Genomic DNA, 144,179 nt, shown 5'->3' with positions numbered 1-144,179 from the left:
ATGAAAAATATCCAAAAACGTTATGGTCATTGCCATACTAATTAAGAAAAATAAATAAATTTAACTTACTTGGAAAACACGTATGTCATTTGTTTGTGCTGTTGTCTTTTCTACTCCAATTGTTGATTGATGAACCTTTTTAAAATAAAGTAAATATGATACTTAATAATGCTTCATGTGAATGCTTTCTACTCTACTTAAAGATCCATAAACCCTCGGGGGGTCCACCTTGTGTAAATCATGTATACAACGTGCATTCAAAATATATTTTTAAAACCCCTCTGTAACCCCTTTCTCCCTATTTTATATACCCCTACTGTGATTTTTTTGGTCAATACTTATATCCTTTCTATAAATGTGAAATTGTAAGAGCATTAAATTTTTTTCCCCCTCTTGTATATTTTAGTGTAATTTGAAGTGAGAGAGGACTTAATTCCAATCTACCAAGGGAATTACAGACCGTGTCAAAAGGCCAGAGTGCTCGTGAGGCTAGATTGCTAAGAGACTATGCATTAGAAGAATTGATTTCTTAGAGACTATGCATTAAACGACTTCACTCTTATGAATTCTGCTAGAGGAATCACAAACCATGTCCAAAGACCGAAGTTCTCCCCTATTAAATTACATGGTGTAGCGAAACAGAAATTGAACAAAGAATAGAGAGTACACAGCTAACTGGAGAGGAACAAAATTTTTCTTCAATACTGATGTAGTAAAAATGATGGCTCCGTCCACCCGTGCACTCCCACAGTGAAGCTTAGATGGTGATCTAGACAAATACTAGGTGAAGAGCTACTAGCTCGAAGATCTGATCTAATCTAAATTGATCTGATACAATGGACTAGGGAGGTCGCCTCTTTATAGCTATGAGGGCGGTAGTCAGATCAACGTAGTCGGTGGAACCGACCACTCAACCTAGTCGGTGAAGCCGACTAGTCAACCTAGTCAGTGGAACAGACTAGTCATCCATTGAATATTCAAGGAATATTCCCTATACCGTCGCCTCGAGAACTCTCGACCTCGAACCCCCACCAAGGGGCCACTGGCCTCCCTGGGACCCCCCAGCTGGCCTCCAGGCCCCAACAAGAATAAGGGCCTACCATCAAAGATCTCATTGATAGACCTCATCTAACATGCAAGTCAAGATCCATCCAATGTCCCGGGCTCACACATGGATTCTCCTCATATGGGGGCCTTACAACTTGGCACCTTGGACCACTGGTGGTTACTAGGAGGGTGGGGCATTGAGCATATCTAACATCCCCAGGCTCGATTGCTTAGGGACTACTCAATGGAAGACTTAATTCTTGTGAATAATCTGCCAGGGAAATTGCAAATCGTGTCATGTTCCTGAGGCTAGATTGCTTAGAGAATATGCATTACTTAGCTTCATTCTAGTGAGTATTCTACCAAGGGAATCGTAGACTGTATCAAAAGACCAAAGTACTCTTGAGGCTAGATTGGTTATATACCATGCATTAGATGACTTAATTCTCATGAGCATTCTGCCAAGGGAGTTGTAGACCATATCAACAAATCCACAAGGAACTTTTGTCCTTTCTCTATATAGAAAAAAAAATGGTTTACTAGATTATTTACTAGATGAAAATACACATATCTAATAAAAGTCCGGACTAGAGAAAATGAGATTCTCTCTAGATAGTATATCTAGAGAAAATTTCACTGTATTACAAAAAATAGTTACTGTATAGAGAGTCCTTAAGAGGACATTACTATGTAGATAATATTTCGCTTTATTGGAAACTAAAATCGCTATATAGAGTTTCCTTAGGACAATTTTACTACACAAAGATAAACTTTCTCTAAATAGAAAATTGGCCCACAGAATTTTATCAGAATAGGAAGAACATTCATTGTATAATAAAAGAAAGAATGAAGATTTCCTATAGCTTGTATTTTTATAGATCCCCAATCTCATTTTGCTATATGCTAGGTTATATTTGAATTGATTCTCCAAGAAAATAGGTACATATTTCAACTCTTCTTCAAATTTTCTTATTGCTTTGTTTCCCTAGTATTGCAATAGTACTTAGATGCCAACAAATGCACTCTCTCAAAATCTATTGTTTTGTTATTGAGTCTTCTCCTAAGCAATTTTTTGGTGATAGAATTGCAATAAATCTTTCCAGTGAGTTATTTCTACACTATAGACCAATTGTGTTAAGTGAGTGACGCCTTCCCCACTTAAACTTAACGTGTCTTTAACTTGAAGAACTTGCATGTGCAGTAGAATTTACAATAAAATTCTAGAAGCTTCCCCATTAAAATAAGAAGCATATTCTTAGGTCTGGTTACCCATATAGAGAGGACACCTTTGAAATCCATTATCGACTTAGCATTTAGTGTGCGTGGTTCATGCATGCCTTGTTACACCACACTCTATCAGTCTCTCTTTATTTAAGCTGATTAGTCTTTGCTTTTTGCATTTTTCCACACTTTATCCCTCAAGTTTTCAAGATGCATCCATAGTAAAGAAAACGCTTTCAGCAACTACAAAAAACCATGAGATGATCCCAAATACATGGTCAACATGTGTAGGGTAAAGCAAGCTTTTTGATGAAAATCTAAACTTTGGTAATCCAAGTCAGTCCTATCCAACAATAAATTTGAATAGACAGTTCAATCTATGAGCCAGCCCAACTGAGCTCACCGTAGAATTGTGGGAAGGAATGGAAGACACCTAACCACAAGTTAAAAGCCTATGGCTCACTTTGATGAGAAAATAGTATCCCCCTAACATTCACACCTAGTAACATGACGAGGCAAAACCAATATTAAAAAAGAGTCGAAAAGCATTTAGGCCTAAGCATCAACACAATGCAAATGAAGTCATAGTTTTAGTAGAATGTGAAGACTATGCTATAAATGTTTTCACATATTTTAAGCATGGATTCAAGCTTTTGATGCTGGTTTCCTCTTGATAGACTTCAGTTTACATAGTTTATTACCTAATGTCACATGCAAATAAGTATATTGAACCCTTATTTTCTTAAAAAAGGAAATGTGCATGCCAAAAAATGATGGTATAGAAAATATAATCATTGAAGATGGAGGATAATAAGCCTAACCTAAAATCCTTCAAAAGATTCACAAGAAACTAAAAATAGAGATGCATACAACACTTGCCTCCTTGTAATTTGTCCATCCTTTTGTTTCAACCTTCTCACAAATTGCAATGAAATAGATTTGCTTTGAACAATGATTTCAAATGTAAAGTTGACCCCTTGCCAAATTTCTAACACAAACAAAATACCACACCAACCTTTCATGCTAAAGTGCCAAAGTCCTCTTCCACCCTTTTCTCCACCACCAGTCCATGGCTCTTATTTCCTTTTTCTTCCACTAAGTAATTAATCTTTCTAGTGAGTTATTTCTACACTATTTGGAAAAACAAATGCTAAATTCCAATCCACTTATAATGATTTAGAACCCTACTAATCCTAGATAGCGTAGAGACTCAAGATCATCCCCAATACTTTCCTTCTTTTGTATCTTGGCATCAACACTATTTGCTCTTGGATTGATCATTACTGAATCACTGCCAAGGGATGGAGAATCTTTCCACTATCCATAGAAACTAAGAGACTTGGAGCCATTTGAGAGGATTTTCTAGGTAGAGTTGAGCCATATCTGTTCATAGAAAGTCCACATGTTTTACACATACCTCCAATTTTTTGGCCTCCATTGAGAATCCTATTAAGTGAAAGAAACTTACACTTTAAAAAATAAGTCAACATCAAACTATAATAAGTAAAATAAAACTATCCTTTGCATGTAGGACAATATTACTCACAAAACAAAAGTAGAAAATGCATTCCCCTAAAATGGATTAGCATAAGCATTAGATAAGCATGTGCCACAACATGATATGACAAAAAAACAAGAAAGAAATGTATCTTTTACTCTTTCAGAGTATCAAAATTTATTATTTTTAAAGTGTGACCCACATCATTGAAGAGATTGCAACAACAGTAGTAAGGAATTAAGCAGAGCATGGCATGTCATAGATGTGGGTGGTACTTACTCAAGCAAAACTTGACCGTGACTGTAAGCATCAAAATAATGTTAGTCAAAGCCCCCTCCAACCTTTGAGAAAGTATCCTGCTCACGTGACCTAAGTTCAAAATCCAAGCCATAGTATGGTGAATAGCACAAGCTACTAGCTGGCCACACTATGTTGTATAAGTCTAGATAAGATCTCCTCATGGTTCAAAGTCCCCCACATGGTGAAGGGGCAGGGGCAGGGGTAGTAAGGGGGGAGGGAATCGTTTACAGACTAAATGAGAAGTATTTTCATTATGTTTAACAACAGAGACAGAGGTTCCTAGATTAGCCAACACTCTTGGCAATTGAATAACTTAGATATGTACTAAAATGAAATCTCACTCCTTTCTTTTTTGCACACAAATGTAGATAGAGATAGATACAAACACAAAGATCTTGAACAATGAGTAGATCTCAAGCATGCAACATAGTCAACCAAAAAAACACCAAGTAAGGTAGCTTCTTATATGTGGCCATCAGCATGGTGGAATTGACTGATTGGAAAAACAATCGCATTTGATAAGAAAGAATAAGCTGAAAGGAAGGATTATCTGTGGCCAACAACATGGTGGGATTGACTGATTGGAAGCCACTTGTGTCTGATTGAAAGGGGGAATAGGTGTTGATTTGGAGGACTCCTAGGGGTACTACATGATTGGAGGACTTGGTGCAGCAAGCGTTGCCAAGAAGCATACAAAGGAGAGCACCAAATTATCATGTGGAGAAAAACTCGGGCCCCTAACCCAAAAGGAGGAGGAAGCTTATCAATTCAAGGAGGAGGATGTGGAGTAGCCTACCTATCCACGGGCCTACCATGCAAACACTCTGCCCCGAAGCAACTAGGCATCACCACATTCAATTGTGTTTGGTGATAGCAGTTCACCTTACAAATGGGAAACAAGTCTAAAGGCCACCCACACATGGCAAGTTAGCTTCACATGAGCCACCTAAGAAAGTTTCCAATTCACAACCAAGGCAGCAAGCATCTAAGCAACTCCAAGTGGCTCACACCATCTCCTCTTGCATTTTGCTCAGCCCATAGCCAACTCCTTCCTCTACCTCTTCATTTCACCCCTCCTTTGGTAGCCCCTTCCTCTCCCTTACTGCCCACACCTGTTCTATGTGGATCACTCTCTCTTGCATTCCATTCACTCTTTCTTGCATTTTGCTCAGCCCACTCCCCTCCCTATAGCATTACTCTTAGCCCTTGTCATCCCATCCTTGCCATCCCAATGCTGCCCATAGCCTGTTGTTTTGGTTCTCTTCCCCTCCATTTTGCCCCTTTATAACTAGCCTCTTCCACTCCCTTGCTACCAACAGCTAGCTCCTTGCTCACCCTCTTCAAGTCATCCCTCCTTGAGTAGCCCCTTTCACCCCCTTACTCCTCATAGCCCATTTTTTTTCTCTTCCACTCCATTTTTCCCCTCCTTGGGCAGCCTCTTCCACTTCCTTGCTGCCCACAACTAACTCCGTTGGGTTTTTCTTCAGTGGTGTGGTCACATGTTGCCATTTTTTTAACAACATTATCCCATTGGTTCACACCATCATCAATTTCTTATAAAACAACATGTTAACAATGAACTTACCGATAAATCCATGTTAATATTTCATGGGGATTTTAAAATTTCAAAAAACAAATACTCTTAAGGGTTAGTTATGGGTTTCTAACCATGGAATCTTGTGGCCTCCATAGGTCAACAACGATAAGTCCGTGTTTATTTTTCATGTAGACATTTAAAAATGTGAAAAGCAACAAAGATTCTGAAACATTAATTATGGAGACTTGACATGGAAATGTACTGCTTGCATGAGTCAAGACTTGGTGAAACCCACTTGAGAGAGAAAATATGATAACAGCCTTTAATGCCAATTCATTTTTGTAAATTTTAAAACAAAGAAAAATAAGGAAATTGTGAATTTCTTACGGGGCCCCAAAATGAGATCTCTTTTTTCCTAATGCTATAAGGGTCCTAAGGGATGGTCTTGTTTATTGAATGCTAATTAGGTCCCAGATTGAAATGTTAGTTCATTTTGTCAACTTAATCAAATGAAATGAGTGGATTAAATTTTTGGCCTTATATGAGGCATAGTAAATTATATTTCTTTTAGCTTGTATGACACCACCTTTATTAAAATCATGTGATATTATTTAAATGAGGGTCTCTTGCAAAAATGGCCACGTGCCCCATCATATCCAATGGTCCATCCCCTCATTCACCTCTTTTCTCTCCTCTCTATCAAGCCAAGGGGACCCTGGATTGGTCTCCGCAGGGCCTCGTATAACATAGGGGCCATGAGGCTTGAAGGGGATGCAGAAACCATGTAGAAGTGAACAAGCTTGTCTTGAAATAAGAGCTTTTGGAAATCTAGCCCTTAGAGGCCTATGAAGAGGATGCCTTAGGCAGCCAAGTGAGCAGATGTAGAAGAACAATAGAGGGAGGTGGAAGCACCCAAACCCAAGCTTTGGACCAGCATGGGAGATGGAAGACAACAAACTATCGAGATGAACAAATTTGGCAAAATGCTAGGTAGATATATATTGATGTATATGGGAAGATGCCACACCATAATGAAGTGGTTATGTGTTTGTTTGATAACTCAACTAGCTAATATGCTCTGTCTTGTAACCATAAATTTCATATTCATTTTCTACTAGATTACTTGCTGACTAGATCTATTTGTCCACCTTGTAAAGCCCAACTATCAATGGAACTGTACATGGCATTGGGCTTAGGACAATTGTATCAAGACCATGACGTTGACCTCTTTACAAATGTATACATTCTCTATGATGGAGATCTATGTTTTAAGTTATATGTTCTTTCAAGTTTATATGGTTGAAAATATGAATGAATAAATTAATTAATTAAAATTTATAGAATAAAGTAGGTTGCAATTATAAATCAGAATGCACAACTAAATGGAAAAGTATTTAACATTTACAATTAATGTTTATTGAACAAGTAAATCCTTACAATGTCATTTGCATTATATCCAAATTAGCAAACTAGCAATCCTAAAACAATATGTCCACATCCCATTTACCATAAGCAGGTGTCATCATAGTCCTAGACATGTAAGCAAGCATCTGGGCCAATGAATGTTCCTGCTATGAGAAGGTCAACAACACTGACATTTTATAAGAGAAGGCATGTAGGTGCCAGTTGAGCACATTTAATCCACCACTCTTCCAAGGAGAACATACATATTCCATTTTTAGTAATCGGAGAGCCTTCCTGGAGGACTTGGTTTTCCAAAGCAACTCCATTGCTTGTGACATGTATGCTGATCTCTCCTGAGAATTCCAATGCAACAAAGGCAAAAAGAATTGAACATAGGCCATGACAATAGATTGCACTATTCTGAGACGAACATGAAGTAGCCAAGTGGCTATTTTCCAATAGTGCAACTTATCATAAAGTTTGTCAAACACCCATTTAAGTTGTTGCTTCCTGGTAACCATCCATCCGATAGGATATCCCAAATGTCTGACCACTACATGAGAATCCAAAATCTCACCTAGCCAAAGAATTGCATCCCAATTAGTTTGTTTAAAGGCTATCAATTTTGATTTCTCAAAATTGACATGTAGACCTGTTGCCATTCCACACAGAGATAAAGAATCTATGAGAAGTTGTAGCTCTTGTTGATTATTGTGCAACATGAAAAAAGAGTCATTTGCATATGCCTGTGCTGCAAAAGTTTTTTGTCTTGGTAGTTGCAGTCCTTGCAATCTCCCCTGAGTAGTAAGATGATCCAAATAGAGGAGCAGAGGATGGGTGGCAATGGCATAAAGACACACACACACACACAATTAAAACTAATCTCAAAAGTGAGCCAAAAAGAATGTTACCAAAGGCAAGAAATACCACTTTGCATATTCTTCTTCCTCACGTCATCGCATAGGCTTCTATCGCATATGATGGTGAGTGGTATGTCAATTGGCATGCTCTTAAGCAAATTAGCCTAGTCAAGAGCACCACAATTAGCATTACCAGCCACAGGCCTATGTGATGGTGATAGGGAAGAATCACATCTTCAAAGCCCAAACACTTAACACAAGACAATTACAATCGGCGATGACACAATACGATGTAGAAGTGAACATGCTTTTCTCAAAATAAGAGCATTTGGCAAACTGGCCCTTAGAGGCCGATGAAGAGGAAGCCTAAAGAAGCCAAGCAAGGACACATAGAAGAACAATAGAGGGAGCTAGAAACACCCCAAATCAAGCTTTAGACCATCGCGAGAGATGGAAGATAAAAAATTGTTGAGACAATTGGATTCAGCAAAATGCCAGGTAGATATATATCAAGGTATATGGGAAGGCATGGAGGCGTGATTAGTTGTCTGTCAACATCCATCTTCTCAATGATCTGCCATGAAACCGCTTCCCTCCAATAGCCCAAAAAAGTTTTTGTGCCCAATATGATAACGCAATTGGCTATTATGCTCTGCCTTGTGGCCATAAATTTCATATTTATTGTCTAGTAGATTACTTGCTGACTAGATATATTTGTCCACTTTGTAAAGCACAACTATCAATGGCATTGTACATGGCATTCGACTTAGGACAGTTGTATCTAGGACCTTGCTTTGACCTCTTTACAATGTATACATTTTCTAATATGGAAATATATGACTTTATTTCAAGTTATATGTTCTTACAAGTTTATATGGTTGCAATATGAATGAATAAGGTAATAAAGTAATTAAATATATAGAATAAAGTATGTTGCAATTCTAACTAAAATTGCACAACTAAATGGAAAAGCATTTAGCATTTGCAATTAATATTTATTGAACAAAGGAAGTCCTTACATGTCATTCCATCCAAATTGGCAAACTCAAAACAATATGTACATTTCTATCTTGCTTTAAAATGCTTAAACCTAAATGAAAAAGAATTTTTCTTTTGCCATTGAAATATAAATTTAAGCTTAAAGAATAAAGAATTTTGAAATTGCCATAAAAATTAAAGAATTGACCCAATCATGGATAATTATATGCACTTTCATAACAATCTCTCTCTCTCTCTCTCTCTCTCTCTCTCTCTCTCTCTCTCTCTCTCTCTCTCTCTCTCTCTCATAATTAAAACTAATCTCGAAAGTGAACCAAAAGAATGTTACCAAAGGCAAGAAATATCACTTTGCATATGCTTCTTCCTCATGTCATCGCATTGGCTTCTATTGCATATGATGTTGAGTGGTATGCCAGGTAGAGTGCTCTTGAGCAGATGAACTTAGTCAAGAGCACCACAATTGGCATTACCAACCACAATCCTATGTGATGGTGGTGACAAGGAAGAATCAAATCTTTAAAGCCAAAACACTAAACACAAGACATTCACAATCCATGATGAGACAATACCATGTAGAAGTGAACAGGCTTCTCTCAAAATAAGAGCATCTGGCAATCCGACCTTTAGAGGCTGATGAAGAGGAAGCCTTAGGAAGCCAAACAAGGAGATTTGAAAGAACAATAGAGGGTGATAGAAGCACCCCAATCCAAGCTTTAGACCAGCATCAGAGATGGAAGATAACAAATTGATGAGACAAATGGATTTAGCGAAATGCCAGGCAGATATATATCGAGGTATATGGGAAGGTGTGGAGGCACAGTTAGGTGTTTGTCGACATCCATCTTCTCAACGATCTGCCATGCAACCGCTTCCCTCCAATAGCCCAGACAAATGTTTGTGCCCAATTTGATAACTCAACTGGATAATATGCTCTGCCTTGTGTGTTGAGAGTTCACGCTCAACATCATGTGATCATGTGTGCATAGCACCATCACCTGATCATATGTGCATAGCACTAACCTTATAAAGTGCTATAAAGGAAAGGGTTAGATCCCCTAACCCTAACCCTAAAAGGGTTTGTATATATTCTATTTTTTCAACTAAATCTACTGTACAGTTATTCATTTGTGGTGTGCTCTCTAGCTGTGCCCTCTCTCCTCATCTCCACTCTTCTCCTCTCCCTTCTTCATATTTTGTCATGGTATCAGAGCACCCTTGTCTTCCGCTGAGACATTGTAATTCTTGAGAGTGTGAGAGAGTGATTGAGAGTTCTTGAGTGTTCTCTTCCGCTGAGAGAACTTCTGTTTTCTTTGAGAGAAATTTATGTTCATGTGAGAATTCTGTCCATGAGAGATTGAGAGATTTCTGTTAATCTCCTTTGCTCATTCTAGGACAATTCCGTCCATTGGAGTTCTTCTTGTGAGAAAGAAAGAGTGAGAGAGAGAGACTATGAGAGAGTCTTCTTTAAGCTTCTTCTCAGCTTTGGGCTTGGCACAGCGTTAGGCTCGACGGTCTTCTCAGCCTCCTTGGGCTTGATGGCTATCTACACCCTCATCTTCTAGCAATTAACGGCTCCTCCAACGATGGCTCAGCCGTCTCGTATGCAAGACTAATAGGGCTCGCTCTACCACCCTCCAAGGCTGCATCGATAACAGCAAAAGAACTACTCTAAGGCCAAAGCTCAAGCCTCACGTCTGCTGCCCGCAGCAACTCCAATCAGCATCTCCTATGACCAGAGCTATAGTGCATCAACAAGCAGCAATGCTCCTTCATGGTCTCTGCCTAAGCAAGACCATCAATGATCCTTAGGAGCTTCAGCCTCCTCAACGAGCTTCTACATCCAGCGCGACTCAACAGCCGAAGGCTCCAAAGCCTTTGCCGACCTCCTGCTACCTTTGCCTAACGCGCCGCTCCTAGCTCATCGACTCACCTCTACAAAGTCTCCATAGCCACCCAAACGAACGGGCAACCAGTCCTCTTTCTTAGTGCAGCGACCCACTGACAGCTCCTTCTCCATCAGTGACCTCAACTACGCCAACGCCAACCTTGATCAACAAGAGCCATCGCCTCTCCAGCGCCATTCCAAGCCATAGCATGGGACATCCACAGGCTCCTTTGCCTACCTTGCAACTCCCAAGAACAACTTGGCATGGCTCCCGCAAGGACCAGTGGCATAGCACCCGCTAATCCACTGCGCTACACGATCCGGTTACTACGATGACCCCAGTAAACAACACTCAAACAGCTCTCGATGCATCGCTCAAGCCTTTCCTATGCCATCCGAACGACTAGTAGCCTCCTACGTGCATCTTGGGCTCCCTCGACGGACTGCGCCTTCTCTGTGAGCTCCCTCGCTACGCATGCTGCTCCTCAACGAGTCTCTTGAAGCTCGCCTCCAAACGACCGACGACGGAGAAGATGACAGAATCTTAAAGATTCTGTCAGCACCTTAAAATATTTTGGTAGGCCTTCTATCGACACGTGGCAACCTTATCTTATCCATTGCCACATCATCAGCCTATCCACACTGCCATGTCAGCATTGACACATCAGCAATCCATGTCATCAGGCCACGTCATCATCGATTGCCACTTCATCACCAACTGCCACATCATCACTGATTACTACATCACTTGTCACGTCATCAGTGACACATCATCAGCCACATCACTTGTGCCATGTCATCAATGCCACATCAGCATTGCCACATCATTTTTGCCACCTCAGCTATCCAGTCAACATTGACCCCTGCCAGGCATACACAGTGCTTCACAATCATTGCATGTGACCACTTCTGCCACCTCAGCACAGGGCTTCATAGGCATGCCTCTTGCTAAGCACAGTGCCACATCATCATTGCATGTGACTCACAGTGACACATCATAATTGAGCACCATTTGCACTCCTTTTGCCCCTCCACATAGATCAAGTCGTATCTCTTGATCCAGGAAGAATTTGAGGGTGCTCCAAAAAGGAAAGTCGCTCATTTTTTCATGCTCTACATGCTCATCACATTACACGCACACTTCGGTGCAAGTTACACTCACATTTGAGCCTTACCGACAAAACCACTTCCTTCACGCACATTTGCCTCTACATCGACGCATCTGACCCAGCACTTAAAAAGAACAAAAGAAAAGGAATTATTTGCTGCTCTTTCATCGATCGACAGTTGGTTTAGATCTAGATCAGAGTAGACTAGATTGCCATAGAGGGGACGCTTTGAATTTCCCCAAGTTGCCAATCTAAGCCATGCCTGAAATTCTTGACTAGTACCTACTTGAAGTCAGTCCATATGCTCACATCCGATTTCACATCATTACATTACCTGAAACCTTACGTTCATTAGTTCAGTGAGCAGACTTCAGAGTTCAGAGGCATTGCAGATTGATTCAGTGGGCAAATATCATTTGATTTCACACACACATGCCACCATTGTAAAGCCTATTCGGCTATCTCACGGCATTGTGCACATCATTTTAGCCTTGTAAAGCCTCTTGGCTATTCCCGGCATCATTGCCACAAGCCTTGTAACACAGATCAGATTTTATATACTACAGTTCTATCTTCACCGACGATACAGAGATTTCACTTGGCATCTTCAGTGTATTTGCAGTTGATTCATACAGAGTTTTTCAGGACACTTTTTTGAGTACATTGTTTGCACCATGTCGACTAGCAACCTCAATCTAGAGGCATCTGCTAAGTTAGACAACTCCAATTATGGTACATGGAAATACCAAATGGAGACCATTCTTGTGCTTCAGGACAAATGGGAGTATGTCGATGGATCTATACCTAGACCATTGGCTGATCTAGCCACCAGTAGCTCTACTCCATCTGTTGTCACAGTACCAGCAATGGGATCTACATCGGGATCTACATCTACACAAATAGTTTTCGCACCAGTAGCAGATCCTGCCATTGCCCGAGCTCAAGTAGAATGGGATAAGAAAGACAAGTATGCCTATCACCTGATCAAGCAGAATGTGCAAGATGTCATGCTAGGACAGCTCAACACAGTTAAGACATCAAAAGAAGCATGGGATATGTTCGCATCTCTCTACGAGTCCAAGAACACATCTAGGATTCTCACCCTGAGAAACCAGATCAACCAGAGTTTCCACAACAGCAGTGAAACTGGTCATGCTTATGTACTCCGCATCAAAGACTACAACAATCAACTTGCAGCAGTAGGAGAGACTATGAATCTCGCAAAAATGGTTCAAGTAATCCTGAATGGACTAGGAGAAGGATATGAGAATCTAGTCCAGAGTATTGCCATCCAACGGCAAATTCCAACACTGGAAGAACTTCAGTCAGTTCTACTTGGTGAAGAACTCAGGACTCAGGCTATTCAAGCACGTAAAGGTCATTCTAATGATCAGGCATTCACAGCTTCAGACAGAAGCAGAGGCAAAGGTAGAAACAGAGGTAGATCATACCAGAAAAGTGGTCATCATCAACAAAATCAAAGTCAGAATCAGCATCAGCATCAGCAACATCCTCAACAACATCAAAATCACCAAAGAGGAAATCATTCCAACCGAGGAAGATTCCAAGGATGAGGGAATGCATCCACCAATGTGTCAAACATCCAGTGCAACTACTGTCACAAGTTTGGACACTATGAAAGAGATTGCCGCAAGAAGCAGTACGATCAAGGCGGTCAATCTAATCGAGGGAATTCCCGAGGAAGAGGAAATCATCATGGTGGACATTCTAGTGACAGTCATTTTGCAAATGAACATGGCAATATGTTTCTTGCAAGTGGGGAATTGCATCAGACTGATACAATGCACCTAGACACTGATTTCAATCCCAAAGAGGATTTCAGCTATCAAGTCAACCAAGTGGAATAGGATCCTTGGTACATCGACAACAGTGCATCATCTCATATGACAAATCATCAGGAATGGTTCACAAAAATGAAGCCATTAGAAGGTCAAAAGAATGTCATCTACACAGTAGACCATACACCGAATCCAGTTCAAGGGACAGGTGTTATCCCTATGAACAATTTCACTGGTACAAAAGGATTAGTCAAAGATGTGCTCTATGTTTCGAACCTCAACAAGAACCTTTTGTCAGTAGGTCAAATGACGAAAGACAACTACAAAGTCATATTCGACGGTGATGAATGCACTATCAGAGACAAATCCAAAAGAGGTCAGCTAGTAGCAAAAGGTGTCAAGGAAGGACGCTTATACAGGATGCTAGCTACATTACCAGACAAGCATGCCATGTCAGCTCAAATGCAACAGATGCCACTATCTACAAAATGGCACAAGAGATATGGTCATGTCAACTTCAAGTACTTGTTAGATCTAAGGAATCAGAATATGGCAATTGGGATTCCGAAGCTACAGTTTCTTGGAAAAGTTTGTGAAGCATGCTGCTTCGGCAAACAAAAGCGAACCAACTTTGTCAGAAGTACCTCTCGTGCATGAGGTATTCTTGATTTGATTCATACAAATGTATGGGGTTATGCCCAGACCCGCAGCATCAATGGTTCACTTTATTACTTGACCTTCATCCGACGACTACAGCAGATATTGTTGGGTCTATTTTCTGAAAGAGAAATCAAAAGTGTTTGCTAGATTTCAAGAATTCAAAGCCATGGTAGAAAACCAAACAGGCAGAAAGATCAAGGTCATGAGATCAGATAGAGGAGGTGAATACATGTCTTCAGCATTCATGAACTTTTACAAAAATCACGACATACGAAGACAGTTCACATGTGCAGATACTCCTCAGCAGAATGCAAGAGCTGAAAGGAAGAATGCGACTTTAGCAGACAGTGCTAGAGCAATGCTTAGTGAAAAGCATCTTCCGAATTAGTATTGGGCAGAAGCAACAGCTACAGCTAACTATTTGCTTAATCGGCTTCCTACCAACCGATACAAGGTATGACTCCTTATGAAGCATTCACTAGACACAAGCCACGCATTGGGCATCTCTACATATTTGGTTGCATAGCATATTCCCACATACATGATGATCATCGCAGCAAATTGGATGCGAAGTCATGCAAATGCATCATGGTTGGCTACAGTGAAGAAAGCAAAGCATACAAATTGTATGATCCCATCAACTGCAAAGTCATTATCTCCAGAGATGTAATCTTTGATGAGGAATCAGAATGGAAAACCTCACCTACACAGGAGATAGAAGCATCGACTTCACAGTCATCTACAGAACAGGTTGATGAAGAAGAGCAAGAATTGCCAGCAACACCCCAAGCAGTGCCACAGTAGCTCAAACGGTCTACTAGGGAAAGCAGACCACCAGCCAGATTGACATATGCTCAGAAAGGCAAAGCAATTCAGGTGGAAACCACCAACTATGCTCTTATGACTACCATCATGGCTACAGAAGAGCCAGTGTACTTCGAAGACGCAGTAGACAAGCCAGAATGGCAAACTGCTATGAATGAAGAAATGGATGCTTTGTATAAAAATAACACTTGGGAATTATGCAACCTTCCACCAAGAAAGAAGGCCATAGCCAACAAATGGGTATACAAAGTGAAGTACAATCCAGATGGCAGTATTCAGAGATACAAAGCCAGATTAGTTGCAAAAGGATTTGCACAACAATATGGTCAAGATTATGATGAGACTTATGCTCCAGTAGCAAAGATGGATTCCATACGGTTCTTGATATCACTAGCAACACTTAGTAAATGGAATGTGTATCAGCTCGATGTCAAGAATGCATTTCTTAATGGTTATCTAGACGAGGAAGTCTACATGCAACAATTAGCAGGTTATGTTGAACCAGGCAAAGAGAACAAGGTTTGCCATCTCAAGAAAAGTCTCTACAGGTTAAAGCAAGCACCCAGAGGTTGGTATAGCAAAATTGACCAGTATTTTGCTGATCTGGGATACATGAAATCCAATGTAGATCATACTCTCTACTACAAAGTTCAAGGGGAAGACATTACTATTGCACTTTTGTATGTAGATGATCTGATTGTGACAGGAAGCAAGGATAGCTTCATCAGAAAACTAAAACAAGACTTATCTACAGAGTTCGACATGAAAGATCTTGGACTTATGCACTATTGTCTTGGAATTGAGTTCTGGAGAAATTCAGATAGCACATTCATGAGTCAGCTCAAGTATGTTGATAGTCTCTTGAAGAAGTTTCATATGGCAGATTGCAAGATTGCAGCCACTCCCATGGAACAGAGTTTGAAACTTACTAAAGATTCAGAAAAGCCTACAGTCAATGATAGATACTACAGGCAACTCATTGGATCTCTTATATATCTGACAATCACACGGCCAGATATTTGTTATGCAGTAAGCTCACTAGCACAATTTATGGCAAATCCAAAACACTCTCACTGGAATGCAGCCAAAAGAGTCTTGAGATACATCAGAGGTACAAAAGACAGTTTGGGATAGAATACAGAGGAAGTCATCCATGGTTGCATGGATACTGTGACAGTGACTATGCTGGAGATCATGACACCAGGAGATCGACACAGGGATATGCATTTTTCATTGGTCAAGGTGCTATATCATGGTTGTCAAACAAACAGCCAACTATTTCTTTGTCTTCGACTGAAGCAGAATATAGAGCACTCACTACACGTGCATGTGAGGCTATATGGCTCAGAAGACTATTGTCAGAAACAAATTACTTTGATGAATCAAAGCCAACAACAATATACTGTGATAATCAATCGGCTCAAGCATTGGCCAAAAATCCAGTATATCACTCCAGGACAAAGCACATTGATGCCAGAGAGCACTTCATCAGAGAAAGAGTGTTACTTGGTGACATCACACTGCAGCATTGTGATAGCAAAGAAAATGTTACAGACATCTTTACCAAACCACTCGGTAAAGAGCTATTCGAGAAACACCAACTAGCTCTTGGTTTGATGCAGAGGAAGGACATTCCCATTAAAGGGGTGTGATGGAATGTAATGCTCAGTCCTTCTTCGATTCCCCAGAGTCATCATCTTGAGGGAAGGCCTACTTCATGATGTTGATCTTGAGGGAAGGTGTTGAGAATTCACGCTCAACATCATGTGATCATGTGTGCATAGCACCATCACGTGATCATATGTGCATACCACTAACCTTATAGAGTGCTATAAAGGAAAGGATTAGATCCCCTAACCCTGACCCTAAAAGGGTTTGTATATATTCTATTTTTTCAACTAAATCTAGTGTACAGTTAGTCATTTGTGGTGTGCTCTCTAGCTATGCCCTCTCTCCTCATCTCCACTCTTCTCCTCTCCCCTCTTCATATTTTGTCATTGTGGCCATAAATTTCATATTTATTGTCTAGTAGACTACTTGCCAACGACTAGATCTATTTGTCCACTTTATAAAGCACAACTATCAATGGCATTGTACATGGCATTGGCCTTAGGACAACTATATCTTAGGACCATGACTTTGACCTCTTTGCAATGTATACATTCTCTATGATGGAAATATACGATGTTGTTTCAAGTTATATGTTCTTTCAAGTTTATATGGTTGCAATATGAATGAATAAAGTAATTAAGTAATTATATTTTTTACAATAAAGTATGATGCAATTATAAATCAAAATGCACAACTAAATGGAAAAAAATTTAGAATTTTCAATTAACATTTATTGAACAAAGGAAATCCTTACATGTGCATACCATCTGAATTGGCCTTAAAAATGTGCATTCCATCTGAATTGCATTTTTATCTCGCTTTAAAATTAAAGAAATGACCTAGTCATGTGGATGATTATATGCATTTTCGTAACAATCTCTCTCTCTCTCTCTCTCTCTCTCTCTCTCTCTCTCTCTCTCTCTCTCTCTCTCTCTCTCTCTCTCTCTCTCTCTCTCTCTCTCATCATTAAAACTAATCTCAAAAGTAAGCCAAAAAGAATGTTACCAAAGGCAAGGAATATCACTTTGCATATGCTTCTTCCTCACACCATCGCATAGGCTTCTATTGCATATGATGGTGAGTTGTATGCCAGTTGGCATGCTCTTGAGAAAATGAACTTGGTCAAGAGCACTGCAATTGGCATTACCACCTAGAGGCCTATGTGATGGCGAGAAGGAAGAATCGAATATTCAAAGCCCAAACCCTAAACACAAGATATTTACAATGCACGACAAGAAAATACCATGCAGAAGTGAATGAGCTTATCTTGAAATAAGATTTTGGCAATCTAGCCCTTAGAGGATGATGAAGAGGAAGCCTCAAGAAGCTAATGAGGAGACATAGCGAACAACAAAGGGAGGTGGAAGCACCCGAACCCAAGCTTTGGACTAGCATGGGAGATAGAAGATAACAAATTATCGAGACGAAAGGATTCAAAAAAATGCCAAGCAGATATAGATCGAGGTATATAGGAAGGCCTGGAGGCATGATTAGTTGTTTGTTGGCATGCATATTCTAAACCATATGCCATGCAATCACTTCCCGCCGATAACCCAAACAATTGTTTTTGTCCAATATGCTAGTGTTTGCTTGATAACTCAACTGGCGATTATGCTCTGCCTTGTGGCCATAAATTTCATATTTATTGTCTAGTAGATTACTTGCCGATTAGATCTATTTGTCCACTTTGTAAAGCACAACTATGAATGGAATTGCAAATGGCATTGGGCTGAGAAGAGTTGTATCCAAGACCATGACTTTGACCTCTTTACAATGTGTACATTCTCTATGATGGAAATATATGACTTTGTTTCAAGTTATATGTTCTTTCAAGTTTCTATGGTTGCAATTATGAATGAATAAAGTAATTAAGTAATTGAAAGTTACAGAATAAAGTATGTTGCAATTATAAATCAAAATGTGCAACTAAATGGAAAAGAATTTAGCATTTGCAATTAAAGTATATCGGAAAAAAGAAATCCTTACATGTGCATTCCATCCAAATTGGCAAACCAGTAATCCTAAAAAATAAATATGTGTTTCTATCTTGCTTTAAATTGTTGAAACCTACATTAAAAAGGTTTTATTATTTTCCATTGAAATATAAATTTAAGATTAAAGAATAAACATTTTTGATAAAAAATGCCATAAAAAGTAAAGAACTGGCCCAAGCATGGATTATATGCACTTTTATACAAGCTCAATCTCTCTCTCTCTCTCTCTCTCTCTCTCTCTCTCTCTCTCTCTCTCTCTCACACACACACACACACACACACATAATTAAATCTAATCTTGAAAGTGAGCCAAAAAGAATGATACCAAAGGCAAGAAATATCCGTTTGCCTATGCTTCTTCTTCACGTCATCACATAGGCTTCTATTGCATATGATGGTGAGTGATATGCCAATTGGCATGCTCTTGAGCAAATGAACCTAGTCAAGAGCACCACAACTAGCATAACCACCCAAAGACCTATGCGATGGCGATAAGGTAGAATGAAATCTTCAAAGCCCAAACCCTAACCACAAGACATTTACAATGCACGATGAGACAATACCATGCAGAAGTGAACCAACTTGTCTTAAAATAAGATCTTTTGGAGATCTAGCCCTTAGAGGTGAATGAAGAGGAAGCCTCAATAAGCCAAGCAAGGAGACTTAGAAGAACAACAGAGGGAGGTGGAAGCACCCCAACCCAAGCTTTGGACTAGCACAGGGGATGGAAGATAACAAATTGTTGAGACAAATCCAGGGGATGGAAGATAACAAATTGTTGAGACAAATGGATTCGGCAAAATTTTAGGTAAATATATATCGAGATGTATGGGAAGGCATGGAGGCATGGTTAGTTATTTGTTGACATCCTTCTTCTCAACCATATGCCATGCAATCGCTTCCCTCCAATAGCCCAGACAATTGTTTATTTGATTCTTTCATGTTGCCATCACATGGGCCTGTGGGTAGTAATGCCAATTGTAGTGCTCTTGACCAGGTTCATTTTCTCAAAAGCATGCCAAAACTAGCATACCACTCACCATCATATGCAATAGAATCCTATGTGATGATGTGCGGAAGAAGCATATGCAAAGTGAGATTATATTTCTTGCCTTTGGAAACATTCTTTTTGGCTCACTTTCGAGATAAGTTTTAGTTGAGAGAGAGAGCGAGAGAGAGAGAGAGAGAGAGAGAGAGAGAGAGAGAGAGAGAGAGAGAGAGAGAGAGAGAGAGAGAGAGAGAGAGCTTATTATGAAAGTGCATATTGATATAATTATCCATGACTGGGTCAATTCTTTACTTTTTATGGCAATTTTTATGGAGAATACTTTATTATTTAATCTTAAATTTATATTTCAATGGCAAATAGAAAACTCTTTTTCATTTGGGTTTTAGAATTTTAATGCGAGATAGAAACCTACATATTGTTTTAGGATTGCTAGTTTGCCAATTCAGATGGAATGCATATGTAAGGATTTCCTTTGTTCAATAAATTTGATTGCAAATGCTAAGTGATTTTCCATTTAGTTGTGCATTTTTATTTAGAATTGCAACCTACTTTATTCTAAAATTTTAATTACTTTATTACTTTACTCATTCATAATTGCAACCATATAAACTTGAAAGAACATATAACTTGAAACAAAGTCATATATCTCCATCATAGAGAATGCTATCCTATGCCTAATGCCATGTACAAAGCCATTGATAGTTGTACTTTACAAAGTGGACAAATATATGTAGTCGGTAAGTAATCTACTAGACAATAAATATGAAATTTATGGCCACAAGGTAGAGCATAATAGCTAGTTGAGTTATGGCCACAAGGTAGAGCATAATAGCTAGTTGAGATGCAGAATGTATTGAGAGATATGAAGCGGCCAAAGAAGAAAGAATAAATGCAAGGACGAGATTTAGAGTAATGTATCAAATCTTCAAAGCCCAAACCCTTAAAAAAATACTTTTACAATGCATGATGAGACAATATGATACTGCCACCCATCAACAGCATGTGATGAGACAATACCATATAGTGAAATGATTGTATCCCACTGTAAACCTGACCTACAATAAAAAAACAAGAACACATTTAGAATACAATGAGACATTCAAAACCCACTATCATTATCATTTCCATCATTTCCACAATTCACGAGTCACTATCCTCATCATGTTTGTCATCAATGTCCTCATCGTCATTCCCATGTGGAAGGTGATTATTATTTCCTTCTTCATCTAATTCATCCTCCTCATCACTATCCTCCTCAAATGTTGCACCATCAGTGCCTTACTCATCCTCTTCTTGGGGTTTTGGATGTGCAATGATGGGACTACTTCAGGTTGGATAGCATCAGGTGGAATATCGTACGTCCATTTTGGACATTTCTCCTTACATCCCACATCTCCTAATGTTTCTAGGATTTTATGATTGGCATAGATGTACATTAGCTTCTCACCCCGGTCCTCTAGAAGTATATTTTGTAAAGTACTCTGAATGTACATATAATAACTCCAGTTTCTTTCTAAGTTGTATTTTGAGCACTTTTGAGAAAGAACCCTCATTGCAATCAAGCAGAGAAACTTGCACTTGCCACCATTCATAATCCACCATTTCCAAGCAAATGTAGTTTTTGCTAATGCTTGAACATCGCTCGATGCAAACAACCCTCCTTGCATCTATACTTGGCTAACTCGTTACAACACTTTACAAACTCATGGCTTTAGCGATAATATTGTCGCAAGACCTTATGAAAGTCACGCATAACAATTGGGATCTCTTTGGGCTTCATCTTCCACCACTCAAGGTCTAAAAGGTACCCAACACTATGCAAGCTATTGTGAGCTTGCTCCCATTGGGCCTAAATAATTGCCACAATCACTTGCATTTTGTAGCATTAAATGGTCTTCTCTCATTCTCTTGGCCTTGGCAAGTAGGGGGATTCCTCGCAATAAGAGATTTGTCAATACTCCAAAAGGACATCCATTCTTTTCTGATTGTTGGAGCCTTTGAGTCCAAATCCCTAAGTGCATATAATACATGTTTCATAACATCCATAATGTAGGGATCCCAATTGTCATGCATTTTCTCCTTTGTTGACCCATCAGGTAAACTCTGACATCCATTGTTCAAATGCATCACAATGAAAGGTCTTTATAAGAAAACTCCTATTCTTCACCAAGGATTGCAAAGTGTTGTCTTCAAGATGATGCTTCGATGATATTAACTTCATGATGTCTCGAGCCTCACAAACAATCTCTTTGAACCATGGCACTTGTTTATACCAATCTTTCAATGCAAGATTTAAAGTATGCATACAACACACAGATGTATATATATTGGTATACTCCCTTTGCAATATTCTACCTGCTTTTTAACAACTCTTGGCATTGTCCAACACCTGCACAACCTTTTCAGGGCCTAGCTCTCTTATAATCTTTGATAATACACCAGCTTTATATGTCCTTGACTTCTTTACATGTGAGGCATCAATTAACATGTGGAAGGCCTCCCCACTCAGTGATATGACCATCACATTCAATAAAGCATGGCATTTTTATGCTTGTGCATCCAGTGTTATGCAGCTGCTCAAAAATGCTACAATTTATGTGATCTTTCCCTTCTACATATGCCTTGTCTAACAATGTTGTACACAATGTGTGGTATGAAGGGGGCTTGAAGCCCACCGGTCCATTTTCCAAAAATGAGGGTTATATTATAATATCAAGGGTTTATATACATCTGTGCAGTATCTGCAGTAGAAAAACTTTCTCTGATAGGCATCATGGACACTATCATAGTAGGGAAAAGGACCGGTCCATAGTTAGCAATGCAATCCCATATAGCTCTTATATCATCGTCATTATCAACCATACTCGATGGATATCCTAACCACAAGATTGATCTACCAAGTGCATACTGTGCATTCTCCAAATCTTGAATCTGGATGCTCTCAACTATCATGGGTTGCCTAAAATTAGGAGTCATAGATTCAGATTAAGCTTCATGAGCCATAGGTGGAGATCTATCTTGCGTGTTAGTATCCACACAAGGAGTTCTAGCATAGGGGCATGCAACACTTGTACTTCCATCACTATGTGTCCTTACAGAATCTACTCCACTTACACCTTGACTTTCTCGAATTGATCTTCTTTGGATTTTTCTAGAAGATTGTAACTTCTTTGTCAAGGTGCAAGCTGCTGCAGCAGCTCCTAGGGCTACACAACACTGAATGCTCTTTCTTAAGTCACCAAGCAAGTGACCCCTTATGTAAGGTGCTCACCTTGATTTTGCTATTCCACAATACTTGCATTTCCACTTAATTTAGCCACGAACATTAATGACAAAGTCCCATTCTAGACCATGTGACTTACGTTTTTTCCCTTGTGCATGTGAAATACCTCTTTGAGAGGATTGTCACACCCACATAAATCCTCTCCCTGTAGCTTGGTTAACGACCTCACATGGTAGATCAAGCTTTGGTGTAGTGCCCATTTTGGCATTGAGATCCTCTTCTGTAACTCTTTGTTCAACCTCGGGAACATTATCAAGCATATGAATACTGGCATGAGGATGACTCAATGCATCCAAGTTTGCCTAGTCACAACTCGTCTTGAAGGTTGTGGATGAGCATTTCTAGTTTCAAGCATTTCTAATTGTGCATTTGTATTCATAACACGTGCCCTATTTATGATCAAATCATTGCCATCTTGTCTCCCCCTTCTCTCCATGCCTTAATTGAAGACTCCTCACAAACAATTGCATTCAATAGCACTCATGATCGTGGTTTATAAGTTTCCCAAAACAAAAGGATTTGGAGTATAGACCACCCTCAAGAACACACAACAAACACTCGCATCCACTAGCCCTTGCATTCGTGGTCTGTGATTTCTCCAAAAGCAAGGAATTGGACTAGCGAACCACACCCACAATTATAATGAATGTCGACTCACCCTCCCCCACTCATTATTCAAATCCAAATAGTGGTTCACTTTCTTTCCCAACTTACCAAAGGGTTTATTGGGATATGAACCATAATCAAATCAAATGAGGAGCCTCTATCAAGCCCTTTCCACCAATGTATAGCATTGGGCTGCACGGGAAACTATGAATTTGCAACCAAAAATACCGCAAGTACTTAAGCTACTAATGCGATAATATGAGAAACACCGTCGGTAATATAGCATTACCGATAGTTATAATACCAGCGATAATACTAACCGCCGGTATTAGTAATATTACCATCAGTAATGTACATATTACCACTGGTTATGTGAATACTACCGATGAGTTTTACCCAATTTGTCAGTGATTTTTTTCGATTAACAACGTGATTAGAGTCAGCCATCTCTGAGTTTGTTGGAATGGAGCTTGTTGTAGAGTCACGGGTAGGTAGGCCCTTGCTAGCACTGTTGGTCGAGCTTTGGAACTAAGGCTTTGAGGCACTACAAGCATAGAAGCTCGGGTTGGCTGGCCCATGTCATCATAGGAGTGGATGGCAGGGGCTCAGAGGTTGTTGTGTAGAGGCTGCCTTGCTTTGAGGGTCATACAAGGCCATTGAAGGTTCGGGGCTGCTGCATGCACTTGGATCTAGGAGAGAGAGAGAGCTTGTAGAGTTGACAGGAGGCATTGTAGGTCTCTGTGTAGCTCATTGTAAGATAGAGTTCAATGGGATGTAGCAAAGCCTCACAAGCAAGCCCTCATCGACCTTTACAGCATAGTTCTCACACAGTTGCTTCCTATTGATGGAAAACCTTAGAGAACCGACAATCTCAAACTCTCAGTGAGTACTCAACTAAAGAACTATGGATGGAAATCTCTCAACCTAAAATCTACATCTAATCTAGGAGAGATAGAACTAAGCTCTGATACCATGACAAAACATGTGTGCCTCAGGATCTATGGAGCACTCAAAGGTGGATGGAACCTATGTGAAAACATGATGAAGAGAGTGCTCATGACATGTATCTCAAGTCAATTAGGTTCCAAGATAGATTAGCTTGGACTCATAAAGAGAATCTTGAGATAGTGCAAAGTGCTTGATTGATATTACTTCAAATGAACCTCCCTTTTATAGGTGAGGGTACTTACATCCATATGCTTGCTCACATGTGGGATATCTCCTCCATGCCATGTGGCAGCTTGCCCTTTACTCATACCTTTGCTCTACAAGTGCTCATGGCACCACAACTCAACAATTTTATGGGTCTAGATCCTATTTGGGTCTCTTCTATTTTCAAAACCAAATCTTTATATGATCATGAGATGCTAAAGGCCTGGCACCTCTTGAAAAAAGGACTGTAGACCTGGGACCAACTATGGGATAGAGAACACTTTAGGTGGAAGGAGTGGCATGCAATCAAAACGGATTTTAGACTTTCTAATCAAGATTAGGCATTGGTCATGGGCAGATTGGAGTTATGGGAAGGAGAAAATGCTTGGAAAGGGGGCATATTTTTTATTTATGACAAGGAGTTCAGTTGGGATGGGACCTCTCATTTCTTACCCATACCTACCCCATCTAACAGTATTGAGGAACTTTATCCACACTAAACCACGTGGAAACTGTCTGGATAATGGCTTTAAATTGACTAAAAGGTTTGGTTTGTTATGTGATGAGAAAATCCTTGAAAAATGTCCACTCTCCTATGGCTTTTCATGCATAAGGGGTATGAACAAACTACATAAGTCTAAGGATAGGCAAGGGAGATGGGTCATGCAAGAAATGCCCTAACAAAAAGAAAGATGTTTTCCACTATCTAAGTATAGGCAAGGGAGATGGATCATGCAAGATATGCCCTAACAAATAGGAAGATGTTTTCCACTTTTTGTTTCCTTCCCCAATGCTAGAAGAGATTGAAAATTTGTTTAGATCCCATTAGGAGAACAACTTAATTTGGAAGGCTATAATTCTTGGCAATGCTCATCAGAAGAGCTCATATGCCACATGGAATTGTGGGTTGGGCATGGCAACAAGAGCTGGCTTGACCTTTGAAGACCTTGAGGTAGCTATAGCCAAGATCTCCACCCCTCCCCTTCCAAGATCTTTCTGTAGAACTTGCTCCACCACAACTCGTCTGCATATGTAGACACTGACCCCAGTACAAGAGACAAGCTCACATTTAGTACTAACACTAATGAGGGAGGGGAGAGTAGAGAGGTAGAGAATATGGGTGTCAACCTTATGGCAACAAGAGCCAGAAGCACAGTCTATAGAAATAAAGATGAGATCATTGTCTGTTTAGAGTAGTGGCAAAGCTCCGCTTATACAAGAAGGTATGATGAATATAAAAGAATGAGCATATTCCAAATCCTCTCTACAAATAGTAGGGAGACTCATACCAAGAAGGTCTCCTACAAAAGTGGTCCCACCGAGAAGTCTCCTATGAATTGTGTAGAGACCAACATGCATAAATCTCTCTCAATGGAATGAAGATCCCACTCTTTAGGATTGAGTGTTCAAGTTATGTGTTCATGTGATTGATCTCCACTGCATCCATGCTCCCATACATTATCATGTTCTAGCATGCCCTTACCCTTGCACTCCTTACCCTTGTACTCCTTGCTCCCATCTTCTCCTTCTCCTCCTTCCCCTTTCCCCTCCCTCCTCCTCCTGCACCCTCTTCCTTGTCCTCCTTCCTCTTCCCCCTCCCTCCTCCTCTTCCTCTTCCTCGTCCTCCTCCTCCACCCTCTTCATCCTCCTCCTCCTCCTCTTTCTCCTCCTCTTCCTCCTCCTCCTCCCTCTTCCTCCTCCCTCCTCGTCCTCCTCCACCCTCTTCCTCCTCCTCCTCCATTCTCCTCCTGCCTCCTCCTCTTCCCTTCTCCTCCTCCTCCTCCACCTCCTTCCTCCGTTACACGTTCTTCTCATCCCTTTACCCCTTGAAGTCATGAAGAAGACAAGATCTCCAGTCCTCACAACCATGAACTCCTCCCAAACTTCACAACCCTTTCTAAACCCTAGAACTCCTAGTTAGTCTTCTCAACCTTACAAAGGCAAGAGCCTCCATCCATTGTACCTAACCCTCCTAACTAAGGCAAGAGCCTCCATCCATTGTACCTAACCCTCCTAACCCTTGAACTCCCAAAAAGGAAAGAGCCTCTATCCATTGTACCTAACCCTCCTAACTAACTAATTCAATGGACACTACCTTAAACATTACAACATTTCCAACAAGATTCCATATTAGCAAAGGTTTGTCAAAACTAGAAAGCTAGTTGCATATCTATAATCATGTTGCATGCAATGTTATTATAAAAGATGTAGTGAAGATACTACCTATCAATTTGTATGATTGCATGCATTTTGTAATTTTATTGCTTATTTTGTGAAGCTTGATGGAAAAAGGGGAGGGGGGGGGGTAACATTGTAGGAGGAAATCTAGCAGTCAACACTAGTAGCAAGCAATCATGGGAACCACGTTGTAGTAGTTGATTTTAGGTCAAACACCACATATAGGAGGCTCATAAAAAGAATGCCTCCCTTCCTCCTAAACTTTCACTTGACACAATTACCCCTAAATTGAGATAGTTTTGCAATAGCCTTGGAGGAGGGTGGAATAGCCATTCAAGGATTGATAGGCTACTATTTGGGAGGATAAAGAAGTCCATACCTACATGAACTATGTGAATTTTCTTGGATTGCAATTCATGTGATCATAGAGCAAATATATCTTGCACCGTTTAATCAATCTCAACATGTCTTCTACCACATAGAAGTCCATGTTTGTTAAAGATGAAAGCCTTAGGTTATATGCTTGAAGCCAATTCTCTTTTTAGTGTTGATGTTGGTAGGGGACAAATTTATGCTTGATTGATGTTATTCCCTCCTGATCTTACAATTTCTAGCTTCCTTAACCTACTTGGTCCCATCTTCATCTCCAAAGTGTGAAGATAGTGGGAGAGAAGGAAGGAGTCTCACTTGCGGCTTTCTCACATACACAATGGGGGAATACACACAAAGGTGGAGGCTGAAAACAATTTTCCTCTTCTTAGTTGTAAAAGCCAAAAGAACTCTAGTACAAACAAATAGAAGAACCCTATATGTGGGTCTCAAACCAAACTCAGCTAACTAAGGTGGCAGACTAACTGAGCCACGAACTAGAGTACATAAGGATAGCTGTCATCTGGCTATTATTCATGGGCGGTGTACCAACCGCATCTGTAGCTAACAAGTCAGTGACATAAATGCACAACGGTCACCCTGGCATATCATGAGTGGAGCTCGATATCTCAACACTCCCCCTCGAGCTCAATCCCAATTCCTGCACACCACGCAGGTCTCTGAACTTGCACAGCTTCTCTACACCCAATGCCTTCGTGAATATGTCAGCTACCTGATCCTCTGTGTTGACATAAACTAGATCAATAAGACCTAGTAAAACCTTCTCCCACACATAGTGATAATGCACCTCAATGTGCTTTGTTCTAGCATGATAGACTGGGTTATTTGCCAAGTGTATACTGCTCATGTTGTCACAATAAATGACAATTGGCCCACTGATGCATATCATAAAGTAGCTTATGCAACCAAGCTACCTCACATGCAGCCATTGTTGCACCCCTGTACTCAGCCTCTGTGCTCAAGAAGGCAACTGTAGGCTGTTTCTTGCTGCTCCAAGTGACTGCAGTACTCCCAAAAGAGAACACATATCCACTCGTAGATCATCTATCAGAAATACTACCAGCCCAATCAGCATCAATGTATATATGCAACTGTATATGAACCCTAGCCTCATAAAATAGTCCATATTGCAATGTGGACTTCACATACTTGAGTATGCGTCTAGCCGCATACAAATGCGGTTTCCTTGGAGCCTGCATAAACCGACTTACCAATCCAACAACATAGCTCAAATCTCGCCTAGTAATAGTCATATAAATCAAACTTCCTACTATGCTTCTGTACATAGTAGGGTCTTCCAGAAGCTCACCTGCATCTGCGCTCAGCTTCACATTCTGCTCCAAAGGAACTGAAATAGGCTTACAGCCTGTCATCCCATATTTGGATAGCATGTCCAATCCATACTGCCTCTGCAAGAGCCGTATCCCACTTGGTGATCTAATCACCTCAATGCCCAAGAAATAACATAGCTCTCCCAAATCCTTCATCTCAAACTTCTGCTTCAATAGCATTTTCACATGAAGGATATCTTCATCACTATCACCTGTGATGATCAAATCATCAACATAAATGACAAGCAGCAGAATACCTTTCTCTGTTTTTCTCACATAAAGTGAGAAATCTGCCTTGGAAATCTAAAAGCCAATAGTGACAAGATACTGTCCTATTTTGTCAGACCATGCTCTAGGTGCTTGCTTCAAGCCATACAAGGCTTTCTTCAACCTGCAAATAAACTTAGGATGAACAGCATGAACATAACCTGGTGATTGCTCCATAAAGAGCTCTTCGTATAAATCACCATGCAAGAAGGCATTATTTACATTCATCTGATGTAAAGACCATCCCTTTGATGTAGCCATAGCAATGACTGCTCTTACGGTTGCCATCCTTGCAACCGGACTGAATGTTTCTTCATAATCAATGCCATATGTCTGTGCATACCCCTTGACAACTAATCTTGCCTTATTTCTATTCACAAAACCATCTGCATTGTGCTTCACCTTATAAACCCACTTACAGCCAATTGCATTCTTGTCTTTAGGCAAAGGCACCAATTCCCATGTAGCATTTTTTCCAAGGCATCCATTTCTTCATCCATGGCTTTCTCCCATTTTTCTTTTCCCATGGCTTGCTCAAAAGAAGTGGGTTCTGGTTCCTATATCACTTTGACCATATAGGCATAGTGAATGGCTGTAAATCCATCATATTTCAGCCTATCCATAGGGTACTTGACTCTGGTAGACCTGCGCAAAATAGGCTCACTACCAGGTGCTCTCAAAACATCCCTGGTCTTCCTTACTCCAGGTGTAACAATAGAAGGAATACCCAACTCATCATCAAAGCTCTGTTTTAATTACGTGTTTTCGCAAGATTGAGAAATTTATCTTCTGGCAAGAAAATTACGTGTTTTTGTGGGTTATGATATTTGTCCTTTGACTATTCTATTTCATGGAAAAAAAATGTTTGCATTTCTTCCAAAATCACAAGTGCATTGTCAAGGAATTTAATGAGCAACTTGGTTCTACAAAAAATTGTAGAAGGGGTTAGGATGTAGGTGTGCTTTTTTTCTTAGAATAAAGTATGTATGTTTCTTTCAGTAAGGGTTTGCTCAAATGGCATACAGAGAGTGCGAGATGGGTTAGTTAAGTGTTTGGATGCAGGTTCAAGGTGTGTGCGCATTAATTTTTTTAAAGCGAAAAATATATTAGTCTTGTGCTTTGGAGTATCCTCGGAAAGGTTTGCTCGAATGGCATAAGAAGCTTGTGGGTCATTTAAGAAGAGTTAGGGTGTGGATGTGTTACTTTTTTTGAAATAAATATGTATGTTTCTTGTGCTTTGGAGTATCTCGAAAAGGGTTTTCTCAAATGGCATAGGAAATTTATGAGGAATTTGTCTTTGTGGGTGCGCGTCTCAAGTATGTGTGCAGTGTGCTTTGGGGTACTCCCATGAGGGTTTGCTTAGCTGGCATACGAAGAGAGTGAGGAATTTGGCTGGCTAGGGTTCAAGATGTGCGCGCATGGATTTGTTCGAAATGAATTACATACTCTACATATTAATTTATGCTTTTCTTCCCAATCCTCTTGCTAAGCGTAGCCATTGCACGGCTTAGGTTCTAGCATTGTAACTGTTGGAAGATATTCCTTACCTAGGCTACTTGCCTTTGAGGGAGGTGCTTGGCTTTCAAGGACATCATGTCAAGTGGGGCTTAGGGTTTAAGGTCCATGAGCTGGGATGGTCCATATTTAATGCATTGTCAAAACCTTTTTGTTCGTCACTTGCCAAAAGAGAAGCTTAGGTTTTTCAATGGCATTAGCCATGTGCCAACCTTGGGCTTTCATATTTAGGCTTCTTTGAAGGCTTGTGGAAAATTCTCTGTGAGGGCTCTGACTTGGGATGATTAGTGATTGCTTTGGTCTTGCACAAATCTCAGAGCCTTTGGAAGCAACAAGACTTAAAATTCAGTTTTGCTTGAACTTGCACATTTAATTCAAGTTGGAAGATGTCATAGGACTTAACAACTCCTTGACGATTTGTTGAAAAAAATTCTCTGTGAGGGCTCTAACTTGGGATGATTAGTGATTCCTTTGGTCTTGGATAGATCTCAAGGCCTTGGGAAGAAACGAACCTTAAAATTCAGTTTTGCTTGAACCTGCACTTTTACTTCAAGTTGGAAGATGTCATAGGATTTAACTTCTTAATGATCTGTTGAAAAAAAGGATCGCCTTTTAAACATCACAGCACAAGCTAAGGAGATCTTACCCTCCCCCCCCCCCCCCCCAACACACACACACTCACACACACATAGAGCAGCTGTTAGCACAAAGCAACATCAATAAGGACAAACCCTCATTTTGCCATACATTACATACTATCTCTAGTTGCAATACGTTGCACGTGACTTCAATGGGTGCTTGGTTCTCCTGCAATGTGTAAGTTATTTAGTCTCTCTTTTTTGGAAGATAGTTGTCAAGATTTGTCATCTAACTTGCAAAAACAAGGTTCGTTCATTCACACACATAAAAAAAGGAAAAGGCAGTCTTGCTGCTGATCAGAAAAGTGCTCATCCACTTCAATGCAATCCATGAACTCCCAATTAATTAAAGAACCAAGCACTATGCTTAAAAGGATGGCATGCTTTGAAGTATCTTCTTTTATCAGGCTAGCCATGCATTCCATCTGTACACTCATATAGAGCTGGCCGTCGTCTTTGATGCCATCCTGCTACAGAGCTTAATACCCATCACATGGGCAACCAACTTTTGACCAACCATCTCCTATTGGAGCATGATTCCTAAATCACTTTTGATGATAAACATTAGCCACATAAAATGTTTTATGAAGTATACAAATCCAGGCAAGTAGCAGAACAATCTAAAAGGTCACATGTGTCTAATGAGATGTTTAACACAGACCAGGAAGGTGTAGCTGAAGCCAGGCAGCACAACGAAGTCACTCCATAGGTGCCTTTCTTAAAACGCAGCAATTCACTCATCCCTCCTGTTATAAGTAAATTGATCTGAATCCCACCACATCATACGCTGACATTGTGCAACAGAAAGCTAGACAACCGCTATGACAAGGTCTGGATTGTAATCTGAGGAGCATGTGCATCTCCAATGTTAACCAAACAATGATAGTGGCTGAAATAAAGCTGATACAGGGAAAATAGCAGTGGAATATGCTATTCCTCAACAAAATTGGCTGCAAGATCCCAATAATGTCCTACTCCAGTATCCACCAAATATTTCCGAGCAGCTGCTTCAGTCCGACATTGCTGAATTAGAAACCTCTCAAAGCTTGGCTTGGCAACACTACCTTGCCAAACCAGAACACATCTATTGACTTGCTGAGCACCTTTGTTTTCGGCTTCCAGATCTTCCATCACAGCTGCAGTCCACTTAATACGATGTAGCATCAATTTGTCATATCTTTTGATTGCCTTTGACCCTCCTTCCACAATTACGAGACTCATAGTATCACAAATCACAATACATCCTGTAAGCCTATTTTCTTGTGCATTAATATCCACCTTGAATCTTGTTTGAGGATGTGATAGGTTGTTAACCCTGTAGACAGACACAATAGTCTCTAGAGTTTTTGCATCGTCAAAAAGCTTCCGCTCTTTCTTGTCACGTCGCTCAGCTGGTGTCAACTTGCGTGCAAGATTTCTATCTGCATGAGCCTGCTCACGCTCAGCTGCAGCAGTGCGTATTTCCATCTCCAACTTTGTTGGATCCTGTGAAGCTTCTGCCCCAAGAACTTTCATGAGATTGCTCATTTTTACTTTTGGTTTAGGGGGCTCTAAGAGACCCTGCCTGATCATTTCCTGTCTGTCCTTTTCCTTTGCCAAACGCCGCTGTGTACGCAACTTCTTCCGTTCTTTTTTTGTGAGCTTCAGAGGCTGAGGGGGAGGCGGAGCTGGTTCAGCAGGGGGTTCAATAGGTACAGGATGCTCTACATACATGGTCAGCTTGTCCATTTTCACTTTGAGCTCTCCATCAGTTATATCCGTATAACTGCTTGATGGCAAAAGAACAGCATCCCTATCAAGCGTGCATGCAAAAATAAGTGTTAATTTCATACAAACGACACAATCTGACTAGTTTCTCCTTGCAGGAGAAATATAGTATTCAAGCATATACGTACTCCCTGACTCTCATAAATTAGAAAAGCAGAGAAGCTTACCACCACTCTACTTCAGGTATTGGATCCTTGGGCTTCTCTTTGACAGGAATCTGTTCAGAAACCTCAATAAGATTAGGGTTGATATCAGCTTCAGCCTTTGCCTTAGCAAGTGCAGCCTGCTTTATTTTCATCTCCTTGGCTTGTGCCTCCCCAAATTGGTTCTGCAGATGAAGCGAAGGACTTAATTCACCCCAATGTTCACATCTAATCCCTGCACACAAGTAGATTGGGAATATGCAGCCTCTACAATTCAATTATGCTAGTGTGCTTTAAAGGTCAACAACCCAGAGACAGGATGGGATTGTTTTCCAGAGTATTCACCTTTAATCTCATAATCTCAGCCTGTTTTGACCATCTGCCTTCTTCCACAAACTGAAATGAGGGTCTTCTGGGCCTCAGCAGCTTTTTTTTGTCAACTCCCATGCTTGGATCAAAAAAGGGATTGGTTTGTGGATCATCCTCCAGTTCTGGATGCAGTATTTGAAACGAATCTTTCTTTTGTTTATTGATATTTACCTGGTAAAGATAAACAAAATGCATAAGCTCTATTGATTCACCATAAGGTTACTATTCTTGAAACCTGTCTTAGCACCTACAATGGTGACACCCACCAAAAGTACAAGTCCCATGGTATAAGAAAATAAACAATAAGCCTACAACCCAAATATAGTGCAGAAAGATGCACCTTTAAAGTACTAAGATTACTAATTTTGGCCTGCTCTAGCACATTCCCATGCTCGTCGATTTCCCGGCCCTGGGCATCAAGACGGAGGACCGGCCCTTTCACACCTTTCTGCTGTCCAGCTGTTCCAAACTCATCCATTCCTTCTCCTGGAAGTATATTCAGAAATGGCAGGGACCCTGGGACTTGATGGATGCCAAGGCGAGCAGCAACCTCCTGAACTCTTTTCAGTGCTTCATAGTTAGGCACTGGAGCCATACCAGGTATTAATCCAGGAAAATGGGGCATCACATTGGGAAGAAGGTTTAATCCCGTGCTCAATACACTTGCATTTGTTGGCATGCTTGCAGTTAAAGAAACCCTAGAATCAACACTGCTGAACATATTGCCTGCTGTAGGTCCAGCTGCTGATGATGAAATCATTGGTGCTTGTACAGAGGAAGTTGCTGTAGGGCTCTGAGTTACAGTCCTGCTTACCTGCATGAAAGGTAACAAAAACTACCACCAAACTAAGATTTTGTGTGAAATTACTAAAAAATAGTAACTAGGCATACAGAATGAACAGGTCCCACCCAGGAAGACAGCCTTAGCAAACCTAAAAAGCCTTACACAGGCAAAAGTGCTGACAGAAACTGTTTTTTAATCATTGAAACAGAATTTTTTTTTTCCAATGGGAGAAACAAGTTGCAGGTTTTATAAACTTCAAAAAGGATCATAATCTACCCAGCCAGTCGAGGGTAACTTTCAGCACCACCATCAAATCTGATATGCAAATGTCCATGATTGTAGCTTAAGACTATTGTTTAATTAAACCTCACGCCTGATATAGGGAAGATGTAAAAAAAGAGTCTTTCTCATTCTTATGTTGCCCACTTTCCTCAGCCCATGCTATGACAAGGTTGTAAAAGGCATTAGAGGCACTTAATCAAAATTGTCAGGAAGCCTTAAATTTTATATATTGAGGGGAAATGGGATGAGGGGGGCATGTTTACCTTTGAAACATTAGGAAACGCATAGGAACTTCTGCATACAAGCAAGAAAGAGAACTGGGAGTCCCATGGGTTGGTTGCAAAGTTAGCCAAGACTCGATACACAACAGAAAAAAAAGAGGCTGTATCCAAAATTGTCATCCAAATGAGAGGGCAGAAGTGAATGTCTTTGTCGAGCACCACCAAAATTACATGAAGTACATAGTTGTGTGCTGAAACGGCAGAACAAGAAACAGCAATATGGTCCCCATTTCGGAGTTTCCGTTTTGGAGTGCCAAAACGCCGTTTTGTGCAACTATGATGAAGTACATGCATTATGTATGAAAGCTTGAGGATTATAGAACATTAGAATTTAGGCTTTTGTTGTATGATACTACATAGATTTTATTTTATTTTTTTATGAGCGGGGGAAGGTGTAGTGCCACATCATGTGACGACTCAAACCAAGAGTTTAGAGCCTAGTAAACTGTAAAGTCAACTACGCATTGCCAAAGCAAATTCTTGCAGATGCTTTGACTTGTCATCTATTGCATCTCATCGCAAAATGTTAACCCTTCATTGTATTTGACTTCGTAAAATAACGCAGTTCCACTTCGCAAATAACACAATTCCATAAAAATACACACTCAAGCACACACGCACACAGGCCACCTCCCTCAACACACACACTCCCCCCCCCAAAAAAAAAAGAAATAAAAACAAAAGAAAAAAGTATAAAACAAGAAACCTTGGCATGCCTTTTCCATCTTTCAAATGTTCCTGGAAGACTTAGACACTCAATGCCTCCACCCCACTTGACACCTAGTTTGAGTTAGACTAGTGATTCAAGCATTGAATCTTTGTTTCGAAGTGACCTCAAGTGGAAATATTTGAAGGTGCAAAGCCACAAGAATATATTCCACACTGAACCACCAACTGCTGAAAATAAACAGGAATATGAATTATATAGAAAATACTAAACCCTAGTCCTAGCCCCAGACAATAAAAAACAAGTTCACTGACGCTGACCAACCACACCCTTGTAAAGTCTTATTCAATTCCTGTCTCAATGGTATGGCTGCAGCACCCATGGGAACAAAGGATGAGTACCTAGTGTACCTCAACTAGAATGGACACACAAATTCATCCCATTCAACTTGAGGAAATAACCCATACTATAGGACTACAAATCAAGGATTTATTCTACTACCCCCTCGACATTTTTTGTCTCATCCCTAAGCTTGCTTAAAGATAGGTCAATGGAACCATAATCATTACAACCTCAAAGAGCAACCCCTAGCAACAGTAGTAACACATGTGGCCACACCTTCCTATGAATGATGAAAATCATAGGTAAACTTAACCAAAGAGCATCACATAGTCATTGCATTGTTGCCGATATATTCAGCATCCTTGGATTTGTCTTTCTCAGCCACGAAATACATTATGCGCGCATATGAAAAACAAAATCCAGACGTGCAGCATTTGTCATAAATATCTCCAAACTGATCCGCGTCACAAACTCATGAAGTTTAGAACACAGCCAAAAGAGCTCTCCGATATTTGCACAGCACGGTACACTTGGTTTTGGTTTGCATCATGCTAGAGACATCACATTCAAACACATGCCCCCAGGCTGTGCATGAACTCATTTAGCAACCTTGAAGCATAGGCAATGCCTAACCTTGTAACTAACATACATCGACAAGGCTGTGTACAAACTATGCAGAGAGTGCCATTGAGCTTTTCAGCAACTTTCTTACTTACCTTGATACCCTTGTCTCGCAAGAAAGCAAAGCAAGCACGGGATCAGCTTGCCTCCTTATATAAGGTGTGGAATGAGGTGAGGGTTGCCTATCTCCGCAAGCAGTTGAAGGACTTGAAGCTTGAAGAAGGTGGTAATATGGATGCCTATCTTACCAATGTGAAGGATTTGAAAGAGCAATTGGCTAATATTAATGAGGTGGTGCCTGATTCTCAGCTTGTTTCTAATACCCTTCATGGGTTGCCTGACTCTTAAAAGGGCTTTGCTCCTGCATTGAGGTTTGTTACAGGTGGCAATGCCAACCATTATTCTTTTGACCAGCTGGTTGCTCTTCTACTTCAAGAGGAACAAAGCCGTGCAAATCTATGGCTAGTGATCAAGCCTTTGCTGCCCAGCATAAAAACAAAGGCAAAGGTAAGGTTTCAGCTAGTAAACCCCCTCATTCACATGCTGGTCACTCCCATGGTGCCTCTTCTTCGAGGGATAACAAGAAGAAGAAGAGATGCAACTATTGTAGGAAAATTGGGCATGATATTTCTGAATGTAGAAAGATAATTGCATCTGAAAATAAGAAGAAAGAGTCAGCTCGTTCATTTTCTGGCTCTCCTACTCCACAAGATGGACATGAGTCAGCTAATTTTGCAAAATACCAGCATTGGGATTTCTTGGTTACATGTCAGTATAATCCAGATGTTCATGACGTTCATGATGCCTGCATGACAATTTCTTATGTATCTGATGCTTGGTTCTTTGATAGTGGTACTAGCAAGCACATTACTTCTTGTAGGAAGTTATTCAGCTCACTTGAGCACATATCTAAAGGGGGGAGTGTCACATGTGCCAATAATGCATCATATACAATGAAACATGTTCAGCAAGTTGCTCTTACTTTTGTTTCTGGTGGTCTTGTTACTCTAGAGAATGTGCTTTATGTTCTAGGCATTCGCAAGAACCTTATCTCTTTTTCAACCATAGCTACATGTGGCTATCAAGTTCTTTTTTATGGTGTTCGGTGTGCAGTGTATGATGCTACACATGGCTTTACCATGGTCTTGACTAGGACATTGACTAGAGGACTCTATAGACTTGATGCCTATGACCGATGCTTGGATGATGCTGGATTTGCAGATGCATGTCTTTGCTCTTGATTCTTCTACCATGGCAGATACCCGTTTGTGGCATGAGAGGTTTGGGCACCTCAACTTTGGGGCTTTGGTGAAGCTACATAAGGCTGGTATGGTTGTTGATCTTCCCAAAATGCATATGCCTTCAAAGCATGTTTGCTTGGTAAGATGCACCGTTCTGCATTTTCCAAGGATGGAAGAGTTTGTGCCTCACGCAAGCTTTATTTGGTTCATAGTGATATTTGTGGGCCCATGCGGGTTGCAACTCTTGGGGGATTCTATTATTTTGTTACATTCATTGATAACTTCACTAGGTACACTTACATTTTCGCATTGAAATCCAAATCTGAAGTTTCTACATACTTCAGACATTTTATTGCCTTGGCTGAGAATGAGAGTGGGCTGCACGTTGGTCACCTTAATACAGACAGGGGGGTTGAATATATGTCAAAAGGAATTTGATGTGTTTTTGGCCTCTCGTGGCATTCATCATCAGTGCACGGTGCCTTATGTTGGGATTATCGCCATAATTCATGGCAGTGACCAATGTATGACCAATAATTGGGTTCGGGGCACTTTTTCCTCATTAGAGGTTTTTTCCCCTAACCATAGTTAGGACCCCTAACTACAGTTAGTGGTTAGGATAACGCTTTGTCACTTAGACAAAACCTTAGTCTTGTATGTTGTTTCTGATCTTTTTCAATACAGAGTGTGATTTGCTCTCGCTCTCCTTTTCTCACATTTGGTATCAAAGCCACGAATCATCCGTACCTCTAGCCATACTACTGGCACCTCCAATCGTTCGTACAAGTTGTCTACCCCGTATTGTTGTCAGGCCGTACGTCCGTACGTACCTGGAGCTCCATCACCTACAGCTCCAGCATTGTACACGTATCTGACCATACGTACATACAGCTCCAGTGCCAAACTATTCCGTCAACTGCTATCGTATGCTGTACTATCCTCTTCCGTACAAGCATCGTACATGCATTAGTTCTTTTGTACACCTGCTGGCGTCCTCACACAAGAGGATAACTTGGATGGTACCAATTACTCTTTATGGAGTTTTATGATACACAATCTTTTAGTTGGCAAACATTTGTGAGATTATGTCACTAGGGATGAGACACAGCCAAAGAATGTGGTTGCACCTGCCACTCCTCCTCAACAAAGTGGAGGAAGGGGTAGAGGACAAGCTCAGGGTGCATGACAAATACTAGGTGTAGTGGTTGTTGTAGTTGTGCCTCCCACACAGGAACAAAAATGGTGGGATTCACGTGATGCACAAGCACTTTCAATAATCTCTCTTTCTGTCAAAAGATTTATTATTCTGCACATTCCGTCATGCAAGATCTCAAAGGCAGTTTGGGATATTTTGGAGAGCATGTTTACAGCCCGCAATGATGTTAGGGTCTCTTTCCTGAAGCGAGAGTTATCACATACTCATGTCATTATTGCAAGAAGCCAGGTCACTACATAGGAGAACGCAAGAAAAGAATTGCCAAGGAAAAGAAAAAGCATTCAAGCATGGCTGTCAAAGATTCAGCTCCTCATGCACATGATGGTGGTGATGCTTCAGCCAACTTAGTGGTAGAAGACTATGCCTTTTTGACTTGCATTTCTGATTTTCAAGTGGCTGCTCCGGATACTACATCCACATCTGAGAATGACTCTTATGCTTTTTTGACTTGCAGTTATGACCCTTTTAAGGATGCATGTACCTTCAATGTCAATAAGACATTGTATAATTAGTATTTTGATAGTTTTACCACCAAACATATCACTTCCAAGAAGTGTTTGTTTGATTCTCTACATCCATCACCCGTTGCAAAAAGGGTGTCTTGTGCAAATAATTCTTCTTATTCAGTTCGTGGCATTGGTGAGATTGTGCTTACAGCCACAGATCGCACAAATTTCAGAATTCACGATGTGCTTTATGTGCCTGGAATCAAGAAAAATTTGCTTTCAGTGTCCTCTCTCAATAAAAGAGGATTTCAAGTTGTCTTTGAAGATGACAAGTGTGCAGTTCGAGACCGAGAAGATTATCTGGCACGCTGTTTCGTGGTCTTTTTCAGCTTGATGTTTTTTAGAAAAGACCAGATCATGCACTTGTAGTTTCTTCTCCCACTGTTGCTATGCAGAATGCAAAGTTATGGCATGCCAAATATGGACATATCAGTTATGGCAGCTTGATGACACTTCAAAAACATGCTATGGTTGATGCTTTACCTCTCTTGGGGTCACCTCCCCCTCACACCTGTGAAGGGTGCATACTTGGGAAGATGCACATGTTTCCCTTAAAAAAGGAGGGTGTAGTAAGAGCTGTTCAAGAATTACAGCTCACTCATAGTGATGTCTACGGTCCCATGAGGACTCCTGCATTGGGTGGTTATCTGTATTATGTCACATTTATTGATGATCACTCAAACTACACTTGGGTCTAAGAAAAAATCAGATGTGTTTAAGCATTTTCGACACTTTGTGACAAAGGTTGAGAATGAATCAGGACTCAAGGTGCCGATACTACGCACAGATAGAGGGGGGGAGTATATGTCTCATGAATTTGAGGCTTATTTAAAAGAGAAAGGCATCACACATCAGCTTATAGTGAGGCTCACCCCTCAGCAAAATGGCAAAGCTGAGCAGAAGAATAGAACTCTTATGGAGATGGATAGATGCATGCTCACAGGGCAAAAGTTGCCTCACAGGTTTTACATGACATGCAGTGGGAATTATGAGCGAAAAGGTAACACATCCCAAAAGAATGCATTGTACAGCTGCTAAAAGATTATATATACCTTCTTAAGACTAGAATACAATCTTACAAGTTAAGTTTTTTATAGTACAAGCAAAAGAACAAAGGAAAAATAAAAAGTGAGAAAACGAGAAAAATAAGAAGAACAAAAGGAATTTAGTAAGCAAAACTACCCTTATGTTCTCATAAGTACCCAAGCATAAGCTGCCATCTGGGTTTCAAAAGATTCTGGAATCTCTTGGGTAAAACCAATGCTTACTAAGCTTTGAAATCGCAACCAAACAACAAAAACTTTGAAAAAAAAGAAGGAAACAAGCAGAAGAGGAAGAAATGTGGAGAGAGAGAGAGAGAGAGAGAGAGAGAGAGATTGTAAAAGAAGCAGAATGAAACAACTAATGTGCTAACACAAGGAAACAAAGATAAACCCACATACATATAAGACAACAAATTAAACACCAACGCAAGCACAAGGAAACAATTATTATCATAATTTTGCAATTAGTTGGTTTTTTATTTGTTTATTTCAAATTTAGAATAATAATACTTAACAAAATAAGCGAGAGAGAAATTTTATAAAAAACAAAATTATATTTATATTTACACATACACACACATATAGCAAAACTAAACTAAACAGGTATCTAAGAGTACATGAACTCCAAAAATAGAACAAATCCAAGAACTAAAAAGAACATGGGCTATGAAGCTTCCCAATTTGGATTTCAATTCTACATTCAAAAATCCTAAACGTACTCAAAGCGTACAATACATATGGGCCTACGTTACACCAAAGCGCATGAGGTCGTATTGACAGAGTTTTGGGTTTTTTAGTGGGTAAGAGAGGAAGCTAACATGAAGCTTTATTCTCCGGATGCCAAGTATATGGCAGCCATAGCTGCACTTGTGAGGGCACATGGCTTTGACCATACTTCTCCCAATTTATTGAGGAGCCATAGTCAAATTCTTATAGAGGATCATACCAGAGTATATTTAGGGGAAACAGAAACGTTTCCTGGGTTTCTAGGAGAGCTGAAACGAGGAAACGCTACGTCATCGGGGGGGGGGGGGGGGGGTCTCTAGAAAAAAGAATTTTGAGCTGAGCACACACTTTTTTTTTTTTTTGGTGAAACCAAGAAAATTATATTATGTAACATTCATTTACATCACGGCAGTGCTCGAGAAAAGAGCCAATGCCCTATCCATCAGAAGCTGTAAAAGAAAAGCTGAATACAAGAAACATCCAAATCGTCCTCATGTAAGGCATCATATAAAGACTGCCGCAATGAGGCTCGGAAGAACTCATAAGGGTGCTGAAGGGGAGAATTCAGATATGCATGATTTCACTGTAGCCAGAGGGTCCATAAGGCCCAGTATCTGATCCATTGAAAGAAAAGAGAATACTGTGACAAAGAAACTGATCCAAGGTGGAGATCTTCCAATATTCTAATTTGTCCTGAATTTTGTTTAACACCCATGATATTTGTTGCTTATTTCTGATTTTCCAGCCAATGGGATAGCCCAAATGTCTTACTATGTTTTCCGGATAAATAATCTGGCCGGGCCACAGGATAGCATGCCAGTCACAATGCTTGAGAGGCAAGAGTTTTGATTTCTGAAAATTAATTTTGAGACCAGCTACCAACCCAAAATCTGAAAGGGTATCCATCAATAGGCGAAGCTCCAAAGGACTGTTCTTTGGCATGAAGAATGAATCATCTGCATAAGCCTGAGCAATGAAAGGTCGTGAACCAGAAATCTGAAGCCCCACTAACTGTCCAGTATCAACCGGATGATCCATATAAAGAAGCAAAGGATGTGAAGCAATGGCATAGAGGAAAGCACTGAGAGGGCATCCCTGTCGAACTGATCATTCGAGAGTCCAAGACTCAGACAAATGATTCCCTATAAAGCATTGTGCAGTGGAATCTGAGTAAAGCCAATATATGACATTAACTAACTTTGGCACAAAACCAAGTTTAAACATGATTTGAGAGACATAATCCCACTGTACCGTATCAAATGCCTTTGCCACATCCACCTGCATGACCAAAACATCTTGAGCTGAATATTTTGCATATTCCATTGCAATGAGAGTATTAGAGATATTATCATGGATTTGCCTTCTTGGAACAAAACCATATTGCCTGGGATGAAGTCCATCATGAAGGATATCCTTTATCCGATGTACTAACATTTTAGCAATAAGTTTGCATATAACCGGCATCAAAGTGATGGGCCTCCAGTCATCCATTGTCTCACATAAAGGTTTTTTGGGCACAAGCTTAACCAGACCATGCTTCCAAGTTGAGGGAAGATGTTGATGCTGCCAGGCTACATTAATGAACTTCAAAATTGGACCCTTCAATTCAGCCCAGAAGGCTACAAAAAATTCAACCGTCAAACCATCCCAGCTAGGGGATTTATGTTTACCCAAATGCTTGAGGGCTTCATCCAATTCAATATCTAAAAAAGATATTTCCAGCATTGAAGCTCGTTGCAAAGGAACAATAGGAGAAACAAGCTCAATAAATCTGTTCCGAGCCAATACAACCTGAGGTGTAGAAGAAGATGGCTGAGAAAAAAGTAGCTGAAAATGATCCAGACATTTTTTTTCTAGCTCAAATAAAGTCTTGGTCCAAAGACCATCAGGTTTCTTGACCCTCATGATAGATTGACTTTGTCTATGTGCATGTAAATTCCGAAAGAAAGATTTCGAGGAACAACCCTTATCCAGCATAGGTTTAACTCTAGCCCTGGTCTGCCATTTGGAAAGCTTGCGTTTATCATTGGCATCAATTATGGAGAAGCACAAGACAATAAATGCTGCTCAGAAGCAGATAGAGACCTTTGATGTGGCTAATATGTACCAAATACTGCTTGAAAGATTTTGCCCATTGGATATGCTGGTTTCTGCCATGTACCATCTTCCATATTCCTTAATGACATTTTGTATACGATGGACAAAAGAGTTCCAAGCAAAGTCCAGATCCTCCTAAGCATGGGATAATAATGGCCTGCAAGCCAGTCTGATCATTTGCTGGAATTTTTCATGAGAAAGATATAATTGATTGACCTGTAAATGTCTGACTGAAGAGAGCTGCATGTCATCCAGAGGCATTCCAAATGAAAGGGAGAGCCAAAAAGGAGTATGATCAGATAGTTGCTGAGAATAATCAGTCCACATTTGGCATGTATATTCATCATATTGCTGAGCATGAATAAGATAACATCTATCAAGCCTAGCCCAATATTCTGTAAAAGCATTATGATGATATGTAAATCCCATAACTGATGGGTGAGTTGCTGTCCGTAAATCTGCAAATTGAAGTGATGAAGTCATATGTTCCCATTGCTGGATTTCAGAGGGCAGCATATGGGATTTATGCGTGGTATTGTCCTTCCAGTTAGGAGAATTATTGAAGTCACCACAAAGTAGAGCATTTGAAGACCAAGGATATTGCTTTATGGAGTCCCACATTTGAGCTCTAGAAGCAGAATTTTGAGTTGCATACAAGGAGCCTATTTCAAAAATCTCTCCATTGATTATACATTGGATAATCATCCATCGGCCACCAAGATCATTATATGCTATCAAGGGCTGCAGATCATGTCTGGCTAAAATGCACAGCCCAGAGAATTGTTCAGATCCGGCATAAAATATATCATATCCTAAAAAGAACCCATGCTGGCCAGCAAAAGAATGCTGATTATGCTCTTGCAGACACACTACATCTGGATGAGTTTTATTTATATAATGACATGGGAGCCTCCATTTATTCTGGTTGCAGAGGCCTTGTATATTATAAGAAATACATTTAAGAGAAGCACGCATGAAAATATGTACAAGAGATGAACAGTCCTCAAAAAGAAAGGGAGGCATCAAGCCTCTGCCATTGCCACAGGGTCTTGCTGACCCTCAGAATCCAATTCCCTTACTAGATCATCTTCTTCACAAAGTGGAAGACCCTTCTTGACTGCATTAACCCATGCCTTTGAAATGGGATTGCTCGAAGAGGTAGAAGGTTGACCCGGAGAAGGAGCAGAAGCATCCCAATTACGAGATTGGAGAGGTCTTTGTTTGAGAGGCACCGTCTTCTTTGCAGTCTGCCATCCCTCATGAGAAGATGAATTATTTTCCACTAACTTGCTTTTTCCTTTATCCTTGTTTTGAGCTGAATTGGCCTGGCTCCCTGTATGAACTGAAAGCTTACTTCTTTAGCTTCAGTTTTTTCCACATATGTCTTTTGACCGCCTTTATTAGATGGCAGAGGAATAGCTGCTGGAGGAGGCGGATGAAGGATAGAGGGGCATTCTGAAGCCAGGTGCCCAAACTTGTGACAAGAGAAACAAGCTCCAGCAAAAATGCCCCATTTTAAAGTGAAATATTTCTTTCCCAAATTAACACCCTCAATCTCAACTGCAATAGCAGAGGGGGTTGGTCTATCAGTATCCCATAAGATGCAAAAACGATTTTTATTACCTGTGGGACAGATCACTTGTCCCAATGTCATGGCTAAGCCTAGAAGCTCTGTTCTCATGTAATCTCAACCACTTCAACCCATACAGGGCAATGATGCTTGATGAGATTCTGATAGTCCTTATTAGGGGACCAGGGCATGATGTGCACCATTTGACGACCAAAAAATAAAGGGGACATTTCCAGCATCTTTTGTTTTGTCAAGGCATCTTTTGCAGCATCTTTTGTTTTGTCAAGGCATCCAAAAGATGAACTTCATAAAATCCTCGGGAGGCAAAATAGACTCCTTCTACATAGCATCCACCTAGGAGAGAATTCACCCATTGTCCCACATCATTAGCCGAGGGTATTTTGCCTGGAAAAAAGATGATAACCGCAGTTTGAGAGAACTTCTTCAAAGGATGCACAAGAGAAGCCAACTTCATCTTGTAAGTGAGATCCGGAGCAGGTAGAATCCATTCTCTTCTACTTTGTTGAAAATCCTCATTCAACATGTCAAACACATAGGAAGCATCTTCAGATGAAGAAGCTATGGGGGGCGAAGTTTCCCTGGATTGTCTTTTAGGTTCAGGAGAGAGTGCTCTCTTGACATAATACTTGCTTGTTTCTGCCATTGAGGCTAAAGGATTGAACAGGTATCAAATGGAGAGAAGCAGACGGGGCACGAGAAGGACTGACAGGCTGTACGGTAAACCAGAGCAGGGACTGTACGGAGAAACCTGACTACGTCCGTACAGTTGTACGGAAAACTGTACGACAGAGAAGACAAGAAAAAAGAAAATTGTACGGCAAAACCTACGGAGCTGTACGGAAAGCAAACGGGATCAAACGTATGGAATCTTTACGACGACCGTACAGATGTACGGAATCTGTACGGATGAAAACAGTGATTCGCACCACCACACACACACAGAAAACGAGGAGCTGCAGGAGGCTGAAGACTAGGCAAAAAGAAACCCACGACACATGCAAGAAAGCAAGGTAGAGGTGGGGAGAAGCTCTGGATGTACGGCAGAAGGCAGCAGCAAGCCTACGGGGACCTGTACGGCAGGATGGCAGGATGCGGAATCAGTTGTAGAGGCCATGACGCAGATGGAAGGCTGAAATCGCCATAGCTAGAGCTCTCTCATGACACACACACCACACTCACACCTACACCACACACATACACCACACACACACACACTCTCTGAGCTGAGCACACACAGAATTAGAATGCTACAACCTACAGCCTACCAGATTTGGAGGGCTGAAGGGGAGTGGATGATGGAGGGGGGCTGAAGCAGCCTGCAGGAGAGAAAGTTCAAAGGACTCCCACGCAGTGGGTGGGGCTGAAGGAGGGCTATAAAACCCTCAAAACTCCAAGAGTGTGAGCCTTAAGGGGTGGAGAGAGTGAAAGATTGCAGTGGAGGCCAAAAACAAAAATGCAGAGAGAGAGAGAGAGAGAGAGAGAGAAAGAGTACCTGTCGGAAGCCTGTGTTACTTGAAACGGACCATTTCCTGGTCCTGAAACGTGTTTCTGACTGGCTGAAATGTTTCAGCCGGCCGTTTCAGGGGGCTGAAACGTTTCAGCCCTGAAACAGCGTTTCTGACTAGGGCTTTTCCTGAAACGCACGCGTTTCAGCGTAGCTATGGACCGGAAAAGCCTCTACTTACCCAAGATCAACTAGCATGACTTTATCAATTCTCTCATTGGTATTAAGGATGAGCATTTGTGGGGAGACACGTTGGCATTCTAGATGCAAGGTTGGGATTGACATCTCAGCAAAGTAACAAACCTCCGGTCCAAAGATTGTCTACCGCAACCTCCTTTACCCCGCCAAACTCTCTTTTGTGGGAAGAGCTTTAGTGTTTCCATAGAGAATGTATGGGGCAGGTTAAGCGCTTTCTGAAAATCCTCTTGTGGCTAGGGTCGGATGGTATGCAAAACACCAGGGCCAGGGTTTGCACTTTCACGGCTAACGTTTTGCTCCTTCAAGCATGTTGCATGTTGCATGTTGCAATCGATACCTTGCTCTTGCCTCCAACACTCGTGCTCATCAGTTCAAACACAATTGAATACAAAATTATCAGGCACAACTGAACGCAAAGGTAACTGTTTTGCTGAAATTCAATTCGTACAATCAGGTACAAAAGTGGAGCACAAGGTAAGCTTACCTTAATGAAGGGGTAGGTAGGATCACTGGAATCAAAAAGCCCTCTTTCTGAGGTCACAGTTAAGTACTTGCTCATTTTTAAGCCCCTAATTTGAGCCACAAGGTTGGAGAAGTAAATCCCAATGGTGGAGAGCTTTGCTCATATCAATTAAACTCAACAAGCATAGAACATGCCTGGGTCAGCCAGCTGGCCAATTGAATGGGGATCGTGGGGGAGAATAGACGCATCTTGTTAAAACAAGAATATGGTTGGAGTGTTAGCAACGCCGGAGCACTTTGTGGTCATCGACCGTGACGTTAATCAGTGGCCATATTCAAAGGCATGCGTGAACCTCTATATACATGTAACTAGCCCTGTGAAACCACTGTTTCGAATGATGATTGGTATTCCAAATTGTGTCTTCATCCATAAAAGACAATCTGCAACAAGTACTCGTTTGCAAGTTGTCCATGAACTTTCCCTAATTCTGAGAAATGTATTTTCTTTGCAAGAAGAGTAGCGGGCACTATTCAATTATGAATTTCCATACATGAAAATCAAAGATGCACACATGTTCACACAAACCACACACATTCTCTTCATTCAAGCCAAGATTGCTTCTGAAGACTCTGCAATGGCTCTTCTTACAAAGAGTTTACAACTTAAGAATAAACTTCTACATCATAAAATGTTAAGGAAAACGCTTTCATAGTGAGCAAACATAGTGAAAGGGAATTGCCTACCAAGCAGAGTGTGTCAATTCCTGTTAATTAGCGCTGAAAGAGCAAGAAAATCAACCAATTCACCATCACAAGAAAATGGTTAAACCTGATTCCAGGGTAAGATTAGCGAAACTAAAATAATCCCTGTTAATTCCAAAAGGGGGGGCGGGAGTTAATTAAGTTGAAAACAAGGTAAAGTACTGTTGTCCCTTTTGAGGCATGCTCATCCCTTCGAGCTTGATTAGTCAGAAGCTGTAAATCAAACACTATCTGGCTATTTGACACACCGCAGAAACAGACTTTTCAAATTGAGTCAGCCAATCAAATGTACACAAATAAAGATCCACCTAATTAAAAAGATTTCTTGCAAATGCTTTAAAAACCATATAGGATGTTGATAGCACCTATTGGAAAGGAGCATATGCGCCTAAATCCAAAGGCACATTGAGGACATTGTGCTTGATGGTGACTTTTGTCATCCACCTGAGCAATATCGTGCAGCCCCTTTTTAGTACCCTTTGACTACAACTATTGTGATGTGCAAGCAAGCTCAGAGTCAGAATCAGGCAAAAAAGATAATTTTGGACATATTAACTATGAGAGCAAAACCCAAATCTTGCTATTACCTTACAAAGCAGCTTGGACAAAATAATTAACTGTATTAGAAATCACAAGACAATCTCATAAACCTGTCAGCAAATCAACAAGATATTCCACAAGCCATACAAGGAAGTTGATGGACATACATAACTACTGACCTGAGGCAGCTTCTTAAGCTTTTCACTCAGCAACTTTTGCATCTCCAATGCCCTTTTAGCTTTTGCAACTGCAGTTGGCATACTCAGGCTTGACCCTTTTTGATTTGCATTTCCATATTTTTTTAGACTAGCATCTTCCATGCTATTGATTTTACCATTACCTCGGATGGACAAGTCCACTGGATCAGATCCCTGAAATATTGAAAAGCCAGCAAAATCAAATGAACAGCTGAGGAGGGGGATGAAAATTCAGATGAAAAGAAAACAGGAAATCTCAATATATAGAAAATTTCGTCACTCAGCAAAGCGCAATTGCACACCATGACAATGCAATATTCTGGAATGATAGCATGAAAGACCATCAAATCTAATTCAATAACTCAACCTAACTGCCAGAACAGTTGCACTATTAAAAAATTTACGACCATCATGAATTAAAAAACATGCCAATTTACAATATCCAATGGTTATCCTATGCTTGCACCAAACAACAACCGAGTATTTTCACAAAGCAGAATTTATACCCTTTACGCTCCTATTGCTACTGGAATCTATTTTGAATTGTATTCCTAGTCTTAGATCAAGGCTCATTACAACCTCTGAACTAAATGCTGTGAGAGGGATGCCCTGCTCAGCATAGGTTGGATTGTTTGATAAGGTCACTTTATTGCATAGGTGTATTTTTTCAAGGCAGGTAAGATAATTATCCCATGAAGAACCTTGGGTTTCTTGTGTTTTTTTTTTTTAAATCAATTGGCTAGAAGTCAGCAAACACACTTGGCCTTAGAGGTCATTTTCACCACTTGTGAGACAGCAAGGATGCTGGCAACTGTCATTTCATCAAATTGCACAAACAATGGAGTTGAGTGTGTGAGGAGTGACCCTATAACAGAAGAGTATCCATAATCAGTGCCCCATAAATATTTCAACAAAGATGTGCAACATATAGAACAAATATCCAAGACCTCAGTAGCACTATGACTTGAAGATTGTTAATAGAACAAATACATCCAATAACTTAATAGCACAATTTCCAATATTACTAATATTTAGAAGCCTGGTATATGAGTCCGATTATTACTAATTTAGAATAAGCTGTATAGGTTCATATAAATCAGGCACAACGATGCATCCTTTCTTGAAAATAATTGTACCAAATCATCCTTGCACATAGCCTCGTTGCTTATATTCTAAAGTCTGCCATCAAATACAGGGAAAGACCCAGCCCCAAGAGTTCCTAGAGCAAGCAGTCGTATTGCAAACATCATTATTCCCATTGTCTTCTACCTCTCGCTACAAGACTAAAAAGAGGTTGGCAGGCATCTGTACAACCTCCATTTAGGCATAGCATCAGTAGGGTATATCCTTCCCCGTACACACAACTTTAGCACTGATTCACTTCAACAAGCACGCTGAACCTTAAGACTTTGGGAATTGCAGTCATTACTCCAAGGGCACTTTGAGACCTGAAAAGGCATGTTCTTATACATGGTGGAGAGTTTTAGCCATAAAAAGCATCTTGAGAAACCAAGAGTGTATGTCTTTGGTGTGCCATTGTAGCAGCCAGAAATCCACTTTCACCTTATTGATTTCAGGTTCCTTCTCATTGCATCGGCCATTGATTTTTTGTTTCTAGGAAGCTAACAAGTTTTTCGCAAAATCTGTCCCTCCTAGTATTACTACTCATATGCATGTCATTAAATTTGGTATAAGAACAGCTGTGTTTATTTGATTTATGGCACATCCATGTGTTACACACTTCCATGAATCTTCAATGCTGATATGCTAAATACCCGCAAGCATACAGAACTGATATGAAGCATTAAGAATTCATGTGTACCCAAAGTTGCAGCCCTAAAACTCCGTAAACATGCTTATTGGCCCTGCAATCATAGCAGATGAATGTCTGCATGTGTCTTGTTGGTTATTATCGTCCATAACCATTGTTCAATGAGCTGACAATATTTCAACAGTAATGATGATATTTAATGACCTTGTCATCCCCTGGATTTTTGTTCAGCCTTCTTTGTTACAATTGGATATGCTTCTGCAATTGTCAATGGATAAATTCTTCTTTGATAGCATACCCGATCCAAAACGAAGGCATCGTCCAAAGTTCCTGTCATCACATGATTCCTATCACAACTATGAGATGCCATTCTCTTTGTGGTGGCCGCCAAGTGCACTGAGGGAAAAACTCCCTGAAAACATTTTTAAAACTAAACTGTTCATTGACTTTGGAGCCAATACGTTACAGGTCAATCTTACGTGTTATATTCAAAAAAAATCGAACATTTCTTTTTTCTATAATCAAACCCTTCATTTCCTTGATTGCATTTTGTATTTGCACATCTAGCAGTAACACTTTTGAAACAACCCCTGTACAATCTTTGCACTTTGCATTCCATTTAGATCTGTTGTTACAAATTTAAGCAAGTAGTACTTGTTCTCACGTTGCTATAGTGTTTGAGCCTTCTTCAAAAAACCGTGTTCTAAAGTTTAACTTGAGTATTGCAATGATAGACTTCATAGATGAGCCATCTTGTTCAAGTTGCACTCCCAAGCTTGCTAATTGATACGTAATATACTTGAGCATATTCAGTTTAGTCTCAAATTGGATCTGAAAGAGTTGTTTGATTAAAACCATCATACTTTGCATTTTGGCTCCAAACATTTCCTTCATCATCTTGTTCCAAGCTTTGACTTGAAACAAATCAAGGACATGCAATGTTTGAAGATTATGACGATAAGCTTGATAGAAGAACCATCTTCATCAACTCACATTTCCAAGCTTGCTAATTAGCACATAATATACTTGAGATTCAGTTTAGTCTGATGACAGCACATATCGGGCCAAAAGAGTTGTTGCTTGATAAAAAACATTTGGCTCCCAAAAATTTGCTCCGACATTTCCTTTCAGGTCTTTCACAAGAGGGTGAACATAGCCCTAGCCTACAGATTACCAGATCTCCTTCCGATTGTTCCTGCTTAGATGCTCCTAAGCACGATTGTTCCAGCTTAGATATGCTTATCATCCTCTTCCTCAATACTATTTCCACTCCCACAAGATTCCTGAAATGCATCCTCATTAGGTGTAGGTAATATCTACACGGTGCTCTACGAGGAGGTCACAGCTCCATCGCGCGCTACTCAATCTCAGGCATGAGCTTCATCTAGTGCTAGTACTTTGCATGCCATGTGGAATATCAAGTATCTCCTTGCACTTTGTGATGTCTATCTGGTTGGGATTCACCTGGCAAGACTCTATGGAGATTTACGTACGATTTTTTTTCTAGGAGACCTACTTTTTAGCTTTTGCAAAAAGAGGTAGGGCTGATTGTATTACTCAAAAAGACACAATGCCCCCAAAAAAGTTTCAAAAACATAATTATATATATATATATATATATATGTTTCTTTAAAAACTTTTTTTCGATACTTTTTTTTAAAAATCATTAGAAACTCGTTTCATACGTTTGAAACATCTACATATTTTAAAGTCCAAGCCTTGTGGAGATATAGGCAACGTACCATTCTTGACAAGCACATGTAAGACCAAGGTATTACTGTTGTTTTGGACACTATTGTTTTTCTGTCCAAACTCTACAAGAACCTTCTTTGCGTTCAAATAGGAAAAGGGATACAATTGCCTTCTTATAGTTGGGAGCCCACATCAGCCGACCAGTAGACAAACCTACAACAATCCTAGGTCGGCCCCTTGCACATTCCCAATCTGTCACAAAACACCTTGTTTTAGGATCAATGTTCTAACCTTTGGCATCCACCAAAACGTATAAGCTCACATATAAGGCCCGAAGGCTGGGTGCATTGGCATCCAAAATCAAGCATCTATTAGTCGGATGGATGAGCCAATGATGAGGCATCATGCTTTACACTAGCAGTTGATGTGGCAGCCAAATCTGATGACATGACGTCTGTACTGAAGTGGCTACATCTGGTGATGTGGCAGGTCTGCAGGCTGATGTGCCATTTAGACCACGCATGCAAGTTAGCCGATGATGTATGCAGGTCGGCAATTGAGTGGAGTATCAAGTGTTGATGAGGCAATTGATGATCTGGCAGCACTCGTTGGTTCAGCCCTACTCATCAGTTTAGCCATGGGGCCTGGTAAGTCAATCCCTAGGCCTTCCATGGGCTATATTAGGAAAGAGTACTCCCCTCTCCATCACATTCTACCACTCTTCTCACTCAGGCTTGTGTGAGAGCAAGTGCACTCAAGTTGTGTGCTATCATAATAGGTGGTAAATTGTCAATCACAAGAGTCTCTTGACTTTACGGAGAGTATACGAGGTGACAAATGGTACCTTGCCAGGTGTCAGCCGACAGGGACACACACCAAAGTAGTGCCTCCACATCTAGCAGCGTTAGCTGTTGGGGTAAAGGCACATTGCCAACCCTTCATTAAAAGATAGGACACCTATGACTGTCTTAAGACAGTCATAGGGTAAACCTAATCCTAATAAAACACAAGTGAGTTTGTGGTGTGGCTCATCATTCTTCACCCCCGCACTAGAGTGTCACTCTCTCTCACTCTCACTCTCTTGCTCTCTTCCCTGACACTCCCCCCTACAACTGGTATCAGAGCCTACCTAGCTTCCCCCCTTGCCTACCCAGCCTCCTCTCCCTCGCCTACCCTTTCCGTACAGACGTACGGACAGATCCGTACGGCCGTACGTCGTCCGTACAACCGTACGGACGGGCTCGACATCGCAGGGCAGCGGCGTTTTTTCGCGGGCTGCAGGGCAGCGGCGCATTCCGCCTGTAGGGCGACAGCACGGGCACTGGCTAGAGCATATCGCGGGCGCGGGCTGCAGGGTGAAGGTGCGGGCTGCAGGGCGACAGCGCGGGCGCGGGCGTCGTCGGGTTGCGGCTGTACAGCTGCTGTACGCAGCAGTGCGACGCTGCATCAGGCAGCTGCATAGCTGCTCGGCGCAGCTACTCCACGGCAGCCGTACGGACTGCCGTACTACTGTGTACGGGCGACTCCTTCACCCATCAGCGCACTCGTTTTCTTTGCTGCAAAGACTCGACTTTTTTTTTTTTGGGGAAGCGTGCCTACTGCAGGTACAGAGAGTACAACAGGTACTCTGCAGGTACAAAAAAGTACAGCAGGCACACAAAATTTTTTGGAAGAGGAATAGTGCTGAAGCACTCTGTTTTGTGCATGTACGCGCAGTACATGAAGCATTCCTGATGCATTCCTGAAGCATTTCAGCTGTATACTGTGCATTTGTTGAGGTACAGCAGGTACTCTCGTGTCCCTCACGCTTGAGGTGACTTGTGCCACAGTGGTGGCGTTTGCGCAGTTACTTGTCATTCAGGAAGTTCAGATGCTTGTTTTGCAGAAGCTTCTATGCATTTACTGAGTGCAATTCTCAGTTTTGGGTGACCATTTCAAAGGGCTTTTTCCTGGATGTGTTTGCAGTATATGCCTTGAGGCAGTGTGTAGCCGGGGAGCACACATTTGCTTTGTTTCCGCAGTGCATTTGGTGACATTTGTTGCAGGTCACATTCTTTGTACGCACTTTGAAAATCTCAGTTGAGCCACGCTTGGTCAGGGCGCATCGAGTTTACTCGGTCCCTAACTGCCCATCGTTGACAGTGCTCAAAAGATTTTCTTCTTGGTGTTTGTACTTTGTGATTTGTGTTGTTACTGAGTACACAGGGGCAGTCTATGCATTGCACATTGTCAGGTACAAGTGTCAGAGAGATTTTCATATTGCATGCTACCTCAGTGTTGAGGTGTTCTCCACTTGATTCAGGTGTCAGATCAAGGGGCTTTTGCCCAGACTTTGTTTGATAGCAAATGGGTTACCGACAGAGATCTTCAGATGCATTTTCTCCCCTTGGTATAAGGGTGATTGCTTGGGATTTATCCCATTTACTGTTGCAGGTTTTGTGACAGGCTGAAGGGTCATTTACTATTTTTTGGGTGTTTGTCAAGTGGTTTCTGCAATTTAACTCAGTGCATACCTCATCTAAGGTGGGAGAACTGATCAGTACAGTCAGTACAGCAGTGTTTACAGCAGTGTTGGTGGTTTTGTCAGATGATTGTGCACTGTTAAGCACCTGTTGAGCAGCTGCAGCAGTCTGAAATTACTGTTTTTATGCCTCTTTGAGCACAGTACAGTGTGTCAGAAGGTACAGTACTTGCAGGCTCATTTACTGTTTTGCTGCAGATTTTACTGACAGTAAAAACAGCACCATTGAGAGTGCTTCTGGCTCTTGAATAGAGCAGGTTTTTTCTGAGAAATCAGAATTTTTATTCAGTCTTTTTACTTCCAGGGAGTTAGGTACTTTCCTCATTTGATATGGCATCAGGGGGAGGTGATTCTTCAATTCTGAACATAAAGAAACTGGAAGGAGCACACAACTATGCATTATGGGCAGAACAGTGCTTGAATGTACTTCTATTAAAGAAGATTGCTAAGCCCATAAGGGTGAAGGGTGTCAAGCCATCTGACATGGCAGCTGATGACTGGGAAGAGCTTGATTTGTCCGCGAGGGCAGCTATCATCCTCACTATTTCAGACACTCTTGTGTTCAATGTACAGGCTGAAAAGACCTCTTATGGTCTATGGCAAAGACTAGAAGAATTGTATGCCCAAAAGAGCTCAGCCAGTAAGGTTTATTGGCTGAAGAAGCTGGTCGATCTTCGAATGAAGGAAGGTACAGCTATGACCTCACACTTGAGTGAGTTCAATGCTATCTTTACACAGCTGATTGCACAGGGGCTGAACCTTGATGAGGAGTTCAAGGCTACTTTCTTGCTGTGTACCCTCCCTGAGAGTTGGGACACTTTCAAGACCACCCTGTCAAACTCGAATGCCACTCTTATTTATGCTGATGTAGAAAGCTCTCTCCTTATGGAGGAGATGAGCAGGAAGAATAATGCGGGCAGCAAGTCTTCAAATGCTTTGCAGGTACAGGACAGAGGCAGGACTCAGCAGAAGGGGAGATCTGCTAGTAAGTCCAAATCCCGCAGTCAGTCCCGTGGCAAAAAGGACATTGAATGCTTTTATTGTGGCAAGAAGGGACATGTGAAGTCGAAGTGCTTCAAGTTCATACGGGATCAGAAAGCCAAGAAGGCTGAAACAAAGGATGCAGGAAATGCAAGCAAAGGCAAAGGCAAGGCCAAGGCAGATGACTTGGATGCAGTGAATGTTGCAGCAGAGGACAGTGACAGTGACATACATGATGTTTTATGCTCTTCTGCTGTAATAGCACATGCTTTGGTTATTGATGGCCATGACATGCACACCTGGCTCTTGGATTCAGGTGCCTCTTTTCATGTTACTCCTCATAGGGAGTGGTTTACTTCCTACACAGGTATTCATGGAGTTGTTCATCTTGGGAACAATTATGCATGTCAGATTGCAGGGATTGGCAGTATACAGATAGTATTTCCTGATGGACAGTCATTTATGCTTGATGGTGTTCGCCATGTGCCGCAAATCAAGAAAAATCTGATTAGCACTGGCTTATTGGATGACAGTGGTTACCACACCACATTTGGGGATTCCAAATGGGTGATTACTGATGGCCAGACTGTAGTGGCTGAGGGTTTTAAGAGTGATACCTTGTACCCTCTTTATGTTTCCAGTGTGGGTAATCATGTTGTTGCCATAACCGAGCTGCCAAAGGTTTCATTGTGGCATAGCCGGTTGGGACACATGTCTGTTAAAGGAATGCAAGAACTGTCACGTTTGGGTTATCTGCCGCCTCTCTCTTTTTCAGATTTGCCTACTTGTGATCATTGTATTTTTGGCAAGCACTCTGTCACTCCTCATAAGAGAAGAACTCCCCAGAATAGAGCACCACTTGATCTAGTGCACACTGATTTGTATGAAATGCCACAGTTATCACTAGGGGGTGCAAAATATTTTATTACTTTCATTGATGATGCCACACGTAAGGTGTGGGTCTATTTCTTGAAGCATAAGGGGGATGCCATAGATGCTTTCAAGAGGTTTGTCGCTCAGGTTGAGAATCGGACAGGCCGTAGGCTGAAATGCCTCAGATCCGATAATGGGGGTGAGTATGTGTCACATGCTTTTGTGCAGTTTTGCCAAGCTAAGGGCATCAAACAGGAACTCACAGCCCCTCATAATGCATCTCAAAATGGTGCAAGTGAGCGGATGAATCGAACTATTCAGGAGAAGGTTCGATGTATGTTGTCTTATGCTGCATTACCCCATGGCTTTTGGGCAGAAGCCGTGCAAACAGCAGTTCACATTATTAACAGGTCACCAAATAAGGCTTTGGAATTGAAAGTGCCAGAGGTGTGGTCTGGCAAGCCACCCTCATATAAGCACTTACGTGTTTTTGGCTGCGAGTGCTTTGCTCATGTACGCAAAGATCTATGCACCAAACTGGATCCAAAGTCTATCAGATGCATCTTTATGGGTTATGGTGACGAAGGTGAAATGGGGTACAGGTTATGGGATCCCGTTAAACGGAAGATTATACGCAGCAATGATGTCATCTTTAAAGAAGATAGTGTACACAAGGAACCCGTGCAACCTGTGGAATACAGGAGGGTTATTTATGATGATGTTGGACAGCAAAGAATGCCCATTTATATGCAGCGGCAGGCTGCTGCAGATCACCCTGTTCAAGAGGGTATACAGGCTGAAAATCAGCCAGATAATTTTGCCAATGATGCACCACTGGATGTGCCAACAGATGGGGCTGTAGAACAGCCAGATATGGTGGTACAGCCACCCGTCATGCATGAAGAACAGGCTGGACAGCAGCCTAATCCGGAACATTTTGTTAGGAGGAGCACCCGTGCACAACGGCCTCCTGCCAGGTTTGTCCCAGGAGCCAATAATGTGGCTGATTTTATCATGCTGACAGATTGTGGTGAGCCTTCCAGCTTCAAGGAAGCTATGGGAAGAACAGAGAAAAAGAAGTGGGAGAGGGAGAAAGCCATGCAGTCAGAAATGGACTCCCTACTTCAGAATGATACATGGGACTTGGTGCAGTTACCTGCAGGCAGAAAGGTTTTGCCATGCAAGTGGGTTTACAAAGTCAAAGTGGATTCAAATGCTTTACCTCCGTATAAGGCCAGATTGGTTGCCAAGGGATTTAAGCAGGAAAAGGGCATTGACTTTGATGGAATCTTTTCCCCTGTAGTCAAGATGACTACTTTGAGAGCAGTGTTAGCTCTTGTTGCTCATGATGACATGGATTTATGTCAGATGGATGTGAAGACAGCCTTTCTTCACGGAGATCTTCATGATGAGATCTATATGAGTCAACCAGAGGGATATGCTGTTAAAGGGAAAGAGCAGCTTGTGTGTAAGCTCAAGAGGAGCTTGTATGGACTCAAGCAGGCGCCAAGGGAATGGTACAAGAAGTTTGATGCCTTCATGCAGTCCCAAGGGTATCATCGGTGTGAGACCGATCATTGCTTGTACACCAAACGGGCAAAGGATGGCAGTTTGATGCTACTCATTCTATATGTGGATGACATGCTTATTGCCAGTAAATCTCAGCATGAGATTAGTGCTTTGAAGAAACAACTGCATAAGTCTTTTGACATGAAAGACTTGGGTGATGCAAATCATATTCTTGGCATGCGTATTACTCGTGACAGGTCCAAGGGACTTTTGTTTCTGTCACAGAAAGAGTACATTGACAAAGTACTGCAGAGGTTTAAAATGGACCCGTTGCCTCCACATTTAAAACTCAGCAGTAAGGACAGCCCCAGATCAGATGATGATAAGGCTGAAATGGCCAAGGTTCCGTATGCATCTGCAGTTGGATCTTTGATGTATGCCATGGTTGCCACTCGTCCGGATATTGCTTTTGCGGTGGGAGTCATCAGCAGGTATATGGCAAATCCAGGCAAGCGGCATTGGGAAGCAGTGAAAGGTGTCTTGAGGTATCTCAAAGGTACCAAAGACTTGTGCATATGCTATGGTAGGCAGGATGCATTGGTGCATGGTTTTACAGATTCAGACTATGCAGGGAATGCAGATAACCGGAAGTCTACTACCGGTTATATTTTCACATTTGCAGTAGGTGCTATATCTTGGGTGTCTCGGTTGCAGAAATGTGTTGCACTGTCAACCACAGAAGCTGAATATGTTGCAGCCACTGAGGCCTGCAAGGAAGCAATATGGCTTACTCGGCTGGTGGGAGATTTGGGCATTACAGGAGATATGCCAGTTTTGCATTGTGATAGTCAGAGTGCTATCATGTTGGCAAAGAATCCGGTCTTTCATCAGAAGACCAAGCACATAGAAGTGAAATATCATTTCATCAGGGAGGTACTGGAAGACAAGCGACTTGAGCTTGTGAAAGTGCATACTGATGATAATCCTGCAGATTTGCTCACTAAGAGCTTGCCTACAGAGCGGTTTGCACATTGCCGCCACATCATGGGATTAGGATGAGACCATTCTTACTTTATGGTCTTGTATACAGTAACTGTATATTGCTGTAATTTTTTATTCTTTTCTCCCCTTTAGGCACATTGGCCTTTAGGTGGGAGGTTGTTGGGGTAAAGGCACATTGCCAACCCTTCATTAAAAGATAGGACACCTATGACTGTCTTAAGACAGTCATAGGGTAAACCTAATCCTAATAAAACACAAGTGAGTTTGTGGTGTGGCTCATCATTCTTCACACCCGCACTAGAGTGTCACTCTCTCTCACTCTCACTCTCTTGCTCTCTTCCCTGACACTCCCCCCTACAACGAGTTTGTGGTGTGGCTCATCATTCTTCACACCCGCACTAGAGTGTCACTCTCTCTCACTCTCACTCTCTTGCTCTCTTCCCTGACACTCCCCCCTACATTAGCAACTATGCAAACACATATGCAGTCCTCATCTACACAACAAAGGACACGTGATCCCTTTCATCAAGATAGCTCGCACTGCTCATAATGCTTTGATAGCTTTGAAGGATCAGTATCACAATGACAACTTAATGAGGAGATTCAATGTCCAACCAGTTATACACACTCAATATGAGAGGGGGTGCAGACATGGAGAAGCTCCTCACAAAAATATATGTTTAGTGGCTACCATTAGCTTAAATTGGGGAGCTATTAGATAGCAAAGCGTGTGACCAACAAAGGGGAATGGTTCAGCTTTCTTCAACCAGTGGATGATGTCATCAACTCCAGTAATGCCAGGCATTTCTGAAACGGCAGGTTTAAAACAGGTTTCATATGTTTCGAATGGGTTTTGTAAAATGTATGAAACCGGTTTCTTTTGGACATTGAAACGGGTTTTGTAAAATGTATGAAACAGGTTTCATTCGGACAGTCAAAACCTTGCACATTTATAGATACCTTTGTAAGACTAGAATATATCCAATTGTACAATTCAGATTTTTGTTGTTCTGAAGTCCAAACTTTGACAATTTTCAGCTATTGGGGGTTCTGCACCTGCGTGATATAGTTGAACAGCTGATCACCACTTGGACAAAAATTCAAAGAATTTGCACGTCCGCTAAGGTGATAGAAAAATATATCTTTGTAAACTAGAAAATATCCAATCAAGAAATTTTGGTTGTTCTAAAGTTCAATTTTCTACAATTTTTAGCTGCTGGGGCTTCTTCACCCCAACCTAAGATATTTCAATATAGTTGAACAACTGATCACAACTTGAACGAAATTTCAAAGAATTTGTATGTCAGCTAACATGACAGAAAAACATACCTTTGTAACAGTAGAATATATCCAATTGTACAAATTTATACCTTGGGTATACCGTATTCATCATGTCATAATACATATACATTATACAACAATGTACAAATACAGATTGCAAGTGATTAATGATACTCAATCAAAAGACATACAAAAGCTTACTGATCACATCTGAGCATAATTTTGCACAACAATGATTACAACAGGCAGCAAAAGTGAAAAGCACAACATGTAGATGAAAAACAACTGAAAGGAGAGTACATATATGATATGAAGCATAAATATGACATAAAGTCATCAACAATTCTCCCAGGACCTCCATGAAGAAAAATAATAAGTCTAAAAAGGTGAAACTATAAATGAAATCCAAAAGCCCTAGTCCTAGCTCCTACAGTCTATAAGTGACAAGTCAAGAGTCAAGCCTCATCATCGTCCTGATCCTTAGCCACATCCATGTCCCCATCAGCCTCTATCATCATCCTCTCCCTCAGTACTACTGCCACTCCCAGAAGATTGCTGAAAAGCATCCTCATCAGGTGCAAGTGCATTCGGTACTAGCACTAGTGCAGCTCATGCTTGAGCTCGAGTAGCACAAGATGGAACCGTAATCTCCTCGTAGAGCATGGTGTAGATATCACTCTCCTCGTGTGGAATATCACGCATCTCCTTGCACTTTGGATGTCTATCTTGTTGGGATCCACCTGGCATGACTCCATGGTGATTTACGTATGATTTCCTTAATAGAAGACCTAATTTTTTTATTTTGTGAAAAGAGGTAGGCATGATCATATTACTCAAAATGACACAAAGCCCCCAAAAAATTTTGTAAAATTAAATGGTTTTTAGTAAAATAACTATTAAAAAATCATAAGAAATGTATTTCATATGTTTGAAACATCTACATATTTCATCCAGGTTTCATAAATGTATGAAACATGTTTCATATGCAACACTTGTGAATTCCCTGTGCCTTGGAGGGTTAGGCAATGGACAAGCACACATAAGACCAAGGTATTTTCTACTGTTTTTCTGTCCTGAAACTCTGCAAGAATCTTCTTTCCATTCATGCAGTCACAACGAATAAAATTAAAGTTTGATCATCAAGAAGGATCAAGCACATCAGTTAGCGACAGTTCCTGCTCCCATCACAATGTGAAGTAGACCAAAGAAAGAATAGATATGGCAAGTTTCTACTCCATTAGAAAAGGAGGTAAATCAGAGAAAGAATTGGGATGGAGAGCAGCATAGAGACAGAATATGAAGATGGTGAGTTCCCACTCCATCAGAAAATGAGGTATCGTAGAGAAAGAATAGATCCATAGTGGGGCGAGATGATGAAATCAATGCTGGATGCCAAAGGATTCCCAAAAAGATTATGGGTTAATGTAGTCCACAGTGCTATGCACTTATTCAAGCGGAAAGACCCCACATGAATCCTATTCAATTAAAGAGCCCTCTGTTAGAATTATTGATAAATTCTAGGTAGTGACCAATGTAATGACAGTAAGTGGGTTAGGGGCACTTTTCCCTCATTTAGAGGTTTTTTCCCCCTAACCACAGTTAGTTCACTAACTACGGTTAGTGAAGGATAAGGTTTGTCACTTAGACAAAACCTTATCCCCCCTTTGTATTGCTGCTCTCTCTTCTATTGCATATTCGACGTTCAGCTCTCACTCCCTTTGGCTTCCTGCTCTCTCCATTTACATCATTTGGTATCAGAGCAGGTTGTGCATTCTGCCCACACAGCTCCCATTCAGCCCATTCAGCTCTTAGCTTCAAGCTGTTCCGTACAGCTCTGACCATTCGTACAGGTTCTTGCTGCTAGGTGTGCCGTTCCAGTTCAGCTATGTTCAGCCATACCTGTAGCCGTACACTTTTGCAGCCTGTACAAGTACCTGCAACGTACGTCGTATGTACAAGCAACCGTACCAATAAGCTCCACCTCCATCAGCGTACCAGCGTATGTCAAGCTCCACCTGCATCAGCGTACAAGCGTACGTTTATTGCCAGACCTGTGCTGTCCGTACGTTCCTGCATATACCTGCTTCAGCGCCGTACAATCAGACGTACACCTGCGCTCCAAGGTACAACTTGTCATCCGTACATTAACGCTTGGTCCATACAACACCTTCAGTCGACTGTACAATTGTTTGCTACGTAACCGTACAGCCTCTCCTGCACCACACGTGTGACAGCACCATACAATTCAGCTGCTGTACAGACCTGTTGTCGTACACACCGTACAAGAGTCGTCGTTTAATTGGTACCTGCGCAGGACATTCCAAATAGAAGTACAATCTGCTTCATTTGCAGATCTTCCGTACAGGTTCTGCTTGCAGGATCATTTTGCAGGCACTTTCCTTTGCAGGTGGTTCTTTTTTGCAGAGAATTTGGGGTTTCTGAATTCTTTTGCAGACATTGCAATCAGTTTGCAAATTCTGCTCCCGAATTTGGGGCTTTTTGGTTTTGCATGCAATTTTTGCAGAGAATTTGGAGCTTTTGCAGGCAAAGAGCAATTTTGCAACATTTGGGATTTCAGTGAATTTGCCCCCTTTTGTATGCAATTTCCCACAAGAAATTGGGGCTTTTGCAGTTGGGTTGCAATTTTGCAGTGGAAGAGCAATTTGGGAGCTTTGCAGGCATTTTTGGACTCAGTTTGAGTCACATTGGAGCATTTGGGAATTTTTGCAAATATTTTACTTTGGTGCATTTTGAGCCATTGTTTGGCTGAGGATTCAAGCAGGTGCATTTTGAGATTGTGGGTGTGCACATTTGCACACATTGGCAATAGAATTTAGTTCTTTTGCAGATAAATTGGGGTTTTCAGTCAAATTGCCCCTTTTTGAGTTGCAATTTCTTGCATTTTTGGGGCTTTCAGGCAATTTGCCCTCTTTTGGATGCAATTTCCCTGAAGAAATTGGGGCTTTTGGCATTCTTATGCAATTTGGCAGTGTACAAGCATTTTGGGACTATTGCAAGCAATTTTGGACTCATTTTGAGTGACATTGGAAAGCATTTGCAGGATAATTGAAGTGCATTTTGAGCCTTTGATAGGCTATGCCAGTATTTGTCACTGTGGGCAGATTTTTCTTTGTAGATTTTACTTGTGCATTTTACATCCCAAGAAGGGATTTTACTTAGTCAGTTTGCTGTATTTTTTGAGATTATCTGGTGAAAATGGCTTAGAACAACCCCAATAAGGTGTTCGGAGTTCTCACACAGAAGGATAAGTTGGATGGCACCAACTACTCCTTGTGGAGTTTCATGGTTCGCAATATCTTGGTTGGCAGACATCTTTGGAATTATGTCAATGGAGATGAAGCAAGACCAGATACAGCGGCTACACATGTCACTCCTACAGCTGGAGGCAGGGGTAGAGGTGCAAATGCAGCACAAGTAGTTGGAGCAGCTGCTTCAGGAGCTCCCACAGCAGAGCAAAAAAGATGGCACTCTAGAGATGCACAAGCTCTTTCAGTAATTTCTCTTTCTGTCAAGAGGTTCATTATACCTCATATTCGGTCATGCAAGATATCTATGGCAGCTTGGGAGATACTAGAGAGTATATTTGCAGCAAGAAATGATGCCAGAGTTTCCTTTCTGAAGCGAGAGCTTTCCCATGAGGGAGATTCGAGGAATTCTTACCTCACAAAGCTTCAAGACTTAAGGGAACAATTACTGAATATTGATGAAGTCATTCCGGATTCATAGATGATTACCACCACTATGAACTCTCTTCTTGGCAACAATCCTCTCTCTTTTCACGAGTTGGTAGGACTTCTGTTGCAGGAGGAACAGACTCGTAGAAATATGGAAACTAGGGCTGGCGAGCATGCCATGCTCTCTAAGTTCAAGCCCAAGGGTAAAGGGCAGCAAAAGCCACATGCCAATCAGCCCACAAATCAACATAAAGCTGATTCAGGACAGCCCTCTAATAAGGCAAAGGGTGATACAAATAAGCAAAAAAAGAAGGGCATCTATCATTATTGCAAGAAGCGAGGTCATTATATTGGAGAATGCAAGAAGCACATAGCCAAAGAGAAGAAAAGGGGTTCCGGTATGGCTGTGTCAGATGCATCAGCTCCATATTCTCATGATGGGGGAGATGTTGCAGCCAACTTTGTGAAAGAGCACTATGCCTTTTTGTTTTGCAGTTCAGATTTTTCAATGGGTAGTTCTGATGCTACCGCCACTAATGATGATGACCCATATGCTTTCTTGACTTGCAGTTATGATCCTTCAAAGGATACATGCTCTCTCAGTGTCAATGAGACACTTCATACTTGGTATTTTGACAGTGGTGCTTCAAAGCACATCACTTCCAAGAAGAGTCTGTTTGTATCTATGCATCCTCCATCCACCGAAAAGAAGAAGGTAGCTTGTGCGCATAATTCTTCTTATTCAGTGTGTGGAGTGGGAGACATTATTCTCACATCCACTGATGGCACATATTTCAGAATTTTAGATGTTCTCTATGTGCCAGGGATAAAGAAGGATTTGCTATCAGTATCCTCACTCAATAGAGGAGGATTTCATGTTGTTTTTTATGATGACAAGTGTGCAGTCAGAGACAAAGAAAATAACTAAGCTTTGATGTTGTCTGGGCACTTTGTATCGGGGTCTTTTTCAACTGATGTTTTTTGTGTTTACCCTTTTGGTGTGTGTGCTTTGTCTCATAGTCCCGCGAGTGCTTCTGAAGACGTTAATCTCTCTCTCTCTCTCTCTCTCTCTCTCTCAGGCCCGATCTTCACGATGCGCCCGGCCATGCAGGCCAGGATCAGCCAGGGATACGCTGCCCTTGCCAGGCTGGAGCGACAGTGCTACCACTCCCACTTCCAGGACCCGCGGACCAAGTCTCAAAAATCTACACAGAAAATAAAAGGGAAAATGAAAGAGAAGAAAAAAGAGGTAAACAAAAACTTTTATGAAAAACAAAAAGAAGACATACTTAGCAAGCAAAGCAACACTTATGTCGTCATCAGTGCCCAAGCATAAGCAACTATACTGGGTTTCTAAAGACCCGCGGAGTCTCTTGGGCAAACCCCGTGCTTACTAAAATACGTCAAATAAACAAAAGAGAAAGAAAACAAGAAAGGAAGAAGAAAGGAAGAAGGTGACTAAGCAAAAATAAACAAGCAAGTTAAGAAACAAAAAATAAAATCTTCCAAAAAACTGGAATTAACGCTCTCTCTCTCTCTCTCTCTCTCTCTCTCTCTCAAAACATAACAAGCTAAATGGATCCTTTACACTTATGTATCGCTTCCAACAAAAAGGCAAAATTACATTCCTAACTTAGAAAGCACAAGCATACTCAATCAAACTCTCTTTTGAAACTAAAAGAAAAACGGGCTATTCAGCTCCCCGCTTTTTGTTTTCAGCTTATGTTCAATCATTCTAAACATACCTAAGGCCGATACACCATAGATAAAAGACTTCATATCTAAGATTGTGCATACTTTTTTCATTATTTTCCTTGGATTATACCTCTTGTGTAATAGTAAAGTGATCAAATTATTACATTGAGTGATAAAAGACTCCTTAGTTGTACAAAGGCGGGAAAATCTATGGAATTGGGAAGAAATGACTCCATATTTTGCCAAATCACAAATGTTCAAGTCAATGTGAGGCATTTTTATAATGTGTAAACCACCATATTCAGGTTATTCACGTTTATCATAAATATCAACCTCTAATCCTATGGCAAATTGAGAAAGTCTAAGATCTAAGAAAACACAAGAATCCCCTCTTAAAGTGCAATTCACTTCACAAGAGTCACGAGGATAGATTCCTTCTTCAAAAGCACAAGCTTCTTTGTACATAAAGCCTTGAAAGTTAGGAACATCTGGTACAAATAAATCATCTATAAATCACCTAACTTGGCTAAGCTTATGTAAAATGATAGGGCAGGTATTGATAGAAATAAGACGTTGCATAAACTCAAATTCATAAGTGAAAAGAGAAAAGTTTGCTAAAAAGACGGCACAATTAGTGCCCATGGGAATTCCTATAATTTGTTGAAACAAAGAATCACCTATTGTGATGTAAAGATTATCTAAAAGAAAATCTATCCAAGAGCAAACATCTTCAACACTTACTACCTTTGTGTATCTTTTCTTTTTAGAACCAATGTCATGATCTTTATTTTTTAGCCACAAAAAGTCAAAGCATAAGGCTGTTTTCCCAACTTTTAGCACTTTGCATCTATCTTTGTCAAATCTCAGCTTGAAAACTTCAGCCACTAGCTTTTTTATTTTAAACTTCAGGTCTTCTAGCTCGATCTTTGTGTAAAGCGTGGTAAAATCATAGGTTGAAGGAGAATAGGAGACTCTTTTTCCTGAATGCTTCGAGAGGAATTACAAAATTTTACAACAAGAATCACCCATAGAATGGCCTACGAACCCCCCTCCATGGTATGGGCTGAAGTATCCTAGACATGGCCTAGGATACCTGAATATCTAATGCCATGGTTGCACATGTTCATCCTGTAGGGATATAGCAACCTATGACTGTATAGAGTACAACAGATCAAGTCACAAAGGATACTAAGTTTAAAGCTTGCCGAAAAGCTTCAAACTTAGATCGAGGTAGAGCCTTCAGAAAAAGATATGCCAAGTTGTCTTCAGTGAGAACATAAGACAATTGATGTCTCTTTGACATAGTGATAAAACGAACCTCAATATGCTTTGTACGAGCATGGAAAACAGGATTCCGTGCAATAGCCAAAGCACTCTGACTATCAATGAAGATGACGGTAGGAGCAGTCTAATATGCATAAAGATCTGCAAGTAACTTCCGGAGCCAAACACACTCCATTGTAGCTATAAAAGCTGTTATGTACTCAGCTAGAAGTAGCAACTGTACTCTGCTTCTTGCTAAACCAAGAAATGCATGAAGTACCAAGCATGAAACAGTTGCCACTATGTGACACACGGGTGTCCGAACAGCCAGCCCAATCACTATCAGTGAATCCATGCATAACAAGTGAAGAATTAGCAGGCCTGAATGCTAATTGCCTTTGAGATACCTGAAGACATGCTTCACAACATGCCAATGGTGCGTAGAGGGGCTGGGCATATATCTGCTCAGACAGCATACTGAAGATTGGGTCTCGTATGGCATAAATAAATCAAACAACCAACTGCCTGCTGATAGAGAGTGGCATCACATGCATTGCTGCCATCCTCACAAGAGAAGTGAAGACCAGGCTCTAATGGTGTGGATACTAGCTTGCAATCCTCAAACTGACTGCAAAAGCTGTCCAATATACTTGAATTGTGACATCAAAATGCTCCCCTCATTGCTAGCAAATTGAATGCCCATATAGTAATGCAAAAGACCAAGAGATAGAGGAGTAACCTCAGATGTGACATCATCCTGAGCATCTGACGTAAACAAAGGCATCAAGCTGTCAAAGATATCTGGGACATCAACAATAGGCTGTTTTTGACAGTCCAGCAAAGGCAATGTGGAGGATTTATAAAATATAACATCCCTACTCACAAAACACTTGCCCGTGTGGGACTAGCAGAACTTATAGCCCTTGCTCTCTGAGCTATACCCAATAAAAATGCATGACAGCTTTATCATCCAACCTGGTGCGTGTCTGAGAAGGCACATGGGCATATGCCAATCATCCAAAAGTCCTCATGTGAGTAAATCCTGGGCATATGACCTATCCAAGCCTCATAAGGTGTGATGGTCTTCAATGCCTTTGTGGGACATCTGTTCAAAATGTAATTAGCACACATAATGGCATCTAACCACAACTTGTTAGGCAAGTGCTTGCGTTTCAACATACACCTAGCCAACTACTGATCTATTCTTGCGCTCAGCCACGGGATTCTGTTGCAGAGTGTAAGGCACCGTGCACTAATGATGAATGCCATGTGAGGCCAAAAAAACAGCAAACTCCTTTGACATATATTCACCCCCCCCATTTGTATTAAGGTGAGCAATGTGCAGCCCACTCTCATTCTCAGCCGAGGCAATAAAATACTTGAAGCATGTAGAAACTTCAGATTTGGAATTCAATGCGAAAATCCAAGTGTGCCTAGTGAAGTCATCAATGAATGTGACAAAATAATAGAATCCCCCAAGAGTTGCAACAAGCATGGGTCCACAAACATCACTATGAACCAAATAAAGCTTGCGTGAGACACAAACTCTCCCATCCTTGGAAAATGCAGAACGGTGCATCTTACCAAGCAAACAAGGTTCACAAACATGCTTGGAAGGCATATGCATTTTGGGAAGATCAACAACCATACCATCATTATGTAACTTCACCAAAGCCCCAAAGTTGAGGTGCCCAAATCTCGAGGAATCAAGAGCAAAGACATCTGCATCTACAAATCCAGCATCATCCAAGCATCGGTCATAGGCATCAAGTCTATAGAGTCCTCTAGTCAATGTCCCAGTCAAGACCATGGTAAAGGCATGTGTAGCATCATACACTACACATCGAACACCATAAAAAAGAACATGATAGCCACATGTAGCTATGGCTGAAATAGAGGTAAGGTTCTTGCGAATGCCTCGAACATAAAGCACATTCTCTAGAGTGACGAGACCACCAAAAACAGAAGTAAGAAAGAAAGAAAGAAAGAAAGATATATTAACGTCCACGGGAGACCTCGCGGGCCTATGGGACAAAGTGCACAGAAAAGCGAACTCATACAAGCCTCAATGGGCTGAAGCAGGACCCTTGCTGAGTACTAATCTATGCTAACAAAATCATAATCATAATCATAATCATAATCATATCATATCAATCTATCTATCTAGGCGTTGGGACGAAACTGAAGCCTGGTACAGTGATGGCTCTCTGATGGGCTGCGAAAATATCTCGTATCTGCGTCTGTCGAGCTATCTCGCGCTGCGGTGGGAGGCGCGGTCTCCTTGCTCTCTGGACTCTCTGAGCTATGTCTAGAGTGACCCCTCGTCTCTGTCGGTCTCCCCTAAGGAAAGTTGTGATAGGTCGGACCTCAATAGAGTGTACTCTGGGGGCTCTTTGTCGCACATGTGGCCTTTGCGCCCCTCTCTTGACGGTACTGTGCCGGCTGCTCATCCAGACTGCTCTCATATCGGCTAGCTTCTCTACCTCCACTCCACTGTGTCCGAGGGTTGACTCAAATGTATAGAAGTCTGTGACGTGCCGATGTGCCCGATCACCCTCTACGTCCTGTAGTGGTCTGACCATCCCTTGCTGCTCTCTGATCTGTCGTAGAAGCGTTTCCCTGTGTCGCAAATCTCCATCAGATAAAGCTCGATACAGACCTGGTCATAGAAATGGATCAGTCATGACAAAGGACCAAAGCCATTCCCCTCTAGGTAGAGACAATGGTAGCGTCCCCAATCTTGTAGTAGGCTAGGCAAACACAAAGAAAATGCTCCTCTGTCTCAACCGCTCCCAGAATACAAAGCGTGCACATCCGCTGCTCTCTAGGTATACCCGTTGCTCTCCTTGCCTCAATCCTCCGCTGATGGGATCAAACCCACATCTAACCAATGGCAATCCTCAGTGCATGACATACTCCTCTATCTTCGAGATACTGGAGTCTGATAATGAATTCCTCCTCTGGTACTCTTAGGAAGTGGTCGCGATAAAACTGGGTCTTGGTGGGGAGTTCGTGGTCCTCCCCCAAGTCCGGGATGTGTGAAGCTGGAGGAGGTCTAACCGTATAATACGGTTGATCTCATCTCGCGGGATCAACTCAAGAGGTGCATCCATGCTGTACTGAAAGGAGGGAAGCCTATCCATCTGGATACCGTGCCTGGCAAGCCATGTAGATATGCGTGCATACCATGTGTCTTCCCCGCTCTCTGCGAGTCGTCTAGATGACTCTAGGGCCAACCTCGGAAGTCTCCAATGGTGTAAGTCCCACACCCTGTGGATGAAAGCCACCGTCTGAAAGATGGCATCAACCTGGAGAGGTGTCATGGCGAACTCTACCTGTACTATCTCATGTTGAACTAAGGGCTTAAATCGAATCATCCTGGATCTCATCGTCACATGTAGCCACTTGAAGCTCCTCCAATCTGTCCTCGGAAGATCGCACCCCCAGAAAGGTGATGCATACATGACAGTCGGCCGCACTAGTGTGTCGAAAAGCCAGCCCTTCGTTGGTGGATCCTGGAAGTGCCCCTGGAAACACTGCCGCTCTAGTCTAGCCAAAGCACTACGCCCTTGTGTGAGTCGTGCCTGGGCTGCATATTTCATCGTGAAGATGGGTTCTGTGAAGACTGCTCCCAAATATGTGTATGACTGCACTATCTCCACTAGTTCACCATGATAGGTGAAAGTGAGTCGGTTAGTCACTGCTCATGAGGTGTTGAAGATCATAACCTTAGTTTCCCAAGGTTGACCATCAAATCTCTCTCTGCAAAACACCTCTACAGCCTCCAAATCTCTCTGTAGCCCCTCCGCTGAAGAGGATATAAGGACTATATCATCATCATATAACAATATCTGTATGAGCAGATCCCTTAGTAATGAGCCCTCGCCACCTAGGCGATCTATGAAAGATGTGATCTCATCAATGTAGAGTCCAAAAAGAGTCGGTGAGAGAGGGCAGCCCTGCTCCACCCCAATGGTGCTCTCAACCCAATCCGATAGGCCGCCTGGGGCACGAACCTTGCCTCTGACTGACTCATATAAGCTCATCACACCCCAAATCAGCATCTCCGGGATCTGCATCTCCTGTAGTCTCCTGATCATGCGGGATCGTGGAACAGTGTCGAAGGCCTTTCGAAAGTCTACGAAGCATGTGTAGACTCTCTGATGTCTGGACCTCACCTCCTCAATGATAGCCCTCAAAGTAAAAATGTGGTCTAGAGTAGAGTGCTGCCTCCTGAATCCTGCTTGCTCTAGTGCTCGTTGCTCCCGTGCCTCTGTATGATGCATTATTGGCACATGTGACACTCCCCCCTTTAGATGTATGCTCAAGTGAGCTGAATAACTTCCTGCAGGAAGTAATGTACTTGCTAACACCACTATCAAAGAACCAAGCATTAGATACATCAGAAACTGTCATGCAGGCATCATAAACATCATGAACATCTGGATTATACTGACATGTAACCAAGAAAGCCCAATGCTGGTCTTGTACAAAATAGCTGACTCATGTCGATCTTCTGGAGTAGGAGATCCAAAAAATGCAAGAGCAGACTCTTTCTTCTTCTTTTCAGATGCAATTCTCTTCCTGCATTCAGAAATATCATGCCCAATTTTCCTACAATAGTTGCATCTCTTCATCTCTTCTTCTTGTTATCCCTTGAAGAAGAGCCACAATGGGAGTGACCAGCATGTGAATGAGGGGGTTTACGTGCTGAAACCTTACCTTTGCCTTTGTTTTTATGCTGATCAACAAAGGCTTGATCACTAGCCATAGAAGCATTGCGATTTGCACGGCTTTGTTCCTCCTGAAGTAGAAGAGCAACCAGCTGGTCAAAAGAATAATGGTTGGTATTGCCACCTGCAACCAACCTCACTGCAGTAGCAAAGCCCTGATAAGAGTCAGGCAACCCATCAAGGGTATTAGAAACAAGCTGAGAATCAAGCACCACCTCATTAATATTAGCCAATTGCTCTTTCAAATCCTTCACATTGGTAAGATAGGCATCCATATTACCACCCTCTTCAAGCTTCAAGTCCTTCAACTACTTGCAGTGGAGATAGGCAACCCTCACCTCATTCAGCACCTTATGTAAGGAGGCGATCTGATCCCGTGCTTGCTTTGTTGTCCTGCAAGACCAGATATGAGGGATAATGACCCTTTTCACTGAAAGAGCAATCAAGGCATGTGGTTTGGCATCACGACCATCCCACTGAATCTGCTCTTGTCTAGGTTGCAAAGTAACTGTAGTAGTAGATGCACCTGCTCCAGAAGTAGCATTAGACCCATCACTTGATGAGCCTGAAGCAGTAGCTGAAGCACCAGAGGCAGTAGTTGTAGCACCAAAAGCTGCATTGTGTGTAAGCATGGCCTCAGAGACTGAAAAAATGTGCCACAAATTCTTGGCAACCAATACATGCCCCATCATGGATGACCACATAGGGTAATTTGTGCCATCAAGCTTGTCATCAGCCCCAAGCATCCCAAATAAATCATCCTTATTGCCAGCCATTGTGCCAAAAATGCGAGGCAAAAGCACCAATCTGACAATGCAGTTTAGAGGAGGACACTCTCCAAAAACAAAAGGCAAATGTCTGCGTAAGCTTCAAAGCTTTTCACTGCAAATGTGTGGCTGTCACAAAGTGTACCTGTTGCAAAAGAGATTCCCAAAGGCAACACGAGGCCTTCCAAGGCAACATAGGGCCTTTCCAAAATGCCAAGTAAACAAAAGAAAGGACTGTTTTGCTGGAAATGAAGGAAGCCTTGCAGATGATGTAGACCCAAAAATGCAGGAAGGGAAAGGCTACAAATGCGAGCACAGGTGGTCAGCCTTGTAGGAGAGGTAAAAGGGACAGCAAATGGTAAATGAAGAGTGCCAAAAGAAGCTGGAAAATGAAATTACAAAGGATATATTCACAACCACCTGAGGTGGTAAGCTCTCAGCCCAAGGTTAAGAACCAGAAAATGAGAGCACGTAGGCTGCAAAAGAGGGCTCCCAAATGCAGCAGCAAGCTCCAATTGAGAGTATCAGCTGGTGTAGGGCTTCAAAATGCAAGAGCAGCCCACACGTGTGAAAATCGACTGGTGTAGAGACTCCTGCAGGCGCTGCAGCAGCAAGTCGGTGACTTCAGGTGCTCCAGAATGCAAAAACAGGTCACAAAATAGGTCCGTACAGCTGCAGCAGCCCATACGTGTGTAGGGCAGCTATGAAAACAGCTCGCAGAAGCCCTAATGCTCTGAAATGTGCACAGCGGCTGCCTTGAATGCTCCATACAACTGTTGCAGTTGTAGTGTACGGCTCTCTGTACTGCAGCACCAGGGCGTTAAATTCTCTGAAATTCTGAACGAGGCCTCAATGGAACACTAGAAGCAGTCGGCTGTGGTACAGCAGCACCGAAAAGACGTTTTCCCACGATAGAAAAGCTTCTGCAGCTCATAAATGCTCACACGTGTGGTCCCACCCTTCGGTACAGGCTGAACAGGCTCCCAAAACAGCTCCAAATGCGAGTACTAAAGCTCGGGGAGGCTGCCAATGGCTGTGGGGAAGATCCCTGACCAACTCTGATATCCACTGTTGGCTAGGGCAAGCAAAATGGAAGCTAAAAAATCAGTGGAGAAGGAGAAAAACGAGCTGATGTAATGAAAATGCTGCTACAATGAATGGAGGCTCAAGAGAGAGCCAATATGACAAAACCCTAGGACTAAGTGTCCTAACTGTCCTAAGTGGTACATATACTAATTATACCAACTAACCTCACTGACTGTAACTAGGCCTACAAGGCACATACCAAGGAATGAGTGGCACCTATGGATAGCCCATAGATTGGCCTACATTGATTATGGAAGTGGATCAGTCGAGAGAGTGGGCCAAAGCCATGTCCCTCTTGAAAGAGGTAGTAGGTTGGACACACATAGGAAATGCTCCTCTATCTCAGCTGTCTCCAGTGTGCATAGTCTGCAGATCCGCTGCTCTCTAGCTATGCATGCAGCTCTCCCTGTCGCGATTCCCAGCTAATGTGATGAGACCCGCATTTGACCAATAGCATGTGATCCCGAAGAGGGTCGGTGAAAGATGGCATTCCTGCTTCACTTCGATGGTACTCTCAACCCAGTCCGAGATTCCTCCGAGGGCACGAACTCTCCCTCTAACGGACTTGTTTAGACTCAAGATCCCCAAATCAAGACCTCTGGGATCTCCCAGTGTCCATGGGGTCTCCTGCTTTGTGGATGGGCACAATTGTGGTAGTGTTCCAAGTAGATAGGAAACCATGGCATACAATGTGGTAGAACATCTTTGCTGAAATTGGAGCTATGAGCTCCTGCCGATGTGCGAAATACTTTGTCCTCAGTCCTTTGGAATCGGCGGAGCGTGTCTCAAACATTCCGCGTAGTGAACAAGCCACATAAGGCGGGCCTGGGCATGGATGACATATCAGGCGGTGCCTGCATCGGGGCATCATAGAGTGAGCTCGCATAGGTGTGCCGAATCCCTGGATCCGTGATGGGGATAGGAAACTTCCCCTTGGATAAGAGCCCCCATGCAATGCTAGGGTCTCCCCCTTGGAAGGATCGTATCACCTCCTCCATCCTTGAGTGAGGAAAGCCCGCCTCTTACGACATGTTAGTTTTCGTGCAATCCGTTGGGCCTCATGTGTCGTAAGATGGCACAAAGCTTGCTCACGTGTAAGGTAAGATCTCATCTGTTTGCACTCATCATCATACCAGGGATTCTGAGGCATCGTCTTGACTATGGCATGTGCTAAAGGATCTAACCGAGACATCCTGTACCACTGCGACAATAATCTCTAAGGCATGGGTGATGTCTGCAAAGTCTACATCATCACCAAGTAGATCCAGAAGCTCACGCACTAGATGACTCACATAGATTGGGTCAAGGGCATGGTCAAAGTGGACCTGCACACAGTTGGGTGTGGGTGGGGCTCCCCCTGTGGCTAGCATGGTAGTTGAAACACTCAAAGCCAAGTAGGATTGATCAGCACCAGGGGGGGGGCACAGTGAAATCATGTATCCATGGTACAAAGGTCAAGGTGCCCATCAGGTAATCCACTGTTTCTCCAAATGGTTTTGCCCTCAGGGCATTTAAATGGATCGCCTCCCCCCTTTCAGTATAGTTTGGACTCCCATCCCTTTACAACCCACGCAATGAGATCAACCATATCATACGGTTGGACCTACTCCAGTTATACACATCACGGACTTGGGGGAGTTCCCTACCAAGGTCCAATTTTACCGAGACCACTTCCTGAGAGTATCAGAGGATGGAGTGATCATCAAGTCCCAATATCTGGAGGACATACGGGTTACCCATGCACTGAGGATTGCCATAGGACAGATGCGGGTCTCGTCTCACAAAGATCGAGGTAGGGAGAGCGAGCTACAGGTACACCTAGAGAGCAGTGGACTTGCAAACTATGTACATTGGCAATAGTGGAGACAGAGAAGCACTTCATATGTGTTTGCCTTGTTTATTATGAGATCCGAGGATGCTATCACTACTTCATTCAAGAGGGACGTGGATTCGGTCCACTCTCCCATTTGATCCACTTCTATGACCAGGTGTGTGTTGGCCTCTTTATGATGGAGATGCGGCAACACAGGGAGACTCTGTCACACCAGACCAGATAGCAGGATGGGACAGCACCACAGGGCACTAATCAAGAACAAAGACTGGTCACCAAGTTTTATGCCTTTGAGTCAGCCCCGGGGCACATCGGAGTAGAGGATGAGGAGAAAGCCCACATAAGGGCAGCATGGATCAGCGGGCAGATGCATAAGGATTGTTCACTACGATGGGTGTCAACCTTCCGTGCGAGACAACCTAAAGGATAGGGGAGTCACCAACAAAACCTTTAGTGCTGAAACTACGGACGATCACGAACAGGTCCACCCTCATGAGCATGAGGGCAACTCTGAAAGGAACCAAGATATACTTGGACGATGACCTCACTCTCTTGCAACAGGAGCACATGATACGAGTAATGGCAGCAAGAGAGGCAAGGAAGTGGGCTGCATATAGAGATGGCAAAGTGATTATCCAGGAAAGAGTAGACAGGGGAAAGGATGAGGACAGGGAATCATGACGGTGTCAGTGAATGGAATGAGTTGGAATTGTGGAATTGTAATGGTACGCTTTGGTCGAAACCGTGAGGTTTCTCAGAGACATACACCCACAGAGATATGATCTTTTATACCGAGACGCATGAGAGCCCTGAGAGAGAGCTGCCCACAATGACGGGATATGCTTGGGAATCAGCACATAGGAGGGAGATGAGGAAAGATAGTGGGGCACGGGGCACAGGAGGTCTAGCGGTCCTATTCAGGTCACAATTGAGACGTTTCATATATGTGGTACAAAGAGAGCATGCACAACACGTGTGGGTACAGGTCCGACTATCGCATGTATGACCAATCTTCATTGCAGATGTGTGGATAACAGGCTTTGTTGTTCCCGCGCTCAGCTAGCCGTCGAGACTACGTCTCCATCTAGAGAAAGAAAGAAAGTTTATTAAAGTCTACTAAAGACCGATGAGTCTATGAGACTGATAGAAAACCTGATACAATGAGCAAAAGGTTGAGCTACTTTTTTTTTGGGCAAAGAAAGGAAACTTCTATTAATGCTTGAAAAAAACCCGATACAAATCCGCTGCCAAAATAGGGCTGATGATGGTAAAAGGGTGGAGCTACTAAATGAGCATCCTAACCCATATACCTAGATGAATCCAGGAACATTCCCAAACTCATCCTCTAAAAACACAACATAGTGCAATTTCAATCTCACGAGAGTCACTCATAAGATTGAAAACCATAAACTCCATCACGCATAGCAGGGACTAGCTACTATGACATCCCCACTAACGTCATCAGCGCCCAACAGTGGGTGTAGACCATAGTATAAAAGTATGCTCTCACACATACAAATCCACACACCCACACATACTTGAGCATCCATTTATACAAAGTCTTCGTACTGAGTTTCTCTCGGCACTCCACCACTAGGACACTCTGTCCTAGGGTTCCCTTCTATTGTACTTTGTACTCTCATTCGTTAGTTGTTGATGTGACGGCTTTCAGCTCTTTGCTCCACCCTTGTACCTCCTTCTGCTTCCTTGAGCCTACAATGGTATCAAAGCAAGTGTTGCTCCCTTCCTCCAACTCTGCTCAGCCTCCCCAAGCCTTCCCTTGCTCATTGGGACCTGTTCCTTAGCTGGTCAACACCTCTCCAGCAGGTGTATAACGCTTGTGAAGCTGTCCAAGCTGCTTGGAGGCTTTTTCATCGCCGGAACTTACCTCATTGCTGCTTCCCAACTGAGGCAACTGCTCTAGGACCTTGCTCCAGCTTTTTCGTGGACCATTTCAGCTCTTCATGGTCAGTTCAAGGCTTTTCATCACTGAAAATCACTTCGAACTGCTTCTACACTAGGCGCCTACCAGTCGCGACTTGCCTAGAGGCTGTTCCAGGGGTGTCTTGCAGCTCTACACTCAGTTCGAGGCTTATTTGAGGCATTTCCAGCCCTGCTGCTGCTGCCTTTTCATCTCGAGCTGCTGCTACAGCCCCTTACCCAGCTCTATTACACTCACAGGTGACCCTCTCACCTAGGCAACTAACTTGGGATCTATTTCCAGCCAGATTTGAGCTTCAACCTTCAGTTCGTGGCACTAGAAGTGGCGACTTACCTTCTCCAGCAGGCGTCTCCTCTCCAGCTACTCCTCTGAAGCTTCTATTGGCTGCTCCCATCTCGTGGAAGATTGTACTTACATTTGAGAACCTGTTCCAGCAAGATTCAACCATCTTTTGCTGTCCACAAGCTACCTTTGCTGTTTTTTACTGGTTTTTGACAGTTTTCACTGTCAAACCCTAATTTCCAGCAAGGAAACTTAGGGCTTTTGACATCAGGACCTTCAACTTGTCCATTCAACACTTTGGGCAAGTTTGGCAACTGAAATGCTTCCAGAAATTGGAGTTTTCAGTCAAATTCAGTTTCACCACTGTCACATTGTGCCACATCATCACTCAGGGTTTCCAAACTTGGGGCTTTTGTATTTAAAGCTCAATTTCAGCTGGTAATTTTGTCCCTCTAACTTGCTATTTCAATTTCCAGTCTATTTGCTCTCTTCATCTACCTCGTGTTGCCTCCTGGAATATTCTTTTCTGTTGGAACTATCGGAGTCCTAGTGTGTGTGGTCCTAGAGTCCTAGGAGTGTCCTACAGTTGTGTGTGTGTGAAGAAGTCTTGAGGCCACTTGTGCCACCTCATGTGGTAGGTGTGATTCCTCACCTAGATTATAGGATCTAGATTCTCTTGTGTGTGACCTCATCTATGAGGTGTCTGTAAGGCTTGCCCAGCCTATAAAAGAGGCTATGTACTTGCTGTGATAATCAATCAATCCACATCAGTTCGTGCCTCAGCTCGTCTCCAGTCATGTGTCTCTCACCTTCTCCCCATTTCCATCAAATGGTATCAGAGCGGGTCTTCCCTGATTGAGCCTTACCTCCTTCCCGCCTCACCAATGGCAAATCCTTTAGTCAACCCAGAAGCCCCTTCATCCACCTACAAGAAGATCGCACAGCCCACTGCAAATCAGCCGTACAGCCTGTACGGCTTGCCTGCCGTACGACCGTACCTGCAGCATACAATCTTCCATACAACTTGATCTCTGCAGCTGCTGTATGATCTCTCGTACTGCTGTACGATCTGCCGTACTGACGTACGATTTGCCGTACAGCAGGCTACCAAACAGCCTCGAAATCTCCACGCTTCTGCTCTACGCTGCGCCATTCTGCCCGCTAACTCCTTCCCGAACCTCTCCTATGGAGACCTACTCATCATACTCATGGAGCTGCTGTCTGAAATCTGCGCCAAACTGAGCTCCTTCTGCTGCGCCACTCTTCTGCTGCGCCATCCTGCGGATCTTCTACCCGCTTCTCTGCTCGTCATCTGCTGCACCCCTCTGCCCACGCTATTGCTCCTGCGCGCCATATAGCCTCTGTTGCTGCTGCCCCAACACATGCTGGTCCGATCTGCCGGATTCGAACCTGCTGCTCCCGCCTGCTGAGTGCCCATTGCCCACACAACTTCTCCCATGAACAAGGCGATGACTTGGCGTCGACAGCAGGGTATTACTTGGCGATGACTTGATTCGGCTCATTGATTCCTTGCTGCCTCCCTGTCTCTTGAGGATGCCTTGATGCAGTAGCAACCCTGCTCTATCTGTGTCGAAGCTCGCAGCAATTCAGTGACCAATTTCCTGCCCGAAACCCTAATTTTCGCCCCTTTACAATTTATGCTCAATTTCTCGAATTCTTGGGTGATTTCATGATGTGAGGGTTCCCAACCGTTGAACGAGAACTCTTCTGTCAGAAATTTAGAAAAGCCCCAATTTTCTGCAAACCCTAATTTTTGCAGCAACCCTAACCCTAAAATTTAGGGCTTTTCTGTTCTGTGTCTTCCTTTGGCATAATTGAAGCTTCTACCATGTAAAATTTGGGCCTTTTTTGAAATCTGAGTAAACATTGTAAGGGATTTAGACACTGGCTGTAATAACAGCTAAGACCTTCCCACCAATGGATAGCATAAAAAACTCATTGCTCATCGAGAAATTCTCAGGGAGCAATTTCCCAACTTGGCAGACAAAACTCCGGCTTCTTCTTATGCGAGAAGGGATATGGAATATCACCAATGGCAAGGATCCAAAACCCCAAAGTGATGATGCTAGAATCAGTTGGTGGCAGAACCAAAATGATAAAGCAATGGCTATCATTGGCCTAGCTTTAGCTAACAACCTTATCCACCATGTGGATTTTGATAAGACAGCAAACGACGTTTGGGAAAAGTTAGAGAATTTGTTTGGAAATAAGATCAATAATTCCAAAGTATTTCTCAAACAAAAACTCTTCAAGCTCAAGATGAAGGAAACCGAAACCCTCAATGAACACTTGAGCAATCATGGGTCAATTCTCCAACAATTATCTGCCATCCGAGCCATTGTTGAAGATGATGATCAAGTTGATGTACTTCTCTCCAGTATTGAAGACATTTCCAAGTACAATGAGATCCTTGCTGTCCTAAGAGTCAGCCGCAATATGAGCTTTAAGGATATGGTAGCTCATCTCATTGATGAGGACCGTAGGCTTATAGAGAAAGCAGAATCTTCCTTCGAATCTGGCAAAGCATTCTTTCTCAAGAATAAGCCCAAGAAGAGTGGAAAACCTCTTAAATGTAATTACTGTCAGAAACTTGGCCATCCAGAGGATCGTTGCTTCAAGAAAATGGCAAAGGTACAAGCCAAAGAACATGCCAATCTGCTCTCTTCATCTACCTCGTGTTGCCTCCTGGAATATTCTTTTCTGTTGGAAACTATCGGAGTCCTAGTGTGTGTGGTCCTAGAGTCCTAGGAGTGTCCTATAGTTGTGTGAGTGTGAAGAAGTCTTGAGGCCACTTGTGCCACCTCATGTGGTAGGTGTGATTCCTCACCTAGATTATAGGATCTAGATTCTCTTGTGTGTGACCTCATCTATGAGGTGTCTGTAAGGCTTGCCCAGCCTATAAAAGAGGCTATGTACTTGCTGTGATAATCAATCAATCCACATCAGTTCGTGCCTCAGCTCGTCTCCAGTCATGTGTCTCTCACCTTCTCCCCATTTCCATCATTTTCTTGGCTTACAGATATTTGGGACAGCCAGCACTTGAAAGCCTTGAGCCTCCTGGACAGTTTTGCACTTGTATTGGATGGATGGCACCAACTATCCTATGTGGTCCTACCTTATGAAGCATATTCACATTGCCAGAAACTTCTAGAATATTGTTGCAGGTATTGATTTGAGGCCAGCCAATGCTCACGTGGCTGCCCCTACTGCTTGCACTCCTCCAAGGGGGAATCCTCCTGACTCTTCTTCCTCTAGTACTCTTGTCACTACTACTACTCGGGACCAAATCAGATGGGACTCCAGCGATGCAAATGCACACTCATGTATTGCCTTATCATGCAAGAGAATCATTATTCCACACATCTGGTTATGCAAGACAGCAAAGGATGCTTGGGATAACCTAGCTTCTCTTTATCAGGTTCGCACTGAGCCACAGGTTGCATATTTGAGAAGACAATTGCAAGAACTCAGCATGTAGGAAAGTGAGTCAATGTGTAAGAAATCCTAGATTTACTATATTTAGAACTGTGCTAAGGAACAGAAAAGAGACTGAGATAGCAGAGAGCAAAGGAATAATGATATTGCTTGAATGTCTGTAGGGTGGATGTGATTGTCATCCATACAATTTGGCCTCTCTTATATAGAGAGTGAAGAGTCACACATGAAAAGGTGTGTACTCCAAAGGGTATGTGCATGAAGAAGTGTGTACCCCTTGTGAAGGGTGTGACCCTTGATGAGAGGGTACATTACAATAGGAATGTCTCTTCATTAGAATGTCTCTTGTGAAGGGTTGTGCCCCATTAGGAAGTGTCCCGTCGAAAGGGCAAGTGTCCCGTCGAAAAGTCATACCCTTCCATAAGTGTCATTCATTAAACCATCCATAAGTCTAGAAAGAGAAAGGAATACGTCACAGATCGTGACATCCCCTCCCACTCAAAAGAAGACCCTGGTGGAGATAATGAACTGATGTAGAAAATATCATGGTAAATGCTGAAAATACTGCTGTAACAGATCAGGGTACTGCTGTAAGTCTTCATCGGACTGCCAAGTAGCGTCGGAGTCGTCCAGATCTCGCCAAAGAACAAGGAATTCCGTGATAAGTCGATGTCGAGTCTCTCGCTGTCGATGGTCCAGAATACGCTCAGGAATAAGGAGAACATAATCACCTGCAGGAGGAACTGCTTCATCGCCTGGAATGTACGTCTTTAGCCAAGAAATATGAAATGTTGGATGGATTTTACCCCATGATGGTGGTAATTCCAATTTATAACTTAAAGGTGAATTTTTCTTGACGATCCGGAAAGGTCCATAGTATCTTGGTCGCAACTTAGGAAACACAGACTTAACCGTCTTATAGCGATGTGGGGCTACAAATAATAGCACCATGTCACCAGTGTTAAATTCCAGGTGACGTCTATGTTTGTTGGCAGACCGTTGATACCGCTCTTGCGCTTTTCGCATATGATCCCTGACTTGCAGTAAAATGTCTTGCATTTCTTGAACCAGTTGATCAGCTAGGGCCACTCGATGTTGAAGTACAAAATTTGTTGGTACAATCGGAGTGTGTCCATAAGCTGCTTGGAATGGAGTCATGCTGATGGCACTATGGAAAGAGTTATTATAAGCAAACTCAAGGAGAGGTAGATACTCTTCCCAGGCTGCGAGGCGTGACTGAACATAATGTCGAAGCATTTCTTCCAGAACTTGGTTGACTCTTTCAGTCTGGCCATCTGATTCTGGGTGGTAAGCTGAACTGAACAGTAGAGTAGTACCCAAAGATTCGAACAGGGAAATCCAAAAGTGACTGGTAAACTTAGGATCTCTGTCGGATATGATATTCTTGGGTAATCCATGGTGTCGGAAGATGTGTTGTATAAAGAGTTTGGCTATGTCCGGGGCCTGTGCACTGCTTTTGCAAGCAACAAAGTGTGCCAATTTGGACAAGCGATCAACAATTACCATAATCTGAGTGTTACCTCGGGAAGATCGTGGTAGTGTGGTAATGAAATCCATGGAAATACTTTCCCACCTTTCAGTTGGAACTAGAAGAGGCTGAAGAAGTCCTGTTGGAAGTCGTCGACTTGCTTTCATTTGTTGACATGATAAACAAGATGTAACCATGTTGATGACATCTCTTTTCATCTGAGGCCAGTAGTATGTGGCACTGAGTAACCGATAAGTCTTATTGATGCCTGGATGGGCAGCATAAGGAACTACATGATGCTCTTTTAACAAAAGACGTCGAACATCCTTGTCATGTGGTACACAGACGCGATCTTGATAATACAGAAGGTCGTCTGTATAAGAATAGGATGAGAAAATCTTTTGTTCGGAAGTCGAAGGTTGATCTTTGGAAAGAACCTGTACTGCGGTGCCGAAGTCTTTATCATTGAAATACTTTCCTTTGAATGAATTCGGAACATCCACAGATAATGTAGAGATTACCATGGCTGATGCTAGAGGTAACCTGCTGAGAGCATCTGCAACTACATTGCGTAGTCCTGGTATGTACTCAATGGTCCTGTGAAAGTTGGCCAAAAACTCAACCCAGCGTGCTTGTCGAGCATTCATGACTGGCTGAGTAAAGATATACTTGAGAGAGTGATGGTCTGTCTTGACCACAGAGTCGGCACCCATGAGATAATGTTTCCAAGAGCGATAAGCATGTACAACAGCAAGAAACTCCTTATCATAAACCGGATATCGGGTTTGGATATCAGAATGTTTATGGTTGTCAAAAGCAATAACTCTGCCTTCTTGCATCAAGACTGCTCCTGTAGCGATGTCGGAAGCGTCGGTCATGACCTCAAAGGGGAGATTTGGGTCAGCAATAGCCATAACTGGTGTGGTAGTGAGTGCTTGCTTGAGTTGTTGGAAACTATACTCTGTTTCGGGAAGCCACTGAAAAATTGCTGTGCTTTTCAATAATTCGGACATAGGAGCTGCGATTTCGGAAAACTGATAGACCTTTGTATGGTAGAAGTTTGCCAATCCGAGAAAAGAGCGGACATCATGAACATTCTTAGGAGTAGGCCAGTTTCGGATTACCTCGACCTTCTTGGGATCCACAGAGATACCTTGAGCTGAAATAACATGTCCCATATATTCAAGTTGGGTCTTGAAGAACTCACTCTTCTCAATGTTGATGTAGAGAGAATTTGCGCGGAGAACTTCAAAAACTTGGTGAAGATGTTGTTTGTGCTCATGTAGGGATCTGCTGAAAACGAGGATGTCATCAAGGTAAACGATGACGAACTTATCGAGGAAAGGCCTGAAGATGTCGTTCATTAATGTCATGAATGTGGCCGGGGCATTGTTTAACCCAAAAGGCATGACCAAACATTCATAGTGTCCATACTTTGTTCGAAAAGCTGTCTTGTACTCATCGCCTTCTCGTATACGAATTTGATGATAACCTGAACGAAGATCAATCTTGGAGAAGTGTGTTGCATGTAGAAGTTGATCGAAGAGGTCATCAATGCGAGGCAATGGATACTTGTTTTTGATAGTGAGCTTGTTGAGGGCTCGGTAGTCGATGCAGAGGCGCATAGACTTGTTCTTTTTTTCCACAAGTAGTACAGGAGATCCGAAAGGGCTGCGACTGGGCCGAATGTGACCTTTGTCGAGTAGCTCGGTGACCTGTCTTTGGATTTCTTCATTTTGAGTGTGAGAAACCCGATAAGTCGACGGTGGACTACTGCCGGGAATAAGTTCGATTGGGTGATCCACTGGTCGTCGAGGTGGTAACTGCTTTGGCAATTCCTGTGGAAAAAGATCCAGGTAAGGCTGGAAAAAAGGTTGGTTGAGGTATTCAGGAGGAGCCTTTGTTGGTGTCTCCTCTACTGCCGTAACCAACAGAAGTGAAGTCTTTGCTTGGCGTTTACGAACCCACTTCTTGACTTGTAGGGCAGAGGCAACTGGGGTTGAAGGAGAATCCCTAGAACCAGTTAGCTCAATAAGTTTTCCCTGGTAGACAAACTGGATAGTATGGCTGCGAAAACTGATTGATGGATCATAGTCGTAGAGCCACTGTTGTCCGAGTATGACATCGTACCGAGAAAGAGGCATGATGTCGAAGTTCAACTTGTCCGTATAATGTTGGATGCGAAAAGACAAGTTTTTGATCCTGGTGTTGCACAAGAAAGTCGTTCCATTTGCGAGTTCAATCTGATAGTCCATGAGACTAGGACTAGTGGTCAACCGAAGTTTATCGACCACAGAACTGGCTAGGAAATTATGAGAACAGCCACTGTTGATGAGGATGGTGACCGTTGTTCCACGAATCGATCCTTGAACACAAAGTACTTGAGTGGCCAGGGAAGGTTCGGGGTTGCTGGCAAGGCTCAGGTGGATGGTATTCACCATTCGAACAGCTTTGCCTTTCTTGTCTTGTGCTGAGGTAGCATCTTCTTTTGGGGAAGTGCTAGGTTCCATATTAGAATTTTGCTTGGTCGCTTGGGACAATCGAACCATCTATGGTCGCCTGTACAGATGGTACAAAGTCCTTTTGAGCTGGAGTTGTTCTTCTTGTCAGTGGCCGCACCTTTATGTTGGGGCTGTCGGTAATGACTTTGTGAAGAAGAAGAAACACGATCCTTGGGGGAGTGCTTCTGTTGGAATCCAGCAAATGATTTCTGAGGCTTCTGGGGATCTTGAGACTGTCGCTGACCTTGATTACCGAAGTTTTTGCGAAACCTGGTGTTTTCTTGAGGGCGAGCACCTTTGGCCATAGGAGAGTTTTGTGTGCGATTAGCACTCTGCTTCCCTGTGTTTAGGAAATCTGTAATGTGCTCCGCGTAAGCAATAGCGCCATCTGTGGTGGTGATATTGGCTTTAAGAACATCAATGCGTAACGAGGGTTGTAGGCCTGAGATGAAAGCATGAAGGCGATCATCCTCAGTTAAACCATCAATCTCTAGCACCAATGTGGTGAACTGAGAGATATAAGAAGACAGGGAACCCGTTTGCTCCAACTGTCGAAGTTTTGATCGTGCTTGGAAGTCCGCATTGGCAGGTACAAACTGCTTACGGAGCACGTGTTCAAAACGTTCCCAAGTTAACACACTTTTTCCGTCCTTTAAGCGTCTTTGCCACCATAGAAATGCTGTATCCTTCAGGAGGGAGGCTGCCAAGGCGATCTTTTTGCCTTTCGTGAGGTCAACAGTGTCAAAATACATGCGCATTTTAGCGAGCCATTGGTCAACGGTTCGGCGATTACGTTGACCAGTGTAGGCTTCCGGAAGTTTGACGTCAAGTCGTTTTGTTTTGGAAGCTTGAAGTAATCGGTAGAGAGCACGCAGTTCAGTGTTTTCTACCTCTGGTGGGAAGGAGTCCGCATCGTCGTCGGGTTGCGTCACGTCGTCCTCTGTATGTGCTGGACTTCGAGAATCTTGGAGTTGTTGAACTTTTTGAACCAGGTCGGAGATGCTGTCCTGAAGCTGAGATATTTGAAGTTGCAATAGAGATTCACTTTGGACGTTGCCTTCAGGGGTCTTTTTGGGACTTGATTCTTTAATCTCTGGAGAGGCTTCACGCGAGCGGTGCGACATGTCGGAAATCCCTGTAAGAAAAGCGCGAACTTGCGCTCTAGTTTGGACCATCCCTGAAAGAGGATTCGGGCTGCTCCCTGAGGTTGCTCATATTGGAGGGGGCAGGCGAGGCAGGATGGAACCACCCGTGGAAATCTGGTAAGGGATGTCCTGTCGGAGGTATCACTAGAGATTCTGAAAAAGGTGTTACTGCTCGTGATAAGACAGGGGTAGGTAGCAGAGTCCACGGATCTGAAAAAGGGTAAGGAGCTGCTGTCGGAAGAGGAGGATATCCAAGGGAGGGAGTGCCTTCAGGATGTAAATACTGACTTGGAGAAGGTACACCCTGTAGAGGAGGATATCGGGGAGCTGAAGGAGGTGGAGAGTACCCTGGGGATGCCGAAGGTGAAGGGTAAAACTCTCTCCAAAAATGAACAGCAAACTCCTGAGGAATATCGTGTTCCGGATATCTTCGTGTCTCGTGGAACACAACCTGTACTGTGCTGAGGAAATAATGTAACTGAGGTGCCTCACGCAGAAGGTAGAGGATGTGATCCAAGTCACTCGGAGGGCACGTGACACAGAAGACCCAAGATGCAAAGGCTCCAAAATGGGCTGGCTGTGCAATTTGAACACGATATTGTGTAGTAGCAGGTGCCTGAGGTGTCCTTGAATGGCCGGGTGAATTACCAGGGGTTTCCATGCTTTAATGTGGATTCTTTCATTTGCTGTAATTTGTTAAAGAGAATCCGTAAAAAGCAGATTGGAAAGACTCCACCTGGCAATACTTTAATCTGCCAAGTTATTGCGTAGAAGAAGGCTGCAAATCGTTGTCCGGAGGTCCATGTTGCAGTGTTTTGCGAGGAGTGCTCGAGGCTTGTCTGGTCCGGGCTGTCAACGGGCTGTCTTCATTGCGCGAAATGTGGCAACTGGTGCTGAATTGGCAGGGTGAAAATGGCGAAACAAGGAGAGGGCAGCAGACTGTCAGGAAAAGTGGTATCCAGGGCTGCAAATAGGGAGTGGACTGTCAGCGAAAATGGCGAGGCAAGGGCTGGCTGGCAGCGCAAATGACGAAACAGGGCTGGGCAGCGTAGGCTGAAGGATCTGTGCTGTCCGTACGGCGGGTACGGGACAGGCTGTACGGCCTGTACGGCCTGTTCGGCAGGCTGTACGGCCTGTACGGCAGGCAGCGAAAAATCGTACAAAATGTACGGACTTCCTGCACAGGGAAGTACGGCTGATTGCGCAAGCGTACGGCTGGCTGCGAAGAGGCGCAGGAGGGTACGGACGTGATGACGCAGGTTTGGTTGTGATGGCGCAGGTACGGACGTCCGTACGGCTGACGTAGGCTGGTACGGAAAATCCGTACGGCTGACGCAGGTGTTGCGCAGGCTGGCTGACCAGGAATTCGTACGTTGCAGTTTTGTGGGGAAAATGCTGCGACGATTCGTTGGGCTGCCTAATGGGTTATTTGCCCCAAATTAATTTGGGGGTTTAGTTAACCCTAGGGTAGTTAGGGAAAACCTAGGGGTAGGGGATGGGTTTAATTTTTGTCCCCCTTTTTTTTTTACCCCTCTAGGTACCCTTTTGTAGGTACTTGGGGCCTAGGAGGTGTGCCTATTCGAAGGGGTGTGACCCTTGGAATAGGTGCACCTGTTCATGAGGGGATATGTCCCTATTGTTAAAAGGGGTGCAACCCTGCATGAATAGGTATGTCCCTTTGCCCACGATGGGGTATGTCCCGTGAGTGAGGAGTCGAGACTCGTCACCAAAAGGTGTGTCCCATGGTGGAAAAGGCGCGTCCCTTGGTTTTGGGACAGCCCAAGCACCTTAAAGGACACGATTTTGGTCGTGTCCATTCACATCAACTTGTGATGTGAGGGAGATGGAGAGGCCAGGATGACTTTAGGCGTTTAAAAATTTTACGCTCATCCTCTCCATCTCTTCCATGCACGATGTGCACAGATGTCCTAGCGGCAAAAAATGTATCAGATCAGCGCTAGAAGGTGGGGGGCATTTCCTACAGGCAGGAGCGAATTTTGCTCTGATACCACTGTAAGAAATCCTAGATTTACTATATTTAGAACTGTGCTAAGGAACAGAAAAGAGACTGAGATAGCAGAGAGCAAAGGAATAATGATATTGCTTGAATGTCTGTAGGGTGGATGTGATTGTCATCCATACAATTTGGCCTCTCTTATATAGAGAGTGAAGAGTCACACATGAAAAGGTGTGTACTCCAAAGGGTATGTGCATGAAGAGGTGTGTACCCCTTGTGAAGGGTGTGACCCTTGATGAGAGGGTACATTACAATAGGAATGTCTCTTCATTAGAATGTCTCTTGTGAAGGGTTGTGCCCCATTAGGAAGTGTCCCGTCGAAAGGGCAAGTGTCCCGTCGAAAGGTCATACCCTTCCACAAGTGTCCATTCATTAAACCATCCATAAGTCTAGAAAGAGAAAGGAATACGTCACAGATCGTGACACAATGGATACATATTTAACAAAGGTCAAGGACCTCATGGAGCAACTTGCAAATATTGATGAAGTGGTGCCTAATTCTCAGCTTGTTAGCACTACATTGAATGGGCTGCCAGATTCATATCAAGGGTTTGCTACAAACCTTCGACTAGTGGCCATGGGTACTCCAGACCACTACTCCTTTGATCAGTTAGTCACTTTGATTTTGCAGGAAGAGCAAAGTCGTGCTAATAGGCAAGCTACTATTCTTGATCATGCCCTTGCTTCACAGCAGACAGGAAAAGGCAAGGATTCCAATCCTATCGGCAAGCCTAAATATGCGCCTAACAGTGGAAATTCCTCCAATGCATCTCAAAATACAGCAGATAAGTCAAAGAAGAAAAGATGCAACTATTGTCGCAAGCCAAGGCATGAAATTTGAGAGCGCAGGAAGCGCATTGCTTCGAAGAAAAAGAAAGCAGGATTGACAGTCAATGCCTCACATGCAATTAAATCCCATGAGCCAACAGATGCCTCACATCCACATGCTCTCCCGGACGATTGGGCATAGGCTGTCCATTGCTCTTTTGATCCCTCCAAAGTTGATGCATTCTTTACTGCTAATGATGCTCAGTCTTGGTACTTTGATAGTGGTGCTTCCAAGCACGTCACCTCTTGTAGACAGTTGTTTCATTCCTTAGCTAATGCACCTCGAGGGGAGACAGTCACATGTGCTAATAATGCTTCCTATGCTGTAAAAGGAATTGGAGATGTGCAGCTCACATCCATTTCAAGCCATCCCGTCACTTTGACAAATGTTCTTTTTGTGACTGGAATTGAAGTCAACTCGATTTCAATTTCAGCAATTGCAACTTCAGGTTCCAGAGTGATTTTTTATGGATACGGATGCCTAGTATATGATCTTTGTGATAACAATGCCATAGTTCTCACTGGCACTTTGCAAAAGGGGCTTTATCACCTTGATCATCACTCAGCTGCACTTTCTATTGAAGCATTTGCTATTTCAGATTCACAGCTTGCTGAAACTCATCTTTGGCATCAGAGAATGGGTCATCTCAATTATAGAGCTCTTGCCAAGTTACATTCACAGGGCATGGCAAATGATGTACCTCAAACTCACACAGTTTCCAAACATGTGTGTGAGGGTTGTCTTTTCGATAAGATGCATCGGTTTCCTTTTCAAAAGAATTGTCCAAAATTCTCACAAACGAAATTGCAGCTAGTGCACAGTGATGTCTGTGGCCCAATGAGGACAAATGCCATTTGGGGGTACAAATATTTCATGACTCTAGTTGATGACTTCACAAGATATTGCTGGGTATGTGCTTTAAAAGCCAAATCTGAAGTGTTTTCATGCTTTCAGACATGGCTGAATATGGTTGAGAATGAATCAAGATGCAAGCTTGTCACTCTCAAAAAGATAGGGGGGGCGAGTATACGTCAAAGGAGTTTGATGCATTTTTGTTTTCAATCATAACTTTGGTCTTGCTAGGTTGACTATCAAGTCTCTTTCCCTCTAAAACACCTCTAGGGCCTCTTGATGTCTAATAAACCTGCTATTGAGAAGGATATGAGGGCGATATTATATGCATATAACAATAATTGCATCATCGGGTTGGCAAGCAGTGACCCCTAACCTCCAAGGCGGTCAATGTAGCTCGTGATCTCATCAATGTAGATCCCAAAAAGTGTTAGTAAGAGAGGGCGACCCTACTTCCCTCGGGTCGGGCCATCCGGTGCTCGTACACTCCCTTTGATTGACTCATATAAACTTATCATCTCCTAGATCATGACTCTTGGGATCTGCATCTCGTGAATTCTCCGAAGGCCTTCCAAAAGCAAGCTCGTACACTCCCTTTAATTGACTCATAAACTTATTATCTCATCATGACTCTTGGGATCATGGAACTGTGTCAAAGGCCTTCCGAAAGCAAGCATAGACTTTCTAATATGCCTCTGCTTGTTTTGGTCCTCAATGATAGCCCGTAGAGTGAAGATGTGGTCTAGAATAGAGTATTGTCATAGGAACCCCGCTTGTCCCAAAGCCCTTTTCCCTTGTGTTTCTATTAAGACGCCGATCTCTCTTCCCCGTATACCTTGGCCAATGTGTGACAATCATGAGAGTGTAGTAGTTCCCAATATACATGGGATCCCTTGCTTTGTGTATCAATACTATGTGGTGGTACTCCAAGTGGGAGGGAAGTTGTGCATACAGCGTCGTCGAAGATCTGAACTAGGATCGGGGCCAAGACCACCTGTACAAGCGCAAAGTGCTCTATCCATAGCCCCTCATGGTCTTGGGCTCTCCTATTATGGAGTTGGTGTAATGCAGCCCGTACATTACATGTGGTAAACAAGGTGTGGAGCCTGGGCAAGGAGGACATATCAGGTGGTGCTTTGGCTGGAGGGTCATAGCGCGTGCGTATGTGTGCCATGGCTTTCCCTGTGATAGAAGCCCTCGAGCAATGGCGGGGCCCCCTTCCTAAAAGGAGCATATCACCTCATCAACCTATCTAAGAAGGAAAGGACTCTAGCTCATATACTACTAACATTAAATGATAAGGAACATATCAAGATCTTGTAAAGTGTGCGTGGAATGAAACTATAGTAGAAATCTGAAATACATTGCATGAATGAAAGACAGCTGAAACTTTGAAATACATTGCTCTCCTCATCCCTACGGGGCTTTCGGAGTTATGTTGTTGAGGACACTCACACACACGTACCATGACACTGAGCCATCAACTAGACAAGCAGAGCCAAATAATAGCCACTATGATCACAGGTGGAATTACGGACAACCAGCAATAATCCACAAGAAGATGGTGCCACAAAATATGAAGTAGAAACCACTAACCACTTGACATAAAAGAAGTAGCCGTCTTCTTCAAACAGAATTCCATGTATGATCATGCAAAACTAGTATGTGTCAACTGCTTTGCGTGTCCCCCTTGACTCAACGAAGATCTAGTAATCACTCTAGCCCTTACAAGAGCTCGCTCTACTTTCAACCCGTCTCAAACTAAAGGAAGGGCGATGTCACCAAGTTGTAAATACTCCAAAGTCAAACTTTAATTGACCATTTATTTAATTATAACTTAAGAGTATTTCATTTATTTAATTATGTTCAAAAGTTATATTTAATTGATCAAAGTATTTTCTTCGGTCAACGATACTTCACCTCGGTTAAGAAAGCCTAACCCTGGTTAGGAAGACTCGGCGTAAGCCAAGAGGGTTAACTGTGCTTAACCAAAGAACCTCCGACCCCGGTCAGAAAGAGACAAGACTTGGCTTCGGCTCAAAGCAAGCTGACTTCGGTCAACCTAGATCATTACCGACTCTGGTCGAAGAGTTTTGGCATTAATTAAGGCGCCTTGACCCTTGGTCAAAGTGAGGTAGCAAATTCTACAGCATTGGATTTATTGAAATGCTACGTGGCTAACCAAAGTTCAAACTAAGAAAAGTACCTACCATTGGTGGAGTTTGCTTATAACAACTCCACAAGGAAAGCCCCATTTGAGGTCATCTATGGGAATGTGATTCTACCACCTAACCTGAGGACCAAAGATGAAATATTTGCTGCTGATCAGTTTGTCAGAGACCTCCAAATAGCTTTCAGCCAAGTCCGGACAGCAATAGAAAGGTCTCAAGAAAAGCATAAGAAGGTTGTAGGAGACAGTTAGATCTCAAGGAAAGGGATTGGGTTCTTTTGAAGTTCGAGAAAGCTAGGCTCTGCAAGTTAAAGGGCAAGCAAAAGGTGTATGCAAAGTTATCTCCCAGATACTATTGATGGGATATCTCAAGGTGTATGCCCCAGGCACAACTTGGTTTCTATGTGTGTGTGCTAGAGGCACAGTTAGGTGCCCATAAGCACTGTTAGGTGGTGGTAGATGCCACATAGGATGATTGAGAGAATCTAGGAGCTGATTGAGGAGATGATTGTGGAGCTTGGTGGCTCATGTAAGAGGTGCCTACGTATGGACCTCACCTTTCTTCATTCCATAAGCAAGCAAGCATTCTCAATTCGTGTTCAGCTTCATGCATTCCTTTCAATTCTTCAACATGGTATCAGAGCACTATGATCCTCCTTCAGTCCACTTATGCCATGTCATCATCTTCTTCTTCTCCATCTTCTTCTTCTTCATCTTCACCATTTCTTCCCCAAACTTGTGAGAGCTTGTTCTCCCTCGTCTTTCCGCCATTCTCCAAATCCTCTGAGCTGTAGACTCCTCGTGTATGGGCAGACTTCCACGTCAGAGGAATTAGAGAATGCTGCCCACCAAACCGCGCAACAGTCATCTTCCTCCTGACGCCTTTTCTTAAAATGCGACTTGCTGGAGCAGCCATTCCAAATTTCCTCTGAGCCAAGCTTGCACAACAGTATGAGCTAGCTCTTGTCCAGATTTGAAGGGAAATGATCCACCAGGGAGGGAGAAACAGCAAAAAAACCAGTCGACTTTCAAGCTGCTGGCTATGGCGACGTGATGCGGCATTTCGCCTCTCCTCCTCAGTGGCTCTTCTCTGGTAAATCAGCTTTGTTTCTACCTAGAAAGCCCTCTTTTCTTTGCTTTGAAGAGTGAGATACAAGCCCTCCAAGTTCAGGCCTCTGTTTTGGACAGTTTTGACAATGTTGTGAGTTTGATGCTACATTAGATGCTACTTTAGCATTTCTGATGTTTTAAAGTGTTGAATAGCATCAGTACAACTGTGGCTACAACTTTCCTTTAAGTTGTTATACCTGGATTTGCTTGGAATACTTTCATTTAGCCACCACTATGAAGCATGCAAGTTGAAGCATCATTTCCATTATGATTTGTACTATGGAATTTGGTTACAAGTCTTTGCTACTCTAAATGCTTGTACTTTGAAGCTCTTCAACTCTTTCTAGCCTTGTAAGAGAGTAGACACTGCCCATTTTGGGTTAGACCCTCTCATGGCTACCTTCTTGAATATGGATAAGTTCAATGGTAAAGGCTGTCACACATGGCAGATGAAGGTTAAGTTTGCATTGATGAGGGAAAACCTCTGGGGGCTTGTCAAACATGATTCAACTTCTTCTTCAACAGCCTCTAATGCTGGAGAATCCTCAGCTCCTACACGCCCGGCACGAGATCCTGCTAGAGAGGAGAAAGCCTATGGCATCATTGCTCTTGGCTTAGGAGATGACTATATTCATCACATTTCTGATTTGGAGTCTCCTTCTGAAGCTTAGCAGAAGCTTGATATTATTTTTTGTGCTAGCTCTCACATCTCAAAATTGTCACTTAAGATTGCTTTCTTTAAATTGAAGATGGCTAGTGGCACTCCTTTGGCTGCCCATGTCAATCACATGCGGAGTCTCATGACTCAACTTGCTTCTATCAACTCTCCAATCACTACAGATGATGCAATGGCAGTGTTACTCAAAAGTATGCCTGAAGATTATGATCATGTTGTTACCACTTTGAAAAATCTTCCTAATCCTACTCTTGAAGGTCTTATTACTGCTCTTCAAGAAGAAGAAAGGCACATGGAACTCCGGAGAGGCAATGACACAACCTATGCCATAAAAATTCAAAAGGGCAAGTTTTCACCTTGCAAACATTGTGGGAAGACTAGTCACCTCTCAAAAGATTGCTTCAAGATCAATCCTTGCAAACATTGTGGCAAAAACAATCACCATGAAAAGTATTGTAAGGCCAAAAAGGAAGCAACTACAAAACCAGAGACTGCCAATCTACTTTCAGTTGATGTGCCTCCACAAGACGAGGCATCCTATGAAGATTATGCTTTTTGAGCCATCTCCATATATGCTCCAGATCTCTCTTTTTATGTTGAGTCAAGGTACTCAGCCTGGATAGTCCTCCAAAATGAATGAAATAAACTTTTGTGTGTTTTGTAAACACCTCTGGTCACCATATGATGTAGGCCATGTGTATGTGTTTTGCTCCATGGTACCTCCTGCAGACATTGTGTGCATGTACATGCAGGGGAGATAACCATTGGAAGGTCTTATGTATCCCTTTTGTTTACTTCACACCCTTGGGAACCCCTTGCTAGCATGAGAACCTAGCCATAGATTTATCCTTGACCACCATGAGATGGCATGAGAAACTATGAGACTAGATGTATCCTTGACATAGCCTGAGGCATTCCCTTGAGGGGGGGTATGATGGGATATCTCAAGGTGTATGCCCCAGGCACACCTTGGTTTCTATGTGTGTGTGCTAGAGGCACAGTTAGGTGCCCATAAGCACTGTTAGGTGGTGGTAGATGCCACATAGGATGATTGAGAGAATCTAGGAGCTGATTGAGGAGCTGATTGTGGAGCTTGGTGGCTCATGTAAGAGGTGCCTACATATGGACCTCACCTTTCTTCATTCCATAAGCAAGCAAGCATTCTCATTTCGTGTTCAGCTTCATGCTTTCCTTTTAGTTCTTCAACAACTATGGCCCTTTCAGAGTTACCGAAGAGATTAATGAGGTTGCATACAGGTTGGCACTGTCAGAGCATTGGAGGATTCACAATGCCTTTCATGTGAGATGCCTTTCATGTGAGTCTTCTTCTCCATTTGGCAGCCGGCAAGAATTGTGGTTCTCACTTGAAATGGTTGTCTTAGCCACTCCGTATCAGCAGTCAAATTCTAAGATAGGTTCATGAGTGCAAGAAGTAGGCTTCACCCAAGAGGCTTCAGGCGCATTTTCAGGACCCGCCGACAAAGGGCTGTCTTTTTGACACACTAGTGAAACCGACCGCCATGTGAGCAGCACCTTTCTACGGGAGCGACCTCTCAGCAGCAGAGTGGAGGAGATTTTGAGCAACTACAAGCGATTATGGACTCTAAGATGATTCGGAGTAAGCCCTCAGTCCCCCATCAGATAGTGCAAGGAGAGTTAGCCATGACACCTCTTCAGGTTGATGGCCTTTTCCAAACAATGACTTTCCTCCACAAAGTACGGGCCTTACCTCGCTGGAGATTACCGAGACTAGCACTAGAGTCATCCATACAGTTAGCAGAGAGTGGGGCCGACGCAATATGGTATGCACGTGTATCCGCATGGTTTTCCAGTCACGATATCTAAATGGACCGACTTTCCCCCTTCCAGGACAACATGGATGCACCACCCGAGTTGATCTCTCGAGATGAGATTAATCGTATTATACGGTTAGACCTCCTCCAGGCATACATTGGGGGGGGGGGGGGGGGGCGCAAGAGCTCCCTACCAAGGTCCAGTCCAATTCTATCATGATCACTTATCGAGATTATCAGAGGATGGACTCATCATCAGACACCAGTGTCTTAAGGACAAAGGAGTCTCACATGCTCTCAGGATTGTCATCGAACAGATACGAGTCTCAATACACCAGCTGGGGATTGAGGCAGGTAGAGCTACAAGCATACCTAGAGAACAATGAATCTGCAGGCTATGCACACTCGGTTGGAGATTGAGACAGAAGCAATTTTTAGGTGTTTGCCCAGCCTACGACGAGATCCGATGGCAATACCACTGCCTCTTTCGAGATGGACATGGCTTTGGTCCACTCTCACGATAATCAATTTTCGAGACCAGTTCTGCATTGGGCTCTATTTGATTGAGATGAGACGGCATAGAGATGCGCTACTATGACACATCAAACAACAACAGACAGGTACAGTACCGCAAGCCGTGGAGACAAACCGAGCGCAGCGACGTGTAGCAGACTTCTATGCTCTAACTCAGGACACAGTGACGAGGAGGAGGAGCAGCTAACCTACAAGCACTGCGGATCAATGGAGAGAGACAACATAATACGCACAGCCCATACGCAACACGAAGAGTGACTAGGGCACACACGATCAAGGTTCACCTATCTCCAGAGACGCCCAAGACGAGGAGTCACTCTAGACATAGCTAATCGGATACAGAGGTCAAGGAGACCATGCCTACCACCACAGCGCGAGACAGCTCAACAGACGCAGATCCGAGAGACATTTGTAGCCCACTGGAGAGCTACTACGGTGCCAAGTTTCGGTTTCTAATTCAGCTTCGAACTCTCAGCTCCCGTCTCCTTTTGTTTAAGCTTCTGAGTTTTGAGATCTATATCTGTAGCTTAGATTAGCATAGCACTCAGCAGTGGCCCTAGCACACCCTTTGCTTCATCCCTTTGAGGCTTGTATGAGTTTCCTTTTCTATTTGGTGTATTTTGTCCCATAGGCCCGTGAGGCGTCCCACGGACGTTAACCTCCTGATACAGATACTGTTGTTGCTGACGATATAGTCCTTATATCATCTTTAATGGAGGGGTTGCAGAGACATCTAGAGTCCTTAGAGGTGTTCTGCAGAGAGAGAGAGACCTGACAGGCAACCTGGGTAAGACCAAGGTTATGGTCAACACCTCACGAGCAGTGCTTCTCCGACTTAGCTTCACATATCGTGGCGAGCCAGAGGAGATAGTGCAGTCCTACATATATTTGGGAGCAGTCTTCACAGGACCCATTTTCACGATCACCCACGTAGCCCAGGCACGGCTCACACGGGGACGTAGTGCTTTGGCTCAATTAGAGCGACAGTGCTTCCAAGCGCATTTCTTGGATCCATTGACGAAGGGTTGGCTTTTCAACACACTGATACGACCGACTGCTATGTATGCAACACCCTTGTGGGGATGCGATCTTCTGAGGACAAATTGGAGGAGTTTTGAGCAAGTACAGGTTATGATGGGGTCCAAGATGATTCAATGTAAGCCCTCAGTCCCCCATGAGATAGTGCAGGCAGAGTTCACCATGACACCTCTTCAAGTTGATGCCATCTTTCAGACAATGAATTTCATCCACAGAGTCTAGGACTTACCTCACTGGAGACTTCCAAGGCTGGACCTGGAGTCATCCACACGACTAGCACAGAGCAAGGCTGACACATGGCATGTACCCATATCTGCATGGCTTGCCAAGCACAATATCCACATGGATAGGCTTTTACATTTTCAATACAACATGGAGACGCCTCTTGAGTCGATCCCACGAGATGAGATCAACCGTCTTATACGGTTACACCTCCTCCACCTTCATACATCTCTGACTTTGTGGGGGGGGGGGGGGGGGGGGGGCACCAGGAGCTCCCCACCTACTTCTTGAGAGTATCGGAGGAGGGATTCATCATCAGACCCCAATATCTTGAGGACAGAGGAGTCTCCCATGCACTGAGGATTGCCATTGGTTAGATACGGGTTTCATCCCATCAGTTGAGGATTGAGTCAGGGAGAGCCACAGGTATACTCAAAAACCAACGAGTCTGCACGCTATGTACGCTAGGGGCAGTTGAGACAGAGCAGCATTTTCTTTGTGTTTTACCAGCCTATTATGAGATCCGCGTATGTTACCAGAGGGGAGTGGCTTCGGCCCCCTGTTACAACTGATCCATTTCCATGACCAAGTCTACATTGGGCTCCATCTGATGGAGATGCTCAGACACAGGAAGACACTACTGCGACAAATCAGAGAGCAGCAGGGATGGCCAGGCCACAGGACACAAAGGCTAACAGGGCACAGCAGCGCGTCACAAACTTCTATACATTTGAGTCAACACCTATACACAGTGGAGTTGAGGAGTAGGAGCCAGCCGACATGAGGGCAGTCTGGATTGGCAGCCGACACAGTACCACCTTGAGAGGGACACAGAGACCTCACGCGAGATAGAGAGTGCCCAAAGTACATTCTATACAAGTCCAGCCTACCACAACATTCCTTAGGGGTGATCGACAGAGACGAGGGATCACTCTGGACTTAGCCCAAAGAGTTTAGAGATCGCGGAGACCATGTCTCCCACCATCGCAGCGCGAGACAGCCCAACAGATGTAGATACAGGATATCTTCACAGCTCATCAAAGAGCCATCACTGTACCGGGCTTTGGATTCTGAGTCCCATCTTCGATACTGACTTGTCTCAATGTGTATTTGGATATTATGATTATGATTATGATTATGACTTTGCTAGCATAGATTAGCATTCAGCAGGGCCCCTAAGCAGGGGCCCTAGCGCGCCCTTTGCTTCAGCCCACTAAGGCTTGTATGAGTTCGCTTTTTCTGCATGCTTTGTCCCATAGTCCCGCGAGGCCTCTCGCGGACGTTAATGCATCTCTCTCTCTCTCTCTCTCTCTCTCTCACACACACACACACACACAAAGCATTTGGCACAAACCCATGTGGTGGAGTGGAGGAGGAGGAGCTTGAGAGGGGGAGAGTAGTGGAAGAGAGCAAGAGAGTGAGAGTGAGAGAGAGTGACAAACTAGTGCGGGTGTGAAGAGAGAGTGAGCCACACCACAAACTCACTTATGTTTTATTAGGATTAGGTTTACCCTATGACTGTCTTAGGACAGTCATAGGTGTCCTATCTTTTAAAGAAGGGTTGGCAATGTGCCTTTACCCCAACAACCTCCCACCTAAAGGCCAATGTGCCTAAAGGGGAGAAAAGAATAAAAATTACAGCAATATACAGTTACTGTATACAAGACCATAAAATAAGAATGGTCTCATCCTAATCCCATGATGTGGCGGCAATGTGCAAATCGCTCTGTAGGCAAGCTCTTAGTGAGCAAATCTGCAGGATTATCATCAGTATGCACTTTCACAAGCTCAAGTCGCTTGTCTTCCAGTACCTCCCTGATGAAATGATATTTCACTTCTATGTGCTTGGTCTTCTGATGAAAGACCGGATTCTTTGCCAACATGATACCACTCTGACTATCACAATGCAAAACTGGCATATCTCCTGTAATGCCCAAATCTCCCACCAGCCGAGTAAGCCATATTGCTTCCTTGCAAGCCTCAGTGGCTGCAACATATTCAGCTTCTGTGGTTGACAGTGCAACGCATTTCTGCAACCGAGACACCCATGATATAGCACCTCCTGCAAATGTGAAAATATAACCGGTAGTAGACTTCCGGTTGTCCGCATTCCCTGCACAGTTTGAATCTGTAAAACCATGCACCAATGCATCCTGCCTACCATAGCATATGCACAAGTCTTTGGTACCCTTGCGATACCTCAAGACACCTTTCACTGCTTCCCAATGCCGCTTGCCTGGATTTGCCATATACCTGCTGATGACTCCCACCGCAAAAGCAATATCCGGACGAGTGGCAACCATGGCATACATCAAAGATCCAACTGCATATGCATACGGAACCTTGGCCATTTCAGCCTTATCATCATCTGATCTGGGGCTGGGTGATCTGGGGCTGTCCTTACTGCTGAGTTTTAAATGTGGAGGCAACGGTGTACTAATGGACTTCCCCCCCTCCATTTTAAACCTCTGTAGTACTTTGTCAATATACTCTTTCTGTGACAGAAACAAAAGTGCCTTGGACCTGTCACGAGTAATACGCATGCCAAGAATATGATTTGCATCACCCAAGTCTTTCATGTCAAAAGACTTATGCAGTTGTTTCTTCAAAGCACTAATCTCATGCTGAGATTTACTGGCAATAAGCATGTCATCCACATATAGAATGAGTAGCATCACACTGCCATCCTTTGCCCGTTTGGTGTACAAGCAATGATCGGTCTCACACCGATGATACCCTTGGGACTGCATGAAGGCATCAAACTTCTTGTACCATTCCCTTGGCGCCTGCTTGAGTCCATACAAGCTCCTCTTGAGCTTACACACAAGCTGTTCTTTCCCTTTAACAGCATATCCCTCTGGCTGACTCATATAGATCTCATCATGTAGATCTCCGTGAAGAAAAGCAGTCTTCACATCCATCTGACATAAATCCATGTCATCATGAGCAACAAGAGCTAACACTGCTCTCAAAGTAGTCATCTTGACTACCGGGGAAAAAATCTCATCAAAATCAATGCCCTTCTCCTGCTTAAATCCCTTGGCAACCAATCTGGCCTTATACCGAGGTAAAGCATTTGAATCCACTTTGACTTTGTAAACCCACTTGCATGGCAAAACCTTTCTGCCCGTAGGTAGCTGCACCAAGTCCCATGTATCATTCTGAAGTAGGGAGTCCATTTCTGACTGCATGGCTTTCTCCCACTTCTTTTTCTCTGCTCTTCCCATAGCTTCCTTGAAGCTGGAAGGCTCACCACAATCTGTCAGCATGATAAAATCAGCCACATTATTGGCTCCTGGAACAAACCTGGCAGGAGGCCGTTGTGCACGGGTGCTCCTAACAAAATGTTCCGGATTAGGCTGCTGTCCAGCCTGTTCTTCATGCATGACGGGTGGCTGTACCACCATATCTGGCTGTACTACAGCCCCATCTGTTGGCACATCCAGTGGTGCATCACTGGCAAAATTATCTGGCTGATTTTCAGCCTGTATACCCTCCGGAACAGGGTGATCTGCAGCAGGCTGCTGCTGCATATAAATGGGCATTCTTTGCTGTCCAACATCATCATAAATAACCCTCCTGTATTCCACAGGTTGCACGGGTTCCTTGTGTACACTATCTTCTTTAAAGATGACATCATTGCTGCGTATAATCTTCCGTTTAACGGGATCCCATAACCTATACCCCATTTCACCTTCGTCACCATAACCCATAAAGATGCATCTGATAGACTTTGGATCCAGTTTGGTGCGTAGTTCTTTGCGTACATGAGCAAAGCACTCGCAGCCAAATACACGTAAGTGCTTATATGAGGGTGGCTTGCCAGACCACACCTCCTCTGGCACTTTCAACTCCAAAGCCTTGTTTGGCGACCTGTTAATAATGTGAACTGCTGTTTGCACGGCTTCTGCCCAAAAGCCATGGGGTAATGCAGCATAAGACAACATACATCGAACCTTCTCCTGAATAGTTCGATTCATCCGCTCACTTGCACCATTTTGAGATGCATTATGAGGGGCTGTGAGTTCCTGTTTGATGCCCTTAGCTTGGCAAAACTGCACAAAAGCATGTGACACATACTCACCCCCATTATCGGATCTGAGGCATTTCAGCCTACGACCTCTGTCCGATTCTCAACTTGAGCGACAAACTTCTTGAAAGCATCTAAGGCATCTCCCTTATGCTTCAAGAAATAGACCCACACCTTTCGTGTGGCATCATCAATGAAAGTAATAAAATATTTTGCACCCCCTAGTGATAACTGTGGCATTTCACACAAATCAGTGTGCACTAGATCAAGTGGTGCTCTATTCTGGGGAGTTCTCCTCTTATGAGGAGTGACAAAGTGCTTGCCAAATATACAATGATCACAAGTAGGCAAATCTGAAAAAGAGAGAGGCGGCAGGTAACCCAATCGTGACAGTTCTTGCATTCCTTTAACAGACATGTGTCCCAACCGGCTATGCCACAATGAAACCTTTGGCAGCTCGGTTATGGCAACAACATGATTACCCACACTGGAAACATAAAGAGGGTACAAGGTATCACTTTTAAAACCCTCAGCCACTACAGTCTGGCCATCAGTAATCACCCATTTGGAATCCCCAAATGTGGTGTGGTAACCACTGTCATCTAATAAGCCAGTGCTAATCAGATTTTTCTTGATTTGCGGCACATGGCGAACACCATCAAGCATAAATGACTGTCCATCAGGAAATACTATCTATATACTGCCAATCCCTGCAATCTGACATGCATAGTTGTTCCCAAGATGAACAACTCCATGAGTACCTGTGTAGGAAGTAAACCACTCCCTATGAGGAGTAACATGAAAAGAGGCACCTGAATCCAAGAGCCAGGTGTGCATGTCATGGCCATCAATAACCAAAGCATGTGCTATTACAGCAGAAGAGCATAAAACATCATGTATGTCACTGTCACTGTCCTCTGCTGCAACATTCACTGCATCCAAGTCATCTGCCTTGGCCTTGCATTTGCCTTTGCTTGCATTTCCTGCATCCTTTGTTTCAGCCTTCTTGGCTTTCTGATCCCGTATGAACTTGAAGCACTTAGACTTCACATGTCCCTTCTTGCCACAATAAAAGCATTCAATGTCCTTTTTGCCACGGGACTGACTGCGGGATTTGGACTTACTAGCAGATCTCCCCTTCTGCTGAGTCCTGCCTCTGTCCTGTACCTGCAAAGCATTTGAAGACTTGCTGCCCGCATTATTCTTCCTGCTCATCTCCTCCATAAGGAGAGAGCTCTCTACATCAGCATAAATAAGAGTGGCATTCGAGTTTGACAGGGTGGTCTTGAAAGTGTCCCAACTCTCAGGGAGGGTACACAGCAAGAAAGTAGCCTTGAACTCCTCATCAAGGTTCAACCCCTGTGCAATCAGCTGTGTAAAGATAGCATTGAACTCACTCAAGTGTGAGGTCATAGCTGTACCTTCCTTCATGCGAAGATCAACCAGCTTCTTCAGCCAATAAACCTTACTGGCTGAGCTCTTTTGGGCATATAATTCTTCTAGTCTTTGCCATAGACCATAAGAGGTCTTTTCAGCCTGTACATTGAACACAAGAGTGTCTGAAATAGTGAGCATGATAGCTGCCCTCGCGGACAAATCAAGCTCTTCCCAGTCATCAGCTGCCATATCAGATGGCTTGACACCCTTCACCCTTATGGGCTTAGCAATCTTCTTTAACAGAAGTACATTCAAGCACTGTTCTGCCCATAATGCATAGTTGTGTGCTCCTTCCAGTTTCTTTATGTTCAGAATTGAAGAATCACCTCCCCCTGATGCCATATCAGATGAGGAAAGTACCTGACTCCCTGGAAGTAAAAAAGCTGAATAAAAGTTCTGATTTCTCAGAAAAAGCCTGCTCTATTCTAGAGCCAGAAGCACTCTCAATGGTGCTGTTTTTTACTGTCAGTAAAATCTGCAGCAAAACAGTAAATGTCCCTGCAACTACTGTACCTTCTGACAAACTGTTCTGAGCTCAGAGAGGCATAAAAAACAGTAATTTCAGACTGCTGCTGCTGCTCAACAAGTGCTTAACAGTGCACAATCATCTGACAAAACCACCAACACTGCTGTAAACACTGCTGTACTGACTGTACTGATCACTTCTCCCACCTCAGATGAGGTATTGCACTGAGTTAAATTGCAGAAACCACTTGACTAACACCCCAAAAAAAAACAGTAAATGATCCTTCAGCCTGTCACAAAACCTGCAACAGTAAATGGGATAAATCCCAAGCAATCACCCTTATACCAAGGGGAGAAAATGCATCTGAAGATCCCTGTCGGTAACCCAAGTGCTATCAAACAAAGTCTGGGCAAAAGCCCCTTGATCTGACACCTGAATCAAGTGGAGAACACCTCAACACTGAGGTAGCATGCAATATGAAATCTCTCTGACACTTGTACCTGACAATGTGCAATGCATAGACTGTCCCTGTGTACTCAGTAACAACACAAATCACAAAGTACAGACACCAAGAAGAAAATCTTTTGAGCACTGTCAACGATGGGCAGTTAGGGACCGAGTAAACTCGATGCGCCCTGACCAAGCGTGGCTCAACTGAGATTTTCAGAGTGTGTACAAAGAATGTGACCTGCAACAAATGTCACCAAATGCACTGCGGAAATAAAGCAAATGTGTGCTCCCTGGCTACACACTGCCTCAAGGCATATACTGCAAACACATCCAGGCAAAAGCCCTTTGAAATGGTCACCCAAAACTGAGAATTGCACTCAGTAAATGCATAGAAGCTTCTGTAAAACAAGCATCTGACCTTCCTGAATGACAAGTAACTGCACAAACACCACCACTGTGGCATAAGTCACCTCAAGCGTGAGTGACACGAGAGTACCTGATGTACCTCAACAAATGCACAGTATACTACTAGAATGCTTCAGAAATGTATCAGAAATACTTCATGTACTGCGCGCACATGCACAAAACAGAGTGCTTCAGCACTATTCCTCTTCCAATCAAAAAATCTGCTGTACTTTTTAGTACCTGCAAAGTACCTGTTGTACTTCTGTCCCTGCAGAGTACCTGTGTACTACTGGTGCCTGTAGCAGGCACGCTTCCCCCAAAAAAAAGAGTCGAGTCTTTGCAGCAAAAAAAAATCCTACTGTACTTTTCTGTATCTGCAGGTGAGGCGTCCGTACAGTTGTACGACAGTCCGTACGACTGTACGGACAGTCCGTACGGCTGCCTCGAAGCAGCTGTGCAGCGCCGCCCTTGGAGTAGCGCGACGCCCGAAAAGCCAGCTGCTGTACAGCTATAGCAGCTGCTGTGCAGCTGCCTGATGCAGCTCCGCCCTGAAGCTGCGAAATGCGCCACCTGTGCCGCCGCCCTGAAGCTGCCCACGAAATGCGCCGCCCTAGCTGCGAAATGTGCCGCCCTAGCAGCCTGCGAAAAGGAAAACGCCCCGCTGTACCGTCGACCTGTCTAGATCTGTCTGTACGTCCGTACGGAACGGATGAGGTAGGCAGATGAGGCTAGGGAGAGGAGGTGTGGCTAGGGAGAGGCTCTGATACCAGTTGAGAGGGGGCGAGTAGTGGAAGAGAGCAAGAGAGTGAGAGTGAGAGAGAGTGACACACTAGTGCGGGTGTGAAGAGAGAGTGAGCCACACCACAAACTCACTTATGTTTTATTAGGATTAGGTTTACCCTATGACTGTCTTAGGACAGTCATAGGTGTCCTATCTTTTAAAGAAGGGTTGGCAATGTGCCTTTACCCCAACAGAGCTAGCTGACATGAGGGCATTATGGATCAGCGCGGAGAGACGGCAATGCTACTGTGCGAGGGACGCGGAGACCACACGCGACACAAAGAGTAACTAAAGCACATGATCCAGGTCCGGTCTATCTCAGCTCTTCTCAGTGGAGACCGCCAGAGACAAGGCGACACTCTCAACATATCCCATGAGATACAAAGGTCGAGCAGACCACGTCCTCCGCCACATCGAGAGACAACTCAACAGACGCAGATTTGAGATATCTTTGCAGCCCACTAGAGAGCCATCACGGTGTCAAGTTTTTGACTTCAGTTTTCAGTTTTGTTTTTTAGCTCTTTAGCTCTTTAGCTTAGCATAGCACTTAGCAAAGGCCCTAGAGCGCCCTTTGCTTCAACCCATTGAGGCTTGTAAGAGTTTCATTTTTCTGGTGTACTTTCTCCCATAGGCTCATGAGGCCTCTCGAGGACGTTAATCTCTCTCTCTCTCTCTCCCTTTGACACAGACCCGCATGTTAGAAGACTTCAAGAGATGCAAATCCTAGGAGACATGATTTCTCGAGTGACGAGTCTAAATGAATTAGTCAAAGGGAAAGTACATGCCCTTGAAGGCTTATCAGATTGGATTGAGAGCACAATCAGACTGAAGCAAAGATGTTCCTCTCACCAACACTCTTTGGGCTCTTTATTGATGAGATCACCACCTTCATTGATGGCCAAGGAGGTGAGGGATAGGGGCTTGCTGATTTGATGATATGGGATACTACTGTATGTAGACGACATAGTCGTCATATCCACTTCAGCAGTAGGCCTACAAAGACACCTAGAGGCCCTAGAGGTGTTTTGCACGGGGGAGAGATTTGAAAGTCAACCTTGGTCTTGCCAAGGTCACGAGCTTCATCAACACAGCTTCACTTGTCGAGGGGAGCCGGTGAAGATCATGAAGTCATACAGTTATCTCAAGGAAATCTTCACAGGAGTAGCTTTTCACGATGATTCATGCAACCGTTAGAGTAAAACAATGCAAACGACAGGCCCCTAAATCCCGTATGGAAAAGGGGTATGTAGCCCAAGAATTCACACAGTGGTATGCTTGGAGTCCAAACTTCTTTACTTAATGTGCACTTAGCAAGTAAACGGACAATGCATGAGAGAAATGTGGAACCAACGACACTTTTTTTAGCCCATTACACACCATTTAGGAATCCCTACCACTCGTTAATTTGCACCCCCATGTGGGTCCCTTTTCACACTAATTCGCTCATAAATTTCCACCGTGACCTCCAATTCACGATCTGTTTGCACCGACACATTTCCCCATTCATGTGGGACAATCCTAGTCACATTATTAACACGAGGGTCCCTACTACACTAACGCATCTCCAGCCCCCTTAACACACATACATCACCACCCGGAGTGCGGAGGAGGTACGCGATCCACATCTCAACAATTTTGTATGCAAGTACGCTTCTGCCAACATCTCCGACCACCCTCTGCCTTCCATCCAAGATGGACACAATGCGTCCAGTGTGTCACGCTCTAGTAGCAAAGTGCTATCTAGATGTAAACCCTTGTATATATGTGTGGGGGTCGTGGTGCTGCTGCTTTGGTAGACAGCCTAGGATGAAGACTCTTCTGAGCTCTTTGTCAGCCTATTGCTTTGCAGCTCAAGTCCTCCTGGATGAAGCCCAAATCCTGGCTGAGCTGCTGCTCCAATCTGCTCTTCAAGTGGATAAGTGATGAGCCCCAAAGGCTCTCCTTTTTATATCCAAATCAACTGACTCGTCAGGACCAAATTGGCCGACCCATAAGCAGACTTTCCACTCTGTAATACCCGACTGCTGGTCTGTAATCCAGCCCAGTATGCAGCCCCGCCTGGCCATGTGGCAGCTAGCCACTGGCCCAGGCAGATCTGCCCTTTTCTGGTGCATGTTCAAGGCCTTCTCCTACACAAGAGCCTCTGCCAATCAGTCACTATTTTCCTCCTGGAACATCTTTCTGGCCCTGCTGCAGCCTTGGATCCACTGCTCCAGACACCTGCAGCCACCATACAGATCCACATGTAAACTAGCCTGTTCCTGGTCACCCCGTGCTGCCATCTCATGCTTCATCTGCTCCAGACAGTCCATGCAGACAGGGAGATACAGCTCAGGTCTGTTCCAGTCCAAATCCCTGGCTGTACATGTCCAGAGCACCTTCCATGTGCTGCCATGTGTCATCGGAGCACTTGCTGACAGGGTTCCATGCACTGTGGCTGCTCCATTTCATCTCCAAGCTTTACCATGCAGTCTGTGTGCTGCCCATGTGGTAGCCCCCTTTCTTGTATTTTCTTTGTATGTTTGCTGCCCAGATGACAGCCAATTTGTTGTCCATGTGGCAGCCCCATCCTATCCTGTTCCGCACACTCCTCATATGGGGGTTACAAATGGGGAGGTGACCATCTAATCCAAGAGCAGCCAGAGCAGGGCTGAAACGAGCCTCATCTATGTTGGGGAAATCCAATATTCCTTTTGATAATCAATCTAGTGTAGCCTTGCATTTGAAACTTGTAAAATCTATTCAATCTTACACAAATTCAACTTCCTTCATAAACGGAAACTCAAATGTGACAAATGCACCAAAAATAGACAACTCCAAAGAAAGTACAATATGATGCAAAAGATTCGCCTAATTCAACAAGAATCTAATACTATGCTAATAAAAGTACTAGAAATAGTCACCGAGATACCAAGTTTTGTCCGAAAACTATCAATCCTTGCTTTGGCATCATTAATGCAAATCAAATTGGATAGCAAATGTGTTTGTGAAAATTATACTCGAGACTGAAAATCGCAATCCCATCTCTTGATTGGCTTACTTGAAATTTCATGTTTAGAAACTTCTTCGAATGGAGGAATGGGATAAATATAAAAACCCATACCTTTTACAGCACTTCAACTAGCAAGGACCACCTCTCCCTGAAGGGAGTTTCCTGGTGCAGAAATAATACAACATATGGGATATATGGCAATGCAAAGAGCTGAAAAAAGCAAGCATGCAAACAACAAGCTAAGATGGATATGAAAGTCCTTATAAAATTTCAACGATCTGGCTGGGCTCATTCTAGTCACGATTCACGCAAAAGGCAGAAAGGGTCTCTACACACAAAAGCTCCAAGCTCCACATACATCCATGCTTCTTTAACAACAAAGATCATACGGCCATTGTAAAAATATTAAGTCTAGACTGTATCAGACCGTCATTAGATACAGCAACTATCATCTGAAGATTCATTAGATTCTTTCCATAAGAGGAGAGAAAAAAAGTCAAGATATCAGTATAATCAACTCACGAAGGTTTTTTAGTGCTAAACTGCCAAACAGGTATATCCAAAGCACACCTGGTTGCAGGACATTACAAACATGCATAAAAAAAGATTGGATAAGTGATGTTATTGTGTTCAAGCAACTCATCAAGGTACCATTCTGAAGTATACCAGAACCAATAGATTATGTGCAAAATGTGCTTTATCTCCAGATTCAAAGACTGCACGTTCGAGACACATTACGAAAGCCTTAAAGCATAGTTTGAAACTTTTGGAGATGTACCTGGAATGTCAATATTGTTTGGAGAATTCCCTCAGTGTTAGGCTTTGCTTCAGTTATGGACGACTCATTTGTTTCCATCAAGTCTTTAGAGTAACTGCAAAAAGGAAGTGCAAAGCTGTAAAAATAACCAGGCATACCACATGAAGAACAAAAGCTAAAGCTGGATTAAAGAGACAACATGCATCACAAATGATGAAAAGATTTCAGGCACCAAGCCACCAAGAAAGTTACCATGTTTTCTAGACTTACAAGGGGTGCATGCACGTACGTGTTATGGACCTCACAATGCCGCTCCATTTGGATGCCTCACAATGCTGCTTTACATGCATACCTTCATAAGACTAGAATATATGGAAAGTTGCAAATTGAGGACTTTTTTGAAACGAAGGGAACAAACAAGAGAACAATGAAGGGAAAAGAAGGGGAACGGGGGCCGTGGATAAAGCGGGGGGGGTGTTTTGATGATGGTAAAAGAGAAAGAGAGAGACATTTATTAAGATATACAGTGATAAGACAAAAAAAGCAATAAAATACTAGCACTATGAATAATGTAGGGAGACACATAGGTGCACATAGTTCGCTATGGCTCCAAAGACATCTTTTCCCAAAAAAATAATATTTGACTATGAAATAAAATGTTTGTAGGAACTTCCTATGGGAAGTGATGAAAACGCAATATGGATGCACTCCAGAGTAATGTACCCATGTGTGACGGGGTCGATGGTTGAATGTCAAATGTAGAAGTCTTTTGTGTTTTTTTTACGTGTGGTAAATGGTCTTCTGTGCATGGAATGTTGTCATGTCAATATCTGTGTTACATCCAATGTGGTAAATGTGTGGGCATGCATCAAAATACCTTGTTTTGAAGGATGGTTGTGTGCTAGTGAAATGTGACCCCAATTGTGTGAGCCATGGTCTTGGTGCAATGTTTTTTGAGGCAAGGTAGAAGAGTGGTAAAAGGAGGCAATGACATGGAAAATTTACGTAGAGAGGTGGCTTGCATGAGGAAGCTACGATTTTACGTGGAGCCAATGCTGCAATACGTGGGGACTTGGCTCATTACGTGGGTGGCATGAAGGATTTTCCAAAAGGAGTTGACGCTGCGTTATAGAGGGGGGGCGCAGATTGTAGAGAAGGAAAGAGAGGCTTTCCAGAAAGCAGGAGAGAAGGTGACGACTCTGGGTTTTTTGAGAAAAGAAGGAGGTGTGCGCTGATTGCACATCGCTGGTGGTCTACGCTGCCTTCTGCGCTGATTGTGAGAGAGAGCTTTGCTTGTTTGAGGCGCTCGTACAAAGCTTGCCCCCCCCTTCGCTGGAATTCTATCGTTGGAATTTGAAGAGCTACTAATCGCTTGTTCTTGAGGTGAACGAGAATTTGAGGAGCAGATGCCAAAGGATTGCGCAGGAAACTGCTCATACACTGAGGAGAGATTGCTACGTACGTGAAGACAACGCTGATTGGGAAGTTGCCCATACATGTGGACAAGGAAGGGTGAGGACCTGTTCGACTGAAGTCTGGAGGATCTTGGATGATCTGCAGGAGTTGTGGCTCATTCCTATCGCTTGTGGTACCACATATGTGCGTTATTCCTGTCTGACTGAGTCTTGTTCATCGTGTCACTTGTGCCATCTCGGTTGAGAGTCTTCCTGGTGTCTTTGTGCTTGTTTGTGGCCTGTTGAGGGTATCATCTCAAGTCATTGTGGTCCGGGTACATGCTCTGGGCGTTGTGCATTTGCTCTATTTCTAGTGGAGCCCATATTGCTAGTCAAATCCCATAGGGAGTCCCGACCTCATCTACAAAGCTAATTGAATTATAGTGATTTGCTGGTTGTTTTTTCTCTCCTTTTGCTTTCATGAATGTTACTCTTGGCTGTCTGAGGCATGACCATGCATGCTGAACTGGTAAACATTTCCATGGAATGAAAAAGAGTTGCTTCACACTCGTCCTGTCTTCAGTTGCATAGGCTCTTTACTAGGTTCCCTACCACTTTTCTTTCATCATCAGTTTTGGCAATCCTGCTGGGGACCCTTGTGTGTCTTGAATTGGGATGTGTGTACCCATAACAAGGACGCCCAGAAGTGTGGAGAGCAATATCTGAGGACGAAGCCTCGCATGCGGGTGATTATTTGCGAGGAATGTAAAAAGTGTGGTCATCGGAGCAAAGATTGCATTGATTACAGGGTTCGTGTGATTCGTCTTCGAGCTATAATCCAAAGAGTCCTCAAGAAAGATGTTCAAAAGAAAAAGATGCAGAGTTAGATGCAAGCTTGGCACTGAAGGATGAAGATTCTGTGAGGGACTACTGTGTACAAGAGATAAGCAAGAACCGGAAGGTATGGCTCATGAATTTCCCCGCTTCTATGGGTTGCCACATGAGGACCCTGAAAAGTTTATTGAAAATCTGGAGTTTACAGCTCTGATCAAAGATAGGAATGCACCAACAGTGTTACTTCAGATATTGACCTTTTATCTAGTAGGAGAGTCTCATGTTTGGCTGCAAGAATTTATAGCTGGTTTACATACTGAAGACGGGGCACTAAGGGCTCCGAATTATGCCGAGGTGAGGGCTGCCTTTGTGGCACAGTTTGCATGCAACCAAGATTCTAATAAAATGTGGAGGGAGCTGTGTAGCTTGCAGCAGCATCCTAACCAGACTATGGACGAGTATCTGAGTAGATTTACTGTGTTGTGGAATAAGTGGCAAACAGCCTTGCTGCCAGAGGTTCCACCCCGAGTGATCAAGAAGGATCATTTTGTCTCAAGATTGAAGCCCGAATTAAGGATAAAGATTGAGTGCAAGGAGTTGCCCACTTGTGAGGATGTTGTGAGGAAGGCCAGGGAAAAGGAAAGAAAACAAAGGAGGCTGGTTGAGTTAAGTAATGAAATGCCTGTGGTGCAGCCTAGACCTCAAGTCACCTTTGTTGTGAAGGATGATCCATCTAAGGCAAAGTCTAAAAAAGAGGAATCCTTCAAAGAAGAACTCCAAGAGATGTCAGAGTTTATGAAAAACCTCAATCTCAACTTGATGAGTGGTAGAGGACGAGGAAGAACCTCCAATGGGAGAGGAGCAGGAGGGCTGCCTCCTCTTGGTGCTCCATACCCTTGGCAAGCAAGCCATGGACGTGGGAGTTATGTGCCTAATGTACAGTGCTACAACTGTGGAGAATGGGGGCATTACAGTACTCATTGTCACAAGCCTCCTCGGGTGGGTGGAGAAATGTATTCTTTGCCGGCTGGATTAAACAACCAGGCTAATGATCATAGTGTGGAGGTGAAGGACGCAAGCCAGCCAAGTAATAGTGGAGTCGTGAAGGCTACAGCTGAGGAAAAAGGCAAAGGGAAGGTGGTAAGCCTGCTTGGGTTAGAAGAGGATGAGGTGACAGCCATGCCATTGGGGAAAAGAGACCGTGAAGATGAAGCAAGCACAAGTACAAAGAAAGAAGAACCTGCTGAGAAGAGGGGGTTACTTACCATAGGAAGAGGATTAAACGGGTCAAGAAGCCTAGAAGAAAATTCAAGACTCTAGACTATCCGATTGGGAAGGAGCAAGGGGAATATGATTTGGTAGAGGATCTTTCCAAGCGGAAGCCTGACATCACATTTGGTCAGATGATCAGCCTGTGTCCCAAGTTGAAGAAAGAATGGAGAAAAGCAGTAAACCCTCGTAAGTGGAGCCCTCAGAAGGAAACAATCAAACTAATGTCAGTTTCTGAGCTTCCAGATATCTTGCCTTCAGTAGAAGCCTGGCACAAAGGAGTGGGACTTGGTGAGGCTTATGTCGACGGTGGAGCTCCAATCTGTGTAGTCACACAGTCATGTGTGGAGAAATTGGGCTTAAAGATTCATCTCCTTCAAGGTTCCGCATCCGAACGGCGAATCATGCTAGGGTTAAGACCTTGGGAATTGTGGCTGGAATGGAGATTGAAGCATTCAAGGTTCATTGCAAGGTAGATTGCTATGTCATGCCGGCTGGTCTGGGAGCTTATCCTCTCATTTTGGGAAGACCTTGGTTACGGAAGGTAGAAGCAATACAGAATTGGGGAAACGGAGTGATTACAGTGCATAGTTCTAAGGGACAGAGGATGCGGCTTGATATTATTAGTCATGCTGAAGTTTTTGATCCTGAAAAAGGGGCAGAGGTGGACAGTGAAAGTGATACTGACAGTGAAGAGGAGAGCAGCCTTACTTCAGACAGTGATGATGCTAATGTAGCCTTTATAGGAAGGATGGAAAATCTGCAAGTGGATCTCACAACTGAACTCAGTGCACAAGAAGAGGATAGAAGTGAGGTAATGGAGAGATTCATGCAGCCCACGATTGCTCATGAGCCTATACAAGAACTGATTCAGCATACAATAAATCCAGATCTTACTCCTGGAGAGAAAGAAGAATATTATAGGATATTTCACAAGTACCCCAAATTGTTCATCACCTCGTATGAAGAAATTAGGGGATTCCAGGGGAAGCCACTAAGAATTGAGTTAAAAGAGAATGCTAAGTCAGTATGTCAGAAAATGAGGAGATTAAGCCCAGAACAAACAGAAGTGTTGAGAGCAAAGATAGTGGAGTTGTTGAGAGCTGATATTATAATGCCAGTGACGCATTCGGATTGGGCCAGCCCTGTGGTGATTGTTCCAAAAAAAAAAGGGGAATGGAGAGTATGTGTGGACTATAAACCTTTGAATGCTGCTACCAAGAGTAATCACTATCCTCTGCCATATATGGATGACATATTAGATAGGGTAGCCGGCCATGAGATGTATAGTCTTTGTGATGGTTACTCGGGTTACTTCCAGATTGCTATAGAGCTAGAAGATCGACTAAAGACCACCTTCATCACTCCGTGGGGGTGCTCCTGTTACAAGCGGATGCCCTTTGGTGAAAACGTCTCGCTGGATCTCAACCTTCCCGCTTGTGTAATCTTATGACAGCTCATAAATTACAGCAAGGAAACACTCTCAAATGCTCTCCCTCTCTCTCCCTCTCTCTACAGATACACTAGGGCCCAAGACAACAGTCAGGCTGGACCCCCCCGAAGGTTTTTATCAGAGAGAAAAGAACTTAGTACAAGAGTTCAGCGTAGAGCTGTTCATACATATCCCAAAAACGTGAAAATGAATCATTACATAAGCTCTTAGGCTCCCTTTCTTGGCAACAAGCCACTTGTCAAATTCTACTTTACTTTCTAATTACATGCCACTAAGGGCAACTCTAGAGTCTTCAAAGCACTTGGTCACGCGAACCGCCTCCTAGGCTCTTATTAGGCTTCATTGCGCTTAGGAAAAACAACTCTTCCTAGTACCTGCAACAATTAATTAAAGTGCACCACCATGGCACCCATTAATTGTTAGCGCTTTGCATGCAAATAACACACTCTAGACTAATTCTAGTCACGGTGGGCGTCCCCACTGAACACATGTGCACACATAACAAACATAAAAATATATATTTATTCTCTGGTCGACCAAAGTCAATGCTCTTGATCATAATTAAGGAGCTTTGACCAAGGGTCGAGGCGCCTTGATTATAGTCAAGTCTCTCCAACCGAAGTTGGCACATCTTGGTTAACCGTAGTTAACCCTCTTGGCACATGCCAAGTCTCGTTGACCGAAGTCAACACTCTCTGACCGTAGTCAGCTCTGTAGTTCTCTAGTTAACCACAGTTAACCCTCTTGGTAATAAACCAAGTCTTCTTGACCGAAGTCAGGCTTACTTGACCAGAGTCAAGTATCTTTGACCGTAGTCAATTCCCTGACCATTAAAAGAACTCTTTGACCATAATTAATACATATGAAAACTCTTTAATTATGATCAAATAAATGGTCAATTGTACTTTGACTTACGATATTTACATGATGGTGACATCTCCTCGGCTTCTATTCACTTGACCTCAACTGAAAAGCTTCCTTGTAAACATCCAAAAGCTGTGGATGATCGGACAACATGTCTTCATCCATCCACTTGGCATCTTAATGCCGTATAATTTCTGAATTTTACAAGGTATCTGTAAAATTCTTAGCCCTGAGGGCCTTTGCATACAGTATGATACACAATCTACTCTGGCTGAAGGACCTAGAGTGCATTGAATGGTAGGTGCATGGGTCATAGGATAAGGGTAGGTGTAGATGGGAAGATGGAACTTGAGTGATCTCAAGGGACATTAATGAAAGGGTATCACCCTTTCATTGTGAATCTCACGTAGCATTCTCTCTACCACATTGCATTCATCCACCATCTCTCTCCCACCTTGCATGTAGGTCAAAATAGAAACAAGTACTCTCACGAGGGTACTCTTCCCCATTGGAGGGCCAATCGGCATTCAAATTCTGCATGCATTGCATACATTTGTTTTCTCGAAAAGTCTGGTTTTTCACAACTTATATAGTACTCCTTATCCCCTTTGACCTCTCTATCTTGCAAACACCACCAAGTACTAATAATCCTAACCCCCACTAACTTGGCCAACTTTTAGCCTTCATTACAATTATCTCAATCTCCAGCAACAACCTCAACTTCAATCGCAACTTCAGCTCCCATAGTCCCTCTTGTATTTAATTGCAGAGTAAGGAGAGGAGGACTAGATTTGCCCCTCCACTCCACCCTATAGAAAGCCCAATCTTCATAATCAGGCCACTTGGCCTCTCAGTACAGTAATACAGAGGGTAGTTGTACCCATAGTCACAAGAAACATTTCGTCTGTTTCGCCTTTCAACAGGTTTTGTTTCGTTTCGTTTCGTGTTCTCAGACGAGACGGATGGGTTTCAAAATGATAATATATATATTCAAGGCTATTGGCTACTAAGATATGTTATACTCAAGTTTAGAGTTAACAAAGAGGAATATAAGTCAAGAAACCCAAAAAGGATATATAAAACACCAACACATTCTTCAAATTTATTTCAAGCTTTCAATCTTGATTCTCAAGTTTCAACTTTAGATAAATCAATCTTTAAGGATTGAAAAGCATATGTATTCTAGAATCTAGATATATGAACATTGAATCATTGAAAAATGGAAAAAAATAGTTTTAAAAAATATTTCAGGATTTGGGCGAAACAGCATTTCGTGCATAGAGTTTTGTCCTGTTTCGAAATGTTTCGTGACGAAACGTTTCGTCGTGTTTCGACAGGATGAAATGTGTTTTCATGTGACTATGGAACTTGTACCTATCATTGTCTACGGTACTCAAACTCACAAGCATGCAAAGCACATGTGTCTTCTCGCTCTTCTTGATTCAAATTAACATTCTGCTTCAATTAATCATTGACGGACTTATGAGAGAGTAGTAGCTTGCTTGTCTATTAAATTGATATAGAATTTTATTTCCTAAGATTGTGCGGTTAAATCATGAGGGTTTTTAGTGCATGGTGTTGACACAAATCAAACATGAATCCTCTTGAACTCACCAGTCCCAACAAGTATCAAGAGGTGGAGTCCCCTCCTGTCACAAAAGCACCTATCACACCTTCAACAATGGTGGCTCATACTCTGATACCATTGAAACAGAACTGGTTCTAACTGTGGTTAACCCTAACTAATTCAGCCCGGTTGGGTAGAAATGAGTATTTTTTAACATAAAATACTTGCCTAGGCTAGATTCATTCCACTTAGAAGCATGGAGTGTAATACTGAAGTAAGCAAAAATTACAATGCAGAAATGAAAAGCGAAGTACCTTTTAAAATTGGAGAGAGAGAGAGAGAGAGAGAGAGAGAGTCAGGGACTGGGCTTACAACAGAACTTGTGAGGCACAAGCACAAGGACAGGAAAGGGTAATTCCTTATTGAGTTAAGCTGGAGCTAGGAGCTCTTGCTGTTAGAATCCAATTTGGCATTGTAACAGTGTATTGATCATAAGCCCCAAATGAGGCAGCCATGCCTTTTATAAAAAATAGGGCAGGCTATTTGACAACTTTGTAACACCCAAAACTACCACATGGCATCATTCTAGCAGCCTAACATACAAAGCACAAAGCCAATTAAAAAGCCACTAACCCACCCCCTTTTTTACATTTTCCTTACTGGAGTGCCCTGCTTGAACATCCGCTGAACCTACCACGTACCCTAAGAATTCAACTTGTTTTGTCTAACAGGCAGAAACATCATTATTCATATCCAGACAATTAAAAGTATTTTCATCCATCCATAACAAAATTTTGGGGATGAAAGTGTCCCATAATGGTAGCTATTGTGGAAGATGCACACTGGTGCATACTTGGAAAACAGAGGTCCATACATGAGGAAACATCAGCTTCAGGAGCTGCTATGTTATTTTTGGTTCACTTGTGGCATCCACATCCTTCTCCGTTTAGGGTGAAGAAGAATCTGGACGTACCTGGACATATCACTTATACAAAGTTGAACCATTCATGCTCTCAAGCTCTCTATTGTTCGGTCTGTTTAAACACCATTATGTAACCTTTTTTGTATGAACATATCACATGGTATAAACAACATGCATATGCTATCCCTCATTTTTCTTGCATGCAATATCGATGCTATGAGATATCTTTCCCTTTTATCAGCTGGTTTTTCTACAGTTATAATTTCAAGTGTTTAACCATTTAGACCGTATACACCCATATGTTGCCCTCTAAGGCACCTAGTTTCAACAATTTGTACAAGCTTTTACAATCTTTGATTGTGATAAGACTACAGGCAAACTAGGAATCTTTTGACAGCCCTATAAATCAGTTTCTATCACAAGAAAGAAGATTGTGAAAGAAGGCTAGCTATAAGAAGAAAAATAATAAACTTCGTTGCTGTTCAACAACACAATTTCAAGCCTTTTGCTATAACAAGAGGTACAAAAGGATTCTAACTTGTCCCACATGCTTGTATGGACTGGTGCCTGCTATGAACATGGGTAGCTGCCTGGGTATGTGTGAATAGGCATATAATAGGGAAACATACGTGCGTCCATGCGTGTACTTGTGTGTGTGTGTGTGTGAGAGAGAGAGAGAGAGAGAGTGAGTGAGAGAAAGAGAGAGAGAGAGTACACGGATGTGTGTGTGCATAGATACAGAGATAAAGGGGAGAAATAACAGCCAAATTACTTACTAGTGCTCTTTTCTCAAGTCCTTCTCCCTATGATCCTTTCCACTTTGCAAAACCATGGGATCCATGTCCTTTACCCGAACAATCTCTTCCCTGTGATCTTTTTCCACAGATCTGGGGTCCATCTCCCTAAAGCGTGCAATGTCTCTGTCTCTGTCCTTGTCAAGATGGCGATCATGATCCCTGCTTCTGCTGTGCGATCCATCTTTGCCATGAGTCCTATCTTTCTCTTTATCCCTCTTATCCCTTGAACTTCTTTCCTTCTCTCTCTTGTCCCCATCTCTGTCTCTGTGGTCCCTTTCAGACCTCTGGCTATCCCTGTCTCTGTCACTCTTGTCTGTGCTCTTCTCCGACCTCTCTCTCTCTTTCTCCACATCTTTCGTCCGCTCTCTGTCAGCTCCTTTGTCCCTTTCTCCTCGCCCTTTTTCATGCCTCTCTTGTTTGTCATGTTTTTCATCAACAACCTTGACCTTCTTTTTTCTATCGTGTCCATCATCTTCGCTCTTTCTCTTATGTAGTTCACTCACACCTGCACCGTTCCAGTCCTTAGCTGATCCCATGCAATCCGCAGCACCTCCGACAGAATTGTGAGGCACTCTTCGATTGCAATCTGTTCCAAGCGAGAGAGCATCGACCAGAAAACGAGAAAATCGGCGAATGGAAATGAGGTAGATGGAACGACTGCAGAATATGTGAGACAGAAGGGGAAATGGCGTCCAATTCATCATCGAATTGTTGGAAAGTTTATGTTCGACGAAAATGGTAGGAAAAATCAGTCCAGAAACCACAATTTACAAGGGAAATGATAGCATAGTTTCTTTGAAGGAGGATGCTTACCTGAGGCAAAAGTGAAGACGAAGACGGGAAAAACTCGAGGCGTTTGTTGCTGAGAAGGTGAGACCAATGGCAAGGGAGTGAAAAGCTTGGCCTTGGCTGAATGAAGATGCAGATGGCATCTATGGAGACCCTTCTACAAACCAATCAACTAGAACTATTTGGCCAGCTGCTATGCGGCCTCTGCATGAATCATATTGAGTTTAAGGGTGTTTACAGACTAGATCTTGCATTGAATGCGTGAGCTGGATGTGGGGCCCATCCATGATTCGTATGGTGCGCAAGTGTGTAAACACCCTTAGTAGACATGTTGTATGTAAACATGTAGACCTCTATTGGTGTGATTCGAAGTTTTGATGTGCATGATAATGATCATGATGTATCCAATCTTGTTTGATGCCTATATTTTCTAATTGTAGCATAGGTCTCCTTTTGAGGAATATATTCGTCCGAAGTATGATGTTTGTCTTGAATTTTCAAACTCTAGCACAAACAAATAAAAACAAAAGGAATTAATAGATTTGGAGTGGAATCCTAAAGTACTATAAATTTGCATGAGAAGAACGTGCTCCTTAGAATATGTGCGCAAGGATGGCAAGAGAGGGGAAAGGGAAAAAGAGAAAAGAAAATCCATACATAATAAATTTATAATCATACCACCTATGTTGGAGGTGTAGCATATGAGAGAACACATCCACTGTTGGATGTGTTGAGCAAAAATAAAGCAATCTTGCAATGTCGTACTTACATGAACTGTCAATGGTTCGCAAGTTCACTCTATTTATTGGCTATTGGATCGATTGTAGCTGCAAAGTAGACAAGGAGGATGACGTTGGAGACGAACTCGCAAACGAGCTGTGCTGCTCCTGCCTCCTTGTCCGCCACAAATTGCCTTAATGCTCTAGTTATAAATATTGGCATATGCACTTAGCAAGATATGCAAAGGCTGTGCAAGGACTCTTTTGAATGTGGAAGCTGCATTGCCCATAATGCCTACAAAGAGTATGTGTCTTGTTCCTGCACTTCAAAACCACTAGAATAGGGAGAATGTTAAGTGTATACGATCGAAATTCAATCGATTCAACTAGACTCGAAACGAAAATGAAAACTTGTTCAATTATTCTTTATTGCAGATGGGCAATCGCAACACATGAAGCTTTTGAACTTTCCATCGTGTCAAAAATCCTACACATATCGTACAATTAAAGGCTCCTTAGCTCATAAAATGTATGGCAACTCTAGCATCATGATCACACAATATTATGGAATACTGCTATATGAGCGGCGAGACAACAATTCCATCCTCGACAATACCAGAGATCGTGATCAAAGAGAGGTACATAATGAAAAACATTGAAATGATAAAGATTGCTTTTGTGTCAAACAAGGCAAATGCAGACAGAGTTTGGAGGCACAAACATCGTTGATCTAGGTGCTTAAAGGGAATATAATACAAACATGAGTGTTTGAGGTTGTTCTATAACGCCAGAGAGCATACAGAGTAAACATTTAACCTCCCTGATGAAACATAAGGAGAGATAACACCGTTACTCCACGGCAAGCAATAGAAGGAAGAGAACTCGAAAACAAAGAAGAGTATCCATAGATATTTGAATTGGTGTGTAGAGCACAATACATTGAGAGACAAGCAGTAAGTATTTAGAGTGGGATTGGGATATTGACTTCCATTTTTTGATAATTTGCTATGAGCGAACAATCCAATATTGAAACAATTGCGGTGGTCGAATTTATACATGCTGCTAAGATTCAAGCATTGCTCTATCACAAGTGGGTTTCTTTATAAAATTTTCTGGCCCGGAAAATGAAGGGTAATGCACATTATGTAATTTTCAAGAAGTCTTGGATCTCGGATTAGATACGGGACCTTGAAAGATCTATTTGGCTGATCATTCATCCACTCGTGATTGTTTACGTTAGATCAGCAGAATCTCAGTTGGCACAATCTAGCATCTTTTGTGAAGCTATTACACTCCTAAACGCCAAGAAGAAGTTTTTGTCTTGATTAACAATTTTAGATGAATTAGTAAAAAGAAGTCCTCTTCCTATAGGCAGACACGTTCGCAAGTGCTGCTTTGCACAGAAGCTAGAGCAATGCCAACTTCACCGAATTTCAACAAGGTTTGCAAGCTCCTGCAATTGTATAGTCCTGGCAAGTTTGCTTCTTATTTGTGTGGGTCTGTGTGGTGGAACTGCAATGTTTGGAGATTCATGTTTCAACAAGAATATAATTGTATGGCTTGTAAAGTACCAACAAATACAACTCGTTAAGGACTTGACATTCATCATTGTTATTGTATAACCATGCGGGTTGGCAACATTATGCGGGTTAGCAGCAGTGACTATGAGGGGTGTGCGTGGGTAGGTTAGTCGCAACGGCCATATCTTGTTCTTGTACACATGCGATTACTAACATTCCAACTCTGTTCTCCACAGAGATATATGAGCTCTTGTTCTAAGATATATATACATCTTACGCAATGTTATGGTGATCTTCTTCTTTTCTGTTCTCTGTGTTTTCAGTAGATGATGCGCTGTGTATTCATTTTGTATACCCCGTAGAGTCTACCCGGTATAGTGACGCTACACATTGCAATCGCAATGCGCATTCTTACTAGACACTCAAGGAAAGTCACGATCTAGCAAATGGCCCATCTACGGTAGGGTATTTCTGTTCTCATGTCATGCTCTCCCTGCTGCAATTGTGGAGGAACATCACATGGTCGGTTGCAGGCATCACCACGCACTCATGCAGCGGTTCAGGAGGAAATTGCAGCAGTAAGGCGTCACATTTAGAAATCTCAAGACGCGCTCCATCTGACGCAGACGGAACCACAACACCCTGCTTACGATAAGGTGAGCGTGGAGATTGCTGTGAACAACCTCATTCGGTGGTCTTGGAGCGGATTCTGCATTTGTTGTCCTCATAGTACGCATGCGCGACTAATCCCTTGACACCAACGACACAAATATGCTGGAGAAGGAGTGACCTCGATCATGGAGCTAGTACTCTTCAGGCCCTCTTGGCGGATCCAACCGTAGCTAGGGGACACCCTCGCATTCACACTCACTACCTCATACACACTCAGGTCCATGTGTGCGGGTCTCTTTGGATGGACGTAGGGTGCTGAGTGCATCCTCCTCTCCGACAGCGGCTTCGACAGCCTCATGCAATCTATTCGGACAGGGAGGGCCATCAGGATCAAGTGGACCGGTTGTTCAACCCGCAAGAGGGAGATGGATGGCAGCCCAAGTTAAGTACACCAAGTTTTCGGGGAAGAAAAGCGATGACCTCGATGCTCATGTCATGAAATTTGAGAAGGTGTATGCGGTCAACAACCCGCCACCCATGGTGGCACTCCAATAGGAGGTAGTGCTCAAATCGACTTTGGTGGGCAAGGCATCAAGGTGGCTTGCAGAGCATGCGGTGGACCATTTCACCACATATGATCTCGTCCGCACCACGTTCTTGAGATAGTTTTGTAAAGAGAAAATGATACCGCAAACTCTGAAAGGGCTGCAACGGTTGGATCAAGGGGATCAAGATGTGGAGGATTATGCGGCCCAATTTCATCTGCTTATGCAACATGTGCCTGTGGCAGATTGGCTTACCTAGGAAGTGCTGAACGACTACTTCATTTTGGGGTTGTCTTGCGATTTGCGAATGGATTTGGCTATAGTGGATCAGGTCTAAATGAGGCTCACAGCGGTCGTGGAACAAGCGGTGCAAGCGGGAGAGGCTCTGCACGACAAAGTGGCCAAGAATCACAAGTCCTCAAAATCCAAAGCCAAGAAGAAATCAGCGAAAGCCAAGAATTCAGATGATAGTGATCAAGATTTCGGAGGATGACAGTTTTGAAGAGAGCCCTGAAGAAACCAGTAATGAGGAGTTCGACTCAAAAGTTGAGAAGAAGAAAGCCTCCAAAGGAGGAAAGGTTGCTCCAAGGACTTTCGGTGATGGCTCGACTAGAAAAGCATTGAAAGGATTATGGTGCACGCACTGTCATACTTCGAGGCATTCATCAATGGAGTGTGCACTCAACGAGAAATGGTGTGCAATATGCATGACCAACACCCACATCACAACAAGCTGCCAATATAACGGTCGCACGGGCAACGCTCAAGGGGTCAACCATAGTGGCCAACTTCTAGCAAGCAGGATCCGGGAGCATCCTATGTGCAAGAGGAGCATCCACAATCAACTGGGTCAAGAGGCAGTGGCGGTGATGGAGGTCGTGGGGTAAATTGGCCCAAAACATGTCTGTTCTGTTTGGGGGAAATACATTGGCCAAATGAATGCCCAGACGCTCAAGACTGGGATCGTCAAAACGAGCAAAGCGGCAAAAGGCGATGGAAAAGATGCCCAGTACCTCCATGGTCCACATTGTGGAGGATGATCCCGGTAGTTCCTCTCATGGATATGAGGATTCCTGTGATTACGGGGCAAAAGCACAAGGCCGGACTTTTGAGCAAGTTCATGAGGACACATTCACACTTATATTCTTTATGGGAATTTTTGTTTGTACGGGTTGATGGAATAGAGTATTTGGTGCTTAATATTCCATATATATAAAGTGTGGTGTTATATATGTATAGAATTTGCATGTTCAAATTCAATAAAAAATAATTATTTTGTTTGAATGGAGTGGCCATTGTTTTTGGAGTGATGCTTTGGGGGGTAAAAATATCAATTACTTGTGCATGGGCTACAATGGTCCATATTCAACGCATTGCCTAGGATTTTTTTTGTTTGGTGATGGGCAAGAGAGGAGGTTACACTCTTTGGCATGTAAATGCTTTATGAATGGGAGTTTCTTATGCTTGGTGTGCTTCTATGAGGGATAGAGTGAAATGTTTTACACATTCGGGGTATGCCTGTGTGAGAGAAATGGAATGAATTGGTTTGTTGTGTGAATTTCTTTATCTACGTTTGGTTACAACAAAGAGTATGGAGACAAAAGAGGCTTCCTCTGCAACTTTAGAGCTGTGGATGTAGGAGATATTGATGATTAGCAGTTCCTCCTTTTCCTTCGCTAACATGGGAGGATTTAAAGGGCTCTGTGTGATTTGTCTGAGCTCTTACTTGGTGTCTCGAGTTGGCATTTGGGATGGAAGTGATCACATTGATTAAGCACGTAGTTTTGAGCTTGCGGATTGCGAGGATAGGCTTCTTCTGCAGGAGTCTATGGTGTTTCGTTTGGATGTGCTAGATCAGTTGGATGATATGCGGATGTGCTAGATCAGTTGAATGATATGCGGATGGAAAGCTATTATCTTACCTTGGAGGTTCAAGCAAGGTGAAAGCGGAGGGTGGATTTGACTTTGAAAAAAATTTGTTTGAATGCAGACAATTGGTGTTGCTGTTCAACAGCCATCTAGGGCGGATGCAGTGGAAGTTGAAGTTGTAGTGGTCGCGACCCTTTTGGATATTTCACGCACAATTTCATCCTTTCATACCACTAATGTATATCGATTCTTAGTCTATCGATGCACGTTTGCAAAGGCTGAGAATTAGAAGCTTCACCAGCATTGATTGGATGAAGGTGAATATTTATCCAATTCCTCCTAGGTCTTGTGGGATGATCGCAGTAGAGGAGCAAAGACCAGTGCCTTGGGCATGGATTTTGAAGGAGAGAATCCATGCAAAGGCAGAGAGGGTGGCGACGGTGGTAGAGAAGAAACAAGCTGTGAATTCAAAGATCAGGCAGATTTTGGAAGTTTTGTTTTCCTTATAGCTTGACTCTACTATTCCTCGAAGGAATACAGCACTAATTTTTACCTTGGAGCCAGAAGGTCCTCTGCAAGATGTGGATGAAGGCTTGTCTAGTCGAGATTCTAAGAAGTAGAGGCATCAAGGTCCTCGTAGCATGCAAGGAGTACCGATGACAGTGCTTCCTTCTATTGCTCCCCTTACTCCTTCCCATGCAGTCACGACATCAATAGGAGTGCCTGTGAGTTTGCATAGCAGTGGGTTATCGTCAATGCAACTCAGTATGGTGCCTCCACTTCCCCCACCAGTGATTTTCGAGCGGGTAACCATTTCAATGGCGCCTGTGCTGACTATGGTAGCTCCTTCATCAAGGAATCCTATGGTTGACGGTACCCTTACTTGAAGATGGCTGGAGTAGCTCCAACACACATCATGCAAGACCACGCAAAGTTGGGGTTCCTGGTGCACACTTGTAGTCTGGTTCGAGTTCGGATGAAGAGTAAGAGTTTGTAACAGTGGCTTTTGGGTAGCCTCGCAGTTCGAAGAGCACCCAGAGCGTTGTGTGCTATTGCACAAGTACACGACAACAACTCGATTATTACTTATCCATAGTAATGATAGATTTGGAAAGAGATGCTTGTTTTCATGCGTCCTTAGTGATTTGGTTGTGATATCCATAAGTTGCACCTGGTTCTCTGCCGAGGCTCTGCCCAAAATGATTGTTGCACAAATACACAAGCACAAACTGATGTTTGTCATAGGGGATGGGTATCTATTGTGGATTCGCACAGTCCACTGTGAGTGCCATGTGTTATTGCATAACCATGCGAGTCGGCAACACTATGCGGGTTAGCAGCAGTGACTGTGAGGGGTGTGCGTGGGTAGGTTAGTCGTAACGGCTGACAGTTTGGTTCTTCAATGGTTCCTACCGATATCTTGTTCTTGTACGCATGCTATTAATTACTAGCATTCCGACTCTATTCTCCACAGATATATATGAGCTCTTGTTCTGAGATATATACATCTTACGCAGTGTTATGGTGATCTTCTTCTTTTCTTGTTCTCTATGTTTTCAGTAGATGATGCACTGTGTATTCATTTTGTACACCCCATAGCGTCTGTACAGTATAGTGACACTACAATCATGAGACGAAAGGCGACTAGATGGCGTGCAAATTCTCAAAGGTGCACATCAACAAGAACTACGGATCAACAAGAAAAAGTATTGCTCATGAACAAGTAGGGAATCGCAGTGTATGTGCAAAATTGCAGTCAGTGGGTAGACTGCAGGGCCGTCGTAGAACTTGATTTGTTGGCTCCTTCAATTCACTGACGTGCTTTATGCTTCGCAGCTGGGTAATCAACAGGCCCTCCAAAGCTATCTAAATTGAGTTCTAGTAGATGAAATTACCCGATGCACACTTTTTAACTTGTTCTTGTTGCTTCGCAGCAGTTGAGCTAAATTGAGTGGCACTAGATGCAATTAGTTTCGTGAACTTCTTCTTGTTGCTTCGCAGTGCAGCTAGATTGATTGCCACTTAGTTTCATGACGTGATCTTGCTTTGTGGCTCGGCAATAAAGAGACCCTCCATACACTTCAGCAGCAAGTTATCTACTCTGCCTCCCCCAACTCCTTTTTACTTGTTGCTGTGTTAGAAACCATGTGAGAGGAAAGGATCCTTTAAGCATCATAAATCTTCTATCGTCATCTAATACTGTGCGATCGCGGAGACACTGACTTTGATTTACAGATATATGGAAACAACACATATGACTCTATGAATACAATACATAAATTGCTTTTATACGAAGGCCTAACATGGACTGGAATGAGCATAAGAAGAATAATTACCATTAGTAGCCAGTGAAGCACAATCTTCAGATGCACTAGACACCAACTGGATGAAGCAAAATGGTGGAGTAAGGACCCTTGGGTAATAATTACGGCAGAGTAAGGACCCTTTGGTAATTTAGGCAACCCCCTGTGTTGTTTTTGGACCCTGTGGTAATTTTAGGGCAAGGAGGTTCTTTTTTGGACATGAGGTTGTTTTTAGATGTGACATCTAATGCTTCAGAATGCACCACATGGCTTTATAGGCTTTTGGAGTTTGAGAAAACGCTCTAGTGTTGGCCAAGTACAGAAGCGCACTTACAAAGAAACTTTTAGACCAAGCCACTACGATGTGCGGGTGAGTATGTGCTCGTCATCTTGAGTTCAAGTCCCAAGGAAAGCTAACTCAAGTCCTAGGGACAACTCATGGTTCTATTTTGGTCACCTCGTATGGGGGCGTTGTTCGCACTTTCAATTTCAGTACAATGCCCCCCCCAAAAAAAGAGAAGCTTTTGTATTTTAAAAAATGTATTTCTTTTTTTTTTGAGGAAAAAAATTCCCCCTGTTTAGGTCGAGCTCACATCACCGCGTGGCACATAGGCTAGGTATTCTAGAGAGCCATTGAGACACCAATGAGTGGAGTGGACAGTTCACACAACCTGGTGGGCTGAGGTGTCTCTCCAACTCATGGACGGTAAAGACTCCAATGATTCCGTTTAGCTTGGTAGCCCTGCCCATCCCCTCTAATGATGTAAAAGAAGTTCGGAGCCCTCGGGCAGATGGTGTGAACTAATCATCCTTCAGTGCCTGTTACAAAATTTGTAGGCTGGCAAACAAGGTTGGGCGAGGTTGGGCTAGCCACCGGTTGGTGTGAACCTAGCCTTAGAGGTATTACCACTGCCTCCTTAGAGTGAAAACCTTTTGTGAAATCCCACATGTAATTATAGAGAGCATCCCACAAAAATTACCTCTTAATAGCTTAATGCTTTTTTGAAAATCATTTCCTTTCTCTTTTGCATCTAAAATTGATTGCTTTACCACTATAATAGGAGGCAATGCCTTCTGTACTCTTGTCTTATGCAATATAAGACTAAGTTGCAAAACAAAACTTACATAAAATGTCAATTTTTTTCACTCTGTTTTTTGGGGTCTTGGAATGGCTCTAAAATTTCTCGTGGCTCCTCCATCAAGCATTTGCACTATTGAGATTTGTTTTGATTAAGTTTATAAAAATGGATTTTGGCAATTGATAGGCACACAAAATACCAAGCAAATAAATATGTTTTATTGTGCATTCATTGTTAAATACAAACTGTAACCAAAGCCTTGATATTGTTACTTATTCTTCTTAATACAATAAATATTTGAGGATGAGGCGTAGTCATATGTTATCACTTATGTAGGCTGTTGTGCACTCCAAACTTATATTATTGTGATGTCAATTGCCATCACACTGTCTTTGTTGGATGTTTTCAAAGCTTGTAGCCTTGTTCATAAAGTTCCTTTAAGCAAATAGTTCTAAAGTTTCCAACGTTGGCATTTTTGCCCGAATTTTGCACTTAGGTTCTTTGAATTTTAACAAAGATCCATCGATTTATAGTATTACGCACCTCCTTCACCTCCATATATTATATTTTTAGAATAAGATGCTTGACTAGGGTGTGTTCTTGTCCATTTCTACTTCAACGTAGCTTCTATATGAGTTCGTATTCCAACTTTTCAATTTTTACTGGCTTGTCTTTAAGCCGATATTTAAGAACGTCTTAATGTAGTTCTTGAATATTAACTATTACAAGACTAGTATACATGTGTCGAATATTTGAAAGCTTATCTTTGATCGCATAAATGTAGTCATTGTATTTGCTCATGGGTTTGTATTTGTCCCATGAAGTAGTTGCACTATTTGACACAATATTTCTCATTTTAAGCTATTTAGATATTTGCCATTTTTGTTATTAGGATAAAATGAGATGACCATGTGTTTTTTAAGGTTTATATCCCTCTACTATGTAGACCTTTGTTGAGTCCATTTTTGCTTCACATTTAGTGTACATTAATTGTATATTTTCCCTACTTGGGCTTTTTTCAACTCATTTGGGAAAATTTGAGTATTGATATTGATGCATGTGCTTGAAAACTATTGCATTATTTGTCCATGTGTAATTTTCTTGAATCGAAGGTTGTGGCCATTTGGACCTTTTCCCATTGTTTTCAAAAATTTGGTACAATTCCTTTTCTCTTAATAGATCGAGGAACAAGAAGGTCCACAGTTGCTGTGTCTCTTTTGGTTTGTTATTATGAAGTGAATTTGTTATTGTGTTGTAAAGTTCATCTGTATCAAGAATGGGAGTAAGGGAGACTAGTAATTGCTCAATGCATAAGAAAAATTTGTAATAAAATCTAAACACATATAATGTAAACATATACAATTAATGGGCCATCAACTACATCACTTGACCATTGGTGGTTATGCTTTAGATTGATATCCGTTCCATTCAACTAGGGTTATGAGAATGAAATATTACAATGACAATATAGATTGTTTACTTGATTGATTTTGTCTCCTCTTCATATCCTTGAGTAAGTAGAGAGCATAGACATAGATAGCTGAACTTATCAATGAACGTAGTTGATGGGCATTGGAAATACAAATTGTGATTGCTACTCTTTTTTATTGGTAATGCTTGATCATACGTTGAAGTCTATGTTGAGTGCTCTAATCCTACACTAGATATGCCAAATGTTAGGGTCCTTTTTTCAAGTTATGCCTATGCGCTCTTTGTCAAGGTAGGATGCTCTCATGTATCCCTCTTCTTATGCTACAATAGTAAATAATCCTTACACTATAGTAACAGACTTCACTAATAGAAGCACCCGAGTGATGCATCACTAGACATAGTAACATTCCCAAGTGGCACTATACTACTCTTGGTCTCTTATCACTCTCTTATTATTAGAGAGTATTTTAATGGATTTGGTCCTACTCTTCTCAACTTAGAACAATCAAGACATGCTTGCTAGAAATTCTTATCATTTTTTTACATACATTGGCTGGACTAGAGAGCTTCTAGCATCAAAAGAAGAGCAAGGGTAGAGACAACATTGACACTATCATGTCCCCAACTCTATATTGCAAGCCAAAATCTTGCACTCAAGACTTATGAATTTCACCTCTAAGCAAAAGAACAATACGGATAAAAGGTAATGTGAGGGATTTTTGGAGACCATCATGGCATCATTTTGTACTTGCTGTTGTGCATAGTGGTGGCTTGTTATGAGCATGCAAAGACTTACAAATGAGGGGCAAGGATACATGCTAGGGAAGAGAGAAGTCTGCTTACAAGGGGAAGGGGGGATGAGAGAAGAGGGATGGTACTCATCAACATGTGAATATACAAGGGAAAAGAGGGACACTATGGGACAAGAAACAAGGGGGATGAGTGGAGAGAAGAGGAGAGAGGACTCCATGTGAAAAAGAGGAAGAAGACTTATTTCACACATGTACAAGGAGGTTGTGTGGAAGAGTATACATATAAGATCCTCTCACATCAAGCAAGAGCCCACCATTTAAAGAAAATTCTTTCCTCATTAATTGGCATCCTGCATGCACAGGGTTGGAGGGGGTATCTCCAATGTGCATATCTTTGCCTAATATCTCTCAATGGGGTGTAGCAACCTAGTGGAAAAGTTTTAGACTCACTTGAATTACCCAGACTTAATCAATCCCCTTCAACGTAGGTGAGAACCTTCATGGTGATCAAGAGAGCTTGTCTCAGTGCTTGTCTAGTCTTGGCACTCTTCAACGTTGAATGATCTTCGTCTCAAGTCAAAGAAAAAGGATTTGACAAGCTCCTAGACCTCAAATAAATCTATTATTCTATTAGAATCACTACCTTCCAAGACCTTTGATGTGGATAAATCGATGTGCTAACTTCAAATCTGCTTCCTAATCATCTAAATACTTGAGAATTACACAATCAACACAAATAGATCAAAGTATGTTAAGGATGGTATAAATTGCACCATACCTATAGGGCATGGGGCAAACCCTAACTCTATTCCTAAGGGGTACTCATGTATATATTCATGTTTATGTTTAATACAACATAGTGTATAGGTAGCTATATTGTGTGCACTCCTATCTCTCACCCTCTCTCACTTTTGCTATCATGGTATTAGAGCCAATGGTGCTCCCATTCCCTTCATGAGTGTCAAGCCCTCCTTCCGTGAGGCATATTCCATTCAGAGAGTTTCCATTCGAGAGAGAATATAAGCCCTTGTTTTGTCAAGGCATGCAAGCCCTTGCTCCATTGAGGCAATAAGCCCTCCATTTGAGGCATCTTCTTCTTTTTGAGAGTTCATCGTGTAGAGTTCATTCTCCTCTCCTATTTGCATCAGAAAGCTTGTCATTCCGAGCTATAGACAGTGAGATACGTTCATTTTTTTCTTGAGGGAATTCCGTTCATGTTTGAGAGAAAATTTCTGGCATTCTTTTCTAAGTTCATCGGGAGAGTTTATAGATTTATGTGTGAAAGAAATCCATTCTGTTTGATTGAGATAGAGTGCTTAAAAGAGATCTCGTTTGTTTCATTCACTGGAGCTACCTGAACGACCAAGAAGCAAGCATCTACTCCATTCTGGCCGAATCTACCTGCTTTTCAAAGATGAGACAGAGTCAATGTAATGTACTCCATTGAAGCACATATCTACACGCAGCTCCACTGGTAGCTGCGACCAACCACCGACTAGAAGGGACTCTAGCGACTCTCTCTACAACTGCTACAGTCCAATACAAGCTTCAACTAACACTAACAGCAAGTCGTGCAACACTACTACAGCCTGCAGCACCTAGGCGACTCAGCATCAAACAGCGCCTCAACGTCTTTGACTTGGCGCAGCCTCTCACGGCCATGAGCCTCCATTGATGACTCACATGGGTAGCCTCAAAGTCGACCTGCACAATAGCAACTACGACAGAAACGACAGCTTCCAAGTAAAGCTTCAGTGCATGCAACGCAGACAGCGAGCAGCCCGGCATAGGCTCCTCCACATCAGGGCAACAACTCGACCACCTTCAAAGCAACACTCCCTTTGACCTTTTTGACTTCTACTCTAAAGCCAGGATAGCCAGCGCCTTAGCTTGCCTCCAAGCTCCAAACGGCCGCTCAACAAACGACCACTTGCTGACAGCTCTACAACGCAACGTCCAAGGAGCTTCAAGCCTCCATGCAATGCAACGTCCACCGTAGCCAGCATGGCCTCACAGCGCCACATGGAGCGGCGAGCAGACCTCCATGGTGATCTCCACAACCTCTACTCCAGGCGCTAGTGTAACAAAGCCCACAAGCAATGAGCTTTGCTATGTTGCTTAGTGAGCAAAGAAGAGTGGATTTGAGCACAACAAGTATTGGAGAACAAGCATTTGTGAAAGAAGACCAGACAACCATCTCTACCAACAACAAGGCAAACGCACATGGCCATGCAACTTTGCAGCGCAGCCATCACCTTCTCCAAGATCTACACAGCGGCTCGACCAAAGCTTCACCGACGGGCTTCTCCAAATGACGATGGACAGCCCGCAGAGTCTCCACAACGATGTCACCGACCTTCAATGCCCGGTGACCAGTAGAGCGCAGATGATTGACACTACATGATGGGCCATATAGAGCCCATGGACATCACTAACATTGAGGACATGGTCTAGATTGGAAGTTAAATGAAAGAACGTGCTCAAGCAAATTCTAGAAAGAACTGATCGAGTTCATTAGTCACAAAGCTTTGGGAAGGCAAAGCTTGGCATATGTAAGTACCCGTGCTATTCAAGATGCATATGCCATCAAGGTTTATGAGGTGGCCACTTGACATTGGACATTCCTTGATTATAGCTATATCAGCAAATTGCAAGAGTCCTGTTCCATTTGAGTTCGTTGGCTTGCCAAGTTACAATGCACTGTGATGATAGAGATTGAAGACACATTCACACGAGGCCTTTCAAAGCTATAGTGGCACGGACTACAAAGCTCAAGGAGAAGTTATGCTATAGTTATGATTAGATAATAGCATGTGAAGAGATGTTGCAGATGTTTGGAGGAAGATTGAAAGAGAACTTATAGAGATAGCTACAAAGCAAAATGCATGAAGAAGAGCATAGGTGGATTTTGAGTGAACTAAATTAAGAACTTATAGAGATAGCTACAAAGCAAATGCATGAAGAAGAGCATAGGTGGATTTTGAGCGAACTAAATTAAGAGGCAGAGGAACTAACAATCAACTTGCAAAAAGCACACAAAGTGGATGAGTCCACAAGAGTGATGATAGGCATTAAACAAAGGAGGGAGGATACACTCTCAAAACAACGAGAAAGGAGGATGACCAAGTGAAGTTGCAGTCTTAGATTGATAAAATCACTGAGCACGATGCTCTGTGCTAGCACATTGAGGTGCTAAAGAGCCTAGTGTCAATATCTAGTGTGTGATTATAATTCACATACTGTAATGTTTTTCTACTCCATAAAATCGAAAGGATATATTGTAAAGACACTACTTGTGGCATTTTAGGTATGACCTTTGCATGCGTGTGAGTGTGTAGATATAGGTCATTTTGTTGTACCACAAACTCACTTTTGCAACATTTGCAATAGGATTAGCTAAGAGATATTGTGCTATCAAACTCATCAAAGGAGGTTGAGGCTATGCACAAGGATGAGCCAAGCCCTCGACTTATGTAACCTTGTCAGTGATGGTATCCACTCAAATTGAACAATACAATATAATATGCATTTCTGTAACCTAATTATGCAATCTTCAATGCTTTCCTTTATGTTGCATCAGTCAATTTGCTATGAATGTGTTAATGTTTATTCACGGATGAATTTGTTCAGTGCATAATTTCATATCTACTTTGATAGTGGAAGTGCAAGGGTGAGAGAGAGGAGTGCACATGATATAGCTACCTATACACTATGTTGTATTGAACATAAACATGAATATATAAATGTGAACCTCTTAGGTTTAGGGTTAGAGTTTGCCCTTATTGCCCTATCTAGATGGTGCAATTTAGACCATCCTTAACACCCCCTCTTAAATTGCACTGGGTAAGTAGAGGGTGCATGTACAAGATCTTTTTGTGTTTCTTTTGGTGCATATGATAGCATCCAAAATTGAAAAAGAAACTGGAAATAATCAAAGTAGTATGTGCATGTGTGAGCACAGTGAGTACATAGTGGAAGCATGTACAATGAGTACAACTTACGATTCTATACATGATGTGCATTTCCCCCTCTTAAGTTGTGGGTCATCCTTCACCTTTGGGAATAAAACCCAAAGCCTAGGCCGAAAGGAAGAGAAAGGAAATGTGCAAAAACTCACAAAAAGTAAAGTCCACCTAGATCAAATATTGGTCGATCAAAAGATGACTATGTGGAGAACTATGTGTATGGCTGCATGCTGAACATGTCATAAGTTACCGTGGATTGTGCAACTGCTTTGTAGAAGAGACATCTGGATGTGAGGCTAGTCGATGTAGCGATGGAGATGTGATTTGGTAGGTTGTGACATACAAGGGTGTCACCAACCCAAAAGAACTGACAATAATGTGTGTGGTATGCTGCAATACAACTATTATCTCTATCGAATGATGTGGGGTCAAAGTAGACCACATAGTCGGTGTGGACAGAGTGATCTAAGAGTTTCATGCCGAAGGTGCAAGTGTGATACCCTACTCTACTGAAGAAGAGGCCTGCAAAACTGACAAGGTATGCCAACCTGTCAAACATGTATGCTCAGCTATCATGAGCTGGTCATCTGAAGTGTGCATAGCTAAACATCTATTGGCATGGGATGTAGCATCTATCATAGGCTTGTGAAGAAGGAGCTGATAGTATAAAGGCCTAGAAGCTTGAAAGATAGGTGATTTTGATCTTGATTGCTAACCTCAATCTCACAATCGAGGGCTTGCTCATGTTGCATGTGTTTCCAAATCCCATCACAACTTTCACTGTGATGTGTCCTAGAGGTGTGTGGAGTATAATCATCAACTCTTTGTCTTTTGGCCCTAGAGATGCACCATCAAATGTCAGTATTTCCTCATACAATGACAAATCCAAATGGTTACAACATTTGATTAAACCTTAAAATCTACCAACACTTTCCTTATATGTGCACACATCATTCCATAGTCAAACATACAAGATCACAACCTTAATTGGCATTAGACACTTTTGCAAAAAGGAAACTATTGATTCAAGAATCTATGCAGTGGGCTTTTGACCTAACCTATCATAATAGGGCTAGATCTTATCAAAATTAGTCAAGGTTGGGAATAGTTTTTGTGATTATTCTACTAATTGAATCATGTTTTTTAAACCTACGTCAATGATTTTCATCGGTCCTTACCATAGGTATTGGAACTTCCCTAGAAATAGCTCATGCCTAGAATTGAAGAAGAGGACCAAATCATGTTTCTTGAATTCAAAGTCTAGGGCTCGTTATCATGATATCACTTTTGTTGCTTCTCCCTTAAAGAAGTAAACTCTTCCCTATGTTGGTCCAATGAGGATATATGGAAAAGCATTTGCTCAATCACCTCAAGTTGTCCCAAGCTATGTCCAAATGCTATTTGAAGCACTAGAATCTTTGTCTCAATAGGCATAATAAATTTAGTTCCATACACCAAAAAATACGGAGTATATCTTCTACCTTTTTTATAAGTCATATTTTATGCCCACAATGCCCATGGGAACTTTTGGTCCCATCCTTGGCACCTAGCATTCACTACATTTTGTCACATACCTTTACGTGCTCATGCCAACTTTCACAAGGGTCGGCCACTAGCACCCAGCCACTAGGATCTTTACGGTTTCCCTTTACTCAACAAAGTGTCTTCAATAGGATGAATTGTGGAGTTCCTATAGAATTAAAAGGATCTCGTTTTCTATTACACAACATTGATAGACTCCCTCATGTCCTTGTTAATATAGTGTACCTCTAATAATGCTGAAGCGTTGCACTTAAATTGCCAATTTATGCCTTTAGATCCAATCATATCCCCTAGGGATCTCCCTAGTCTGTAGATACTAAGCTACTGCTAAATATAATGAGGAACCTTGTTGATAAGGAGCTCTTCACTAGGAGATCCCAGTTCTTCATTGCTTTCTTGGCATGAAACCTCAAGGTTCTCATATCCATCTATAAGAGGATCACATCCCCAGACACCCAACACTCAAGTACTTATTACAATCTGGGTGGCATTGTTCAAAGCTCATGGTTGAGTCCTCTAGAAAAAGATCCACTTCATCAACCTATCAGGAGGTTTAAGCTCATTCATCATAAGTTGTAATGCTTCACCCTCAATAAAGAAGATTGTATTAGTTTTCATGTATGTAATGTTTCATCTTTTAAATTAAGTGTGACAAGTCTTGGCAAGTAGCAACTTTTGACTATAGAAAAGATGATAGGACTTGGGGTCCTCATGTTGGGCCAAACAACATGCGATGGTATGCGACCCTATCATAGTGAACACAAAGAAATACTTATTATAATTTGGTTAAACTAGAATAGGAGCTTTCTCTAACGTAATGTTTAGCTCCTCAAATTCTCGATCCGGGTCTTTGTTCCACTCAAATGGTTCATTGTTCTTGAAGAGCTTGGTTAATGTGGTAAGTTCGAGCATCATACTCCTCTATGAACCACCTGCAATATCCTACTCCTCTAGAAAACTCTGGATCTAAAGGAAGTTTAGTGGTATAAGGAGTTCTTTGGTCCTCTTAGCCTTTTTGGATCATGATTGATCCCTTGAATTCTAATCAGGTGTCAAAGTAACACTTTAGCACTTCTTGGGGTCCAATGGAATTGAGTGATTACGATAATTTTCAAATACTCTCCTCATTCCTTTAATGTGACTTGAGGGTGTCCCATAGTTAGATCATCCATGAAGATATTTAAGTAATTAGAGAGAAGATTTCCCAAAGAATTGGTTCATAAACCTCTACTAAGTGTTTGGTGCATTACGCAAGTCAAAAGGCATTATGTGACTACCAAAATAGAAAATGTTGAGGCAAACATGGCTTTTAGCTCATACTCTGGTGCAACCACTATTTGGTTGTATCTTGCAAAACAATCCATGAAGCTATAAAGCTCCTTTCTTGCTATCCAACATTCCCCAATTTGCTAGTCGTAGACTCTGAATGGTCATTTGTGGTTGAGGAATAGTCCAAGTCAGATATCTTTGCTTTCTAAGAGTGGAGCCTTTAGGTAGGCGTCGATTACGATACGATCCTTGCCTCAACCCAAATTCCATTTCCTTGTGGGAATATTTACATGATAATTCGACCTAATGATCCCACCTAGAAGTACTTAATATTGCAGTCAATGAATGGGACTTATCCATACTTTGGGTGCTCCTCTTGAATAAACCATGGACCATGAGCATGCAAAATGTGCTACATCCACACAAAAAATGCAGAGGGTGAAATTTAAAAAAAGATTAGAGATTGAACAAACCATATAATGAATAATACGTATTTCACTCCATCCATCCCCACAGCTTGACTGAACTCTTTCATAGTGACATTGTATACTTGCATAGTGTCATCATCTATGGAAGGATGTCTCAAGATTTTTGACAAGTTATCTAATGATTTCCAAAAGTGTGCTCTTAGATTACATACATTAGGATTTGTGGTGCACTTGTATAATGCTCTCCAAAAACACTAACATATATTTCATCTATTTTTACCATGGTTGATAAAAACCTTCATGCCTTTGCACCACCCATGGATAGTTTATTGCAAAGCTTTTCTAATTTCCTTGACAACTATGTGTCTTTGAAAACCTCTCACATTTCCTCCATGCAATCCTATGTTAAAAAAAAATAGCTTCATGTTTGCAACATATGACATAGCTCTCTCTTCAAGCTTCATGTTCCATGCATACACCAAGTTTAAATAAAACAACTTATTGATGAGATGCATCTCAACATGTAGTACATAAAAATGCACTCTTTCCATCTCAGTCAGATGCAACTCCTTGATCACAACTCAGCACTCCTTTAGCCCATTGAAACTTTCCTTTGTGAACATGTTTAGCTATATCATTCATTACATCTTTCCCTCCCTCTTTTCCTTTTTATTTCCCTTTCCCTTGCCTTTTCCATTTGTGTTCCTATATTTGTATCCTTTCTTATAATCAATGAGTGCACACAAAAAATGCATGGGTATTTTGTATTTGCACTTGTTTCTACTCTAAACATGCACTTCAATGTTTTTAAATCTCCATAAATAGGCTAGTTAATGTTGAAAGACCAAAAGCCTTCTAGAACTAACTTGGCCCTCCTTTGGGTTAAACATCTATAACACTTTGGAATTTGAGATATTTCAAAGACCCATTTCAAAGAAGAGTGTCCTTCTTTAGGGACTTCAAATCCGGCAAGCCATTAGATGTGTTGTTTTGAATGGATATTACTTTTTCTTGAATGTACACTAATTCTTCTTAAACCTCCTCATTTTTGGCATATTTCATGGTTGTAGTCAATCAATGTAATTCTCACCCTCTCTAACTTGTGACCTTTGACAACTTCATGCCATCTAATTTTGTGACGGATACTAACTTGACAACTTCACACTCAGCTAACGTGAGGCTAAAATACAAAAAGTAAAGTAGGGTCAATTTTAGCTTGGGTGTAGCCAATCGCAAAACTATTTTTAGGGCCATTTTGGGGCCACAACACGATGCGCTTCTGGGTGAATATTTGAATTTTGCGTAGATCTGTGTTCTGGCCAAAAATTTTCCTAACATCATGAGGGTGCACTGGCGTAATAATGAGACACAATCTATTTGTTCAGAACACCGCATAGCTCGACACATGGCATCTCTGCACTGCTTCATGCAGCACAGTCTTTGGCCTACGTCGCCTAATTTCTTTTTATCGCACAGCCTTTTGTTGTAGCTTTGCCACCTGTCACTGGGCATGCACCCATGCAGATCATTAAAATTGAAGGTTGGCTTGGAGAGACCACCACGCTGGTTCTTGCCATAATAATTAGATGCAATCTATCATTTTGAACACTGCCACAGTGCAGTCTCTAGCCAGACCACCTCTCATCATGCAACCTTTTGCCGCTTCTTTGCTTGCAGCCCATGTAAATCATAGGTTGGCTTAGAGAGACCATCGCGTTGGTTTTTAGCATAATAGCGAGACATAATCTATCATTCTGAGCATCACCTCAGCACAATCTCTGGCGACCACCTGTCATCGCCCAGAATTCAAGGTTGTCTTGGAGAGACCACTGCGTTGATTCTTGGAGTTATAGCTCTGTTACTATTTTTACGTATTATGGGAGGAGATCTATGAAAGCCACCGTGCTGGTTCTTGGAGTTATATATTTGTGTACTAAGAAAAATGTATTCTGTTGTGCAACCAAGCAAAATGCGATTGACGATATGGCCCTTGAGGGGTCCCCTTTAGGGGCAAGGGCCATATCTACGTGCATTATATAATATCCAAGATGTCACTAGATAGAAATGGCATGTCGATAGGGTCCTTGCCCCTAAAGGGGACCCCTCAAGGGTCATATCATCAATTGCATTTTTTGAAAGTTTAATTGTATTTTTTTAGATGTACCTCCATGCAACCACACTTTTCTAGAGGCAGTACGCAAGCACACCTTTTTTAGAAGCAGTGGAAGAGACAGGATATTCTAGACGTATACCCCAATGCTCAGATTAGTAAAGATGGTGGAGTCAAGATTTTGAGCTTGCCAACAGACCTCCAAGATGTACCGAAGAAGGCAATTCACTTCTTTCTTGATACAAGAGGAACCTACAAGTTTTGGTAGGTTCAAGCAACAGTAGAGCAACTGAAAGGACGTGATGTATCTTTCTCAAGGGCGATCTCCAAGAGCGTGTTAACCAACTTGAAGAATTGCATGGATGGCAAATCCCAATTGTCATCTCAGTCTGTTGGAGTTGCAATGCTCCTGATGGCATCCACCCTCAAAGGGATTTTTGAGCAATACGAGAAGCAAATGTCTCAAAAGGTGACTTTTCTACAAGAGAAAGCCACCAATGCAGCAAAGGCAATGCAACTTGAGAAAAGTCTCAAGGAAGGTGCAGAAGCCAAGGTAGAGGAGGCACAAGTGAGGGCCTTGCAGGCACAAGAGCAAGTTGAGGCCGCCATAAAATTGGTCGACATGGAAAGGCATAGAAGAGAAGAAGCAGAGAAGCGCATGAAGGAGCTCTGAGATAGGCTCGAAGAAGTGAGAAATGATGGGGACATGGCAGACAAGGAGCTAGAAAAGATGCGAAAGGACCCTGAAGATCAGAGATCCAAAGAGGAGAGTCTTTGCAAATGGCTCTGCAACATGGAGAACTCATTGAACATTGAAAAAGACCAGATGATGGAGGAGCTGAAACGAGAGAATGCAAAAACCAGAAAGGTGATGCAGGAATTGCGAGAGAGCTTTGAGGCTAGGAAGGATGGGGCAGAGAGCAACCGGGGTGGAGAAGACAACGAGGCAGCTCCCTAGGCTTGGAAGGATGCAGAGAGCAACCACCACGATAGAGAAAATAGGAGCAGGCCCGATGAGGGTTGTTTTTTAGAAACACTGTTGGAAGTCCAAAGAGCAAGCTACAATACCCTGCAAGAAGATCACGATAGATGTTTGCACAAGCTTGCCATGGCTTTCGACAGTTATGAAAAGCAGTCCGTCGCCCTGCAAGATTTCCAAACTAGAGTGGAAGTCTTGGAAACCGCCCATGAAGAAGTTTTTCAAGAATTTATGAAAGTTCAACAGATGCTGAGGGATTCTGATGAAGCTATTGCACAGAGTGAGCAAAAAGTGGAGGAGATGGAGGAGAACATCAGCAGCCTTAGGATGAGGGAGGAAGCAATCAAGAAGCAACTTTGTCATGTATAGAGCAAAACTGTGGTATTGACGGCTTTACAAAAACAAAAAAATAAAACCAGCACGGTGGTTTTTTGGATATAAGAAGCAGTTTCAATACAAATTCCATTTTGTAGGCCAAGTGGACATATGGTTTTCCTGCAATGAGACTACATACATTTTCTTAGTACTATCTCAGTCGTCCTCGTCCACTACTCCAAGACACCCAAGATGTGCTCATGCGTGTTTAAATCCAATTTGAAGACACTCTTGCCCTTCTTTCATTATGGCACATGTTGCAATAGCTCTTACTAGATGAGAGTGTACACATGTTTGTGGACTCTTATGTAGCAGTTTGTAATCGTGGCCTCTCTTGGATGTTTTTTTGTACCAAAAAGCTCCGACTACTACATCCCACTTCTCATAGGTTGTTACCAAATTATCCTTAACTGTTTCCTCTACCTTGTACTTAGGTTTTGTGCACTGCAACAGAAAAGGGTCATCTTCCTTGTTCTCCCTAGAATCTGTGACAACTGCAAAGTTATCCCCCTCTTCTAGACAATCAGTGAGGTCATCGAAACTCTCCCCAAATTGTGGTGAGTTGTTTGTCTCTCCATTGTTCGTGACTCCATCTGAATGTAGAGGAAAAACTTGAACTCGATCCCATGTCTTCGCAGTTGCAATGTTCTCACAATCATCATGATGCCCTATGATGCACGCACTACAAAAACAAGAAAGTTTTCTTGTTTTAATCAGTTGGTTGTTTGAAAAGCCCCATATGCTATGCAGACCATAAACTCCTTTAATTTTCTCAATATCGTCTCGGCTTCTCCTTTGCACTTCATCCACTTTCACTTCATGGAACACTCTGCGTACTACAGTATTCTTAAGGCTTTGTTTACTGTATGTTGAATGTGTAAGAAAACAATACAACGTTTGTGCTCAACAGATAACAGGATCTCGTATGCAAGAGAGAAAACCAGATAGTATGGAGAATAAAAAATTTGATTACTGTAAAACTGATACAATAGATGGCACTGCCTCCCAACCGTGTGCTCCTATGAGAGAAGCTTCGATGGCATGCAAGAAACAGTAGAGGACAGAGGCTAGATGCTAAGGAATTAGGGTTGTTGTAGCCAGTGATGATGATGGGCTTCACGGGCTTGCTCTTATATAGCCACCAGTCGTAGTCGGTTAGACCAATCATAGTTGGCTTGCTCTTATATAGCCACCAGTCGTAGTCAGGAAATGCTTCATCTACCCTCAGTGCAATCAGTCATGGGATGCCTTCCCACACTTGCATGTAGCCTAGTTGGCAGTGTACTAACTCTATCTGAAGCCATCTTGCCATCAGGCCACACATGGCCCCGTTTTGGTGTCCAAACCAGGACCTACCGGATAACCGAGCTACTCAAATGCCTACTCCTCATATGGGGGGCTTATATGTAGAGTTAGTTGGTTCCCACGTAGTTACACGAGAGTGGAGCATTGAGATCGAACACCCCCCCTCAATGTCCACCCACAAGTGAACTTACTTTTTCGGCCCAATGCCAAGTCGATGAAGATGCCTCTCCAGCAAGTCTCTTCCAAGAGCCTTCGTGAAGATGTGCGCAGCATTCTCTGTAGTTGGACAGTACACCAAGTCGACCTCTCCATCCATGATGAGCTCACATACAAAGTGATATTGAATCTCAATGTGTTTTGTGCGACCGTGGAACACAGGGTTCTTTGCAATCACCATGCAACTCTGATTGTCACATGATAACTACGTAGGCTTGTTCTGTACTGCACCCATGTCCCCTAAAAGCCTCCTCAACCACATTGCCTCACAAGAAGCAAAACATGCTGATTTGTACTCAGCCTCGGTAGAAGAAAGAGCAACTATAGGTTGCTTCTTGCTGACCCATGACACAGCTCTAGATCCAAGTGAGAAACAGTAACCTGTCACTGATCTCCTACTATCCATGTCTCCTGCCCAATCCGAGTCACAGAATCCGGTCAAGATGTTGCCCTTGGTATAGGTGATGCCATAATCAAGTGTGCCTTTGATGTATTTTAGCACCCGCACCCCTGCCCTCCAATGGTTCTCCCGGGGCTTATTGGAAACCTACTTAGTACACTAGTCGCAAAACTGATGTCCGGCCGTGTGTTGCACAAGTAAATCAAACTGCCCACAAGCCTTCTGTATTTCTCTTCATCCACCAGTGGTGATGAATCCTCATTTGAAAGCTTCACATCAACCTCCATAGGGGTGCCAACTGTCTTGCACTCAGCCATGCCAAATGCCTTCAGTATCTCTCCAGCATATTTGAGCTGTGAGATGAAGATCTGTTTTGGCTCTTGCCAAACTTCAATCCCCAAACAGAAATGCATCAGTCCGAGGTCTGTCATTGCAAACTCTCTTCCTAGCAAATGCTTTGTCTGTGAGATCTCTGCGAGATCTTCTCTTCATGGTTCCCTGTTATGACAAGGTCGTCCACATAAAGGACCACGATCATACACCTGCCTCCTTCTCTGTAGTTATATAAATTTGCATCAGATGGGCTCCTCCTAAACCTGTTTTGTAGAAAGTAGGCATCAATCCACTGGTAGCATGATTGTGGGGCCTGTTTCAGCCCGTAAAGTGCCTTCTTCAGTTTACAGACTTTACCTTTGGAACCGGGGATCACAAAACCTGGTGGTTGTTCCACGTATACCTCCTCCTTGAGATCTCCAGTCAGGTGCAAATCTCCTCAATTGCTATGAATAGCTCTACTGGTACAGCCTATGCACTGTTGCTGCACTCTTTCTTTACTCCGTTCTTCTCATCTGCAATCTTCTTCTAGCACTTATTTTGCTTGTGCCCTGCCTTGTTGCAATAGAAGCACTTGATCTTCTTCTTTCTCTTTTTATCATCAAAAGAAGATGGGTTACCAGAGTCCTTACCCTTACCTTTCTTTGATCCAGCATAGAAAGCCAAATCTTCTCCAGTCCTCGTCTTTTGACACATCTCCTCCTCTAGAAGCATTGCACTGAAATCCTCAAAGTTGAGAGGTGAATTTCTATTTTGTGTATTTAGCACCATAACAAGACCATCGTATTTTGGTGGGAGGATCCATATGCACCTTCGTGCTAGATTCTCGCTGGTGATGGTGATGCCAATCACAATCATTTGATCATGCAGATTCTTCACCCTGGTGATGAACTTCTCTACCATTTCAGACTCAGACAGTTTCTCGTTCGTGAGTTGAATCTCTAGATTCTAAATCCGCGTCTGATTCATGGTCTCGTACCGATTTTTCAAGACCGTCCATGCTCCTTTGCTGTGGTGACATGTTGAATTAACGCCATGACAGAATCACTTACACTACAGACAATAGAACATAGCGCATCTGCATTTCTTCTTGTCCATGCAAGAATCTCATTCGTAGTTGGTACTATCTGTTGTCCTGCATTGGTTAGATCCAGTCTCGCTACCAGCTTCATGTCCACCCTAGTAGCAGTATCCCAAAGCTCGTATGTGCTTAGGATGGTCTTCATCTTGAACTTCTAGAGTGGATAGTAGTGCCGTCCAACTTTCCGCTTTCACCGAACGGTGGGATTCGCAGTCTTGCGCGCTGGGCCATCTCTCACAATCTGCTCGCAAACAGAAACACACTACCAAATCTTCTTGCTAGAGCCCAAGCTCTGATACCATATAAGAAAACAATACAACGTCTGTGCTCAACGGATAACAGGATCTCATATGCAAGAGAGAAGCAAATAGTATGGAGAATCAAAATTTTGATTACTATAAAACTGATACAATAGATGGCGCTGCCTCCCAACCGTGCGCTCTTATGAGAGAAGCTTCCATGGCATGCTAGAAATAGTAGAGGACAGAGGTAGGATGCTAAGGAATCAGGGTTGCTGTAGCTAGTGATGATGATGGGCTTCACGGGCTTGCTCTTATATAGCCACCAATCGTAGTTGGTTAGACCCAATTGGGTGACCGACCCAGTCTGCCCAAAATGACCGACGGGGGGTTGGTCTCAAAATAGGCCACCGACCACTCGATAGAACTGTGGCACAAAATAGAGCAACTAACCTACGATGTCTGTTCGGCCCAGAGCCATCCAGGATCATCTGGGGCTCCAAACGGGCCCCACAACCTGAGAGTGGGCTACCCTGGGAAATGCTCTATCTACCCTCAGTGCGGTCAATCATGGGATGCCTTCCCACACTTGCATGTAGCCTAGTTGGCAATGTACCAACTCTATTTAAAGCCGTCCAGCCATCAGGCCACACATGGCCCCCATCTGGTGTCCAAACCAAGACCTAT

The 144,179-nt window shown here is 42.7% G+C and overlaps 1 protein-coding gene across 2 annotated transcripts; it reads right to left on the bottom strand.

Moving 5' to 3' along the window:
* Positions 1 to 31,482: 31,482 nt before the first annotated feature.
* LOC147901039 (protein RDM16-like) lies at positions 31,483 to 118,751 on the bottom strand. 2 transcript variants are annotated; one of them, XM_087376035.1, is made up of 8 exons: positions 118,445 to 118,751; positions 117,611 to 118,288; positions 108,553 to 108,646; positions 48,440 to 48,631; positions 33,738 to 34,211; positions 33,374 to 33,568; positions 33,053 to 33,213; positions 31,483 to 32,910 (listed from the first exon to the last, which is right to left on the bottom strand). In XM_087376035.1, exons 1-8 carry the CDS (start codon positions 118,561 to 118,563, stop codon positions 32,049 to 32,051), a joined length of 2,775 nt encoding a protein of 924 aa, XP_087232161.1. In that variant the 5' UTR covers positions 118,564 to 118,751; the 3' UTR covers positions 31,483 to 32,048. The 2 variants fall into 2 exon arrangements, with proteins under 2 accessions (XP_087232161.1, XP_087232162.1); XM_087376036.1 differs by lacking the exons at positions 117,611 to 118,288; positions 118,445 to 118,751 and adding an exon at positions 108,821 to 108,866.
* Between the last annotated feature and the right edge of the window lie 25,428 nt (positions 118,752 to 144,179).

Source organism: Dipteris shenzhenensis, chromosome 6, assembly GCF_047967505.1.
Source record: "Dipteris shenzhenensis isolate YYH24624 ecotype China chromosome 6, Dip_SZ_1.0, whole genome shotgun sequence".
In the NCBI taxonomy this organism is placed as follows: Eukaryota; Viridiplantae; Streptophyta; class Polypodiopsida; order Gleicheniales; family Dipteridaceae; genus Dipteris; species Dipteris shenzhenensis.
Note: the sequence above shows the minus strand (reverse complement) of the source record. Positions and strands in the feature narration are given on the sequence as shown.

Coding starts and splice junctions, on each gene's coding strand:
- LOC147901039 (XM_087376035.1), bottom strand. CDS start 118,563: ATGCCATCTGCATCTTCATTCAGCCAAGGCCAAGCTTTTCACTCCCTT. Junction 48,632..108,552: donor AAACAATATTGACATTCCAG/GTACATCTCCAA, acceptor TCAATATTTCAG/GGATCTGATCCAGTGGACTT. Junction 33,214..33,373: donor CTGAGATTATGAGATTAAAG/GTGAATACTCTG, acceptor CTTCATCTGCAG/AACCAATTTGGGGAGGCACA.